Source organism: Hetaerina americana, unplaced genomic scaffold (assembly GCF_022747635.1).
Source record: "Hetaerina americana unplaced genomic scaffold, ioHetAmer1.1.p SCAF_2, whole genome shotgun sequence".
Taxonomy (NCBI): Eukaryota; Metazoa; Arthropoda; class Insecta; order Odonata; family Calopterygidae; genus Hetaerina; species Hetaerina americana.
This window is the reverse complement of record NW_027286763.1, coordinates 82,621,749-82,765,927: the sequence shown is the minus strand read 5'-3', so window position 1 is coordinate 82,765,927 and position 144,179 is coordinate 82,621,749. Positions and strand designations below refer to the sequence as shown.

At 36.4% G+C, this 144,179-nt stretch overlaps 4 protein-coding genes across 9 annotated transcripts in view; 3 read left to right on the top strand and 1 right to left on the bottom strand.

Annotated features, from left to right (window-relative positions):
• Wdr62 (WD repeat domain 62) overlaps positions 1-22,614 on the bottom strand; it is a 446,434-nt gene extending 423,820 nt beyond the window's left edge. For all 6 annotated transcript variants that reach the window (XM_071585661.1, XM_071585668.1, XM_071585662.1 and 3 more), the window contains exon 1: positions 22,380-22,614. The gene's annotated coding sequence lies outside the window, so the exon portion shown is untranslated. The remainder of the gene's footprint in view (positions 1-22,379) is intronic.
• A 195-nt stretch (positions 22,615-22,809) lies between these two features.
• On the top strand, positions 22,810-49,566 carry LOC139688220 (dnaJ homolog subfamily C member 10-like). Its single transcript, XM_071585652.1, has 12 exons — positions 22,810-22,905; positions 23,035-23,200; positions 23,292-23,502; positions 23,650-23,861; positions 29,265-29,486; positions 31,347-31,559; positions 35,969-36,147; positions 36,270-36,739; positions 42,994-43,130; positions 44,022-44,161; positions 45,215-45,416; positions 47,809-49,566. Coding segments are annotated over exons 1-12 (2,421 nt in total). The 5' UTR covers positions 22,810-22,903; the 3' UTR covers positions 48,076-49,566.
• A 3,069-nt stretch (positions 49,567-52,635) lies between these two features.
• On the top strand, positions 52,636-85,507 carry dlt (codanin-1 like protein dlt). Its single transcript, XM_071585651.1, has 14 exons — positions 52,636-52,891; positions 53,199-53,287; positions 53,363-54,248; positions 55,870-56,548; positions 59,378-59,659; positions 62,125-62,282; positions 63,339-63,606; positions 65,347-65,633; positions 67,152-67,382; positions 67,599-67,839; positions 71,981-72,162; positions 77,961-78,129; positions 79,993-80,291; positions 84,673-85,507. The coding sequence occupies exons 1-14, from the start codon at positions 52,808-52,810 to the stop codon at positions 84,826-84,828; spliced, it is 4,011 nt and encodes a 1,336-aa protein (XP_071441752.1). The 5' UTR covers positions 52,636-52,807; the 3' UTR covers positions 84,829-85,507.
• A 1,640-nt stretch (positions 85,508-87,147) lies between these two features.
• Positions 87,148-125,576, top strand: HDAC6 (histone deacetylase 6). Its single transcript, XM_071585649.1, has 21 exons — positions 87,148-87,318; positions 87,716-87,901; positions 88,095-88,225; positions 88,510-88,693; positions 91,610-91,707; positions 92,150-92,329; positions 92,513-92,705; positions 96,422-96,481; positions 99,842-99,931; positions 100,591-100,697; positions 102,669-102,901; positions 105,456-105,537; positions 105,875-105,962; positions 106,642-106,824; positions 110,084-110,241; positions 111,827-112,022; positions 114,447-114,576; positions 115,519-116,021; positions 118,195-118,341; positions 124,236-124,364; positions 124,611-125,576. Exons 1-21 carry the CDS (start codon positions 87,316-87,318, stop codon positions 124,680-124,682), a joined length of 3,153 nt encoding a protein of 1,050 aa, XP_071441750.1. The 5' UTR covers positions 87,148-87,315; the 3' UTR covers positions 124,683-125,576.
• The last annotated feature ends 18,603 nt before the right edge of the window (positions 125,577-144,179 follow it).

Sequence of the window (144,179 nt, the reverse complement as noted above, 5' to 3'; positions counted from 1 at the left end):
GATCCAGCAAGTAACAAAATTTGAGCAAAAATTGTAAAAAAATTTATTGACCAATTCTCACCGAGAATTGTAATATATTTCATTTTACCAACATTTATGACGGTGATGGTAGATATACTACCTTGATCAAAAAGTTCCCGGAATAACCACCGTGTGGCGCTCCCATCGTTCCGATTTGAGTTCTGTTTTTTTTGTTAAATTGGTACATCTGTTGTTGATATTCCCTTTAAATCTTAGTGTCATAACTTGACATTTGCAAAAGTTACGTAGCCAAGAGTACATCTATCTCTGTGTGTGTTGGCGATTTTTTACAATTTCAGAAATGGATTTAAATTTGCAACAACTAACTTGTATTAAATTTTGCGTAAAAACGGATTTAGTGGCGCACGGACGTTGGAAATGTTGGGAAAGTGTTTCGGCAACGATTCTCTAAAAAAAACGGTCGTTTACCAGTGGCACGAGCGGTTCAGAAGTGGTCGTGAGTCAATCGAAGATGATGGACGCAGTGGCAGACCATCGACATCGAAAGTCGGTGAAAAAATTGATAAAGTAAAAGAAATGTTGGTCAATAACCGCAAATTAACCATCAGAGAAATAGCGGAGGACTTGAACATTGCCTATGGATCCGCCCAAGACATTGTGGTTAATGATTTGGGTTTCCGTCGTGTAGCAGCAAAGTTGGTGCCAAAAGACCTCAATTTCATGCAAAAAAGAGACCGTGTTGACGTCGCAAAAGACATGATTTGCGAGGCTGAATCCGATCCCACATTCATCAAAAGGATCATTACTGGAGACGAGACGTGGGTTTATGAGTACGACACGCAATCCAGACATCAGGCAAGTGAATGGCGTTCACCAAATGAGCCGAGACCAAAAAAACCACGTCGTTTTCAGTCAAAAAAGAAGGCAATGCTGACGGTTTTCATGGATTACAACGGTGTAGTGCATCATGAATTTTTGCCAGAAGGCCAGACAGTAAACAAAGAGTATTATTTGGGCGTTATGAGACGTTTGCGTGAAGCAATTCGCCGAAAGAGACCAGAAATGTGGGCAGAAAACTCGTGGATTTTGCACCATGATAACGCACCGTCGCACAGTGCTATCATTATTCGTAATTTTTTGACGAAAAATGCAACAAATACCATCCAACAGCCACCGAATTCACCTGATTTGGCTCCCTGTGACTTCTTTCTGTTCAATCGAGTTAAAAAACCATTACGGGGAACGCGTTTTAGCAGCCGAGAGGAAGTAATGGAAAAATCGCAGGAAGCACTGATGGACATACCGAAAACCGAATATAAAAAATGTTTCGAGGATTGGATCAAGCGCTGGCATAAGTGTGTTGCAGTCGATGGGGATTACTTTGAAGGGGACAATATAGATTTAGATGAATAAACTTGTATTTTTAATTTTCTGAATAAATTCCGGGAAATTTTTGATCAAGGTAGTATATCCACCATCAACATCATGAATAATCTAGTCGTGCAGGTCCCATATGCCTTCACTACTCCAATTCATCCTAATCCTCCGCCATTTTCTTCACCTCTCCCTAATATTAACCATTATTAAACCTATATATGATCTTCACCCTTTTCTTTAACCTTTGCGCCCAGCCTGATAGGTTTCAATCCTTACTAAAATCCCACCACCATCTCAATTTATCATCATTTTCCATTGCTGCCAAAAAAACCCAGCCTTATGACATTAAGCGACGTAAAGGGCAAACGGTTACATGCAGAGCCAAATACTAAGCATGATATAAAATGGATTCGCAAATAAAAACGAGGTAAGAGATGATGCCGCAGATTAATTTGCATACCCAACGAACATTCGCGGGCAAGGCGAGATTTTAAATTTTAAAAGATGTAGAAATATTCTCCATGCAACGGTTTTAAGATCCGAGAGAGTTTATATCGAAGATCGAGGGAGTTCGGGTGGGTGCAATTTTTTTTTCTCTTACTGGAGTACCCACATCACACCCACACTAACTCCGCAGCATAACGGTATGGACAGCTTACCCAACACACCCCAAGAACCGGTATCGCACACGATTTTCCCTTTAACCTTATTCAACACTGATTTCACAACACCTTTTTACACATGCGCCCAGAGGGTGGCGAGCTAAAAAAATTAATTTTGTCTGACTGTTTTCGTATTACATTAGTCATCGGCTATAAAGTCGCCAATGCGCCAGAACTGGGATCAGCACCTCATTAAGGCCGTATCTAATTGAGTGTTCACCTCGACTCGACGATCAATGCACTCTCATCGCGGACAAAGGTTCGCTCCGAATGCCGATTCAATACCTCAAATATAAAGATTTCAGGGTCTATTGGTCGATTGAAAAATAATGGATTTTTCGTAAATATACTGACAATTAAATATTATCAAAATTCTCTAATCGACGAATTATTTCCACCACAGCTATAGGTATATGATGGCAGAAACTCTTGAATCACTGGCCATGAAGAGAGCATAATGGACTTCCAAGACAGCCTCCAACCAACTGATAAGTATTCATTTGAGTACCAACGACGGATGAAGCAATCACAAACCTTTACTTTCGCATGCAACTGGAAATGGAAATCCGAGCCATGAGTTTATATACAATTGACCCACACTATATGAGCGTCAATAAGAATACAACTAGAATGCATTTTACGACGAGGTGACGAACATCCTACTCAAAACATTGTTCAGCCGTCGGTTATCAGACATGTGAGAAGCTGCAAGAGCCACTAACCAAATGAACAGCCTATTTCTACAGTTCTTCCATCATTCACATTGTTGAAAATAAGTCTCACAACAAATACTACTTACATCAAAGGCACTGTATTTCTGATAACGAAATAGAGCAGTTTTAGAGGATGCAAGGAGTTAAGCAAGATTTCAAACTGTGGGTGGAGGAAGAACAGGAGTCCTCCTACAAGTAAGTTACTTTAACAATATGTGCTGCGAAATTAAATGACACATTTTATATTACCTCCATAGTCCACTTATGCATCTCCCTAGTCACATTAAGCACTTCTGAAAGACAAAAAAAGCTAACAATATTTCCTTCTTCATCATTTAATAGTTCCTACTCCAGTTTATTTTGTCCAAAACGACTTTTCAAACCTCTCCTCCCGCTTATAAGTATTATGTCATCTCATCGATCACAGCCTTCAACATCTGGGGGATCGCTTGATATCTCCTCCATTCACTTTTACTGACTTCTTCCAATTTCCCCGACAATTTCCTCTCCTCTTCAATCATATCCAACATAAATTCGCTCGTCTTACTCTTCGTATCTCCCCCTCAATGATGTCCAACACAAATTCGCTTATTTTGCAGCTTATCCTTCATCCTCCCATAATTTTGTCATCATATTTTTTTCATATACCTCCCTACCCATAACCGCATTGCGAAAGTCTCTACCGCAATCTTATTTCCTGAATGAATTAAGCTCCTGAACTGTACGTTAGGGCACTCCATGGTATCTAGAGGTATTTCACTATCCTTCCCAAACGTCTTGAGACAAATAATGCCTATACAAGGCCTATATATATATATATATATATATATATATATATATATATATATATATATATATATATATGGTATTATATAATAAACTTATACAGGGCTATATAAATTATTTTAATTTCCATGCAACAGTAGCGACAGTGGAGGATAGATAGATAGTGGTCTTTATCTGGGCGAAATTGAGACTAAATGGATGAGAGATGGGCGGAAGCAGATCGACTATACCTCCAACTAGGGAATAATATGGTTATATACGGTTTCAGCCATTCGATAACAAGCTAGAAGGGAACAAAAGCTGAACTCGGCAGTTTGAGGATACCGCATTGATGATAAGTTTAGGTATTAGTCCAGAAGCGAAAACTTTATCCGATATTGATTCTTTCACGAGAAAATCTTCTCGCAAATAAACTAATTTTTTTAAATGCTATTCATGTGATATTTCTGCACAAATTTAAAATTTGCACCAGGACTAACAACATAGCTTTTCAACGATATAACTATGTTAAAACTTGAATGAATAAATATATGTATTTTCCATAAAGAGTTGGTGGAAAAGCAGTTTGAGGCGAATAATTGGACACGAACCACAAGGGCAAGACACGGCTGCGCGGAAACACAAGGACCTTTCAAAACGGCTCCTTAAGACGACTAAAACGAAACAAAAAACTAAGTCGATCGCCTCCCGCTTACAAAACTACAGAAAGTAGCTTGAAGGCAAGGCCGAACGCCCAGGTCACTTATTTGACCGGTGGTGCACATCGGCCCGGTTTTACTTTTTCGCCAGGGAGAAATTTTACGGATCAAGTTGCACTCCGAGAAACCGTTAATCACTCTTGCACAATGGTCCTTCTCGGAGGAACAAGGAGGAGGGGGAATTCTGATGATTGAAGGTGTAGGCGGGCAGATAAAACAGAAAATGTAGAAAAAGAATTATATACTAGCATGCAACATAATCTGAATACTTTATATGACTGGTTCATTATTAATATTTAACACTCAATATTTCTAAAACTTGTAACATACTTTTTCATCAAAATAATCCGGGAGTACAAACTGTGACATTTAGGCAGCAAGAATTCACTGGGCAAACCGAATAGGGCAGGGTAAAGGAGCTTCTCCTACACGTATATCTTGATGTGAAAATCTAACATACCTTAGAGTTAAAGACGAGAGTGAGTTATCAACTACCGTCACCATTAAAACTCGGATTGATTACTGCGGTTGCCATGGTGAATACATCAATAGGCAGACTGAAATTAATGTAGTTGTATCTTACATGTGCGAAAAGGTAGAAACAAGACAAGACAAATCATTGGCACTAAGAGAGGAGCTCTGGTTACCAAAATATCAACACAATTCCCTTATGAGCCACATTAGTATGACGCGTAACCTGACGATGTTTTCAGGAGGTCCAATGCCTACAAGTCTAACCTAGTTATCTACGTCACCCAACACGAGCCGCCAGCATGGTGTGCACTAAGGGGAGTCCAAATACTTATTGAGTAATTGATTATTTGATGGATAAATGAATTATACTCTGCGAGGCAACTGATAAAAGGCATGGAAAAATGTATTATTATCTCAAGTATTTGAGCCAACGACGCCTATATGTTACTTAACCTATCCTTGCCGTGGTCACGAAAATTGCACGTGAACACGAAAGTTTATTCTGAAAACTCAGTGATCAATTTTTTCTTAAAGTAATATCAAAAATGTGTCGAGTTTTTTTTCCAAATCTATGTATATATTTATGTAATATTGCTACATATTATTGATTAAACGACTTTCAACCATTCTTATATATCATTTAGAGCTTTCAAGTTAAATACTTATGATAATTATTCATGGGTCCTAAATATCAACAGCGTATTCAGAATGTGGCCTGGCTGATTCTCATTCTTGCTCATTACCCCTAAGATTGGTTTGACCAAGCTTATTTAGGAAAACCTCTAATTGATTTGCTTGTTGTCTTAGACGTCTTTCATTACTTGTTCCATGTATATCTACCGCCGCCTTCTTACGTAGTTGTAGACTTCTTTCACCCTCATCCTACTTAAAACCTCTCCGTTGAGTATCCGATCCTTCCCCTTTGGATCTTAATCTCTTGCGACATCACATTTTCAATTACTTGTATTTTAAACTTCCCTTCAGAGCTACCATTGGGTCCGCCTAGCTAACAATGACAGGCACGCTGCGGATGCATGTGACTTAAAAGCCATTAAATGATAGGTACTGATCCTTTCCTCTTTCGTTATATTTATTCATTTTTCCTGGCACGAGTGGTAAATTAATTGTGTGCAGCACTAACCATCATTCTTAACCGATGGTTCTCATGCTTTTTCGCTCTATTTCTCGCCTTCACCATTCCTCAGAATATCATTCCCATCTCCTAGACTGTGTACACAAACTCTACAGGACATCACACTTTGCTACACAGCGGTTGCTCCAATTCCATACACGAAAACAGGAATGTCCCCCAAGGGTGGGCAGAGCCCCCCCCCCCTGTCGAGAAAATCTTTTCTAAACTAACGTGAATTTCCTTTGAAAGTCCAGGGTGAGAGCAATTTCCACCTAATTTGAGACGTCCTGACAATGAGACCCGTGCCTCGATTCTAGGCAGTCCCAATGCCCATCCTTATCTCAATCACGCGAAACTTGGCTTGAGTTACCTCACGGGGTCACTTCGGCGAAGATATTCGTACCATACCTCAGACGAAAGCGACTCGTCTCGGATGGTTTAATCCCACGATTCTTCGATGCAAAGTCGTGATTTCCTGAGCAGGCAAGATCACCCTCGAGGTAACATTCCGGAATTAATGCACTCGGATCCGCGGCGATGCGTTACGCAATACGGTTAATTACGTAATTCTAAGCGAGAGGCGTCAGCTTCGAACCACTGCCGCGTAGGAAGTAGCTTTCGGCCTCGCATCCCATCGCAGGGACTCTCCAGCAATGACAAATCTTATCCGTGGTGCATTCATTCTCTGATGCAAACTCTCTCGCGTCTTGACAACAGGAGGCAAGTCCTTGAAAGGTGCGGCCTGCTCATCGCCAAGTTCGTTCGAAACGAACGTGGACGAACTCAGAACTGCTCCGAAAGCATCCGCGCAAATGCAAACGAGCACCGAAATTGTGCAGAATGGAGTTGAGTTGGTACGTATGACGCACATAATTATTTGGACTTAAAAAATAAGCTTCCAGCCACAACACAATAAAACTTAACAGAGAAATAGATACAACAGGCAAAATATAGATTTTACATAACTATGACACTCATGAGTGAAAAAACTTTCAACGGAGCCTAAATTATTGTAAAACTTTTTATCGTGCTAAGTTGAAAATTGTAGCGTTTGCGCAAAGTTCACAGGTCCAGACATCTTTTCGAAGTTGATGCCACTTTGATTAACAATTTTCCTGAATGATGAAGATCATCGGTGACCGAAATGCTAGCATCTCTCTACATCCATAAACACCGGTTCAGGATGCTCTTCCATTAAAATCAAGCTACTCAGGCAACCGAAATTATCGATACAATAAGCAGGCGAGATGCTCTGTCGCTGGGCTTTCCAAGTTCACGCCGGAATCAGTGAACCTCAAACGTTAACCTTCTCAGGATGGGAAAACACCTCTAAGCCAACCCACGGGAAACCTTACAAAGGAAATCGGCGGCCTTTGTGACAAGCATAAGAACGCAATCATTAGGCATGACCCTGGGTAGAGGCTACTAAGCTTCCTCTTGTGTCTTTTCTACAAAACCGGGCGCATCAAAGGATTTGAGAGATGCAGAAATGGCCATTTGGCAAAAAATATGCGTTCTATGGGAGAGCTGTCGGGCCTACTAAATATCCAAACACTACTCAGACAAACTATCCCATTCCACATTCCCTTTCACGATAAGCACTAAGAGTATAGGCTGGCCCCATAAATATTTCACGCAAATACAGGTTTATATTAACCCCCTTGATAATTTTTAACATCAGCTCTGAGAAGCCACCGAAATCCACGAGTGGTACTCGGAAGTCGTCACTACCGGATGACGTGAACTACGGTGGGCAAAATGGAGCTTTAAGTGAAACAAATAATTAAAAAGTACCTAATGCATGCCGTTAAAGGGGAGGAATATTAAATTAAACACGAGAAAATGCCTTTATGCCTTTCTTGAGATGGAAACCAAGGAAATTTAAGTTGGAAATTAAAAGCATAAATTAATATCCAATAATCAAAGGATAAGAAAGTCGATTCGAGTATCGAACAGCTCAGCAATTGACCGAAACGAGAATGGCACACATTGGAGAGAGAGGTCAAAAATTATGGAGCCACTTCACGCGAAGGAATTGAAAAACCTCCATGGTTAACGAACTGAGGTCAACATAAAATCAAATATTGTCCGATAATACGAAAAAATAAACAATCTTCCATAATTTTTGGTGATGTGTATCTTAAAAAACTACTCCGAATTCAAGGCTTGACGGAGCTTGATACGTTTTTCAGTGAAATATTACGAGTATGAATGCTAGTAAAATGATTCAAGTGATTCATCAACCACAACTTTACAAGCCATGGAATGTATACGCGCACATAGGCGCACAGGCAACATCAGCACCTGGAATTGTGGGTAAGGGGAGGCAGATGACTCCCCTAAAATGAAATACAGAGGATGTGGAATTGTAACCGATGGTGAATTATTAAACTCTAAGGCTAAAGTATTAACAAAACTAACGGTGGGCGCTCTCTAGAGAATGGCAAAGGTTAATCTGGATGTGCGACGAGATAGAAATTCCAACAACCGCGAGAGAAGCTAAGAAAAATGTTCAATGATTCTCACTTCCTTGCTCCTTCGTCTGATACGAGGCTTACGTTTGAGGTATTCAAATACACCTTCGCCATGGGGTGAAGCAGATCAAATAAATCTTGACAGCATAAAAGTGAACATCTTTTACTGTAGATAGTAACTGAATGGGAGCTATTCCATAAAATAAACTCTCGCAAAAAATGACAATTGATAGAAAGTAAAATACATGAATTTTTGGAGCATGGAAGAATACGCATAAAAGAACAGCGGTTTGAATTTGTACAAAAATTTAGCCGAAATGACATACTCCTCATAACTCACGCTCCAGCCAGTCATATATTCCTTTAAACTACAATTGACAGAAACTATTTTGGAAATATTATCCCACTGGCAGCATTCATAATGGAATAAGGTTATGTGGAAAACGATATCCAAGCATCTATTTTACGCTCTTCCTAGTGAGGTAAGACTTGTGGCCCAAATTAAACTCGTGAATCAATACGAGTGGAAATCTATAGTTCATCGCAGAGAGAACGACTTCCATCCACGTCAAGTGGATGGAAGCAACCAGGAGATAAAACGCGGGAAGATATCTTTACTTGAAGAGGGTGGACAAATATTCAGCCGAGTGAAATTGGTGGGCTAGGCGCCTGACCGATAACCATTCCATAGGTAGCAGGTTTGAGCCTCGTCCTAGTCAAGGCAGTCATAAATATATATATATATATATATATATATATATATATATATATATATATATATATATATATATATATATATATATCGGTCGCGGTAGTCCAGTAGAGCGTTGGACTACTGACCGGAGGGTCCCGGGTTCGATTCCCGGGCATGTCTCTGTGCACCTACAGCTCCACCCAAGCTGTGATTTTTCGGGTACCAGATCTTCCTGGGAAACCATAACCGGCACAGGGAAAGGAACTGCCCCTCTACCCCGATGAGTGAATTCCACAAACTTTCTGTGTTTTCCAATTACGTTTAGGAAGAATGCAATCGTTCTTCACTTGGAAAAAATACCGAGTTAAATAGGAAATTAAATTTTGCCTCCCAAATAGAATGAAATTTGCAACGAGGGAAGTATGTACGCACACACAACGGCAAATATAAGCACACACACTACATACCTTCACCTGTCAAACCATCCATCGGGTTGATATACGCGGTGACAACATTTTAACAGAAATCATTTTCGGCATTAAGAGACAACAAGAATTAAGATTTCGACTGAGACGTGCCACATCTGGTCCATAAGTAGCGAATTACAAATACTCCTTGATCAAAACGTTCCCGGAATAACCACCGTTTGGCGCTCCCATCGTTCCGATTTGAGTTCTGTTTTTTTTGTTAAATTGGTACATCTGTTGTTGATATTCCCTTTAAATCTTAGTGTCATAACTTGACATTTGCAAAAGTTACGTAGCCAAGAGTACATCTATCTCTGTGTGTGTTGGCGATTTTTTACAATTTCAGAAATGGATTTAAATTTGCAACAACTAACTTGTATTAAATTTTGCGTAAAAACGGATTTAGTGGCGCACGGACGTTGGAAATGTTGGGAAAGTGTTTCGGCAACGATTCTCTAAAAAAAACGGTCGTTTACCAGTGGCACGAGCGGTTCAGAAGTGGTCGTGAGTCAATCGAAGATGATGAACGCAGTGGCAGACCATCGACATCGAAAGTCGGTGAAAAAATTGATAAAGTAAAAGAAATGTTGGTCAATAACCGCAAATTAACCATCAGAGAAATAGCGGAGGACTTGAACATTGCCTATGGATCCGCCCAAGACATTGTGGTTAATGATTTGGGTTTCCCTCGTGTAGCAGCAAAGTTGGTGCCAAAAGACCTCAATTTCATGCAAAAAAGAGACCGTGTTGACGTCGCAAAAGACATGATTTGCGAGGCTGAATCCGATCCCACATTCATCAAAAGGATCATTACTGGAGACGAGACGTGGGTTTATGAGTACGACACGCAATCCAGACATCAGGCAAGTGAATGGCGTTCACCAAATGAACCGAGACCAAAAAAACCACGTCGTTTTCAGTCAAAAAAGAAGGCAATGCTGACGGTTTTCATGGATTACAACGGTGTAGTGCATCATGAATTTTTGCCAGAAGGCCAGACAGTAAACAAAGAGTATTATTTGGGCGTTATGAGACGTTTGCGTGAAGCAATTCGCCGAAAGAGACCAGAAATGTGGGCAGAAAACTCGTGGATTTTGCACCATGATAACGCACCGTCGCACAGTGCTATCATTATTCGTAATTTTTTGACGAAAAATGCAACAAATACCATCCAACAGCCACCGAATTCACCTGATTTGGCTCCCTGTGACTTCTTTCTGTTCAATCGAGTTAAAAAACCATTACGGGGAACGCGTTTTAGCAGCCGAGAGGAAGTAATGGAAAAATCGCAGGAAGCACTGATGGACATACCGAAAACCGAATATAAAAAATGTTTCGAGGATTGGATCAAGCGCTGGCATAAGTGTGTTGCAGTCGATGGGGATTACTTTGAAGGGGACAATATAGATTTAGATGAATAAACTTGTATTTTTAATTTTCTGAATAAATTCCGGGAAATTTTTGATCAAGGTAGTATGCATTAGAATCAATTAGTATGCTGAATTTTATTATGATATTCTGGCTATTATTTAGTAATAATTACTTAAAAACATTACATCCATGTACATGAGCATTGACCCAAATACCCAGCTAGGATATTTCACAGAGGGCTTTAAGAACATCAGTGTATGCAGTGAAACCTACCAAATTGCATCATGAATTATCCAGATTAGGTGAAATCCAAATTATCCATCAGTTTTTGACGGGTAACCTCATGGAACATATTGACGATTAGCAACATAGAATGAACCAACCTGGAATGCGAATTCGATTTGTCGAAAACGAAAAATAATTATTCTATAATTGATGATACCTTCCCGATTCTTTTTTCACTAGAAAGCTGTTTTGAGACATTTTTTTTACCAATGCTTCAAAATTTTGTTCCCAAAAAAATACAAAAAAGGACCCATCCAATCACAATTTAAAACCTGTTGCGGCAGGTAACCCTCAAAATATACTAGCTTCTTCAACTCACCAAGGAAGTTCTCTGCTATCTTTGAGTCAGAGCTCACTGCTTAAGCATGCCTCACAATGCTGTGGATACCGGTTCTTCTCTTAAACTTCTACCTACTACTTCCTTAAAATATTTCTTTTTCCGCCATTAATAAACCTGCTATCTTCCAAAAGGTGTCAGAGAAAATCGTTTACACCGTTTTACAAACAAATGATGTTCTTGTAAATAGTGTTGCCTTCAAATTGCCTTCCCTTAGAAATATGAGAAGCAACCTGTCAGCATCATTGAGAATACGCAAATTTTATGTAGATATTCTTGCCACTCCCTTTGAAGTATCTATCACCTTAATCTTATCTTTCCTGAGGTTAGTGCAAATCATTGGTCTACTAATTGTGTATATGTGCTAGATCAGCTCATTTTATTCTTGCTTTTCAATGATTTTTGTTTTAATTTCTATGATTATTTTAATTCTTTTATAGTTGTATTTTTGTGGCTTTGTATTCTGGGACATTTGTGTCTGTGTTATTAAACTTTGCAAAAAAATCACAAATGATATGCTAGAATACAGGATTGGAAAAAATGTGTGATCACTAGGTACACTAAGATGCTAGCAGAACAAGTGCTAAACACTACCTGAATCAGCAGGTGTACAATAATTCTGGGAATCCCCTTCTCTTCACTCACTTGTTATGCAAAAAGTCACTGATTAAGTGAGTCATTTTTGAAAAATATTTTTGTTCATTGTACGAATTACTCACTATGCAAGGTGCTCATTAAGCAAGGATCCAATATATTTAAATAAAATTTAGTGGACATTTTTTTTCCAAAAATAAATTCTAAAGTTGCTTTTCACAACTGCCTTTGAACATAACAAACTTACTCAGTTCTATCATCCCATTCATTTATTATATTTACTATATTAAAAAAGAAAATTGATCAAGTTTTTATTTAGATAAAGCTGAGCTTAACTGCAAAAAAAATGGTACTAGTTTTTTGTTCTAAGTAGTAGTAGTATTTAGGGGAGGCGACCGACAGCTGAGGTCATTTGCACCACAGGGGATGGACAGGAAAGGATTAAGGGTGGAGAGAAACCCGGCGTCGGCATTAGCCTGCTCTTTATGAAAGGCGCCCAGGGGTCCGCAGCTTAACGTCCCATCCGACGGATGGCATACTCACTCAAAGTGCCCTCCGCAAAGCTCCTCAAGTAGGGATCGAGATACCTCTGAAAAATATTCAACACCGCCGGGATTTGAGCCCAGGCCCTCAGGGTGGGAAGCCAGTACGTTAGCCACACGCACCATCTCGATCCCCGTTTTTAGTTCTTTTGTAATTTTTAATTTAAATTGAATCCCATAAGATTTCAGTGAAGCTTCCACGGATGAATACTGTGAACAGAGTTAATCACCTCCAATGAGTATGATCGTGGGAGTGTTTGTCATAATTTTTTTGGTGTATCTTTTGGTGGCAACATTGATTTGGGATTTTTACTCACCACTGGTACCAAAGAAAAGCTCTTTTTTTTCTTTCTTAGGAATCCTCCAAACATAAATGTTATTTTGTAACTTCAGTGTCGGCATGAATATGGAGTGAGCCTGATTTGATAATCCCATTAAACTATGTATTTGCCATATTCCTTTGTGATAGAGAAAAGTCATTTCTTATCCTCGTCTGAGTTTAAGGTTATTGATGTCATTCCATGGTAACACACGTTAACTTGTGTCCATGATCAGTTAATGACCGAATGATCAGATTGTGAGCTAATCATCGAAGGATAGACATCCAATCTTTACAGAATTTTCATTTGGGAGCCTTTGATTCACTTCATAAATCTTGAGTATTTTCTGTCAAAGGCTTTCTAGCATGGATCCATTTAGTTTGGTTTATAGCTCTTGATGTTATTGAAAATCATATTCAATCATCACTGCTTGCGATTGTTCTGTAAGTGGTTCAACAGCATCACTATCAGCCCTTTTGATGCACCTTCATCATAAATATGATGCCTTCTCTTAAATCATAGCCAACCACTACTTGCAATGAAGTTCTCTGCATGCAAGTATTTGGCAAGTTTTTTATGCTGTGCCTTGTACGTTGGTGCCAAGCAATTTTACCCTGCTCAATTTTTTCTGCATGTACCTCTTTTGGATTTCCTATCATCTTTCAATTTTTGGTAGCATAATTTCCCAAACCAACCTTTCTATTTTTTGGAAATATTATTCAAACCTGAAAGCATATAGATTAGGGCCTTTGTCTTCTTTTTCAGATTGGATAGTATGTCAAGTGATCTTAAACTCCCAATGGAGACCTTCACGACCAGTTAATGAAGAAACATCTTTTTTAATGACCATAAGCATAAAAAGCATAATTAATGTTTAATTTTCATCGGACGATAATATTTCAGAATAGACTCAAAACAGAGTACGGGCAGTTCGCTGATGATCCTTGGTTTCATCCATCATTGTGCATTTTGTATACGAATACTTAGTGCATTTTATATCGATGACCTGCACATTTGGGAAGAAAGTGTATCAATTTGGTATTCATCATTAAACTGCTACATACAGATTTCAACTCCACAAATAAAAGATAATTTCAACACGAATAAAATTTTTCCTAGCTTAGTGGCATTTTAAAATAGAGATAATGAAGGCAGCCCCAGTCTATTCAGGCTAATCGATTTCTTCAACATAACAGTTTCAGTGTACAAAGCGAACGGCAACTACGGCCGTATGAATATAATGGGAAGAGTCAACCCCAGCCGTACTCTTATAATTGGGCAAAGGATGGGTGAGGGAAATTAGAGAAGATATAAGCAGTAAATCAATAAAAATTATGCAAATAAATAAATAACTGAAAATAAAACCAATAATAAATATAATAAAAAACTAAAAATAATTGAAATAATTAGATACCGCAAACGGTAAGAACAATGCTGGAAGACTGCAAATAAATCACGTACTATCTAGCTTGGATATACTATACAGCATTGATCCTTGCTCGTCTCAAGCACTCAAACGCACGTAATAAAATAAAAATGAGGATAATAATAAATGAAAATTAATCACGCACTCTCTAGCTTGGATGCACTATGCACCATTCATCTACATCTACATCTACATAATACCCCGCAAGCCGCCGCAAGGGCGTGTGGCGGGGGGTGTTAGGTAACCAACCGTAAAAAAGAAAAATACCACATGCAAAAAAACAAAACGGAAAATTTAGCTCACTCGATAAGTTACGATTTGGAAAGGAATATGAAGCCTAAGCGGAAAAAACGATGCTTAAGTAAGGTCTGATTTTCAGAGGTCAAAAAAAAAAGATAGCAAGAAAAAGGAAAGCACTCACCGATAACCAATCAGAGTCGAAGGACAAAAACCACCACAATCCGCTAAAATAAACTACTACTACCGCACACACCATTGATCCTTGTTAGTCGCATACACTCACATTCAATCAGGGCTTACGAGAGTTTTCCCACTGCGCCAGTGGCCCGTTAGTCACACGTAATATAATAATAAGGCAAATTAATCACACACACTCTAGCTTGGATGTACTATGCAGCATTAATCCTTGCTAATCGCATGCACACACACTCTATCAGGGTTTACGAGAGGTTTCCCTCTACGTCAGGGGCCCACCAATCACACGTAGTGAAATAAAATAAAAAATTATAACAAATGAAAAATAATCACGCACCCTCTAGCTCGGATGTACTATATAGCATTACCCTAATACTTATTTCCTTATTTATTCACACAACACAACAAACTCAAATGAATTAATAATTATTTATATTTAAAAATTTTATTTGCTATGACTTCCAAGCTAACAATGCTAATAATTTACTATTTAAACACCATGTGAGAGCAAAAACAAACGAAGTAAGATAAATAAAATGAACGGAAAGGTAAACAGACGAGGAAGTACTAGAGAGGTTGGGGGAGGATATAGTGCTCTTGGGAAATATCAATGGGGGAAAGAAAGCACAAGCGGGGCATTTTGATTGGCGATGGAATTTGTGAGACCGTGATAGAGGAAAGGAAGTTAGGCAAGCGAGGTTAGCGGAAGAAACGATAGGTATGTCGGACGGAATGAAGGGAGGCAGAATTGAAGGGATTGAAGGAGGCTTTATTGTAGGTGGGGAGTCAGGTTGTCTCTCGTTATTCCAGGTTTAGAAATGTAGCGGTGTTATGTCTATTAGCCCATCCAAAACCTACCTCAACCATTAGAACACCAAAATATTAATAACAGAAACACTCAAACCAAAAGATTATAATGCTACTAAAATTCACACGAACGCAAAAGTGAACCATTTAACGACGAGCACATTAAATTAAAAATTGAATTAAAGTGAAAGAAACTATCCAATCCAGATTTCATGAAAATTCTGGGTTTAATGTAAAATTTTCAACCAGTTGGGCATACTGTTAGCATTTAAACTTTCCAAGAGATGAGGACAAAGTTTCGTCAAATCAGGAAAAAAAAATTATCAGATATAAATACGACATTGTGACGCCTTCGGAGAACCATAAGTAATTCAACGGAAGATTTACAACTGGATGCTGGTAACACGATCCAAGCATCGAGTCACGGAATGTACATTCAAGCCATACCGCTTACGTAAGCAACGTTGGCACCTTCGGTTGGCGGCGGGGGTGTTCCACACACTCTTTCCACGTCTAAACATTTCCCTAATAATCCAAGAAAGAGAACATGGAAGGCTTCATTTGAACACAAATAGAAGTCAGTAGGGTAAGAATGCCGGGCCCTCATCTTCGAGTAGATCAGATGTCATGTTAGCAAAACATAGTATCAATATTAAAAAAATCCCAGGGGAACGGATATAGAACTAAGCAGTAAACCGATGCAGTTATGCTCTTTTATACAGATGTCATATTCATGATTACGTCATTCAACAGAATTCTGGTAATATGTTTAATTGACGGTCATGTTTCTAAATGAATCCACACAAAATCAGTCAGTCAGATGAAGTCATCACAACAAAGCATTCTACCGAAATATGCATCTCATTCATAATTTATGTCCGTAGAGCCATGTCAAATGGAACACATCCGGCTAACACCAAACAAAAATATAAATGATTGAAAATTCCAACTGGTAGACCTACCGGACTTCCACACAGAATGTCTCGAGGCGGGACCCATCAAAAGACTATGTATGACGAACACTTACCCATATATGACGTCGCTTATATCCGTTATTTCGCCACGTCCAAGTCTTTTCATTTAATTATCCAATCTTGACATCTTAATTTGGCCCCATTGATGCGTCAGCAAGTCCCGAACTTAAACTTGATCATCGTGTTCAGAAACGTTGTCCACAGCAAACGAAACGAAAACGCATCAACCCCTCATGTGAGCGTAGGCGTCATATTAAAGGGGCTTGATTTTAATCAACACAAGGAATTCCTTCTAACTAGGAACTGCCTTTTATAATGTCGTCCTGGGAAGTCATTTCACACAAAAAACAGACGCATAAACTACATGTATGCCTAATTTCCCACTTGCGCGCCCCAACAATTAACCAAAAAATCGAATCCACCAATACTATCCGAAAGGTATTCAAGAACAGCCCGACGATGTTTACACTTCACATGACGACAGGCATGTCACTGGTAAGAGATTAACAAAATTCACATCCCTTAGTGCCATGTCGGAAATTGTAAAGCCTTATCAGACATTTATATATTTTTATTATATATATATATATATAATATATATTATTTTATATATTTTATTATATATATGTTTACAATATATATATTATATATATATATATATATATTATTCATTTATTTATTTTGCAGGTTCCCCTCACCTTTCCCCATCCATTTGAAAAACCCTAACCCCCTCATCCCTTACCCTTTCCTCCTAGTGCTGCACCCCTACCACACACCTTTTTGGTGGCTTGCAGGGTATTGATGTAGATGTAGATATGCGTCGAAAATGACGATATGACTCCTATGGCAGTTCAGAAAGCCTCTTCTTGTCTCCAAACCATTTCCTCTCTTACCATTGCAATTGTGAACCTCTAACATCCCCAGAGAAAGTGATTTCATTCTTCCCCGAAACATTAAAACAGCAATCGCCAGTCTGAAAACATGAAATTGAAGACTGGTTTCGCTACTAATCTTAACCTCTTAGGATTTCAATTTTTTTCCTCATAAAGAAACAAGTCTCTTCACCACCAGCTTGACATACGAGGTCGTATTCCATTCATGGTCATTCTCCTAAGTCCTTCTCGTATCCTTAATCCTTGAATTTTGCTTTCCGAATAAAGAGTTTCCGACGATATTAGCCCCCTAAATGACACCTGAAGACTACTTCAGCTGGTGACTGCGGCAAGTTATTGCACACTGCTTCGTCAACGGTTTCAACAATTATTGCATGCCTTTTCTTGCTTCTGATAACTTCGTAAGTTTGCAGCCCTTTTTTCTTCTATTATTATACTTTCGCGTTTCCACTATCAGATACAATATATCATTTGTGATCAGTGCCTCCACTCAATAAGTTTATTTTTCTTACATTCTGCCGCGCGAATTTAAAACATTTCTTCATATTAGTACTGTTCATTTCAGCTCATATGATTCCTTACTATGAGAATCTTCTAGTGTCTAAATTATCATCAATTTTTCCAGCTGCCTGATAGGTTGGCATTCTATCATTACTTTTGTCGATATCCTCAGCGAGTAAACCTAGAGATCTTTGAAATTTTTTCGACACTTTATTAAAAAAAAGTATTTTATAGTATATCTCTATTATTAGATATTTTGTATTCGTATCTACTTAGATGATAGTTTTAAAAACCGTGTTAACCACTTCAAGAGAACATTAGGAAGATAATGCAAGCCCACTCACTGTACTTTCATTTAACCCCTCCGGCCTAATTTAGAAAAGACGGCTGATACATGCGATCCTCAAGAAGTTGGTTTAATTGCCGAATTGGATCGGAAGTAAAGGAGCTAGATTTGTAAAACGTTGCCGATGATGATGATTAATTGAGTAAGCGTATCAAAAATATTAGAGGACCTAGGTAGAGAATAAGTCACGGAGCGAAAGTTGAATTACAGACGAAATCTCTAGCATAAATTGGAAGGATGTCTCTTTAGCAATAATGTTGAAAATGTATCACTAGCCCCAACGTATCTCGGTAGGAGAGAACAAGTGCAGAACAGACATATTTAAGATTCCATTTTTTCCAAGAATGGCAAGGGATGAGAAAAACCTTGTCCGACCGAGGAAGTGAGGAAATGATTTTTGGTAAAAAGCAGTCTGATGTGTAATCAACCCCTGCCATTTATATAGCCCCCCCCCCCCCCCGAAATGTTTTCCTCTCCTATGACGTCCTTTTCACCTGCATCCTCCATAAAATCCCACCTTCTATTTACATCTTACGTAGGCATGTATACCTGTAATAATACTTTCGTCGCACGCCAGAAATCTCTGTTCTTGTTTCGGCACTGCCGAAACGTGATAACATTTCCATTCACTCATTCAGTGAGAATAGCATTCGCACAAAAATCTCCTTCATACTACAATACTACGTACATTTAACCTTAAAAATATGAACGGCCATACTTCGCATTTCCCCTTGCAGACTTGCAATCAGTGCGCTGTTAAGCAAATTTGGCTGAAGTGCCTTTCCCAAGTAGTCGATGTCCCGGGAATTGAATGGGAACCTAGGCTACCTTTAGTGAATACCGGTTACCCTGCCTTGCATTACTTCAACCGGTTCAGGAATATTGACGTTTAATAGGAGTCCTACAGATCGGAATCAATCAAGTCACGGCACATTCATAGGTTTTACTAGTAATAGTAGGGTCATCTTACCCATGGATATATTCTACCATGTCCTCTAATGTCATATGCATGATAGGCACCTCAGTCCTCACATGACCACCACCTAGTGTCTACGCCTTTTAATAGGCCCTTTCACATTATAAACATTTTTGTAGCATCGTACTTCGCGGTCACGTCACGTATCATCCACATGGTTCTCATCTAGCAAGCCTCTAATTTTTTTCTTTGACGCTCTCCTACGTCTTCAGTAAACGACGGAAAGAATTAATATGAGATCTAAAAATTATTACTCTTATCTATGGAATTTCTTACTCGAGACCAGTTGCCCAGAGACGATTCCTATCGCTGTTCCACCAAGTGAAAAGGGTTAAGTGCCGGAGAGGTAGCCAGTAGCGAAAGGATATGTAAAAGGGTACTCTCGCTTATTGTGCAGGCAACCTCGGTAACTTACGTTATTCCTGGCGAACCGGTGTCGCTAGCCTTTATCATGGCCCAGAGGTAATTATAATATTTTAGGAAAGATTGACTAAAAAGATTTAAAGTCATTCTCACTGGCCTAGGGATGTATTTAATCCATAAAAGGCGTGTTCCCATTTGGCACTTTTTTAACCTTGACTCATTTAAACTTTCTTCTATCTGCTTCAAAACGGTTTACTGATTAGTCGATTTCCATTTGATTCTGTGCCTATTATTTTTACGGAAAACACTTCCTTCCGAGAAAAATGTCAACAAATTAACCCTTTTTTATGAAAACCAAGCAGACATTCCCAATTTCGTAAGAGAGCATTTCTCGTCAAATAAAATACACATCTTATTTCTTGAAAGTACTTATTTCGACTCTGCGTAAAACTACAACACATAGTAATTCCTTACACACAATTTTGGGCGGAAACAAATGAACGGGGTTATACATTCAAAGGCAAAATGTTCTGCTCCTTTCTTTAAACGCTTTTACTCCATTAATATGACGACATTAATGATATGATATTTATTATTTTCTTAACTTAACTTTAATTATTTCTTAATACAACGCAAAACAAAATATTAAAATCGGAAATCGACGTGGAATGTAGCAACATAAAACGGCGGATCTTGCGCTGTTTAAAAACTCTCCTCTAGCCTTCAACAAAGCATTACGGTACATCACCTTGGGGGGGGGGGAAGTCTCCAGGCTTTCTCCATTATGCATCATTACATAGCACTCATCATCAACCAATCATCTTTATGTCACATTGCTCATATATATGAAACAATCAAGGCATGGGTCATCAATATTACCCCTCGCATGGATAGTAAATATTTCACGGATTAGTAATAAACATTAGATAAATAATATTTCAAACATCATTTTATTACGAGAATCTTAACCATTGACTGATTAATATCAATACAATTACATTGAAAACGTCTGCAACCATGAATATGGCGGCCAGGCGTAAGGTAACTCACTGAAATTGATTTTTGTGCCAATAGGCGCTTATTTCACAAAACAGATGGTTTAAGGCGTTAAATGAGAGATTGCTACATCCATAATACCTCAGCTACATCGAAAAACTACAAAAATAAAACAAGACAGACAGAACAATAAACCATACCCCCGGCTAAAAGTTGAGCTAATTCCTGCACAAAAATCTGCTTTGATATTATCTTAACTTACAATTACAATATTGGATGATTTGTCAATCCAAAGTGCGCGCAGGTCTGTCAAAACTGTCTTATTCTCACTCTTATTGTGCTCATTACAACTGCAATTCGGACGTTTGTATCGATTAGGGAGAAGAACACGGCGCGGGATAGTTACCGCAGCGAGCTGTTACAACATCGAACGAAAAATTGGGAATGGACCTAAATAAAATGTTGAATTAAAATTATAGGGTACGACTTTTATTTCTCGCTGAAAACTGCGCACAGGAAATAATCCCATCAACACAAATTAAACGTTATTGAAGCAAGAGGAATCTGGAGTTCTCGACTGCCACAATCAAGATACCAATATATCAAGGGTTACAAATTTTCTTCTAACAGGGATATTGTGAAACTATATGATAACAAAGGTGAGTGCACATTTATCTGTTAATGTCACAACAACGAAGAGAAGATATACCATATATTAATGCCGCTGTAGCTTTGAAAATTGGCAAAAGTCAATTGGCCATATTCTCCATGCCGCTACCGCTAATTGAAACAAGGAAAAAACTTATTTGTCAATCTACAACCAGTCGAGAGCACTAACTGCATCGCAGGACCCTCACAAAGAGGATGTTCCCGACTTACACCCCGCAAACCATCACGCGCGGCGGGTTGAGAAACTAAATTCCTAATCTTCCTCTTGTCCCTCTTAAAACCACCACGGAAGAGGCTTTCATCCTTCCGCCGTGGGAACCTTCATCGGGAAGAGCTCAGCCTTCGAACTTCATAATCTTATCTCCTCATGAAGCGTCATTTCCACTGTGTTTGTAAACTTCCTTTGTTTTCGAATTACGTTTAGGAAGAATTCAATCGTTCTTCACTTGGAAATTTTATCGCCGCATCAATGACTAAATGAACCCACCAACACGCTCTATCAGCTGGTGGCTAAACAGTCAATTCTAGCCTTTAAATGCAATGATAAAATAATAAAATTCACTGCCGGAGTTTAGTCACTTTACCACCTTCAGAATAATAATCAAATCTAAAAAGCTTCTTTCATTTCCGGAATTAGAAACGTAAAACACTATACTCTCGCACAGAATAAACATTATAGAGAGCTGCACAAATGAGCATTTTCAAACTATGATCTTAAAATTTCGAACCTCCAATGGTATATTTCAGGCGAAATATAGAAAGCATTGATTCAAAAAACCACCCACAAAACGAGATATTCAATAGCATTCAACATTATAAGTTATAAGGGAAAGACATCAGGAAGGTAACCACAAATCTTCTACTACTGACTGCCTAAAAACAAGAACTTTTCGCCGAAACAAATCACTTGGATTCTAAAAAATGCATTATAAATCTAAGCAAGAAACCAAAATTACCCTTCATTGCAAAATCGCCCATCATTTCAAGACATCACCTCGACATTTTTTCAATCATTAGCGGTTTTACAATAATTGTACAAAATGAATACACACATTAAAACAATTAAGAGAAGCAGTTATAATTACCATTCGTTTGGCAAAGGGTAGAGACAGCAGGTACCCACAAAGGAAGCTTAGAGGGTATCCTTTAATCCTCGTTAGTCCAATTAAACATGCTGAAGGGATGCACAAGAACTACTGGAACCCCAACTTTCGGAACACAGACATGTTTATGAAATGCTGAAGATTCACCGATGTCTACACGAAGTCACTGAGTATTTGCACGTTAAAACGATACGCTTGTTTACTATTGAGCTCCACAGCCACCATCCACACTCGACCACGATATTCAAACAACTATTCGCCAGTTCCTGTTATCCCTTCAAAGCCTACAGAGAGTTGTATTAAATATTATCATTGGCTAAAAGCAGACGAATGGAATAATTAAAAACAAAAACGAAATGAAAGTAAACGTCCCGATGAACCAATCAGAATCTTCCTAGTAAATCAAAAATGGCAGCGTCCATATGATGAAGGTAGTGGGTGTATTAATATGCACTTGAAGGTCGGCACGTAAAAGTATTAAGAGGGGGATATAATCCTCATTGAAAATGTAAGTAACGGGTTACATTTTATTGTAGTAATTGTCTATTTGGTATGGCTTTATTCACAAGTACGAACAATTTGAAAAATCAGCGTTGAAAAAATGGAAGACAATGACTGACTCGGTTTTATATTTCAGGAGTGTGTTGTGGAATATATTCATAATTGTTAGTCTTTTTGCCGTGACACTCACAAGTACAGACGATTACTACGATCTACTCGGAATATCAAAAGATGCAGACAATAGAGAAATACGCAAAGCATTTAAAAAACTTGCTATTACCCTACACCCTGATAAAAACAAAGTAAGTCATGTAGACTTTTTATGTTATTGCTTCTCTATCCGATTCCTATTAAATATTTATTTGTGGACTATACATTACTCATCTAATGTAGGATGATCCTGAGGCGCACGAGAAGTTTGTAAAACTAACAAAGGCCTATGAAGTCCTGAAAGATGAAGATTCCAGAAAGAAGTACGACCTTTACGGTGACGAAGACAGTTCCAAGAAAAAGGGTCATTATCACTCGTGGACGTATTATCATGATCAATTTGGAATTTATGATGATGATCCTGAAATTATAACCCTTAATAAACCCGACTTTGGTAAGACCCGATAAATAATTCGCATGATATTGACTGCCTCATCATTCGAATTGTAAATTTCTTAATGAGAAATCCCACAAGAAAGTGATTTATAATTGTCATGAAGAACTAAACACTTTTTTCAAATAAGTTCTTGTTTCTTTTCAGAACAAAGTGTAATTAATTCGGAGCGTATGTGGTTCATTAACTTCTATTCGCCGATGTGTTCCCACTGTCACGATCTTGCTCCTGCCTGGAGGAGGCTGGCACGCGCACTGGAAGGCGCGCTGAGAATTGGTGCTGTTAATTGTGAGGAAGATTTGATGTTATGCCAACAGGAAGGAGTCCATTCCTATCCTACGCTGATCCTATATCCATCGGTATGTACTACAAGCATGATGAACTGTGAGAATGGCTGCTATTTGAGTAACTTTTGTTACAAAGTGGAATTTTACATATCAATTAGTCTCATCGCAGCAACAATAACTAACCTCACTTATTGTATTTCAATCATAGTATTTGTTTTTCACAGCCTGAATATTCCTGGATTTTGACTGGTAAAATTATTTAGAAAACAAAATTGCGTGTTTTAATTTGAGAGAGCTTGTGAGTCTTGAACAGGTGTCCGTTGGATCACATAATCATCATATCAAAGAATCTTTAGGTCCTAGATGAATTTATTTCAGTGAGTTGTATCAGTTATGTTATAATTCCCAGGAATGAAGAATATGTCAGCCGTTTAATTTTATTTAATTCTTAAAATTCTTGGTAACGTACTGGTTTTTATACTTATGAAATTTTCCCTTTTTGGTTCCCTTAATACGGAATATCTCAACATTACCCCACCCATGAAATAGTTGTGCCTATCCAAACACATATATCCAACATATATTTTCTTCCTCTCTCTAAAAATAATGTGGGGTGCATGAGACTTCATGTCTCCAGAATTGGGTAGACTTTGACATCGCCACAAAAGATGCTTCAGGTAATGGTATTTCAGAAATGGCTTTAGGGTTTACTAAAGGTTCCAAGTTTAGTTTTAAATTAAAAATAATGGCTGCTATGAAAAATTAGGTACATTTATTGAACAATGGCACAGTTGATATAATTCCTGTCGATTTGCATTTTTCGTTTGTTATTTAACCACTTCTTCTGGTACCACAGTAGACTTTAATTGGTCTGCGTTGCTAGAAAACATCTCCTAATCTGTTTTCATGAAATAAGTAGACCAACCTGATAGCTTCCGTACGATGCCTGAGAACCATTTCTCACACTGCACAGGTTGAAATGAATACTCCATCTCCAAGTTTAGAAATCCATGTGTTAAATACAAATGTGTGTATCTTGTTAATATTTGGTGAATAGAAGCAGGAACAGATTGTTTGACCAAGAGTAGTCTCCTACGAAGTTGCCTTCTTAGTATGGTCTCCACTTGACATTTTCCAGTGTGCGGATTGGAAGCATTCTGTATGGAAAAGGCCAATTTGTCAGATGAATTTGTATTAATTGAGTGTCTTTATTAGCATCATTGAGAGCTTAGGACTGGCCATAGAGATTCACCTGCCCATTTGAACTGGCATTAATTACATGGGAGACAATTTGGCGTGATGGATACTGGTTTTCAAGTGAAGTTCATGGTATTCTTTTAAGATAAATGGGGGTCCATTTTCTAAAACTATTGTTGCGGTAGACCAAACTGAGTAAATAGTTGAATAATCTCAGCTTTTGGCCATAGAACCACAGATGAAAAGTTTAATGTCAATTTTGATAACATCTTCCGCCTACTTCTTGTATTTCATGAAGTGAAATATAGTTGTTATTCTGTAGTGGCGCTTTAGAACAGTAGTGCAGTTTGTAGTGGCTACCAGAACAAAAATAAATTAGATAGAACATATTTTATAGTACACTGTATAAAATATATGCTCGCCATTTTTGTTATTTTCTTTTAGAGTAAAATGATTTCCAAATGCAGTCTTTAACCCCAAATTTTTGGCCATTTTTTTCAATTTATGGTCTGGTAATGCTATTTTAAAAGTATTTTCCTTAACTCATAATTTTAATATCTCATTAGGCCCAACAGGGCCCAGTTCTTAAGGAGTTACTGTGACTTATTTTTAATAGCTTTGTTTAGATGTTTGACACTGGGGCACGTATGATGTTCTTGCTTTTCTTTTTGGCAACAAGCACCATTTGAAATAATGCCAACTGCCAAAGTCCTACAAAGACTTGAATTCCGACACTCAGACCAGAGAAAGCATTTTGCATGAACTAACCCCCCCATTTATACTGGGCAGGGGAGGTACCATGCCAAAAACCAATCAGAATCAAGGCAAGGTCCACGATTAAAACAATTTGATATGGCAAAATTTAGGATAATGAATTTCCAAATTTCTTGCTTGAAATTGGGATACTTGCCAGTCAAATCTGGAAGCATACGACTACTGATCTTTGGATTATTATTTCAAGATATGCCTCAGAGAATTTACACACTGAGCATGCTAATGGTTGACTTTGTGTATAAAAGTAAAGAAAATGCTTTGTGGCATTTTGGATGGAATTATGGAAGGAGGAAGTGTGCAAGGCTAAGGAGTGAGTTATTGTAATATGTGGTGTGAAGTATAAGAATATTTTGTGTTTGTTAATTAAGGCTTTAGAGTTCAGTGGTGTGTAATCACCGGCTTCATCTAAACCTACCAAACCTGAGGATACTATCTGAAAAAAAGCAGTTGTAAGATTGTAGAAAGTATAATAAATAATTCAACATCTTCAAAAAAGTATGGAGACAGTTCCTATTCATCTACTTTTAAACTGCTTCCTTTTTCTTTCCCCAATAATGTTTTCCTTAACATAATGCTAAGCCAGGGGCTTGTTTTTAGTCATTTATAGTCAACGGATAAGTATAAATTACAAATAAAAATCTAAATGTCAAGTCTGTAGTTTAAGTGTCCCATGTTGGCTGGTTAAAAAATGTTCCCAAATATATTTTTAGATATTGTCTGATAGAAATTTGATTGACATAGACATCATTTGATTCATGTTAACTCTTCTGCTTAAAATGATAACCCCTCCAATTGACTACCAACTTGATGTGGTGGAAGGGCTTGTGTGTTCCGATGACCGCTAGAGCTGTGCTGGCGGGAGCAATGGTAATTGCTCTTGGTTGGGTCACCCATGCCAGATAAGTTGAAGGTTAGGAGCCAGGCAAAAGGTAGTCCACGTAGCATCTGTTCCTCAGTAAAGCGGCTGCAAAGGCATCTGACCCCAGTGGGGCGGCCATTGAGTGATGGTGTCACCTTAAAAAAACTATTGAGGAAGGCAATAGGAAACCACCTCAATTATTATTCCCAAGATTCTCGTCATGGGCAATATAGAGAAAATCAGTCCTGGCAACTACAGGACTCGACCCAATCAGCCATGTGTCGAGCCCGGCAGCAGGAGAGGCAAGGCTTCCACAGTCGTCATCTCTTGAAATCCTTGCAAAGCAAAACCAACAGCAGCAGGACAGAAGAAGCAGGAAAAGAAGACCGAATTATTTGGAATAGGAACTTGGAATGTTGGGACAATGTTGAGGATAGCAAAATTAGAGAATATAAAGCATGAGATAGAAAGAGGAAACATATATTTTAGGTCTATGGAGGGATAGCGGATATTACTGGAGTGATAGTTATATAGCAGCATACAGCAGAGGGGTGGGAGCCATCAAGGATTTTACCATGATATTGAATAAAATGGTAGGAAGAAGCAGATCACAATCTTGTGGTCATGAGTTGTAATATCAGGTTCAAAAAGATAAGGCATGGGTGGCTGATTAGGAAATGGAATATAGAATTATTAACTGAATTGACAAGGAAGAAGTATCAGCAGACTTTAGAGAAGATTACGACTGAGGGAAAGGAACTGAGTAATAACATGGAAAAATGGAAACATAAAAAAAGGGGATATATTGAAAGCCGCAGAAGAAAATATGGGAACTTTAAATTGTAAAAGGACAAGGAAACCATGAATCACGGATGAGATTATTAGAAAAATAGATAAGTGAAGGAAATAGGAAAATGTGACTACAGAGTTTAGCTGAAGGGAGTACAATGAGTTAAATAATAAATTGGGATGGATAACAAATAGACCAATAGAAGCGTGGTGGAAGATGCGAAGAGTGAAACTGTTGAACTCTACATGAAGGTTAAATCACTATCAGGAAGAAGGGAAGATGTGTTAACAGTTAAAGATAAGTCAGGTGAGATAGTAGTTGGAACATAAAGGTCCAAGGGAGATGGAAGGAATACAAAGAAGGACTGTATGGTAAAGACCCTAAGCCAACAAGCTTAGACAGAAGGTGAATATAACATAGATGAAGATAGCTTAGGTCCAGGCATAATCGACGATGAGATAGAAAGGGCAGTCAGGTAGATGAAATCAAATAAGATCATGGGGGTAGACAATATTCCTGCAGAAGTACTTAAAGGTTTAGAAAAATGTGGGAGGCAGACTCTATATGGACTGATTCATTGCATCTATGAGGAAGGAATCTGGGCAGAAGACTTTGTGTCATCAGTGTTAGTTCCTATTCCAAAAAAGGTAATGGCTGCATCATGTGAGGACTACATAACAATAAGTTTCATTACCCACACAGCTAAAGCGGTTCTCAGTATGATCAATAAAAGAATAAGGAGCCTGGTAAATGATTACTTGGGGGTTGATCAGTTTGGATTTAGGATGGGGAGAGGCAGGAGTGATGCCATTGTAGTGATGAGATCAATAATTGAGAGGAATATAGGGGATATAGAATACAATCAGGAAGAATTTGCCTGGTTCGTATATTTCAGAAAGGCATTGGATACAATGAATTGAGAAAACTAATAAATACAGCAGAAAACAGGAATGGATTGGAAGGATAGGTGGCTAATCCACAATTTGATATAGGAATGGAAGTCGGTGGACAATTCATAAAATTAGTTTAGTTTGCTGATGACCAAGCCTTAGTTGGTCAGTCAGCCAAGGTGTTACAAGCATTGCTGAGTGAATTAGAAATTCAGTGTGAATGAGAATCGATATAAATAAATAAAAAGCTTTAGTGGTTTACCAGTATGAGAAAGGCTAAGTTAAATGTTAAATTAGGAGGGCAAAAACTAGAGAGGTGGAACAATTTACGTATCTTGGAAGTGTTTTGGATCAAAATGGTCAAAGAAGGAGGGACATAAGGAGAAGAAACTATTAGTCAAAGAAGCTTTCATGAGGAGGAAAGAATTGATGACAGGGTCATTGAGTAAGGCTCTTAAGAAAAAGCTCGTTAAAACTTTGGATTCCTGCAATGTACATAGTTATGTGCGGTGCAGGAACATGGTCACTGGAACAGGTTGACAGGTTTTTGAAATGTGAGTGTATAGAAGGTGAAGTGGATGGAAAGGAAAAAACATGAGGAAGTGCTATGTTGGGATTTTTTTGGAAGAAATAATAAGGAGGCAGGAAAAATGGATGAAAAGCATATTGATTGGCAGTGAGAGATGTTGAAGATTGTGATAGAGGGGAGAATGTTAGGCACTGAGAAAAGGGTAGAAATAGGATAGGGATGTTGGACAGGATGAAGGGAGGAAGGAAGTATACGGAGATGAAGAGGGGCTTGTTGTGGAGTAAGATGTTGGGTTGTGTTTTGTTAGTAGAAACAAAATATTCATTGGGTAGTCATATCCCTCCAAAACCTACCTTAACCGGTTGATTATCTAATAATAATAAACAATGATATGATATTGCACCTTCTGATTAATCTTTTAATTTTTGCTCTTCAGCATGAGAGGTATGATGGTGACAGGGAAACAGATGAAATGCTGAAGTATGTCCTCAGGCGTCTTCAAACCCAAGTGGTTGACCTCTGCTCTGACAACTTTGAAGATCTGACCCAAAAAGATGAATCATTAAAGGAATTGCCGTGGCTCATTTTCTTCTCACACAGGAATTCTATTGAATATGGGCATGAGCATGAATCCAGGCAAATAGTAGCAGCTATATTGGTAAGTTTCAAAAATGTATACCCTTGTATTTGAGGTGTGCTTATCCTGAATCTCCCTCATTTTTGTTGATTGACTCTTCAGCGTTTTTTTCTCACTACTTACTTGCATTTGCATACAATGTGTGCGGAGGAATTCACTCCATTCAATCAATACATATGTTTATTGAAATCCATACTAGATAGGATTTTGACATCCATTTGATTGCTTAGTATTCACGCATTAAACCTACCTAGCTTTTTTAATTATTTACTCCTTCTGGTATTGTCCATATTTTGAAATATTTTCTCCATATTGAAGCATAGTTCATTGATTAAAAGTATCGATTATACATATTATTGTAAAATACTTGCACAATGTAAAGTTGAAAACAAATCTAGTGGATATCATGTTGCTAAAAATATTTTATTTTAACCTTTGACTCTTGAAATGTGGTGGCCAGATTGTTTTCTTGCATCTCAGTATGTATGTATGGTAATGGTCCGTGTGCTAATGAAAAGCAGGTAGAGGTCCCTAATAATCCCTTGGGTACATAGTAGTAGTATTAGGGGAGGCAATCGACAGCTTAGGTCAGTTGTGCCATAAAGGATGGATAGGAAGGCTGGATGGAAACCCAGCATCGGCATTTGCCTCCCCTTATTGAAAGGTGCCAAGGGGTCCACAGTTTAACATCCCATCCGATGGATGGCTTACTCACGTGTAAGTGTTCTCCGCAAAGTATCTCAAGTAGGGATCAGGATACTACTGAAAAATAGCTGCCTCCATTGGGATTCGAACCTGGGCCCTTGGCGTGTGAAGCCAGTATGTTACCCACCACACCATCTTGATCTTTTGGGTACAATCTTTGTGGGGATTGGGATGGTGTCCTGCCTAGCATACTGTCTTCCCACACAGAGTGCCCAGGTTCAAATCCTGGTGGCGACAGATATTTTTCTGTGTTATTCCAATGATGCCTGGTTTCTCTCCACCCTTCATCCTTTCCTGTCCATCCCTAATGGCACTAATGACCTCATCTGTCAGTCGCCTCCCCTAAATACTACGACGACATTCTTTGTACTTGCGGTCGAAGGGGTTTACCCCTGTAGAGCTCATTTCGATGACTCAAAAGAGGAGCTATAAATTCCAGAAATAAATTTAACAAATTTTTAACACTCTTGCAAAACACATCAGATGTCTCAAAAGGTGGTCAAACATTCTAGATTGTTTGCTTGTACAAATGTACAAATACGTTTCCCTTAGCATAAGGGTTACTTGCCCTTTGATTGTTGACTGTTGGGGTGGTTGACTCTGAGGTCATGTAATATATGAAATGAGATATCTTAAGAATAGATTCTTGCATTTACTCTTTGGCCTGAATAACTTTCAGTGTTATCCTGAGTCACATTTTTTCAGTCTCTTTTTCCTTCTCAAAAATATTTATTTGTATGTGATTCGGTGGGGAGGATAATTTTTTTCAATCATTAGGTCTTATACTCTCCCTCTTTCTCTTTGCAATAAAATAAAACGTATTATCTTGGAATTTAGAGTTATTGATGTGCTAAATATGTGCGCATGCTAACAAATATAATTTATACAATTAAAAGAGAATTGGTCTCTCGTATGTTTTTTTTATATTACTCAATGCTGTTTAGTAATGTTATTATGTGGCAAGCATGTTCTAAAGCACATAAATTGGAAGATGTTGTGCAACAAACCAAAATTTTTAAACCCAATGGGTGTAATACTAAAACATCTTGCTGATAAATTTGTTTGCTGCTTCCCGAATCACCAGAACGACTTAATTCAAGGAGAGTGATGTACAAGTTTGAACTTAGTAAATAGATGGTCTTTTTTTTATCAAGAATGCATTTTCAATTATTTCAGGATGGTCTTGTCACTGTGGGTCATGTTGACTGTGAAACACAAGCTAAACTCTGTAAACGTTTGGACCCTACTTCGTCTCTTCAATATTATGGTGCTGGTAAAGTGGTTAAGGGAAAATCTCAACAAATATCAAGTGATGATACGAAAGAAATTGCTACAGAAATCCTATCCAAGCTTCCTGAGGCTACAATACTTGACAGAGAAGGTTTTGAGGTACTTTAAAAATACTTTCTGATATATTTGATTAATTGTTAACAAAGATTAATATCAGATTAAAAATATTTATTCCAGGCTGCAAAAGGGTACAAAATGTTATGAATAACAACTTCAGTTGAATTACGTTTTTATGGAACTGTTTATGTGCATGTCTCATTTTAATGTTTCCTTGGGTACATAGTAATGATATATTTATTCTTCTGGAGATTTTCTTGTACCAGACATCATTAATGTCATGATTTTATCGTTCAAAGGACTTGTCAAGGGTACTTACACTACTCTTGGTTATTATCATTATGGAATGCAAAACATAAAATTGGATGCCTTTGTTCCTACTTTGCTAAGGAATATTGACATTTAAAGCATAAGGATTCTTGTGAGAAACAGAATTTGCAGCTAAACATTTCAAAAATTCATGTGATGTGTTTAATTTGACATCGATGCATTGAAATTCATCTGTAAAAACCGTTAGAAAAGAGATCACAAAGTACAGTGATATGGGTACGCTATACAGAAAGATCTATCAGGAAGTAAGAAGAGAAAATCCACGCACACTATAGAGTATATGACAAGGAAGTTATTAATTGAACCAGGAAAAATTTGAGAGAGATGGACTGAATAAATGGAGGATCTACAAGTAAGTGGTAAAGATATTAGGCAAACGAGATTAGACATTAGGTCCAGGCTTACTTGATGGTGGAATAGAAAGGTCGTTGAGGGAATTGAAGTCAAAGAAGGCCGTAGCAATAGATAATGTTCCTGTGGAACTACTTAATAGTTTGGAAAAATTTGGTAGAGAGAATTTCGATGGGCTCGTTTGTAGCATTTGTGAGGGAGGAATTTGGCTGGACGATTTAGTCAACCCAGTGTTAGCATGATAAAAGTGAAAGACAGCCAAATATGAGGACTCAGTAAATTCATTCAATCTGATAAAATTACCAGAGTAGTTGTTTTTCTATTGCATCATTAACATTTTTTTCCAATTGGTAATGTATTTAAGTTGAGCAAATTATTCATCTTTATTCTTATTTGATGCCTGCATACCTGTACATGATTGCAATCCTTGTAACACAATGCAACAATTTCAGTGTGCAAAAATCATTTTACTTGGCCAGGATTCGAACCTGGATCCCTTAAGGTGCGGCCACATGCTTTAGCCAGTTAAGCTACTAAGGCGTCCTCTTACACTCTGAAATTTTGCCTTTAGAGATTTCTCCCGCAGTTTCTTGGAATCTACGACCTTGTATTGCACCAGAGAATGGGAGAGGAATTTTCTCTGGAGGACTCCATCAGTAGTAGTAGTAGTATTTAGGGGAGACGACTGACTGCTGAGGTCATTTGTGCCATAGGGGATGGGCAGTTAAGGATGAAGGGTGGAGAGAAACCCGGCGTCGGTATTAGCCTACTCTTTACAAAAGGCGCCAAGGGGTCCACAGCTTAACGTCCCATCCGACGGATGGCGTACTCACTCAAAGTGCCCTCCACAAAGAACCTCAAGTAGGGATCGAGATACCTCTGAAAAATATTCAACACTGCCAGGATTTGAACCTGGGCGCTCTGGGTGGGAAGCAAGTACGATAGCCCCCACACCAATCCTGATCCCCAGACTTCATCAGATCAGTGGTAGCAGGATAAAAGTGAAAGGCACCATATATGAGGATTAAATTCATTAATTTGATCTGATTGAATTACATTACAAGAGCCTTAATTGTTGGCAAATTGTGGAAAAATTGAACAGCCACAAATAAAATTTTGTAATTGCATTTCTGTTCTCTTGATTGAAAATGAAACTCAGCATGGAGGATATTGGCAAAAATATTTGATTGAAATATGAGGTGAGGTATTTTTTTATTGCTGGAGAGTGTGCATTTTTTCAGTGATAGGAAACATTCTGGCTTTCCTTAGCATCTCATGATGATGATCCCCCACTGATGTCCAAATAGTTTTTTGGTTTCTTTACTGTCATAATGACTTGACTATTATTTTGGTCTATTAGCATTGGCTGCACATTCTGGAATGTATTAATAGTAGTAGAACTATGATTAGGAGTGCATAAACAGTTAATGTCGCATGAATATTCCCTTGTCCCTGTTTTAAACATGAAGTTTTTGAAGAATCTATTTATGTATAATCTTTGTTTGAAATACTACCTTGAACAAAAAGTTCCCGGAATAACCACCGTGTGGCGCTCCCATCGTTCCGATTTGAGTTCTGTTTTTTTTGTTAAATTGGTACATCTGTTGTTGATATTCCCTTTAAATCTTAGTGTCATAACTTGACATTTGCAAAAGTTACGTAGCCAAGAGTACATCTATCTCTGTGTGTGTTGGCGATTTTTTACAATTGCAGAAATGGATTTAAATTTGCAACAACGAACTTGTATTAAATTTTGCGTAAAAAACGGATTTAGTGGCGCACGGACGTTGGAAATGTTGAAAAAGTGTTTCGGCAACGATTCTCTAAAAAAAACGGTCGTTTACCAGTGGCACGAGCGGTTCAGAAGTGGTCGTGAGTCAATCGAAGATGATGAACGCAGTGGCAGACCATCGACATCGAAAGTCGGTGAAAAAATTGATAAAGTAAAAGAAATGTTGGTCAATAACCGCAAATTAACCATCAGAGAAATAGCGGAGGACTTGAACATTGCCTATGGATCCGCCCAAGACATTGTGGTTAATGATTTGGGTTTCCGTCGTGTAGCAGCAAAGTTGGTTCCAAAAGACCTCAATTTCATGCAAAAAAGAGACCGTGTTGACGTCGCAAAAGACATGATTTGCGAGGCTGAATCCGATCCCACATTCATCAAAAGGATCATTACTGGAGACGAGACGTGGGTTTATGAGTACGACACGCAATCCAGACATCAGGCAAGTGAATGGCGTTCACCAAATGAGCCGAGACCAAAAAAACCACGTCGTTTTCAGTCAAAAAAGAAGGCAATGCTGACGGTTTTCATGGATTACAACGGTGTAGTGCATCATGAATTTTTGCCAGAAGGCCAGACAGTAAACAAAGAGTATTATTTGGGCCTTATGAGACGTTTGCGTGAAGCAATTCGCCGAAAGAGACCAGAAATGTGGGCAGAAAACTCGTGGATTTTGCACCAAGATAACGCACCGTCGCACAGTGCTATCATTATTCGTAATTTTTTGACGAAAAATGCAACAAATACCATCCAACAGCCACCGAATTCACCTGATTTGGCTCCCTGTGACTTCTTTCTGTTCAATCGAGTTAAAAAACCATTACGGGGAACGCGTTTTAGCAGCCGAGAGGAAGTAATGGAAAAATCGCAGGAAGCACTGATGGACATACCGAAAACCGACCTTAACTTTTGCAAATGTCAAGTTATGACACTAAGATTTAAAGGGAATATCAACAACAGATGTACCAATTTAACAAAAAAAACAGAACTCAAATCGGAACGATGGGAGCGCCACACGGTGGTTATTCCGGGAACTTTTTGATCAAGGTAGTAGCCTTGAAGTAACAGTTAGGACAAGGGAACATAGACTTTTTTAATGATAATAATCACACATTATTTTTGCTTATCGGTTGTTTGATAATAATTATTTTATTAGTTTTTATATTATTTTAGACATTTATTGAGAAAAGGTTTGGAGGAGCAATTTGAAGTTGCTCATAGGTCAGCTAATGTCATTTTTATAATCCTTCCTTTGACATTTTTTGACCTCTCTCAGGGTAATCTGTAATCCTCCGAGGAACTTTCCCTTCACACTTTTGTAGTTTATTTGCCTCCTCCTCCATTCCCTTCTTTGCCTATTCAAGCATCCATCCATGCATGGTATTTTGTAATCCTTAACCAACCCCTATTATTCCATTCCCAATTTTCCAATCTTCTGGCCCCCACCTGTTTTAGAATAAGCTTTCTCGTCTGTACTGAAATCCTTGATCATGTCACTCTTGTAATTCAATCATGGTCAGTGTAATGAAATAAGTTTAAACTTTAAGTGATTTTAATGTTATCATCATTAATGTTTATAATTTTTATTGTTACAATTACTTGAATAATCATTCAAGTATATGGTCTAAACCTGTTCCATGTCTGCCTCAATCTCTTTGTCATGTATCTCCTGAAGTGCTTGAAATAGGTGATTTTAATTAATGAGTACTGGAACAGTTGTTTGTCGTTTTCCATTAAAATTCCTGATCGATTATAATTCAGTGTGTCCCCTAATTATTGTTTTTTTCAGAATAAAACCTCATTATTTTCTCAAGGGTCTCTGAGAGCTGTTAGTATTTTTAATATATTCATTCATATTAGTATTCCAATGCATAGCGAGATCTCAAATATACACTTTTGAATGGACCAGTGAAAAATTGTTCTTGCAGTATCAACAAAATGTTTTAAGAGTTCCTTATTTTCTGCCATTTGTCCCTGTTAGGATATGAAAATGCAGCTGACGCTAGGTTCAAAATCCAATTGGCTTGTTTATTTCCACCTGGGTGAGATGGAAGGAAGCCTTGAACTGAAGAAACTACCTGCATTACTTACATCATTCCACATTGGAAGAATTAACTGCATAAGGGAAGCAACTCTCTGCCAAGAAATGCACATAAACAGGTCATAATTTTTTATTGTTTTCTTTTTTAGGGATAAGTACATTTTGTAGATTAGTTGAAGTGTAGTTAAATTAGCTCAGCAGCATACCCTGACTACACTTTTCCAATTGCATATGTCCTCAGATATCCAATGATTGCCGTCTTCAAATCTGGTGGTGCAGTTCTGAGGGATGAGCCCCCATACGAATTCCACCATGGCAGACGGGATTCCGCACCTGACCTCGCCGACTTTGCCCGGGAGAGTGCCGAAGCTCCCTACGTCAGGTCCCTGACGCCCTCCGACTTTGTCTGGGGCACCCGTGGGCTGCGGGTGAACAGCCCTGGCTCGTGGGTTGTGGACTTTTTCGCCCCGTGGTGCCCACCGTGCCTTCGATTGATCCCTGAGTTCAGGCGCGCAAGCCGTGCCCTAGGAGGCAATGTCTCACTTGGTATGGTGGACTGTACCACTCACGTGGAGCTTTGTCGGTCCCGAGGAATTCGGTCCTACCCAACATTGATGTTGTTCACCTCCTCCGGGGAGGACCACACGTACCAAGGAGGGCACACGGCCCGTGATTTGGTGGAGTTTGTGAGAGACATGTTGGATCCAATAGGTGGGTGAGGTTATCTGTATATATATGATGTTGTATTATTTTAACATTTCATCGTGCTTTTGAACACTTGAATAATGCACTGGTGACCATGAGCTAACAATGTCAAACATATGAGGATTTATTTTTGTAATGATGGTATTTTATTATTTATTAGAGTTTAGGAAATTATATTTTTTAATTTTTGACATATACTGACTCAGTGTCATAGAAACCATTGTATATAAGGGAGACTAGGTATCAGAGGAGACCTAGAATACATTCTAGGCAAGGATTATTTTATCCAAATCGTGTCATTTTTAAAAGTGGTTGCAATAGTAGTAGTGGATTTAGAGTAGGCAACTGGCAGCTGAGGTTATTTGTGCCATTAGAAATGGATGGGAAAGGAGGAAGGGTGGAGAAAAATGTGGCATTGGCATTAGCTTACTCTTAACAAAAGGTGCCCAAGGGTCTGTAGCTTAACATCCCATCTGACGGACGGCGTACACACTTAAAGTGCTCTCCACAATGCAGCTCAAGGAGGGATCAGGATAACACTGATAAAGATCTGTCACCTCCTGTAGCCGAACCTGGGCTCTGTGGGTGGAAACCAGTACATTAGTGGCTTCACCATCCCGATCTCCTTTTAAAAGTAACCGACCTATATAATTCTTTATCATTGACCCCACTGTGTGTTATTTAAAGATCTAGTCACAGCCTATTATATAAATTCCTTTAAACTTATAAACATTTCAAATCGTTAGTTTGCGTATGGTGCAAAATTACTGCAGTTGTTGAAACGCCCACTAAATGCAAATACCCCTAATCCCATTCAAGAAGTTTGTGTTGCAACTCGAGTAGGAAGAACCAAAAATGATCAATTTTTAATAATTATGATTATTTTATTTCATGGTATTATTTTATGGTAGTATCCTATTGTGTCGGTAATCTGCATTTACTTCATAGTGGTGAGCCACAAGTATTGGTATGCTGGCTATCGGGGCACACCATTCAGAAGGGATGATAACTTGTTTAGAATTGTGATGGCATGAAACGGCGGCTAGCAAGATTTTTCTACTCTGGTTCCACTTGTGGCATGACTGCCAAAACTGATAGGTAGAGTGGCATAATGTTTCAAAGGGAATGCTGCACATACCATGGGTACTTCATAAGCCAATAGCCTCTCATACTCTACCTTTAATTACTAGTAAATATCTATGAAAATCTTTAAATTATTGAAATGATGTTGGGAAACATGAATTGTATAAGATGGGCCAATCAAGAAATGGATATGGCAATACTTGGATTAATGGAACTTGTAATGTGAGTCATCTTCATAAGTATCTACGGTGCACTGTTATTGATTGCTATGGAAATTGTGTATTGTTATGATCAGGGGTTTATGTCATTAAGCATGGAGTTCATGTGGTAGACTTGGTTCTGAAGGAAGTATCTATGGAAATGTGTTACTGTCCCTTAGTCCAGCACTATGGGTGTGTATGAAAGCTGGTTTTCAAGGAGCTGTAGTTGTAGAGAGTTATGTACCAGTATAGGTGAGAGGGAAAGTGTAAAGAATGAGTCCTGGGATTAATCAAGTGAAATCTTTGAATAAGAGTGGCCCTGGTGAAATAATAATAGCCTTAGTGGGCAGGAATATTGGGATGATATTAGAAGATGCTGGTAAAAAAATGATTAGGGTCTCTTGGCAACCCCCAAATGAATGATAATGGTAAAAATCTGTTACATGTGTGCATTTAAAAAGGATTTTTTTATCTTACATAACCAGTTTAAACATAATCATGTGCATTTTTGTTCATATCAAAGCTATGGCTCTAGGAAGATCACTGATTTCATTGTGTGTAATTAGAGCCAAGAGCATTAGTGGCGGACATGTGGATGATGGTAGGTGCTGAATGTGGAACAGACTATTATGTTTTAGTTTGAGAAGCTGAATAATTGGGTTATTCCATTAATTGGATGGCATATCTACGGCCCACTGAATATTACTTCATTGTTTACAGCGATTCCCTGATATTTAATCCCTGGTGCCTGAGCAAAACCCACGCGTGGTAACTAAAAGCACTAGAATGCTCAGAACAGGCCACTAGAAATTCCCTGAGCCAATAAGGAGGAAATATATATGGGACATGATTGGTTGGACAGCTGGCATAATCAAATGAATGAAGAAAGTGTGACATTGATAATACAAATGAATTTGAAAGTATATAACGCTAGGATAATTTTATCTGAGTAGTGAGAGTGACTAGAATGGAGGTTATAACCTACCCCTTGGAGAAACAATTTTGAATGCCTATTATATCTATTGGCTTTTATGATATTTATCAGATGGTGTGAATGTAAACCCATTTGGTCTATGGTAAATCCCTTCACACACAGTCCTAAATTAATATCAACAATAATATTAAGCACCCTGTAAAAAATCTGAACAATTGTTGAATACCAAATAGGAGATAGTTATACCAAGGTACTATACCCTCATTTTTCATCATATTTCTTTTCTTGTAGCTTACTTATATGATTTTTTGTACATCATGAAAAGTTTATCATAATATAAGGTGACGTAGGTATTCACGAAGTGAAGTCCATGAAATATGGGAGAATTAATGGATAAGGAAGGAATAATGTGGTTGACAATTTACGAGGGTCATCCGGAAAGTAGTACCCGTTCGTGCCGCATGAAGTGCTGACGACGCGAGTAGCCGCTGGACGAGGTCAGATAGCTTCAGTGGCTTGTCTGCCTTCTCTGAGCCAAGTTGCGTGACGCTAGCATTGCCTGTGTTGTTTCTGTGATTGTTTACAATGTTTAAAAAAATTGAGAACGCCGCCAGTTGTGAAGTGAGGGCAGTGATTAAATTCCTCAATGCAAGAAACGTTCGCCCATGTGATATTCATCGCCAATTAAAGGAGGTGTATGGAGACAATGTAATGGACGAGTCGTCTGTTCGGCGGTGGTGTCGCAACTTCAACATGGGGAGGGGGAACACACACGACGATGAGCGTTCGGGGAGACCGTCTGTCATTACAGACCAACTGGTGAGCTCAGTTGACGAATTCGTGAGGAACGATCGGCGCGTCACAATTGATGACATCTGTGAGCATTTTCCCAATGTTTCTCGAACAATTGTTCATGAAATTGTTAAACACCATCTGCATTATGCAAAAATTTGTGCAAGATGGGTCCCTCGCGTATCTCAATGAGCTGGCGGCGAAGGACTATGCAGCAGGAATACAGAAACTTGTCACACGTTATGACAAATGCCTTAATTTGCTTGGAGATTATGTTGAGAAGTAGTTTAAAGTATCCTCTTTCAAATAAAATTTTTTATGTTTGTTAATATTTACTTTTGTGTCTTTATTTCACGAACGGGTCTACTTTCCGGATGACCCTCGTAGTTTCTTGGCAGAATGAAGGTTGATAGTTAGTTAGTTAATGAAGAAATCAAGATTAAAAATATAGGGCAAACTACAGTTTATGGTGGAAGAAGTCCTGGACATATCTATCTCTTGGTATCACCGTGATGCCTGGAACATTTTTATTGAATGAAAGAATTTTTGCCGACAGAAACATCTGTTGTTATAATTTTAGAAAATTGATTCCATATATTCTGTAGCAAATTGTAATGTCATGTTATGCGTTTTTGTGAAAAAGTTTCCAGTACTGTATGAAATTCTGGTGATAATGGCGTTAAATTTGCCAATGTTCCATCCCATATCAAAAGCCATGCTGGATGCATGAATACAAGGAGGCACTGCTTGGTGCCTATATCTTAGGATAGCATAAAAAGACTGTTGAAGACCATTATCCCATTAGACTGCAATTTACACATTTGAAGGAGGTAGTATTTTTAAAAGTTTACAGTACAGCACTAATTAATTGTTGGTCCAGTTTCTCCTGAGCAATGTTTGACTGAGGGTGAATTCAGTAGTATTTTTCAGTGAATCATGAGTTGAATGCACTATGAATTGATGTATAATTCCTCCAAAATACATTTCCCACTTTTTTCGTAGACTAAGTTTTAATTTATTTGTATTTTACATGTTTGAAATGTTTCCTGAAATTGAGAGTTGTAAATTTCATTTGTCTCTCATCATAGGATTGCATAAAACATTTTTCTGCAGAAAAAACAAAGTTTATGCCATTAATGGTGCTGTGAGTGACTTTATTACTGTCTTTCATGTAAAATAAATAATGGGTACTAGCCAGACTTTATAAAACCTAAGATCACAACAGGGGATTCCTCAACGTGGGTCACTGATTACCTTCCTATTTCCTGGTCTGGTGGTCTTAAGAGTATGAATAGAAATCTTGATATAACAACTGTCTACAACAGCTAAAACTCACTTAGTGTATGAGGCACTTGTTATTAATAATGTCAATAATATATTATTCACTATTTTCTATGACTTCATTGACAGCATTGATATTGAATTTCGTGATACTATTAATGATATCAAGAAACTACCAGTTTTGATTTGAATTGATTTAATGGCATGATTGTTACAGTGTATATTGTGATACCATACTACATAATGATAATAAATATCGGCTATCATTATCAGTGATTGTACTTGTTTGACATAAAAAACATGGCATGTTCTCGACTGGGCATTATAAATCACATTGTAGAATTGGTTGGGACTTTAATTTATTAACTCTCTCTATTAATGTTGTCATAATTTTCTTGATAAAAACAAGTCAAAAAAGCCTTATGTCATACTGCATGTTTTTCATGTTGTCTTTGTGAACTTTTTTAAATGGATGGCTATGGTATTTTCTGGGTGAGTTTTTTTGCTGTGAAGTGAACAGTTCTGAAGATAGTATCTCCAAATATGTATGGTAGCAATGAAGGAATGGCAGAGTTTCAATAGTTATAGATAAATTTCATAAACAGTCAGACTGGCAATTATAGTTGTTGCACAAATTTCCCTAGGATCTAAATTTTCTAACATGACAAAAATAACAGCATTGCTAAACATATGCATTTCCAGAAAATATATGATAATATCATAAAAATATAATATATTTTTATATTTAATTTTCGGCTATATATACAAATGTATATACATCTGAAAAACTGTTGCAATGCAAACAAACTCAATGGCAATTAAACTTAAGTCCAGCTAAGTAGATATCAATATCCAAATATAACATTAAGTTCATCTTTTTGACTTTCTTTGTCATGAAAGGAATTTTTTCCTGATGGTCTTAAGACAAAAATGTTTTCCTGAATTAATCATAATACTCAGTTACTACCTTTTGGGGCCCATTTATGTAGCAGGTGTTTTATCTTGAAGGAGGCTGTAGAATAGTTTCGTCTATTCTCCTTTATATAATTGACACAGATTTTATTTCTTGAATTATCTTTAAATTAGGGTTGTGATGTTGACAGAAGTTCAATTTTTATGTTTGATCCAAGTTATTCTGACTTCATTAAGTCTCTCAGCAAAATACTAAGCATTCAACTTGATTGAGGTTCCATAGAGGCTCTTCCTGTTAGCAATAAGCAGGATAATAGATAAATAATCAGGCTACTTTTCATCCTACTGTTTCTGCAGACATGGTTACTCAAAAAGCCCAAATTCTCTGATTGTTCTTAAGTATTATCCAGCCATGGCTGTGTCATATTCTGTTTTAAATTATTAAATACCAATTTTCAAAATGCATGCCTATCTGAGAATTAAAAATAAGCAAGCTTAAGTCGGAAGATATGATGCCCTGTCAATTAAGTATGGGTGCAATGGTATGATTACATTTTGATGCAGCTGTTGATGCAACATCAATCTTAATGACAAGAGAACACTGTAAGTGCTAGCTCTCACTATAATGTATAATTATTGTTATATAATATAGTGGAACCATCATTTTTAATGAATTATGAAAATCAAAAATGTATGATCGCTCTTTATTGAATATCCATCATTATATTAGGTTTTAGGGTGTATAGAAGTTGGGTACAAACCTTGAACTTATGTGAGATCTTTGGATATTCTATGGCATGACATGGTTTCAATGCCCATGTATGGTGTGTTCCAGCAATTAGCCAATGTCATTTATTTTAATCCAATCCAAATCCTGCTCAGAGATAATTATTTGAACATTTTGGCTGCATTTTCATTGTATTGCCTCGGTTCATCTGCATTTGTAACTATGTACAGAACAATGCCAATTTCCAATTCATATTGCTTTTCATAAAAATTAAGTTAATATGCCGGTGTGTGTAATCTTTATGAGTAATTGTTTCTAATTTTTCTTCCAGTTTTGAAGCTGACTGAGGATAATTTTTATACAAATGTAGGCAAGAAGTTAGCTAGTGAGATGTGGATTGTAGACTTCTTTGCCCCATGGTGTGGACCCTGTCAGCAGTTGGCACCACAGTGGCGTAAGCTAGCTAAGGTTGTAATAAAATTAAATATCAAGTACTATCCCTGAAAATATTCTCGTGTTCTTGAAAGGTTTTCTTAAGTTAAGGTTGAAAAAATGTTTGATTCACTCTAAGATATGCTATATATACATAAATGTTGGTGGAACTTGCTTCAATTATCCTTGTTAGAAAAATGGTAGGCAATTGGAATTGCATGTATTTTGCTTCCTAATTAATTTACAGATCTCCTTGAAATATTTTGAATTTTGGAGAAAATGATTTTCTAAATGATTGTAGTATTTACTTATGTGTTTGCATTAATTTTCATTGTTTTTAAGAGAGAAAAGCAAATCACTCGTATCTCACAGCATCTGTCCCATTTCTTGAATCATGACAGCCATTGACTTAGATTGAAATTACTTGAGCTATGACCTCCAAGGCACTAGTTTTCAGGGAACTATGAGTTTTTATAATTTTTAAATGGTGATGTTTAAGCCTACAATTTTTCAGTGAAAAAAAATATTTTTCAAAGAATTGCAGTGCATTTTCAGCAAAATACTTGTTGCTCAACTCATTCTTCTTTATCATTCTAATCATGGTTATGTGTAGGCTGGAAGTTTTGGGGAAATAAGTACCATATTGTAAGAAAAATCAGGAAAAAGTTGGTTAGTGGATCCTAGAAAATAAGTCGCCACCTTATTACCATTTAAATTGCATGGTTTAACATTAATTTTGACGAATAAATAAAACTCTTTTAAAGTAACCCAAATTGCCATTATTTGTCACACACATCTGGTATATTTATGTTCGAGGAGAGGTTCATCAAAGTTACAAAGTTGGGAATAAAGTAATTGTTTTGGCCATTGGATCATGGCTTTACTTTTTGCTGAAATGAATTACTCTCTTCTTTTAATAAAATGCAGATGGTGTCTGACATGGAAAATGTTCACATTGGGGAAGTCAACTGTGAGATGGAGGCTGGCCTCTGTGGTCAGCAAGGTATTCGCTCCTATCCCACCATAAGGCTCTATCCAATGGGGTCCAAAGGCTTATCTCAGACAGCGTAAGTAAGCAGAGGTGTAGCTCCAGTTATTAGATCAATTTCACAGTTTATTTAAAGATAGCTTGTCTTCAAAGGAAAATTTTCAGTTAGAATTGTTCAATTCATCTATTTTTTTAGTATTGTGTGCATACTGGGTTGTTAGAAAAAGATTTCCTTTCTTTTTTCTCATTTTCCATTTTGTTGGTAAAATGGTGGAGTTGTATTCCTTAAGGTCATAGATGTAATTTATGTTGTGCCAGAGTATGTTTGAACTAGTAATGTTACATTAGAGTAACCAGTGGCCATAAAATAGACAAGAAATAATCAGGTCTCAGAGAATTTTGCTGAGGATTAATCAGTGCCATTTCGTGTATTGCAATCATTACAATTATCATGTATACAGGTAATTAATCTTTCTTAGACTGAACATTTAACTTTCATTGTCCCTGGTCCTGAAATTTGTTAATTTTTTGTGATGTTACAAAGCAAAAAATTGGAAGTTGTATTTTTTTAAACATTATTAGTTATCATTTTAACTTTCAGAAGTACACATGTGAAAAAAAGTGGGCACATTGTTTTGTACAAATGGTCTTCCGTTAACATTTTGATATTATTTTTGATTATCTGTAGTGTATCGATATTTTTATTCAAGTTTAACAACTTAGTTAATATAAATTGTATTTGGAAGTTCCTGGCTTAAATATTCTCAGGACTGTATGCTTTTGCAATGCCACAATTTCAGAGTGAAAAAGTCATTTGCCTTGACGGGGATCCCGGTAATTGTTGCATTGTAATGCATATTAGCAGATGAGATGAGTTAAAAGTTACTGTCACAACATCTCCCTCAGTTTCTTGGAATTTGTATGCTTTTGGTTTTGTTATTATCCAGTCATGTATTTATGTGGGGGGAAAATATATATTAATAAATCTTAATCTCAGTTTACATAAACATTGATTTAACACATAGTTTACTGATTTCTTGTGTAATGTGTTCTGTTGAATGATTATTCTGCTTAGGATAAACTTTGATTTAATTGTTTTTTAAGATGGTTTCTTCTTTCAAATAATATACAGGATATACAGTGGCTTCCACCGGGATGCTGACTCACTGCGTCAGTGGCTTTTTAACTTTGTGCCTTCAGTTGTTCAGCATTTACCTCCTGAATACTTCGAAGAGCGTGTCCTGCAGAGCTCCGACCCATGGTTGGTTGATTTCTATGCCCCTTGGTGCGGGCATTGCCATCGATTTGCTCCAGAATTTGAAGTGGTCGCTCAGGTAAAATATTTTAACTGTTATGTCATCTTAAATCATAGTAATTAATTTGTTTCTTGAATGCAGTGCACACCATAACCATTTTTATTGTTATCCAAATTAATGCATAATATAAAATTTGGAGCTAAAAGCTTTCTGCCTCCAAACTCACAAGACTTTCCATAATTTTTAGTAGAGTAAAATGTTAATCAATCATCTAATTGTACATTGAAATTTGAAGCTGTGATCTAAAATAATGGCTTAGATACTTTTTGTTGCTAAGTTTGTTCCGAAACATTTAGCATCATCAAGCATTGACGACTTGCAAAATGATGTATATGTATACCCAATATAAGTATAGTACATCTGTTCTTCATTCAATGCTATAACTCTCAATTCTCTATAAAATATAAAACTTCTAATTGCTTAGTCTGTAAGCTTACTTGAAATTATATTGAATATTGTACCGGTGAGAAAATATCTCAACTTTGAATTTGTACTTTCTTTAAACTAAATGTAAACTCTCTGGAATGACAGACTTGCATCTGATATGTCATGCCATCATCTTCATATGTCAATGACTGTCAACAGGGTTCAACCCTTAGTTTCTTGAAAAATTAACATCTTGTGAGTGGAGTTCCTATACTGCGCATGTTGAATTTGGATGTGTCACATTCACAACATTGTTGCTTTCTGGAATCACCCCACCTACTGTGGACCACTGTAGAAAACTTTGAGTATCACTGCCACAGGCCAACAGAATGGTGATGTTACATTTGAAATTGTTATCACATCATTTTGGTCTATGTTTGACTTGTCCTTGTATGTATCTTAATTTGTTTCGATCAAAAGATAAACAAGGCTGAAGTCAAAAATGTACTTAAAGTCTGCATCCCCTTCTTGTACTTGCAATATTTGCGCTTCCCCTCAATTAATTCCTCAGGGGGGAAGGATGAGGAAGGGAGACAATATGACCTTTTCACATAAGAGTGTAAATTAGTAATATTTACATGGCTGTGGAATGGATGTATCAGGTGTCTTATCACCTCTGAGACAAATGTCTTTTTGATGAATTTTGATCATATTTACCACAGTAAATAGGATTTTTCTTAGAGTATGATATTGATTCTCAATTTAAAGAGCTGACCATTAAAGTAACCATAAATTTGTTTTTATTGTTAATTTATGCATAACTTCTTAGTATTTTTTTTAATGAAACGGAATTTATAATGTATTGCGGTGTTATCCTCTGGTGTATATGTTTGTCAAATGACCAAATGCTAATAACCAAACCTATCTTAGGCACTCATATAGTGAAATAAATTATAAATGCATAGCTATGTGCCAGGAAATGAAAAATTGTGCCCACATCAACCAGGTAATCATTTTAATTACTGTATTTCCTTGCCCATAAGGCATAGTCTGATTTTTCAGGTTAGAATATATGGAAAATACTTGGATCAGACAAAAAAGATGAAAGTATTTTGATGTTAACCTTAATACAAAGAAAATTGAATTGTTACATTAAAAATTAGTGGCTACACATACATCAACATTTATTCATTGTAGAATCGTGGAAATTGGTCATCACTGGGCCAAAATGCCTTTCAGCTGCCTTTTTTCAATGTTCTAAAGTGCAGTTCATGAATTCAAGTTTAAATGAATTACTTTAACACAATCTCTCTTTAAGATCCCATGAGGTACTTGTCATTTTAACATTTTATGTGACCCGATATGAATTGCTTCCACAAAGTGATGCCTCAAAACATTCAATTTTTATGTGACTTTTTTATATTATTGAAATTTGTATCAAGAGCAACCATTTTCTATGCTTTACAACACTCTCATTCTACTTAAGGTTGAACGCCTGTAGACTTCAAGTATATCAGGAGTGCTATAATGTACGTTTGTAATGTATATAGAAAAAATATTGAGGGATGACATCCCCATCAGCCCAATGTGGATCAAGTTTTGCGGCAGTATCAAATGGAAGATGAAACTAAACACGCTACATCACATATTTTAATGATTTATTTGGGAATATTTTGAGGAAATATTTTCAAATAAATATTAAAACCTCTGTTGCTTACTGCGGACGCAAAACAGTGATATAATCAAAATTTGTAATAATGGCAATCATTTTCTATGTATGATGGGGAAAAAACTCAATAATAAGTATTTTTCCGGCAGATCAGCTTGTGCTTATGGGTCAAAGTTATACCCGTCTACCCACAGGAGGCCCATAATATGCAGGCTGAATATAGAGTACATTTTGGAGCAAAAATAGGCATCTATTGAACTGGCAAATACAGTAAATGGTGTTAGGTTAGAACTTGCATAATCTACTTGTTGCTGGAGGACATTTATCTGTTATTGCATTGCTATTCTCATGGTTTGTGTTGTAAATTTTTTACAGAAACTGGCCGGACGCGTTAAAGCTGGTAAAGTGGACTGTGAGGCTTATCGTCAGTTGTGCCAGCGAGTCGGAATTCGGGGTTACCCCACACTCAGACTTTACAGAGGATCTCTGGGCCACGAGGGTGCTCACAAAGGCTCATATTATGGGGAGGACGTAGGCAGCCAATCCAGCTCGCAAATACTGTCTCATGTGGAAAGAGTGTTGTGGGGAACAAGCGGTCAAGATTCATATCACCAACACAATTATCTCCATGATGAGTTTTGACCGCAGTCGATGAAGTAACTCAAATCAATCTTATTCGAATAGCCTTTAAGTAATATTCATTTTTTTAAGACAATTTGAGTGAATATTTTTAAAATGATTCCTAATTGCCGTATGCGCACATTCTCAGGCTGAATTTGTTTTATACCGCAAGAAGAAAAGAAAACATTCTTTTGTTGTATCCAAATACTGAAATGTTGGAAAAAGTTTTTAGGTAACTTGTTTTAGCATGAGTTCAAGGTACAGGGCTGTGACTCATTTTGGAAGGCTATCTAGTTGCGCCCTCCTCCTCTTGCCCTTCCAAGAAACTGGGAGGAGTGAACGCTAAGCAGTGCATCCAAATGGTTTACTAAATGAGGCTGGATTCCTCAAGTGTTGCGTTCCCTTTCTCCGTTTCTTCATATCCAAATAGAACTCTTTAGAATCTGCAATTTTTATTTAGGTGTTCTGCTCTACGAGTTTTTAATGCTGGAATCGTACATTAAAATCGATGAAATAGGTGCACCTACATAAATTTTTTTAAAAATTTTTTACGTTAATTATCTTTGTGAATTTACGCATAAAAATAATCCCTTAAACTATTAACCCAGCATTACCTAGCTACTGTCTGTATCACAAAGTTCTTAATTTGAATAAGTCTTTCATTACTCCCAAGTCCTCATGACTCTTCATATACTCGTCTTGGTGGATTCTAATTTTTATTCCCACATGAGGTGGTTTTCTATTTATTATAACAATTTATAAACATACATTTTGCCCATTGCCAAATTTGATGTGGGCTAGTGATGGTATGCTCTTTCCTTTTTTATGAATTCCTAATGAACCAAAGGTTAATGAATAAATGGTGCTGTGACTTAATAATAATAATTTTGACCCGCTGTATTACATGATATTAATATTTTGGTTAATAATTTATTTTGCATTCAAATATTTTTGCCTAATCATGTTGGCTTGCGAAACCTGCAGTGCATAAAAATCTTAGGTGCATCGGTGAGTTAATGCTATAGCCTGAAAGTCTTCTCCAAGTGATGAATTTCTTATAATGCATAAAAATTCTATTGTAAATTATGTGTATCTTTGGTTTTTATTTATTTTCAATGTATTATGTTTCTTTGCTTGCATCAACTTAAATCAAGAATTCATTTGCATTAATTATGTTAATTCATTAATGTTATGGCAAGATAATTTTTCAAAGCCTAACCAAAATCATGCTCACTTGAGTTTTCATTACTTCATAACAAACCGCTGAGAGTTCATTTATGTAACTACATTTTAATTCCAATGTTAAATGTCAGGTTTTTTTATACTGATGAATGTTTATTAAAATAGTGAAATTACAGATATGACAGAATAAAGTGCTTTTGCAGATATATATTTCATATATGTTTTGAATTGTTTGCCAAGAAGCTGATAGGGTATAAGTTGGATAGTTTATTGAAGTAAGCTGTCCATGACATATTAACTCTGTCTCTCGACTCTTACCATTGAGTGTTATTTCCTAATGACTATCCATTTCTTTAACAAAATTTCTTCAAGTTGAATGAAAAGTGTATTCAAATGCCATTTTTGCCTACTTTAGTATGAGGACATTCTTATATACAAAGATGGGGCAGTTGAATTTTTATTTGGATATTATTAAAAGGGGGGCCTGGTAGCCCGCTGGGAAGAGCTTTGGAACACTGATTCAGGGGGGTCCGGGTTTTCCTGGCACATATCTGGGCACCCTCTATTTAATCCAAGTTGTGTGATTTTTCGGATACCAGAAGTTCCTAGGAAACCATAGGCAGGAGAGAAGGAACTAGCTGTCGTACCCTAAAGTGTGGATTTTGCACGTCATTGGGCTTAGTAATGGGTGAGCTCTACTCTCACCAGTCAAACCGATGATAGCTGTGTTTATGGTTTTGTTATTGAAAGCCAGTGTAAGAAGTTTGACCTCTGGAAATGATTTCGATTGGCTCCAAAAAATAGGTTGATTTTTTTGAGCCATTTGTGATTTTTTATTGTCTTACAATTTAAAAAAAAAAGATGTAACTTTAAAATGTTGTCATAAAGTGTAAATATAATAGTGGGGTAAGCTATTGGGGCCTAAATGCCAACATATGTTTTGTTCCCAAATGAATTTATCCTTAACACTACTTTTTGGCTCTTCGTATTAAAATTGTGGTCAATTTGATTAATATATAATTTCATTAAATACTTCTTTATTGTGAAGAATCTATGGGCTATGTACAGGAGCTGCTACTTGGTCCATAAGTAAGATCGTATCCTAAAAAGAGTATAATTTTAGGAAAATTATCCCTATAATGTCATTTTCATGAACCTGGAGAGAATATTATCTCCAACAGTAACTTGCCTTCTCAACTCTCTTTCTCTGTATCCTCTCCACTTAACTCAGTGCTGGTCATGATTTAGTCTACTATGAATGCATATATATTGCATTGTGGTGATGGCAGGAGAAGTAATTGACTCTGCGGACATCTGTCACTGATGTGCCTTATCAGCATTGTGACTTCACGCAGATTAATGTGAACCTGTATATCAGCCTGTCCACCCTAGCTGCCAGGGTCTATTCCCATCCTCTCCTACTCTGACTGTATAAAATTGAAAAATGTAAGGTCTTTAGAAAAATTGCTCACTATTTGTTGTACCCTTGTGTTTTACTGTCACTGAAACTCCATTGCTAATTTACCTTTCTTTGTGGCACCTTGATATCAAGAGTTATGGTCCATCAATTAATCATTATTGTTCACTTTAAATGGGAAACAAGTTAAACTATTGGTTAAAATGCCATTGGGCTATATTTTTCAAAAATTGTATGATTATATAATCCTTAAACTTTTTTTAAAAGGCCCTTAACTGGTCTGAAAACATAAAACTACTCCTACAGTGAGTGGTAGCCATGACTACATACAATTTTGACATAAATTTGCTTGGATATTCTAGTAACCCGTGCAGTTGAACTGTCATGGGCAAAGATAATTGCTCATAAAGCCTTGTGTCATTTCATCCCTCTTTTTGTTCTTTAATCTACAATTTTGTATTTTTGCTGTAGAAATCAGTAGTATAGGATTCGCAATTGAAGTAATCCTTCAGGAACACCAGATGCTATTACGAAACCTACTTGAAGAAGAAGTATCGGAGTTATTGATTTGTATCATATACTATCTTTCTTAAAAGGATAACTTCTTACCAGTATAAAAGAGATACAGTTGGCTATTAACTTATGCTGTAATAGGGAATGCCTCATCCTATCAAAGTCCTTGGTAAAGTCACAATGCATTGTATTGGCCTGAAACGTAATATTGTTAATGTTTGTAATGTAATGAGGCATATTATTGTTAGCAATGTAACATCATGCTGAAATTGAGCCATGTTAGTAATAGTTGGCTTGCCTTTCCTGAAGCCATGTTGTTCAGTGGCTGAGACATTATCAATTAAGAGGATTTGGTTTGCCAGTGACTTAACTCTCACATATTTTGACAATGGCAGATTGAATAGTGATAGTTTATTACATCATGTCTACCCCATTGCTATGTATAGGGGGCACAAACGAAGCCTTAAAATACTGGGAAGATACCATTACACGAAGGCATTTTAAATGATATATTTCATGGGTACACTAATTAATTGCCACAAATTCATACAAGTAGTGGCAGAACATTATCAAGACCCATATATTTACGTGCCTGTGTTGTAATTTGACCAAAATGTCATTGGTGAAGAGAAAGTATGATACACCAATAATATTTTTGAATTGAAAATTCGGTCAAGTTATGGAGGAATCTTGATTTTACACCTTAGAGAAATTATTGCCAACATATTACGTATGTCAGGAGGATTTTCTGAACAGGCAGTTTCAAGAAACATTAATTTTGGTAATACATTTGATTTTCATTTGTTAGTGCTGTTGTCTCAAAAGAGCTTGGCATTATCGGATATGCTTCTTTGAATATTATAATTGCAATTAGAGGAGGACATATTCATTATTTTTTTACATTCATTACAAAGTAAGACAAGGCCTTCATGCCACCAGTGATTTTATGGAGAATTCTTTTTTAATGAAGTGTTTTTGTGGAGTGAAAAATAGCATTCAACAGCATTATTACAGTCACTTTCAGTCAATAACTGAATATGTTATCATGAACTTTATGTTTATCAGGTTTTCATGATTTTAAGCCAATTTATTTACTGTTATGATGGAGCTACTTCCAATTTGTACTGATTAAATTATGCAGTTTGATATGCAATCGCCAAGAAAAAAGAATTCCTCGATCATCCTGATATCCGATATATTCGGAAAATAATGAAAAGAGAGTTCACATGGCCAACACAAATAATTTTTCAAGCCCTTTTCTTCATTATGGCCGTATGATCTCGAGGATGTTATTTTCGCAGGAGAAAACGAGGTACACATGAAGTAGAATCAACAAGTTAAAATTTCCCGCATTGAAGAACATGCTCACGTCATCTATTGAGCTTCCCGGCAATGGTGACAGTTGAAAAAAACGAAGTCTAAAGTCGTTGTTCATTTGTCAATTGTCTGTTTGTGATAAACCCGGGAATTCGGTTAAATTTATCTTTCGGAATGGAACAACCTGTGTTAGTAAAAGAGGTAGTTTTCTATTCAAGATGTCGAAAGCGCATGTGAGAAACGCCAGTAGTTTTTATAATATGTTGTTGCTGCGCCCGCTAAAATTCCAATTGGGTGAATTTTTGAGGTCACAGGTGGGAAAACATGGCGTCATATGTGGAAAAAATCCTTAACGAAGAAGTTCTCCTAGACGATTGCTTGCGATGGATTTCAGGTCATTATGTTCCGGTAAGACCATTTATAATTAAATTATAATGCCGAATTCTAACTTGAATGATTCCTAGGACATATGACGAAGAGCCGGTATATTGTGATGTGCCATTATTAACCTATTCCTTCAAGTTTCTAAACGTCGAATGTTGTGATTTCTGTAGATTTAATTAGAATCTGAGTCATTTGAGACTGGTTACTCTGAGATAATGAAATGCCTGAATGGTGAACATATTATTGGATTGCTGTAATCATTTCACTGGAATAACTTGGAGCATTTTCATAAGGCTACCTTTCCCTTGTTATTTTCTTGCATGTATTGAAGGAAAGTGGATCATCGCAATGGAAGCTGCAGTGCTCGCGCTGTGAATTTGCTCTCTGCTTTTTAAACTATTTGAGAGACCAAACATCGAGGTAAATCTTTCTTCAACTTAAGAATCTTTATTACTTTTGAAGTGGTGATAATAGCTTGTCTCCTTTATGTTTCAGAATTCTGTCTAATGATGGTAAAAGATCCTTGAAAACATGCCTGCTATCTACAGACAAAAGTGCTCCTCAGGAAGAGAGAAAATATGAGGAATCAAAGAAAACATTTCTGACTGCGGACAAGGTACAGAGAGAGTCAATTTGTTCGCTAGATAAAACGGGTGATTCAGCATCAGATGAGCGCTCACCTAGTCATTTAAAAAACAAAGTTCACAATGGCGTTAGGAATTCCCGCGAAGGTACCCTGCTTGCCAACAATTCTTCTATCGAAAGTCCTGTTCTCTCATATTCCCAGCATTTTAATTCGAGGAAAAGTTGTCCCAAGCAACCACAGTACTTTGAAAGTTCGCCGCTGCGTGACTATAAATCACACTTTGATTCAAATCCCGAAAGAAATCATAATAAAAGCCCCCGTGAAACATGGAACAGTAAAAACACCCAAAGCACGACATTGTGGGATTATGTTTCGAAGGATAACTCCTTGGGAGCGAGGAAGAAAAACGTTACGGAAAATGGGGGTAAAGACGAAAGAAGTCAAGATAAAAAGTGCGGTCCCAAGGTGAACACGAGGCAAAAGAGACAGAGACGTATTAATCCCACCCGGGTCACCAGGAATGTGGAGGGCAGTGAAAGTGAGGGTCTGATGGCTTCACAAATGGAGCGACAACCTTTTGGATTGCCACAAGACGTGCCCCCACCAGCTGCTGTCTTCTCCTTGGGAGCAAAGGAAACCAGTGAGACCAATTCGTCCAGTTTTGCCCAGGAAAGGGCCCTTATGAGAGAAGAACGAATGAAAATGCAGTCATCGGACCATGACTCGGCAACATCATCCCCACCAAAGCCTTCTTATGTTGCCCAGAATCAAAGCTTAGAGCCTGAGCCAAGCCTTGTGAGTATTAAACGAGGAGTTGTGTGAGTTAAGAGTTATTTTGTTTTTGTATAGTTTTGATCTACTTGATTATAAATACATTATGAATGGTATGCTAAAATCTGAATCCATGCTTGTAAAAACTACCATATCAATCCAAAGGTTGGTTTAATGGTTTAGGGCAGAGATCAACAGATACTATTTCCTAGTGCATGTAAAGATAGCATGTTTGGTTTGGGGGATAAATACCTCCTTCACCCATGGTTTTTCAGGGAAGTTCTGGGACCCAGTAAATCACACAGCATGGCTCAAGCAGAGAGTTTCGAGATCCATCACTTTAGCGGAAGGACTGACCCTCTATGAGCAGCCTAATGTTCCATCAGATCCCCATGCTTCCCCACTTCTGTTATCAATATTTTTGACACCAAATACAGCGAAATCATTGAGATTTATTGTGACTTTGTAATAATCTATCCAAAACTAATAGCAAAGCATTCATTATAAACAGAGATGAAAAGTCACTTAATGCTGAAAGACTTAGCTCAGCCTAAAACATTGCAAAATTCCACATAAGAAAGGGTGAATTTCAAAATGTATTCCACTCCATTAATATACAAGATTGTATAATCTATGTATGGTAAAAACTTGAGACTGTACAAGCCAAGAGTTAAAATGAGTTGACATCCAGTCATGCAGTTAAGGCCCTTACCTTAAGGCTGCCTTGAGTCACCCCTCTATAAACATTACCGTTGCCAGAATATACACGTTAAGGCAATAGGAAGGGGTAAGCTAGTGCTGCAGATTTGAGATACCCTGAGAGCTATGTTATTATGACCTGGTGTTTTTAGGCGAATTGTACTCCCTTGCTTCCATTACTTGTGTTGATTATCCCAAACTCCACTCAAATGCCAAACAGCACAATTACAGGGTTGTTGCTTACCACAAGGCATTAAATGCTGATTTGAAAATATTCCAGAGAATTGCCATTCAATTCCAGAGGACAATAGGTATTGAAATTCTTGGGGTGGCAAAATGCATGGGACTCATTTCGAAGGAACCAAACCCTTACCACATCACTTTGCCTTTCCCCCACCCCTCCCTCCCGAACGGCTACCAAGGACGTTGGTATAACCCTCCCTTAACCCTCAACTCACTCTTCTCCCAATACTGATCCACCCCTACTGCCAATAACATGTATATATTCACCTGAATGGATATAATGTCATTGCCTGATGATGCTGCATCACAGTGAAACCTAGGTTGCCTTAGAGTTTATCTTACATGTTGAATTAAAAAAGTTCATTTCAAAATTATTAATTTCTGATATCCATGATAATTGAACAAATAACTTTTTAAATTTAGCAGTGAATTTTCAACTTTGCTGGCATTGGTATTGATAACTTTTGTCACCATCAAGGTAAAGGCTCAGGTTGTTGATATTATTTTGGTAAGGTTTTTTTTATTGTGTTGAGAGTACTTAAAGTGAGTAAGCGGAGATGTTGGAAAAATATGTGATTAACAGTTTCTCTCTGAATGATGTTTGTTTAGTTTGTAAACATCTGGCAATATTTATCTAGTTGAAAATTTGTTATGCATTTTTAGTGCTGTTTTTCATCTCTTTTCTTTGATCTTTTTTTATCAGGTTACAAACAAGAAAGAGTTGGACATCTTGGCAGGCATCTTTGCTATTCTCATTAATAAAAACTTAGTACCAAATATATTATCGGAAGTGTGCTTCCTGTGCAACCTTTTGACGGTTCAAACTTACGAAAGTCAGTCAGGGGGAAAATCAAATGACAAAACTGAAATCATAACCCTGGAGTATTTCAGCACTGTGCATAATTGTGCCTATTTTGCTGTTTCTGTCCTGTCAAAGCTGAAGACTCTCCTCCAATTGCTGGACAGAAACACTCGACGAATGCTTTCAGAAAACAACCGATTGGCAAGATTTTCTCCTTCCTTAGCGGCTCAACTTCCCGTGGATGATGGGGCACCAAGGAAGAGTATTGTTTTTCCCCAGAACTCGTCCATTTCATCGACTCTCACTTCGTTCCAAACGGATGTTGATAACAGGAAAAATTTCCCAAGTGACCGCACTTTCCGAATGTTCTGCAGGCAGCGTGATGAATTTTGTGAGGCACTCAGGACATGGGAAAGTGGCCGGTCTATGCCCGGTTGGTCCTTTAGTGTTGTTCTTGCACCCCGGATAAGGTCCATTCTTGTTCCGACGCATTCAGCACCCGAGCCAACGAACTTCATTCACCTTGCGCGATTTTTCCGTGCCCAACTGCTGGCAAATTGTGGTAACAGCAGTTCAACAGGTAGGTTGGACCACTAACCTTTGGGATTATATACTTAATGATGCATGATATATGATGAAATGTTTTTGAAGAGAGAATTCAACGGGCTGATGAATCACAGTACCAAGTATGCTTAAAATGAAATCTACAGTCTAGGACCTTACGGTGAGACTTGTGGATGGTTAGGTGGTTTAGAGGGCTTTAACCCATGCAATGGATCTTCCCTAACCCACATGCAAAATGTAATGGTCTACTGGAGGATAAACTGCTTGTCAGGGACAATTGCAGGTCCTCAGACACTCACGGAATTACTTCCTACATTGGGTCTGAAGGGCCTCTGTTGCTGAAGGAAATAGGATGTTTTAAATTTTATTTATGCCTTTGGAGTTACGTTTTATTTTTTATTTTGGCCGTATAGCTTCCATTTCTTGATTTGTAAATATAGTTGAGTTAATATACAAGGTCTGTTTAAAAAAAGATGAGACTGTTTGACAAATACTTGGTTTTATTAGTTACCTGTTAATCATGCTTATGGCCTTAAAAATAGACCCCTTGGCTGCCAATACAATGCTCCCAATGGTTTTTCCAGCTTTTAAATGCTGCCTGGAATGCTTCTTTTGAGTTAGCCTTTAAGTCTGAGGTGCAATTTTTTTGTATGTCTTCAGTAGTTTCAAATCTGCATCCTTCAAGGTGGATTTCGACTTATGGAATAGGAAAATGTCTGCTGGAGCAAGATCTGAAGGGTTGGGTGGCTGGGGGATTACTGTTGCGCTCTGTTTGGCCAAAAACTCTGTGACAATCAATTATGTGTGTGCCAGTGCATTGTCATGATGAAAGCACCAAGACTTGTTATTCTACATTTGTGGTCTCTTCCTCGACAAAGCATGTCTTAACCTTCTCTAAACCTCTTTATACTGCTGCTCATTCATTGTTTGTCCTCAGGGAACATATTCATTATAAATAATCTCTTACCAATCAAAGAAAACAGTCACATCACCTTCACATTCATTTGCAACATCCAAGCTTTTTTGGGTCGTGGGGAAGATGGCTCCTTCCATTCCCACCAATTTCCTTCAATACTGTTACCTACAACACAAATCCCTCTTCAATCATCGCTTAAGTTTCAGTTGCGCTTTTCCTGAGGTTAAAAACAAAATTCAATGCACAGACACAACATCTTCATATTCATGGCACAAGAATTTCAGCTCAAGCTCAGACAAGAATCACTGTTGTACATAGACCATAGTACATAGATTACATAGTACATAGTTGTACATAGATTGTCAAGTTGAGATAGGGCCACAAAAAAGGCGGTGATTTACTAAAATATAAACTTTTCCTAATGCATATCCTAGTAGTTTTAATTCCATTATAAAATCTATTTTATAGATTTAGTTATTAGAATTATAAAAATATTTTCCATTGAACAAACTTGTGTTATATATACTGTCAACATACAGATGAAAACACTAAAACAAGATAATATGCGATCATCGCAGGTCGGCTGCCTCTTAACGAGGTTCAGTGACCATTTTCCGATTTCTTCTGTTCTGCTGCTTTTCCCCTCAAATACTTATAATTTCACACACAGTGTATTCTCCTTTCCAGATCATCCAGCGTCTTGATTCCTCCTTTCTCCTTTAACCATGCTCACAGTAGCATTCTTTAGCGAATTGTCTCCTCCTATCCAGTTGGTGTTTCTCTTTGTTGTCTCTATAATAATTCTGTTTTCCTTTGATCTTTTCCAAAAACTTCAACATTTCTCATCATATCTTTCCAACAGACCTTCAACATCCACTTTGACCACATCTCAAAAGCTTAAATTATTTTTTCCTTATGTATCCTTGATGTCTACGTCTATGCGCTGCCCAGAAATCAACTCCACACAAAGCATTTCTGTGTTCTCTTCCTTAAACCCAAGTCCATTTGCCCCCATGGTATGTTATTCTTTTTAAAAAAGATCTGTTTCACTATACTTATTCTGATCCCAATGTCTTTCTCAACTTTTAAATCTTATGTTAAATGTCCAAGGTACTGAAAGCTTTGCTACGTGTTCACCTTCTGTATTCTCTTCATTTAATTTCATTTAGTCATAGTTATTGACACAAATTACTTTGGTTTTTGTAGTATTCACTTTCTATCAAAACATATGAAAATTTTCTTCCAGTTCATTAGCTGCTCTACTAAGTTCTCCTGGCTTTCAGCAAGTATTGCCACATCATGTGTAAATCTGACGCTACCCTAATACCTCCTATCTCAATGCACCAATTGAGCTTATAGTTCCACTCTGCAATACTCTTTGTTCCTTCCATTCTACTCAATAGACGATCAGGATATCCATGAATTTGGTCGAATCCACCTAATCAAAGACTTTCTCCATATCTTCTTTGCAATCTCTTGTCTATTACTCTCAGAAGTACTTTGGCTGCAGGAAAGATCAAGTTTATTTTTTTAAAGTCACCACTTTTACTGGAATTATAATTCTTGTTCAATTCATGTTACATGTGTTTACAGATTTCAGTAATTATGTACAATAAAAATGATTAAAAACACACAGCTCAGAAAAACTTGAGGGGATGAAGTTGATTGTTTTCCATGCCATTTCTCTCTAGTAGTTTGAGTAATCTGATTAAAAAAATATTGCAATTATCATTTGAAATTGTAAAAGTATGTGTATATGTTTTCTCTCCTTGAAACTGATAATCTGATGAAGCTTTCATTGCTGAAACTCTCTGGGCAGTTCTGTGCTTATTTTATTTCAAACACCCAGTTGCAGTTTGTAAATATATAGTCAGAGAGTCAATTCATCAAATACCATGTTTTCACATGCTTAACTCTCTATCTTTCTAGGGTTGGAGGAATCTTCTAATGCTGCAGAAGTTGTTCCAATAGCTCTGAGAGATGCTGACCCGAGTAAGTTGCAAAGATTGCAAAGAAGACTAATATGGCCCTCCAGGTCAAGAGGAGGATGCTGTCCAATACCTACATTCCCTGGTGCCCAGGAATTTTTCCGTGACTTCATTGTCTATGGGGCAAACCACATGTTCAATGAGCATCTTAAAGATGGTTTCGTTTCAGATATTTTAAATTTAAATGACTCCCAGTTCATCGCTTCAGAACTGGAGGACCAAGGTAGGTAAATAATTAACCTCTTCCTTTCCACTCTAAAAATTAAGAGTATTATATATATTTATTAATGACAAATCATCAACTAGAATAAACAAGTAATAGAAAATGTTATTGTGAGGATTGAAGTGCAATTTTATGATGAGGGACTCTCTGCTCTGTGAGAAAATTAAATTTTCTGGATAATATTGCGCGAAGAAAAAAATTAACCGGTGCATGTCAGAATTTCTATTAAAGCTTGTTAAAGAACCGGAAGATAAACACAATATTTACACATCTGGACTACAATTCAAACTTGATTGTCAATCGACCATGAAGAGTCAAAGTTATAAAAGTTAGAGATCATCTAGGACTATATGATTGACCCACTGTGAAACTCATTGTAACAATTTAAGACTGTCTTCATGTATACTCTTCCTGTCTTAATGTATTTAAGAAAACCTGGAAGCAAAATTTCCTTTTAAAATTGAAATCATTGATGACCTTGAAAATTTATGTGACGATGTAAATTTGCTTTGGAAGAAAATTAAACCACTATTAATAGATTCCAAATTTGATTTGTATCGAAGTCAAAAACAAAATAAAGACAAGAATGAGATAGGTTTTGAAATATAAATTAAAAGCAATATGGATTGAGGACTTGAGATTAAATAAAAAAGTTTGAGGTACAGTCATTTTGGATATTGCCCTACCTTAATTTTACTTGGGCTCTTATAAGTATATTTTTGCTATGAATCCTCCACAATAGGTGGTTGATTGTTAAGAGAAAAATACAATTTGGTTTGATGATGTTTGGGAAATATGATTAATATTTGGGACAAGTCTAGAAAATTGAAAATTTAATGTCCTGTATCAACCCTCTCTATGCGTGAAGAATTCTGCATGTCCGGGTTTTCACCGCGTTGTTGTTTGAAGCCGACAACAGTTTCGCCGAAGTTTCATCCGGCGTCTTCAGGTCGAAGATGAGGGACTCAGATTTTGGCCGTCCTTATATAGGTGGTCCCGTCCAAGTGCTGCTCTCTGATTGGTCCTTTTTCGGAGGACTCTCTTCCACGCGTTGTGGAGATGGTAGCCTTCATCTCTATTGAAATTCGCCGGGTTAATTTCAATAGAGATGAAGGCTACCATCTCCACAACGCGTGGAAGAGAGTCCTCCGAAAAAGGACCAATCAGAGAGCAGCACTTGGACGGGACCACCTATATAAGGACGGCCAAAATCTGAGTCCCTCATCTTCGACCTGAAGACGCCGGATGAAACTTCGGCGAAACTGTTGTCGGCTTCAAACAACAACGCGGTGAAAACCCGGACATGCAGAATTCTTCAAGCCACCGCCGCGAAAATCTACGCAGCCATATACCTCTCTATGCGTGTTTAATCAAGAGCTGTCTTGTTAAGACACTTAACACAGCCTTAAGCTTAAAGTTAGGGGTTTAATGTAATAATGGTTGGTAATCTAATTCATTTTATGCTATGATGACTAGGAATCCATATTAAGTCAGTGTAAACATCGCTGAGTACATTATTTTGCTGGCAGATATTAATGGCCAAAAAACTTGAAAACTGCATGAGAGCTTTTGAGACTGTTAACACTATTGACAGAATTTGTAACATAATACCAAAACCACTTACAGGAGAGTAATTAAATTCAATCCTTATATGAAAAGCATCATGTTTTAGGATAGCAAATTACTTAAGATGAAGTCCATATAAAGTGGCTGAAAAAATTGTAAAAATGGCCTGAATGGCCCAGCAACCATTCTGTTTAGTTATTGGTATAGTATTTCAGGGCACTATAGAACACCTCAAAGCCAAGGCTCATTGTGCTATAAAGAAAGCATGTGACTTCTATTGTGAAAATGTCTTTCTGCGTAAATGAATAGCAATTGTAGAAAAAACTGAAGAACAGTTTTCAGAGGTGAAATAAATTTAAGTTGGTTGCCGACATGTCTCATTGAAACTGTGTCAAGGATTATTTGTAAACACAAATATATGTTCTGAAAGTGAATCTGGTTTTATTATCAGGAAAAAATTACCATCTGCCATGTTTAAAATAAATTTATCAAGAGTTGCAATTGCAGTTAAATATTGTGATATAAGTACTGAGTTATTCACTGCATGATTGTGATTGTCAGTAATCGATACAATTCCTTATGAAGGCTTCCGCGGTGTGCAGATATTGAAGGCTCAGGTCTTCTGGGATTAACTCCGCATTTGTCCATATTTCTGGGACAACATTTTTGCCGCTGTTGAAGTTATCATCTGTGTCAGCATCACTCCTGACCAGAAGACGCCAACTGCAATGCCGGCGTAACTGTTGTCTCTGGAATATGGACCAACATACTTCATTTGACATAATTATTATTTCTCTATTATTTCAGAACAAAAGGAAATTATCTCGCATCTGATCTCATAACTGATTTAATTTTTACATTGTATTATTAATTATACATTTTTATTTTCAAAATTTCAGATAAAGTTGATGATGACACAAGATGTGAATATATTAAATGTGTTCTCAACATGCAATTACTTGCAAAGTTCCTGGGTTTTCTGGTGTTCTTACCCTATCAATGTGAAAATAGACTTCCTGATAACATCATGCTCTCTTACTCCACTTTGAGAAATAAGGTATGTTAAAGATATTTTAAAATTCTAATGGGCAACAACTTATGGCTTATATTTTAAGTTGAACCTTTAGTGTCTCATCAGTTTAAAAATAATATTCCTGTGAATGGCTTAAGTCTCATAATCTGTCATTACATTTTTTTTACGATTATTGTGCTCCAGTTCTAATATTATTAGCATCTATATTTTCTTAGGAAAGTTTGTCAAACTTGAGCAATTTTTAAACATTTCTGTACTTATGGGACTTGAAGTGCATGGTTTGTAAGAAGCTATGCCATCAATTAAGGATATGTTTTGTGGGAATGGCTATTTTATTATTTTAAGGGGAATGTAGTTGAAATGAATCTTAAAACAAGACAATTAGAAGTCTAAAAGAGATATCTTCTAGTCTAATAAGAAATATCTTCATATGTGAAGAAATTTGTCCACTTTCAGAAATGAAAGATTGAGGAAACATCTTCATAGTTAGGAGAAAAAAATTAAACATAGTTAGCTTCCTGTGGCTTGAATTAAAATTAGACTCATTGACTGTTCTTAATCCAAATAGGAGTGATACAAAGGGTGTGGTGTATGTATGGATAATTAACTGGGTATACATGGAAATGTATAAAAGTTCAATTAAGTGGTAGAGATGTGAGAGTATTCATGAAAGGAGGAAATTCATGCCGAATATATTTCAATACAGACAATACATTAATATAGTATTTGCGTTATATACATTCTACATATTTCTGTTCATTGATCAAGTGATATATTCCCTTATTTAATTTCCCTGTATATAGCCTTTGATAATTACAAGTTACTACTGCTTCCTATATGCAAACACATGCACTATTAGTGTGGTACAAACAAAATGCATTTTTCACCTGGTAATAATGAAACACAAGAAAATCTGATTGTGTACATATTTAAAATAAATTGCAAATATAGTAATTGCAGTGATTATTTTTGTATAACTTTCTGGTAGAAATTTTTCCACATAGTGAAACTTTGAGATAAATTATTTTTTGCGTTGCGGTTCCAATAAGTGTGCATGTGTGTGTTTTTCCTGCATTGCAGGTAATGCCAGTAATGGATCTGACTGGACTGCTATGGACAGCCAAGCAGCGGAAGCACCTGTCAATCACTATACCGTGGGTGGTGGTATTTCTGTCCATGGTTGACCGTGTGTCTGCCAGCATTGATTATTACAAGGAGAAGCTCTTCCCCCTTCTCGTAGCAGTGTACAGAGATGTAGAAGTAGGAAAGGAGCAGCCTCCATTGACACATGCCATGTTCCTTGTCAGGGTGTGCCTGGGCTGGCTCTTTGAGCAGCCAAACTTTCCACGTAAGGTTAATCTTTGTGTGTAGGATGTGGTTTCTGGCTTGATGTGGGAGAATTGTTTATATTTATCCTTGTATCATTGTGCACCACCTTTTCATTTTGCAGTAATGGAGACCCCCTCCCCCTTGGTCATAGAAAAGCATTATTCTTATGTATTGAGTCGTTGTCCTCGAGTGTGGAAATGCACACAAATATGTAGATGCTGTAGCTTGGCTATTTGTGCAAAACTTTACCTGCTTTAAACAGGATGTCCCGTATTTTAAGTGAGAAAATTGGTTGAATTTAACTGTTGTCCACGATAAATCCTGAAATTCTTATTATTTAAAATGTCAGATTTTAATCTTGATTAATTGTGATGAGCCTATATGAATAGAATAATTCTTGTGCTAATACATAAATCCATAAACTGGTCAATGTAATACAAATCAAATTTAAATTTAGGAAATGGTTTATTTGTAAATAGATTTCACTCCTAGGGTTTAGACAACCGTTTATGAATATGGAAGTGAGCTACTCTGCTGACGTAATATGTGTGATTTGTGCTTAATACTTTCCCTGTTACAGACTGGATATGGAAACACTGAACAATCAGGAAAATTCTAATCCTTTGTTTTGCATTGCGGAACTATTTTCAATATTTGAAATCTCACAGTACACATTTAAATTCAGATAGAGAGAGTTACAGTATGGCTCATGGAAGGGTAATCTGAAATGTTCAGCCTGAATGCAGAAAAAGATAATATATTTTCCAAATATAAATTCCCTCAAAACCAAATATTGCTTAGAGGTATCAGTATTAGCTGTAACATTAGTGTAATTTTCTATGCATAAAACATTTTTTCCCCCAAAGGGTCTTCAAATTTTCAGTGAGGATGCATATTATACATGCAGCAAATCTGCTGTGTTTTGTGGGCTAAACATGGCTTTATTAATGCATTTTCAATCAGTGGCAGCATTACATTTTGATGCATTTGCTTAATAAATATTTATGAAAAGTAAAAATATTAATTAATTAGAGTATAATGATGTCTCAGTATTTCAATCCTGCTTAGTTAAAAATAATGCTTGTTACATCCTATGAAATGTCAATTACTTGAAACTGGCTAATGCCTACTTTTTGATAGTTTGCTTGAATTATTTCTACAAAGACATTCTAATCTAGGATATGGTCAGAAGATCCACTGACATATAGTTTGCATAAAAGTCATTTAAGTTATTGGAAATTTTCTGCAGACTTAGTGTTGGAAATCAATTTCACTATTTGGTTTGTCATGCCTTCTATAAATTATTTTAAGTCAACTCGAAAATGAGACTGGCATTTCATGAAAGATGATAGGATACTTCCATTTTGAGCTCCTGCTACCAACTACTGTAAAAATCAAGTATCTGCATTTGTTGTGGTAGTTTCTAATTTAAAAATTCATCATAGAATAAAAATTATAGCTTGCCTTCTGGATAAACTATTAATGTAATTTTGTGAAAAGTAACTTCTGAGAAATATGTAATACCTTGTGTAATCGTCATACCTGATGAGTTTTCAAGTAATATGTAATATACTTGTGGACTTGGTTTATCTTAAGATTTTCTCAATGTGGAAATGGCTCTGAATTTCAGGCCAGAAATAATATTTTGTGTTGGACTGCATGAGGTATTATTTTTTTCCTGTGAATGTAGAGTGGGCTTAGAAAAAAATCTGGGCATATTTTTCCACACTCAACAGCAAGCTTTTATTTTGTTCTTTAGAGGAAGCTGTATTCACAGACAAAGCTGTGTCAACAACAAATGAAAATGTTATTGTCAATGGCACTGCTAGCAGTGTGACCTCATTGAAGGTAAAAGGACCAGATGACCTGGACTTGATCGATGAATCTGCTGTCTATGCCATTTGCCCCTTTCTGAGTGAAATACGAATGATGATGACAGACTCCACCTGTGGTCGTTCAGGATCGGGAACTAATATTGTGCGGCACATAACACCAGTCTCGGCATCAGATCGGTTGCCTGCAGTATCTTCAACAAGACTTCTTGAAGTTAGTATCTTGATTTGGCCTGGTAACTCCTTATCTATTCCCATAGTTTTGTTTCCAAGTGTTTCTATGTGCAGAGACTCCAGAATAAGGTAGATTGGAAAGAGATGTGAACATGGTCTTTGGTGATGTAATGGTATAGTTATTGTTTTTAAACTACACAGTCATTAGATGGTAGTGAATCAAATGATTGAATGCTTAAGCCACTTAAGCTATCGAGGCGTCCTCTTAAACTCTGGAATTTTGGGGCTTTTAAAGGAACTAGATGTTGTGACGAAATGCCGTACATACAATGTCACAGGCATTCGTATTCTTGCGCGACGCTCCACAGTCCACGAGGTTAAAGCCAACTTTTAAACACATATGGTGTTTATACTTTGACAAATTCCAAAGAAAATGCGGGAGATGCCGCAACAGTAACTTTTAACGGAGTCATCTGCTAATGTGCATTTCAATGCAACAATTTCAGAGTGTAAAAATCATTCGCCTTGACTGGGATTCGAACCCAAATCCCTCAATATCCGGTCGAGTGCTTTAGCCACTTAAGCTATCGAGGCATCCTCTTAAACTCTGAAATTTTGGGGCTTTTAAAGGAACTAGAAGTTGTGACGAAATGCCGTACATACAATGTCACAGGCATTCGTATTCGTGCGCGACACGCCACAGTCCACGAGGTTAAAGCCAACTTTTAAACACATAAGGTGTTTATACTTTGACAAATTCCAAAGAAACTGCGGGAGATGCCGCAACAGTAACTTTTAACGGAGTCATCCGCTAATGTGCATTTCAATGCAACAATTTTTGAGTGAAAAAATCATTCGCCTTGACTGGGATTTGTCAAAGTATAAACACCATATGTGTTTAAAAGTTGGCTTTAACCTTGTGGACTGTGGCGCGTCGCGCACGAACACAAATGCGTGTGACATTGTATGTACGGCATTTCGTCACAACATCTAGTTCCTTTAAAAGCCCCAAAATTTCAAATACTTGAGTCTTTAATATAGTGAAATAAATTATACTTTTTTGACGTATTGCCATGAAAGACAAGGATTTGGGACCACCTTACTCCTTTCTATGTTTAGTGTTTATTGATTCATTTAATTCATACTTTTATTCATCATTTCTTGGGTTATATTTATGTATATATTTATTAGGACTGCTAGCCTAATTAAAGCAACTATCATTTGTTGAAATTTTTGTGTTGAGATGAATAATGAAATTTATAATTCTGGACCAGTCGTTTTTCCGTGACCTTGAAACTGTTCATTCGTTTCTGTACAAAGTTGACTGTAGAAACCTTGATTTTGTGAAATGTGTGTGCATTTTGGAAGATAAAACTAATGAGTAAAATCTTACTATTTATTTATGAGCTCTGAAAGTGTTTAAAAGTTGAAACATGTGATGTGCTTGTTAATAAATTGTGATATTTTACTTCTTTTTGTCTTTCCACATTTTTTGTGTACATCATGATTCTTTTATTATGAATTTGCTCTGATGCTTTACTTCTTTTTCTTACTTCAGTTGAAACTTGAGGAGAACTTTTTCTCCAACCAGCCGGCCTCAGTACGTCGCACTGTGGATTTTGTATCGGAGAGGGTAGCATCAACGTGTGTCAGACACATATGCAGCCAGCTTTTACCGAAAGCACTGAAAAGGGGTCTGGCTAGAGTTCATAATTCTGCACTATCAAAATTCAAGGAAAGCTCTTCTGATAGCTCAACTTTAGAGGGACAGACTGTGGAAAAGTTTGAGGTGAGTGCATATGCATTTTCATTATGGCTATTGTTTCATGAAAATAATAGCTCCAAATTTTACATTTATGGATAATTTAGTAATGCTGATCCAGTCTGGTGAGTGATGTGTTTCCAGGCTGATTTTTAAACTTGCACATCTTCTATCCTGATCATTGTTGTGGACAAATGGTTTGGATGAGTTCTTTTAGTAATGCTGTGACCTCCGTCTCCTCAGTTTACAATGGCACGTGAAATCCACGAAGTGTCATCGGAAGAGTGGTTGAGCTTAAAAAAAGAATGTCTCGAGTATTCGGACTGTGAGTGCGAGCGCCGTGCATGGGATGCCATCCCGCCCCTCCTGCCTCAGTCGGGAGATGAAGCAGTCTCTCAAGCGGTGTGTCAAATGTGCGTGCAAGTCACCATTCGTGCAGCCAGGCAGAAGGTGCGACGGTGGATCACATCCCATACATCTGCGGGTACGTTTCTTAGTGCCTTCCAGTGTCACTTTAGGATTCAATATCCACTATATAAAAGGGGGTTTCTTATACTTTTAATTATTAATAAAAATCAATCAAGATAGGAACTTAATTTTTATTTATCATTCCTAAGACCTCTCTACATAGTTACCATTCAGAGTTAAACATTTCCACCAGTATTTTTTGACCTCTTGACGACTGTCATTGTAGAGGACTGTAGAACTCAGCAGATTGCATCAAAAACAATGTTCCACCTCTTGAATTGCATCATTTTACTGTCAAATCTCTGACCCCTGCAATGGTTTTTGAGTTCTCAGAATAAGAAAAAAGATACTTGGGGTGAGATTGGGAAAATAGGGCAGATTTGAGATAGGTGAAATTTCAAAGCCTCTGTTGCTTCTGAAAAGAAGTCAGTAGTCATGGAACCCAGCAAGCTGACACCTCTGACATGTGCATTTCTTTGTGAGTAATTTTCCTCACTGCTATGGCTAATATCAGTCTCATTTGTGATTGTTAGGATGGTTGCACTTTGGTCTAATAGGATGAAGTCCTCTATTTTCTTCACTGTCACAGTATCGTCTGTGAGTGATGGTCTTCCACTTCTTGGATCATTTTTGAGGGACATGTAGCCATTTTGCAAATTCCTTTTCCACCTTACATCTGCGTCATATGATGGGATATCATTTCCATAAACAGCCATCATTTCATCGTGGATTGCCGGGCATGTAACCCTTAAAAATAAGGAACTTAATCTCACTGCCAGCCTCAATCTTTTCCACTGTGAGTTACTTCACTATCTACAGCTTCCTGAAACAAAACAAATCAGCATTAATAACTGTATTTTACAACATTATATGCATTAGAATCAATTAATATGCTGAATTTTATTATGATATTCTGGCTATTATTTAGTAATAATTACTTAAAAACATTACATCCATGTACATGAGCATTGACCCAAATACCCAGCTAGGATATTTCACAGAGGGCTTTAAGAACATCAGTGTATGCAGTGAAACCTACCAAATTGCATCATGAATTATCCAGATTAGGTGAAATCCAAATTATCCATCAGTTTTTGACGGGTAACCTCATGGAACATATTGACGATTAGCAACATAGAATGAACCAACCTGGAATGCGAATTCGATTTGTCGAAAACGAAAAATAATTATTCTATAATTGATGATACCTTCCCAATTCTTTTTTCACTAGAAAGCTGTTTTGAGACATTTTTTTTACCAATGCTTCAAAATTTTGTTCCCAAAAAAATACAAAAAAGGACCCATCCAATCACAATTTAAAACCTGTTGCGGCAGGTAACCCTCAAAATATACTAGCTTCTTCAACTCACCAAGGAAGTTCTCTGCTATCTTTGAGTCAGAGCTCACTGCTTAAGCATGCCTCACAATGCTGTGGATACCGGTTCTTCTCTTAAACTTCTACCTACTACTTCCTTAAAATATTTCTTTTTCCGCCATTAATAAACCTGCTATCTTCCAAAAGGTGTCAGAGAAAATCGTTTACACCGTTTTACAAACAAATGATGTTCTTGTAAATAGTGTTGCCTTCAAATTGCCTTCCCTTAGAAATATGAGAAGCAACCTGTCAGCATCATTGAGAATACGCAAATTTTATGTAGATATTCTTGCCACTCCCTTTGAAGTATCTATCACCTTAATCTTATCTTTCCTGAGGTTAGTGCAAATCATTGGTCTACTAATTGTGTATATGTGCTAGATCAGCTCATTTTATTCTTGCTTTTCAATGATTTTTGTTTTAATTTCTATGATTATTTTAATTCTTTTATAGTTGTATTTTTGTGGCTTTGTATTCTGGGACATTTGTGTCTGTGTTATTAAACTTTGCAAAAAAATCACAAATGATATGCTAGAATACAGGATTGGAAAAAATGTGTGATCACTAGGTACACTAAGATGCTAGCAGAACAAGTGCTAAACACTACCTGAATCAGCAGGTGTACAATAATTCTGGGAATCCCCTTCTCTTCACTCACTTGTTATGCAAAAAGTCACTGATTAAGTGAGTCATTTTTGAAAAATATTTTTGTTCATTGTACGAATTACTCACTATGCAAGGTGCTCATTAAGCAAGGATCCAATATATTTAAATAAAATTTAGTGGACATTTTTTTTCCAAAAATAAATTCTAAAGTTGCTTTTCACAACTGCCTTTGAACATAACAAACTTACTCAGTTCTATCATCCCATTCATTTATTATATTTACTATATTAAAAAAGAAAATTGATCAAGTTTTTATTTAGATAAAGCTGAGCTTAACTGCAAAAAAATGGTACTAGTTTTTTGTTCTAAGTAGTAGTAGTATTTAGGGGAGGCGACCGACAGCTGAGGTCATTTGCACCACAGGGGATGGACAGGAAAGGATTAAGGGTGGAGAGAAACCCGGCGTCGGCATTAGCCTGCTCTTTATGAAAGGCGCCCAGGGGTCCGCAGCTTAACGTCCCATCCGACGGATGGCATACTCACTCAAAGTGCCCTCCGCAAAGCTCCTCAAGTAGGGATCGAGATACCTCTGAAAAATATTCAACACCGCCGGGATTTGAGCCCAGGCCCTCAGGGTGGGAAGCCAGTACGTTAGCCACACGCACCATCTCGATCCCCGTTTTTAGTTCTTTTGTAATTTTTAATTTAAATTGAATCTTATAAGATTTCAGTGAAGCTTCCACGGATGAATACTGTGAACAGAGTTAATCACCTCCAATGAGTATGATCGTGGGAGTGTTTGTCATAATTTTTTTGGTGTATCTTTTGGTGGCAACATTGATTTGGGATTTTTACTCACCACTGGTACCAAAGAAAAGCTCTTTTATTTCTTTCTTAGGAATCCTCCAAACATAAATGTTATTTTGTAACTTCAGTGTCGGCATGAATATGGAGTGAGCCTGATTTGATAATCCCATTAAACTATGTATTTGCCATATTCCTTTGTGATAGAGAAAAGTCATTTCTTATCCTCGTCTGAGTTTAAGGTTATTGATGTCATTCCATGGTAACACACGTTAACTTGTGTCCATGATCAGTTAATGACCGAATGATCAGATTGTGAGCTAATCATCGAAGGATAGACATCCAATCTTTACAGAATTTTCATTTGGGAGCCTTTGATTCACTTCATAAATCTTGAGTATTTTCTGTCAAAGGCTTTCTAGCATGGATCCATTTAGTTTGGTTTATAGCTCTTGATGTTATTGAAAATCATATTCAATCATCACTGCTTGCGATTGTTCTGTAAGTGGTTCAACAGCATCACTATCAGCCCTTTTGATGCACCTTCATCATAAATATGATGCCTTCTCTTAAATCATAGCCAACCACTACTTGCAATGAAGTTCTCTGCATGCAAGTATTTGGCAAGTTTTTTATGCTGTGCCTTGTACGTTGGTGCCAAGCAATTTTACCCTGCTCAATTTTTTCTGCATGTACCTCTTTTGGATTTCCTATCATCTTTCAATTTTTGGTAGCATAATTTCCCAAACCAACCTTTCTATTTTTTGGAAATATTATTCAAACCTGAAAGCATATAGATTAGGGCCTTTGTCTTCTTTTTCAGATTGGATAGTATGTCAAGTGATATTAAACTCCCAATGGAGACCTTCACGACCAGTTAATGAAGAAACTACATCTTTTTTAATGACCAAAGTTATTTTTTATTTAACTGCCACCGTACTTTGGTGCTGATGTCAAAGGTTACTTAGATTTTCTGCTAGATGATCTCACAATCAATAAGTATCTTGGTATGTTGAATGTCACAGAATCGATTGGAAAGAATTAAGTCATCTTTTTCAAATATGTTTTTCATCTGCAAAATGTGCAGCATTTGATGAATGTTCCATTTAATTGTAGTTTAGTCATATTTTCAAATGTGCAGCTGGAATATTGATTGAAATATAATTATTTTCAACCATATTCAAAGTAACCTGTGGGCTGAGTGAATTTTTCATACAGTACAGTAGTGGCCCATTAATAAGCCACCCACAGTTCATGGCCAGGCTGTCTGGATTAACCAGGTCCACATTAGCAAGGATTTACTGTAGTACCACCTGATCAGGTACAGTTTATCATAAATAAAACAAAAATTCATTTTATTCCTTTTTTAAAGCTCTCTTTGCCAAGGAGTATGAAGCTGAGGTTGGCAAATTGGTTGCTTCAGCCCAGAAGCCAAGTGATATTAAGATGAAGCCAATGGAAGAATCTGATGATGCCTTAGCTGCAAAAGCAGCAGTTTCTGAGGAAGAAGGCAGTAATTGCCTCTCTGCTGCTCAAATTATCAACCAACTCAGGGTAAATAGCTTAGTTCATATATTCTATTCTCATATATCTGGTGTCATGAATTCAAGCATGAAAGCATATCTTATAGCGATACGTGTGGTATTAATATATAGTATTTTGTTCATGAGAAAACTTTTAAAATGTGCAGTGTTAGCTCATATTCATAAACCAGAAATTATATGTATCAAGGGACACTGGCTAATACCTAAAGAAAGAATTTTCAATAAGTATGTTACTACCAATGCCTAGAGTACAGGTACCTGTATATCTGAATTTGAAAATGATGGTGCTTTCATTCCAGAATCTGAATGTGTGTGTTTTAATTTGAGTAATCTTAGTACTCAATTTCTCAATGGGAATAAATTCTTCACGTCATATATTACTAAGACTTGTTTACCTAATAATTAAGCTGTTATTGGGTCTCTATACCATCTGCCATTTAGTGATTTTTAGTATCTTCTTTGTGACATTAACAAGGCTTCATATTTTGTATAAGTCTGTGAAAAATTGTAATTGTTAATGACAACTTTAATTGTAACCTATTAGGCAATGCAAATTCAAAAAATAAATTTTATGGATCTCTTATTTTCATGTATTTTCATGTAGTACACACAATGAATGAAACAACCAGATTCCCCCTCACTATTAAGGGCTTTCTGTTCACAATCAATAGTATTATTACTAATATCAATTTGAGTTATGTAAAAATCACTGTAGTTCACTTACATAATATCAGATCTTTTCCCTCTGTTATCCTCAGTTGCTGTGAATCCTCAACGACTGTGTAAAATGCATTAAAAACAAATTTTAATTGTGAGAGCATTTGCTTATTTGCTCCAAAGTGAAAACTGGGAATTCATTTTGAATCTACCAGTATAAATGAAAGCCTTCATCACTTTTACTGTATGTTTATGCACATGTTGATCTCAGAGTTTTCTACTGCAATAACTAATGCATCATTACACAAGAGCAACCCATGGATTACTGAGGATATTTGCTCTTTCTCTACTTATCCAAAAGATGTCTCTGTAGTAAGGCAAAACTGTGCTGAAAATGACCTAGAGAAACTATACAAAAAGGCTAAAAAGTATGATAACAATATTTCTTTAAGCATAACAGTTTCAGGTGTAACTTTGTGGAATTCCTTCATGATGAAGCTAAAAATAGAAATTTTGCACTTCCTCATAAAGATTTAATATTTCACGACCATGGTTTCAGTGCCTTTTGTTTCTGATCATCATCAGGTATGATGATGATGATGATGCGCAGAATTGAAATCATGTTCGTGAAATATTAAATCTTTATGTGGAAGTGAAAAATTTCTCTTTTAAGCCTCAATATTTCTTTGTTTCAGAGAAAATGTAATTATTATTAAATACTTAGAGCAAATAATGAAACAAGGATGCATGAGAAATAGGGAAATAATAGTGCCAAAGGCTGCATTGCTTTCTCTGTCCTTCCTAAAGGACTCATGGTCAACATTTCTCTTACCAATCATTTTAACAAATACTTCATATTCAAACGTAGAGCTTCTTCTTTAAATTCTGATTTAATATCTGAATACTTTCACATCATTTTTAGCAAACTCCTTCTTGAAATTAGAATTAAAAATCATAATTTCCATAATCATAAAGCAAGTGAAATTTCAGGAAAAGTTATTTTTAATAGTAATGGTAGCATAAAATAACTAATTTCATATCTAATAAATGAATCATTAAATCTTCTATTCCTAATGGCTCCTGACAATATTTCCTGAAAAAAGCAAGCATATACACTAACAGGCATATGATGGTACATCATGGAACTCTGGTTTGTCACCTCCTCACTGATAATTATTTAAATTATTTTTTCTCATTCAAAATGGTATGAAAAATCTACATGAAAGCTAAGGGAAACCTGAGGTTAACAATCAATTTATACCACATTCTTGGAAAATCATTGGCATAATATTAGATTGTCTATACTTCAAGTCTTGTAGGGACCAAATTATTTTAGATGTGTAAAGTGCCACTTAATTCATTTTTTGTGCCAAGAAAAAACTAACCTCCTCTGTGCTAGATATTTTTGAAAGTCTTCTCAGATAATTAAATTAGCTTTCTTTTTGTCTAGAAGTTATCATACACAATGTTGTCTTTCCTATCTATTACCCATGCGCACCTTCCCATTTTATTTCACGACAGACCCATTTTACAAAATGGCTGACCATTTTAATTAGTGTACGGTTGGTTGGTATCTACTGTACTACTTGCACCAAAACCAGAATCAACATGATAGACATTGATTCCATAACCCGCGTTTACAGTAAGGTTTGTTTTTGATATGTGGTCCTCAATTGCCCATGATTATTCAGAATCTATTACACCAAGTTTTGTTAAATATTTTGGCGAGGAATATTAAAAGTACTCCTGATTATGTTGTACTGGTATTAGCAACTTCTTATGATCTAAAGAAGCACTATACTACCTTGATCAAAAAGTTCCCGGAATAACCACCGTGTGGCGCTCCCATTGTTCCGATTTGAGTTCTGTTTTTTTTGTTAAATTGGTACATCTGTTGTTGATATTCCCTTTAAATCTTAGTGTCATAACTTGACATTTGCAAAAGTTACGTTGCCAAGAGTACATCTATCTCTGTGTGTGTTGGCGATTTTTTACAATTGCAGAAATGGATTTAAATTTGCAACAACGAACTTGTATTAAATTTTGCGTAAAAAACGGATTTAGTGGCGCATGGACGTTGGAAATGTTGGAAAAGTGTTTCGGCAACGATTCTCTAAAAAAACGGTCGTTTACCAGTGGCACGAGCGGTTCAGAAGTGGTCGTGAGTCAATCGAAGATGATGAACGCAGTGGCAGACCATCGACATCGAAAGTCGGTGAAAAAATTGATAAAGTAAAAGAAATGTTGGTCAATAACCGCAAATTAACCATCAGAGAAATAGCGGAGGACTTGAACATTGCCTATGGATCCGCCCAAGACAGTGTGGTTAATGATTTGGGTTTCCGTCGTGTAGCAGCAAAGTTGGTTCCAAAAGACCTCAATTTCATGCAAAAAAGAGACCGTGTTGACGTCGCAAAAGACATGATTTGCGAGGCTGAATCCGATCCCACATTCATCAAAAGGATCATTACTGGAGACGATACGTGGGTTTATGAGTACGACACGCAATCCAGACATCAGGCAAGGGAATGGCGTTCACCAAATGAGCCGAGACCAAAAAAACCACGTCGTTTTCAGTCAAAAAAGAAGGCAATGCTGACGGTTTTCATGGATTACAACGGTGTAGTGCATCATGAATTTTTGCCAGAAGGCCAGACAGTAAACAAAGAGTATTATTTGGGCGTTATGAGACGTTTGCGTGAAGCAATTCGCCGAAAGAGACCAGAAATGTGGGCAGAAAACTCGTGGATTTTGCACCATGATAACGCACCGTCGCACAGTGCTATCATTATTCGTAATTTTTTGACGAAAAATGCAACAAATACCATCCAACAGCCACCGAATTCACCTGATTTGGCTCCCTGTGACTTCTTTCTGTTCAATCGAGTTAAAAAACCATTACGGGGAACGCGTTTTAGCAGCCGAGAGGAAGTAATGGAAAAATCGCAGGAAGCACTGATGGACATACCGAAAACCGAATATAAAAAATGTTTCAAGGATTGGATCAAGCGCTGGCATAAGTGTGTTGCAGTCGATGGGGATTACTTTGAAGGGGACAATATAGATTTAGATGAATAAACTTGTATTTTTAATTTTCTGAATAAATTCCGGGAAATTTTTGATCAAGGTAGTATGAAGGCCAAAATGTGTGTTCTAATAGATGAAGGCTGTACATGCAAAAGTATACGTATGTCTGTAACTTTCGTGATATCTCTGTAAATTTGTTGTCATCCACATTCTGTTAATCATATAAGTTTATCGAATCAGGAAAATAACAAAGTTTTCCCTCCCTAGAATGTTTTTGCTCACATAATTTCTTGAAACAATTTATTACGAGGGTCTGTTCGAAAGGGTCCCAACTTTTTGAATAGCAAACCTCCACTTGGTTATTCTTTAATCCGCTTGAAGGCATGTCTACGGAAACATCCTGAATGACCGACTTCAACCTCTTTGTTGTAATCTTGTTTTGTTGATTAATTACTACCGTTTATGTGAAGGGTTATTCATAGAGTGTGGGGAAAAATCAGATCTGTGGAAATGAACTCTTTGAAAGAGTAGCATTTTTCTGTAAAATTCTGCATGAAACTGCCAATCCGTCACAGATACTTTTGAGTTGATTACCAAGGCTAATGGTGAGGATATTATGAATCGTACTGTATGTTATGAGCGGTTTACCCAGTTGAAAAAGTGCCAGCAATTAGTGGAAGATGACGAGCATCGACCGTCAACGTCGGCTGATGACCCCCACATCGAGAAAGTGAACGATCTCATTCGTGCAAATCCACGTTAAACATTCAGAGAACTTGGTGAAGAGTGTTGCATCTTGATTGGTGCATGCTGTGACATCCTTACTGCAAAGTTAGGATTCAAGTCTCCACCAAATTCTTGCCTTACCTGATGGAAGCAGACAGAAAAATCATTGAGTGCAAATCTGTCTGGAACTGTTTGATAGAGCTGAGGAGGATGAAATTTTCTTGTCCAGAATCATAACAGGTGATGAGTGTTGGGTTTATAGATATGGCATCGAAACAAAAGTGCAATATTCACAATGGGTTGGTAAAACATTGCCCTGCCCCAAAAAAGCTCAATAAGCTCGCTTGAATGTTAAGGTGATGCTGACTGTTTTTTTTACAATGCAAAGGGGATTTGTATCTCAAATACCTACCTAAAGGCTAGACAGTCAACACAGTGTACTACCTGGGGTTATTAAAGGCATAAGAGAGAGCATTGGAGGAGTGGTATTTTCACCAAGAAAACGTGCTGACTCATTTGTTTGTCAGAGCTTGTAAGTTTTTAGCCAAAAACAAAAGTGGTGTGCTTTCCCACCCACAATATTTTCCAGATATGGCCCCATGTGACTCTTTCCTGTTCCCATACCTGAAAACCAAAAGGAAATTGAAAGGAAAAAGATTTGCTACTATTCCAGAGATAGAGTTAAATTTGACCGAGGAGCTTATGAGCATTCTGGAAGAAGCATTCCAGGACTGTTTCAAAAATTGGAAACATGGTTGGGATAAATTTATACATTGGGGAGTAGATTACTTTGAAGGGGACCCTGACCAATAATTTGTTAGTGAAGTATTTTTTTAATGATAAATAAGTTCGGGAACTTTTTGAACAGAACTCGTATGCATTTAAAAAAATACTGCATCCTACTTTTCATCAGTTTGCATTTGAATAGCAACAGTGGTATTAAAGTGAAACAAACTAACAGTTATGCAAGCAAACATAATAAAAGACATAATGAATCATTTATTGTGAAGTACATGTGTATATGTATTTTTGTAATAATCTTTTAGTTTTGAAACTGAAAAAAATGATTCCATGCAACACTCTATCGTAGTAAAATAAAGGTTGTGATAGTATTTAAAACTTCTTGTAAAACATAAGTATAACTTCTGATAAGATGAGAATGTCTTTGAAGGTGATCAACGTATATAATGCGAGTATTGATAGCTCGATGTCCATTCACTGCAAATATTGAAACCATAATCAAGAACCAAAGCTAACAAAACTGGCATTGGTTCTTATCTGTCAATTGTCGGAATATATTTTCTCACTAGCAAAACCCAGCTTTTCTGTGATATTAACTGATAAAGAAAAGATTTTTTTCATGACTGATGCTGAACACAAACTGTTGATTTGTTTTAGGAGAATATACTGGACATCATCAATGCAGAACAGAGCATGCTAGTTGATCTGAAAGTGATCCAGGAAATACTTGAGGTGATCACTTTTTCCATTAATAATGGAACCAACTTAACTCCTCCATCTTTGAAAACAATTTTCTCTCTAACTTTGGATTTAGCAATTTTTTTGGGTAAGTATAGTTTCTCAATTAGAATTTTATTGCTTTTTCCTTATATCTCCTGTGATTTAAAATATGCAGTAGTTTGTTGTGTATTAGTGATTTATTTTTTGTTAGTTGAATCAGTGTAGACAATCGGCAATTTGTCCTCAGAGGTCCTACACCTCTACTTGCCCCATGCCTTGAATTCATCATATGCATATTGTTGCTGGGAAAATGGCTGAGCTTTTGGCCAGTAAGTTTTTTGATGGAAAATCTGAAACTGAACTTGTGGTTTTTGGAAGACAGCTCGTATACAAGTATTTCTTTTAATGTTGCATCAATTGATGAGAGGAGAAAGTGTGGAAAGTCCATTTTATATCTTGGAAACTTTGGGGAGACTCCTATCAAAATACATGCCTTAATTGAATGTTAAAATTCTGTGGTACTCGGTGGCCAAGTCGCCACAATCTAGCTTTCTATCTCACTTTTGTACCTTTCCTGTTGTTTCTTGTGAACACACTCTTGAGAAATTTCCCTTGCCCATTACTGAGTCAAACAATGAAGTTTGTGTTTTTTTAGTGCATATGCATATCCTTTATGAATTTCTCATCAATATTTAAGCTCTCTTGTCATGTGGTGGTGGTTTTGTGCCCTGAAATAGATATATATTTATGAATTAGTATTATTAGAAATTTTGGTAACAAATTGAAGGTATCTGAGCCCTAGGGTCCCAAACTCGGAGAAATAATCCTGCTCACTATTTTATAGATGTATAGCTATGGTAACCTTCTGATTACCTTTGTGAGTATTTTCTGATTATTCATGTTTGATTTTTGTTTGTATTTATTACTTTTTTTTAGCATTTACTGTTCCCTTACTCATTTTTTAATGCAAGCTGTTGTTCGATTATATATTTACTTGCAATTTATATTATATATAAAAGCAATATTTTCTCAGCCAGGGAAAAACATATGGTTTACTGATGGATGGGTAAGATGTGACAGATCAATTGAAAACACGTGTGATTTTAAATTGTAATTGACCTTCAAAATTGATCGTAAGAGGAGGAAGATTGGAAGTGTTGGTTGGGTAAGAATTGATGTGATTTTGCAATTTAAATGATGATTATTATGTCTCTCGTGTTTGAACTAAATGAAGTAGTAGCATTGATTTTTGTTACAGAAACATGCTTCAGTTAAGTATTTCTCTTGTGTGAGTTGAGTTCACATTATAAGGTTTCCTAATTTTTTCTAATTACTTACATGAGAAAGTTCATTTTTTCTTCTCAAGTGTGTTGTCCAATAATGTTCAATTTTCTTTGAACTGTCATTCTCATGGGCACACATTGTTCACATCCATAACACCAAAACTGCATGCCTTACTCGACTGATGATGAATTGTGATGAGTGTTAAACCTCGCAAGAGGAGAAATGTATTACTACATGTATAATAAATATGTAATTTTAATTATTGCAAACCTTCATCACTTAAGTGGCAGCTACACAAACCCATTGCACTGTCAAGTGAAGACAGCTATGTATTGCTTTCATAAAGAGTTCTTACATATTTTAATCTCAACCACACTTTTACTACTTCCTAGCCCTGAGGAAAATTTAGGTGAATATAGAGCTTGAACACACCTTGTGCTTACAATATTTTGATTCTAATGTTTAAAATGCTATAAACATTATACTTTTTTACCTTTAATGATATAAAAAAATCATACTGGCATAAATAAGTTTTTTTCGACCATTCTACTTTTTAACATCTTTTGAATTACCTGGGCGTGGTAAACCACATTTTGATGAAAATACATCCTATGGGTTTGTGCTGCATGAGAGTCCACTGTATGCAAAATACTATTGTTCTAAAACATATAATTTATCATTTCAGTTGCACATGGTGTTAAAACAGTTGGGAAGACTTCATCCACAAGCCTGAATTGGGATATGTTCATTCCTCTCTGGACAAATCTAGCGTCCTCCACAGAAGATGCTTTCTCACGAATCCTTAGTCCACGAAACCTCTATCTGCTTTCTTTAGCTGAAGAGAGAAGCCAGAATACAGGTAGAAAATCCTCATGGGCTACAAGGCTATCTAGTCTCCTCTCAGCACTGCTCTCTTCAAAGTTACTGAATCCGAAGCAGTTAGAAGAGCAGTCTCTTGTTGTTCTACATACGGAATGGCCACAGGTGAAATTCTCATTGTTTACTTGATGCTAAAATATTTTATTGATTTACAGTAACCTCTCCATTATCCATGCTGATAGATGTGTGATGAAGCAGGGCTAATCAAAAAACATGGATAACTGAAATATGAGGAAAATATGTTGTGTTATAAACAGATATGTACAGAGACTCTCCTCTTACAATCTTTGTAATTAATTTGCATTTTTTTTTTCAATTTAATTTTTATTATTTTTAAATTAATTATCAGGAAAATTACAATTTTTTCCATTTCTCAGCAACTTTATTAGGAAGGAATTCTAGTTTTACAAGAACCCAGAACTATCATAGAGTGAATAGCAGAACATATTTTCCTACGCTTTTGAAAAGCTAAACCAATTATGTAACCAGGAAAAAACAAATGACTGGTGAAGGATGAATATTGAGAAAGGATCTCTGATACAGAGTCATATTCATCATTTCATACCAATTAAAATAATGGTGAAAAAGTGTAGATACTTAATGAATTATTTGTATCAAAGTAAAACTATGTATTTGCTTCCATTAATGGAGAGTATGGAATTCTCAGGGCTAATGAATACAAGTGGAATGATAATGGGACAGATAATGGGATAGTACAGATCGTACAAAAATGTTTAAATTGATATATTAAATGCTATTGATGACTTTTTGTATGGTGAATTAAAAACTTTTAAGAAAGTCCAGGTATTTCAAACTTTTTTTTAAGGTTTTTTGAAGTTTCAAAGCATGTGATTATCCTTGTGATTGTAATTTTATTAAAATTTTGAGGCCTGGGAAGAGAATAGATGGATAATCCAAAAAAACAGATAATCCGCACTTGAATAATCAAAAGTTTACTGTTTAAGGGAGAACAGTATTCAACGATAATTCAATTAATGGAAATGGAAAATGGCTGTTGTACAAAATAAAGTACAAAATAGCCCTGACATTTGGGCTGTTAGCTGAATCTATGAATATCTATAGCTGAATTTGATGTAACAAAATAGGGAAAATCAAATTTTTTTTCCTAGCAACATAGTTGGTATCTGAAGAACAATTAATTTCCTTTGCTTGCTGTTCATAAAATTCTCAAGATGTAAATCCCGCAAAAATCATCCGACTTACATTGGTCGAATATTAAATTCCTGATATGGTGGTTCTTGGCACATTTTACGGTAGTAATTAAAACATCTATTTTTTTAAATTTCATAATATTTGTGTCATTATTTTATAATATTTCAATTGGTTTCATTTTTATTGCATTGTGTCTTTTTACAGAAAATCTTATATTTCACATAGGACTTTTACTGTCCCAACCGCAGTTGTAATCTCTTGACACCACTTTAAGAGAAAAATACCAATGTAGCATACTATACAATTGCTTTTTTTATTCATATTGGATGTTTGTACTGAGTAATTCTTAATGAATACAATTATGAAATAGTTTTTAGCTCTATTTTTCATAATGGTAAGAAGTCAGTAGTCCTCTTTGTTTACCTAACTTTTCAACTCTCTCCTTGTTTTCTATCCCATTTGTAATCTGTCATAATGTACATAATAAATGAATTTGTAATCTTTACGTCAATTTGCCAGGTTGCCAATTATAGAAAGTTTCATAAATATTTATTTCTTGTTGCATCTAGATATCTAGCATGTTATATAAACTATTAGGTGATATGAGATGGTTGAATGTTGCTATGGCCATGAATCAAAGATTGGTATTAATGGCTACGGCGATAGTCTTTGGTCAAAGATTATGATTTAGGTCAATTATACCAATTATTGGGTAGCAATGATTCTGTTCATGTTAATTGGTGTTTTCCTTGGGAGATTTCTCGGAATGCATGTAAGGTACCTGTATTAGTAGGTAGAATTATTTACAATTCATGTTGTTTATTTAAGAATTGTTGTGCATCATGTCCTTCCAGATCTCTCTGGAATAGGTCCCCATTTCTTCAAATTCCTGGGTTTGTTATCAGATAGTCACTAATGACATCCATTTTATTTAATATCCAGTTTTCTGTGGAATGACAAAAACGAAAATAATTTGTGCCATAATTGCTAAGTCTGTTGAAGTGACTTTCATCTATCATATCAACTCATCTAATTACTATTACATGGGTTATAACTTAGGCTTGTGCTTATTCCCTGTCCTTTAGTTGATATTGATTAAAAAATTGACTAAAGTTAGAAACACAAAGAAAGGACACTCAAAAACATGGTTGATTTCATTTCAACAGTCAAACCATCATCTTCAAAATGCCTTCCTCAGGGAAAGAATGGTGAGAATATGTGGTGGGAACAAGATAAGGTGGTGGGTGAAGGCATAAGGAGATGAGTGGATACTGGATGGATTTCATTGGCAATATTAAGGCCCGGAGGTTTGAAAGCTTGAAGCACCCATATGGGAGCTGTATTGAATGTTCTCACTTCTATGCCACTTTCAGATTAGGGGAGGGTTTGAATCAACGAATAGAGAAACTGTTGTCAAATGATTGGCAATGGGAAGTTTTTATGAGTAGGTATGGGATAATTAAGGAAGGCAGGAGATTCAGTTAATTTGTAGTGGTTTTTTTATACAGAGGGAAGGGTGCATTCTCCCATGTAGAAGGCAGTTACAGGAGAGGTGGTAAATAATGTTTACTGATGTGCAGGTGGCAAATGAATTATATTAGGGTTGAGATTTTGGAGTTGAGGAGATGGTAGGTTGGAAAAAATATTGCAGCCTTTACAGTATGGTGAGGAAAGGGGTGGAGAAGAGAAAGGGTGGTGCACTAGTGGGCCTCATGGATTTGGAAATGTTGCACAACCTAGAGGGGTATTTAAATGAGACAGAAGGAAAATGTAAGAATAGCAGTAATGTGGACTCATTGTTTTTGTATAATAGGGTGGAGTTTATGCAGTATATGCCTGATTTTGTTTGGGTTCCAGGAAAGACTATGGCAATGAGATTAAGGTATTCTGGGTTATTTGTTTTGGGATGAGGAGCATATTGGGTAGAAGGTTGGAGGATTTTGTTTTTCAGTAAAACATTTTCTGAGTGCCCTCATTTTTCGTGTGAAAGTGACCCTGTTGGTAGTCCATGTATTTATGTTGTGAGGGGTATAATTGCAGAGATTAGGGCCACAGGCTGATAATGAATAAGGGGTGGAAGCTTTTTGTGTATAATGGGTGGCAACTGTTAAAATGAAGGTATTATTGGCGATTGCTCGATTTAATGTGGACTGAGGTGTTGAATTTATTGTTATGGAAGTCAACGGCAAGAAAAATAATGGTTGGGTCAGATATAGAAGAAGTAAAAGATATAAAGGAGGAGGAGGTGAGAGAAAAAATGAATGAGTCTGGTTTCACGCCTGTAGAGCCAAAAGAGGAAGATGTCAATTTAGTGAGCCCCGAAGAGTGGTTCCCCATGGACTACAAATTTGATGTGGTGGAAGGACTTGTGCATTCTGATGACCCCTAAAGCTGTAGTGGGAGTAATAATGTTCACTCTTGGTAGGGTCACCGATGCCAGATAGGTCTAAGGATAGGATCCAGATGAAAGGTAGTCAGCACAACGTCTATTCCTCAGCGAGGCGGCTGCAAAGGGCTCTGAACCCAGTGGGGAGCTTTTTGAGTGATGTTGTCACGTGATGAATACTTCAGGAATTAAAACACTTAAGGAATTCAACAGGAAACTACCCAAATTATTTATCCTAAGGCTGTTAGGATAGATACTGGAATGACAATGAGTCCTGGCAACTACAGGACTTAGCCCAATCAGCCATGTGGCATGTCTGACAGTGGGAGAGGCAAGGCTTCTGTGGTTATCATATCATGAAATCCTTGCAAAACAACAGCAGCACAGGAAGCAAAAGAGGACTTAACTGGTTAAAATAGAGACTTAGAATGTTTGGATAATGTTGAGGACAAGAATATTACAAAATAGAAAGCCAGAGGAAATGCAGATATTTTAGGGCTGCGTGAGGTGAGATGGAAAGTTAGCAGTGATTACTTGAGTGATAGTTACAGAGTGATATTCAGCAGCTGGGAAGAGAGCCAGCAAGGGGTGGCAATAGTATTGAACACAAAGCTAGAAAGAAAAATAGTTAACAGAACAAATGAATAGTAGCCTATTATTAGTAGAAGTAGAAGCTAATCCAAAGAACTTGACTGGAGGACATAATTGTGGATGTTCTTGGAAGGAAATATGTTATATGGAGTTCAGTGTGGAATTTGTTTTTGAGGAGGAAGATGTCGACATTTAGAAAGGTAATTTGAGTGGAGGAAATGTGATCCCATGAGATGTTAGTCATCAACCATAAATTTAATAATTTATAGAGCTATAAATAACTGCTCACACATGGTTTTATTTATACATAGATTATGTCCTTTTTCTCATTCATAGGAGTTTCTTGCACCGTACTCCAAATGCATCCAAGGGGTTCTTGACCATCCAGAAGTTAAGATTTGTCCTCAGTCAGACGATGATGATAAAAACACTTCTGCTTTGTTGTTGGAATGGCTGGCTGAGTCATGTGCCACAATGGACATACTTGAATGAAATGTTTTAACGAAGAGTTCAACAATCCATACATTTCTGTAATGAATACACTGCATGCAATTATGTTTTTAATCAAGTACTTAGGATATTGTTTTTCCTAAAGAAATTACCTCAAATTGTTTTTAAAGCATTTTATTGATGAGACTTTTTGACTCTGGAATTTTTATTTTGATTATTTCATATTTTCAGTAAGTATATTTAATTTTTTTATTGTAATGGCCTCATGTGTGTCCATATTTTTTAATCATCAAAATTATATTCTTCATTAATTTCTCACCATTAAACTTAAGTGATCATTCACTACATATTATTCATTAAATAAATTAACAGGCGTATTCATAGTGTCTTACAAAATCAGAAGTCTTCAGTGGTATTGATTACTTATAGAGGATGTGATAAGGCTATAAATGAGATGGAAGTATTGTTGTTTATGTGAGATTGCAGAAAGGATGTGAGCACTTGGTCAATTTCATTGAAAGTGTAATTGTTACTGTACATTTGTTTTTGTTTGAATGTACCTTATATTTCTCAGCTATGCATGGTATTGATGCTAACATTGTACCACTTAATATGCATTGTCATGTGATATTGTGACCAATTTGTCATTTTTGCATTGTAGATCTGGCTGCTCCTCAGTTGTTAATTATACTCTGTAAATTTTGTTAAAATTTTATTTTAACTAACCATGTACTAATTAAAAGCAATGAAAACTAATGAGAATAATTTATTTGCAATAACCTTGATTAACTTGTATTCAACTGCTGGTTGTTGAATGGGCAGAATGAGGTCACAGTTCATTTAGTATCGATGTTAAAATTAGTATAAATGTTACAGACACTTCAGCAGATCTAGGATGGCATCTATTGAAAAGTATTAACTTCAAAAGAGCAATGGCTATTTTTCGTCAATTAATATTAATTTCAGAGAAAAGCAAAGAAAATTTTTTGATTGAAACATCATTTGGATAGTTTCAGTTTTGCGTGCAATTGGTTTTAATTAAGGTACTATTAAATGAAATCAATTGATAATTGTGGTCATAATGGGTTCCAAAGTTAACCTCGTAATAAGCCAAATGATGTTATGCATTTAGGGAAGACGTAAGGGGTTGAGGTAAATCTTTTCTATATACCTCTGGTGATTTAAAATAACAAGTACCTAGATAACTACAAGGGACTAAATTGTTAATCTGGCTACTTCCGGAGGTTGATGAGATTTCCTTCGGCAGTCAAATACTCCAACCACAGGGATGCTGGGCATGCTATCTCCTGGTGCATATTGAGATTTTGGTAAAGCTCAGTATTTTTTAATTTGTGTACTGAAATGAATATCAATGAAAGGGGAACACCTATTAATATTTTTGGGTCATAATTTATCAATAATTTCATAATGAGAACTGCCTTAAGAGTTTTATCATTTTTGTTCTATAGATATTAAAGTAAGCTTGAATTCTATTCTTTTTGATGGGGAAGTAAATACATTTTGGGAGTCATTTCACTCGTTACATGGGGATATAATATTCTTTGCAGTGTATTTTTCTTTATTGGAAGTTTTTCATTTTAATACCCTCTTTACTTCTTTGCTTAATTCTGCACGATGTAGTGTTTAAAGTATTATCAAAGCATCACTCATTGAGATTGGACCATTTTATTTGTTGAACTTTAAGTTGTTTTAGTTCATACTAGAGCATTACAATTGTTAGTTTTAATATGATGAAAATGTTTCATTTTAAACCAATGTTCTACATTATGTGGACCGGACGCCTTGTCGGCAAGTTAGCGTTCAGTGACCAATCTTATCTTAAGGCATCATGATCGTAGTGCGGTGCTGTTATTAGTTCACAGACTTTTGGGAAATCTAACCATTTGGGTCAACCCTGAAATTAATTTGCTTTGGATTATTACCCTGAATATTTTTTATAATAAAGTAGCGATTACATACCAAAATGGTAACCAAACACGATGAATAAGAGGAGAGCAATCACCACACCTATTCGAATTAGCGCTCGTGATCCGATTTTGGACTCGTCAGATTCGATGTGTCCTTGGAGAATGACTTTATGCAAAGGGAAGAAATATTCGGAAAGTAACTAGATTAAATATGAATGCGTCTTATTTTTCATTGCGTAATAACCATTTAATCTGTATAATTGATTGAATGTTCACCTAAATATTTTGAGTAATTGAAGTAGATGGGAAACTCGCTTACTCCTTAGCTTTGGCGATAGTAATGCCATCTATGAATTCATGACTGGCCGCTTGCTTTCTGTATTAAGTTTCAGGTACTCATTAGATGTTCCATGATAAAGTTTAATATGGAAACAAGGTGAGATGTTGGAATGGGATGTTATTGCGAGGGCGGTGAGGTTTTCCTTTCCATCCACTGAATCCGGCATGCTGCAAAATTATTTCTGTTGTGTTAATTGACCAATAAATTTGAGCCAGCGAAATCGCTCACCTCTTTCTTGTGACAAAAACAATTAACCAAGCGATGGTAATTATAAAATGATCACTTTAATGTTTACATTTACGTTTATCGACACTGATGTTCACCTTCTCGGGTTTATTATAACTGCTGGTGGTATAGATCGTTGTGTTTATTGTCACCTCGATATTTTTGTTATTGGAAAGCGATTTCTTTTTTAATTGATGTTTAAAAATAGTTGTACAGTTACAGTTTTCAGAAAAAATGTCGAGAGATGAATTATGAGTTAGTCGTATTACGCGATTATAGCCAGAACAGTGAATTGTTGTATTTCAGTATATGAGTGTTTGAAGTATTCACCCAATGAAGTGCAATAGTGAAACCCGTTGCAATGATATGCTCTTTGTTTGGAGCCTGCCTTGTTTTGTTATATTAATTCATTATATTCTGACAATGTTCTTCTAAGTCGAGTTCTTCAAAAGGAAATTCAAAGAACAGGAGAAGTAGAGGAAATGTGGAGGGAGAAAATAATTCTCAGGGCTCCTGCCGTAGTGGTCCTTCAGCAGCCTTACTGGAAGCCAAACGTAAAGCAATGAAGAAAGGAAGGACTCAAAACCAAAGGACTGACGTCGTGAAAGATGTTTATGCAGCAGTAAGTAAACCATTCCAGTTTTCGTATGTTAACATTATTTCATGTTATAATTCTCATTGTATAACTGGATAAACTTAGTATTGCAGCTGGTAACTCAAGTTGACCATATATTTAGGAAATTCAGTTAAAATATATGGAATACTGATTTGAATTCCCCAAAAATGTTGTTTGACTAATAATTCCTATTGTGTAGATGCATGAATGGAGAGAATTGACTCGAAAAGCCACAGCTGTTGTATGGGATGAAAGAATGTTGAAACACAAAGCACTGTGGGATGAAAGTTACCCAGAATGTCCTGAGAGATTATCTTGCATAATTGAAAGGTATGTACTTCATTGTGATTATGGCAGCACACATCACTGTTTCCACTTAATCCACACTGTAGCGCTTTAATATTAGTGCTCACCCCAGTTTATATCTTTTATTTCTGAGAAAGAACTCGTAGCCTTATGGGGGAAGTGCACTGCCTCAATGAGGGGAAAGAAATTTGCAACTGCAAATCAATTTAGTGGGTAAATTTGGAGAATTTTAAGGCTTAAATCCAACAGAATTCACATGACATTCATTTTATGCTGATTGATAATTATTCTTTCGTATATTTTTGTAGGTGCACATCACTGGGTCTAATTAATCGGTGCATGATGCTCAAACCACGAATTGCCACCAAAGAAGAGATATTTGCTCTGCATTCTAAGTCTCACCTGGAAACGATAGCATCAACTGCTGGGTGTCAGGATGCTGCACATCTCGAGAAACTGTCATCTCGCTATGATTCAGTGTATTTTCATCCAGTAAGTAGAAGTGAATCTGTCCCAGGAAATGTCCCATATTAATTTATCTTGTCATATGATTGGAAATAGGTAATCCATATATTACATATTTTATACCACATGGAACATTCCCTTTATTTTATGGGGTTTCATGGAAGTTTCCCTTTATAGTTTTATAAAATTGAGCTTTAATTAAATCCTGTTGTCTCTTGTGTACTCAAAGGTCACCAAGATCTCTTTAGTAATAATAAAATATATTTATTCAGTATTTAATGGTATATCAGTAGTAGATTTTAAGGGAGGCGACCAACAGCCAAGGTCATTTGCGAAATGTTATCAGCAACATATGTTTTCAGAAATGCAATTGTCACAAACAGTGGTACATTTAAATGAAATGAGACAAGTTCAACAATTTATAAGTCAAAATATTATTTCATTTGTGGAAAATACTTTTCAATAGAATGTAATATACTGTAGACACCAGTAAAAATAAATTAGTTTTTGATTTTTTTGATTTTACTGTTGTGGAATTTTCTAGAAGTCGATTAGAAAGTCTCATGCTTCAATTGCTGAGTTGATTTTTGACCTTTTCAGACTTCATAGAGGTAAATTTAATTCATTATTGAGCCTAATGTGTCATGAATTGTTTGTAGATTTAGAGAGGGTATCCAATGGCCATTCAATTGTTCCTGGATGTATATTAAATGGATAAAAAATATGATTGATTTGCTATTAAGAATTTTTAATTTCATGAGTGCTTTAGAATTCTGTGTCGGTAAAGAATCAGTCATATATCTTGAGAGCTTTTTTCTGAAATTTTAAATTTTGGTTAACTTGCGGTGTCTTCTGGCAGCCCCACACCTTAAACACTTACTAAACAACTGTACACCACTACCAACTTCTGATAAGTTTACTGATACACAATTAGTATTTCATAATTAGCAAGATTTAATATTTTGATTATTTTTGCTTATCATGATTTATCAACTTTTTAGTACTCTTCTATAAACTTCACAAAAACATTTTTTTTGCTTTGTTTTTTTTCATTTTTGTTGACTTGCATGATATATGATATTTAATATTTGTGGTAAGTCAAGAGTTAATCCTTTAGCAGCATGAATTATTTTTCTTAAAAAAATATGGACCTTAAAGGCATTATTAACTAGATTGACATGGAAGGGTATCAGTAGGCTGTAGAGAAAATCATAAGTGAGGAAAGGGTGCTGGGTACTTAAAAGGAAAAATGGGAATATAACAAAAAAAGGATATAGAAAGCCGCAAATAGAACTGTTGGAAAAGGACAAGAAAAACATGGATTACAAATGAGATAATTAAAAAAAATGAGAGAAGGAAATGGAAGAATATAAATGTAGAGTTAGGTAGGGGGAAGTGTAAAGAGTTGAATAATAAACTGAGGCGAGTGATATAAAGCAAAAGAAGTGTGGTGGGAAACACAGTGCGAGGATATGGAAAGTCTACTGAGAAAGGGTAAAATTGGTGCCCTATTTTGGAATATTAAAATATTGTAAGGAAGTAAGAAGGAAAAATCATTGCAAACAATCAAAGATGAGTAAAGGAAAAATATTTTTTGAGCCGGAGAAGATTCAAAGTGTAGTCAAAGGATAATATAGAGGAACTGTATGGTAAATAAATTAGGCCAGTGAGATTATACATAGAGAATATGACACAGATGAGGATAGCTTAGGTCCAGGTTCTCTCGATGGCGAGATAGAAAAGGTGTTGAGGGAATTGAAATAAAGTAAGGCTGTGGGGATAAGACATAGGAGACCGATCCACCAATGGACCCCACCCAACACCACAGGACACTGCCACCACTCCTTCCCTGCACACCGTGAGGAGTTGCAGACCGTGGGGTCTTTTCTTCTTATTCCTTGTGGCGATGGATGCCATAAGGAATGCAGATAAGAAGAAAAGGCCATCTTATTGAAACCAACTAGAGTCTTCATATTCCTTTGTCTTTCCCTCTTCCTCTACAAAGCCTCAACCTCCACCCCCACTTTTACTCACTTTTTTCTCCTATCCTCAGAGCCTCCGTTTTTCCCACTCACTTAACCTCTCCCAGCACGTGGAGACACCCTGGTTTCCCCACCTCCTATTCTTAAAATGTATATGTTGGACCTGTACAGTGAGAGCTTCCCTTGAAAATGTTGTAGTGCATCGAAACTGGTCTTAAATAGGTTTTTATTTAGCGGAAAATTGTGGTAGTCTTCACCTCAGTTATTATGGAACAGTTCCACCACATCACACCTGCATCTGTAATTTATGGTAGAGAGAAACCTGGCATCAGCATTAGCCTACTCAAAAGTGCCAAGGGGTCTACAGCTTATCGTAGTATCTGACAGACAGCCTAACTGTGTGGACTACTGCTAATAATAATAGCAATTATAAAAACCTGCTGAATTTCATCAGAGATATTAGGTTATGCCTACTTAGTGAATTGAAAGAGTTCCCTGAAAATTGGCCTAAAGGAATATAGCAAGTGGACTGGCCTTCTGCATTCAGGTTTTAATGGGAACAGAGTAGGCTTGTTGTCATATTAGGCTATTTATTCAATGAGAACCTGAAGAAATCTGGATGAAATCAATTCCCCATGAACTCCATTCCTCAAGCTGACAATTAGGGATCCATACTAGATGCAATGCAGAATATTAGGATGGCCATTTGTAAATTGGTGCTGTGATTTTGGAAATGTCCCTAGGCCTATGTATTTTACTAATAAACATGCATGCTGTTTTACTGTTTGTGACTCTTCAAGTTTTTTTCCATTGCAGGAATCAGAAGATATTATGTCAGTATGCATGTTTAAATTTATTAGTATCTTATTCCATCATAATGGTGATTACTGTACTTTTTTGTGAACGAAATTTTTGACTTTCGTTGGCTTCCAATATTTTATAGCATCTAATTTTTTTTTAGGAAACCTATGAAGCAGCCCTGCTAGCAGCTGGAAGTGCAATTGAACTAGTCGAGTCAATACTTGATGGAAAAGCTCAAAATGGAATGGCAATCATTAGGTATGAGTATTCTGTCTATTGATCATTTAATCGATCCTATTAATGGGACTTCTCTCACTATTTTTTCATAGCGTTGAGCAGTTATTTTGTAATGCCAGCAACGGTAATGAAAATTATTATTGTTTTCCAGTGCTGCGGAAGTTATTGTCTTTATTAATTATTTGAATGAAAAAATTGTACTTGAGATTTTGTCGCATTAGCAGTGGTAGAAAATTATTACAGAGCTATCTAAGCATTGCTCTACCATTGAGTCTAATGATAATGCTGCAAGTTCCAAGAAACTTGATTAATTTATGTTTCATTCAAAAATATCGAGTATTAATTATATTTATCTATTTATATATTTCAGTAGTAGTCATACAAAGGTTTTTTGAGAGAAAAAGTTAATATTTGTCGCCCATATTTTTAAAAAGACCTCTTCATTTTGATATTCTTTTGATAGGCCTCCCGGTCATCATGCCATGAATAGCAGCTACTGTGGCTACTGTTTCTTCAACAATGTTGCAATGGGAGCTTTGCATGCATTAAACCATCCAGCTAAGTCAGTATCTCGTATTCTTGTGGTGGACTGGGATGTACATCATGGGCAGGCAACTCAACAGATGTTTTATGAGGATCCTCGGTAAGAGAACTGTCATTATTTAATTTCCTTAATAGCAATTTGTAAAAAGTTAACTTTGGTATAAATCAATTATACCTTCCTTTACTAAATTATAAAACAATGCAAATAATTGAATAAAAACATTGATCAGTTGAGTTTAGGAATATTGGTTATTATAAAACATTTTAATCCACCTCTTTCCAGGGTATTATACTTTTCTATTCATCGATATGAATATGGACAGTTTTGGCCGAATTTGGCTGAGTCTGATTTTGACCATGTTGGAAAGGGCAGTGGAAGAGGATTCAACATAAATGTGCCTCTAAATCAAACTGGCATGGGTAACAAGGATTATAATGCCATTTTTCGACAACTCCTCATGCCTGTTGCTTACGAGGTTAGAACATTTGGTGTTAATTTAATTTTTTCATTTCATACCTAGTATTTAATTACACCTAGAAGTCTTTAGGTTCCCATGTTCATGATGATATTTTGGGTGTATATCATCACTACATAATTGCAGTTAGGAAGTATTCTTCAAAAATCTTCCACTTATATAACTGTCTCTAATTTTATTGGTAGCTTATAATGGCAAGTTTGTGTTGTTTTTGCTTGTATATACTGCATATGTACGTACAGAATTGTGCTGATTATTCACAGTAATTGAGGGTAAGGCATGGAATTTTTTCTGATGCTAACAAATGGTGCAGTGACAATTTCCTTACCTCTCCCAACAAAATAGAGCCCAACACCATACTGTATAATAAGTATGTAGACGATGTCTTTTGTGTGTGGAAGGGTTCAAAAAGGCAACTTGAAAATTTCTTAGCTCATTTAAACTCTCTAAATAAGAACCTTAAATTCACCTGTGAGTTAGAAGAAAACAATTCACTCAATTTTCTTGACTTAAATATTTCAAAAGTTAAAAATCACTTGGAATTCTCCATTTTCCGGAAAACTTCATACACAGACCAAGTTATTCATTGTAACTCAAGGCACTGTTTTTCCCAGAAACTGTCCGCCTTCCATTCTATGATCCACCGACTGACAAGCATTCCTTTGTCTCTATGCAATTTCAAGAAAGAACTGTCAACAATTAAATTAATAGCACGTAATAATGGCTACGATGATAAATTAATTGATAAACTATATTTAGATAAAATAAAAAAACAGGCAATTGACAGAATTTATAAATCCCAACCACTACAAGATTCCTCTGCCAAATGGCGGAGAATCCTGTATCTGGGTGAAACCTGGAAAAAAATTTACAAATTGCTACCAAAAGATAAGTTAAAAATCGCTTATTATAATAAATCAAGCCTTAAAAACCTGCTCTCACACACAAAGGACAAAATTTTAGAAGGAGAAAAGAGCGGTGTGTATATGTTACGTTGTGAGTGTGATGCAGTGTACGTGGGTCAAACAGGAAGGAAATTCTGTACGCGAGTGAAGGAACACCAGGCCTGTGTGCGGAACCAAAAGCCATCTTCGCATTTTGCTAAACATTTGCTGGACAACCACCACCAGAGTGCCTTTCAGCTAGAAATATTACATGCTGAGAAGAAAGGGTATAGACTTGATGCTTTAGAGCAACTGGAGATTTTAAAATATGTTCGCTCCAAGGAAAAAATTATTGTTAATGACCTATTGTACACCTCCCATTCCCCTCTCCTTAACCTTTCCCTCCGAGATATCCATAGTGAACCTAAAAATTCCACAACCTCCCCCCCCGCTGGGGACTCCCAGTAAAGGGATAATCCGGTAGGGACTCCTTCCCCCCCCCCCCCTCTCCCACGGCCCTCCATTACCCACTCATTCTATTCCGCCTGGCTCTCCACCCACAAGCGCGCCTTGCCCAACCCCCTCCCCCACCATCCTCCTCCCCAGCCCCCCCCCCCCCTTTTTTATCTTTCCTTCCCCCCAATTTCCCCCCTCCCTCCCCCCGGTCTAAGGGTATATATATGTTGGTCGCCTGTATGTCTGCACCTGAAGATGACGTTGTACGTCGAAACCCGGGTCGTGTGTTTGTGAAATAAATCTGTGGAATTACAAAGTATTATTTTATCCGCTTAATTGTGCTTTAAGATAATACATGCGGCATGCATATAATCTTCAATTGAATAATACATTTTCTGCCACAGAAATTCTTTTAGTTTTACCTGATATTGAACCAAACTTTTTTATATGTTTTAAATGTGTTTGCGAGCTATTATATAATTTTATCTTTTGTCCCCGGAGTTAGGGCTTTGGTTTTAATAATTTGGTTCTAATTGGGCTTTGGTCTCGGTGGTTAGGTGGTAGAAGAGACTCCATAGTCTCAATTTCACCCTAAAATAAAGACGGCCGTTTATTTTTCTAATACAGTTGCAGAGAATGTCGGTGGCATTCCTTGTGAGGTGCTTACAATAATCACTCTTTACATGTGTGTATGTGTCATGCAAATATCCTCTAGCAAAGATATGTATTTATTTTTTTCTTCATCATTTAGTTCCATTTACTAATCCCAAATGTTTAAGATTAGTAAAATATTGGTATAATTGATATGTATTGGTGTGTGCAAAAATCAGTGTCTGGATGGATCTCCTCATAAAGACACTAAAGAGGAAGAAAATAGAGGGGTTTAGTGGTACAATGTTCAATGTATAAGCTTAAGTGTGAGGGGAGTGAATAATTGTTAATTTATGGTTACATTCAATGATTTTCATTCAGCCCCAAGTAAATAATTTACCAAAAGAGTTATGCTAATTATTCTTAATTATTCTTATGTTCTATTTTATATTTATTTGAATTAATATTGCTTTAACAAATTCCTTCTACTTATTATGTATTAACTGATTTGTGAAGAGCTTCTTCAGCCTATGTGGAATTGAATTATATCATGGTATCTGGGTATGATACCACAGGCTCATGTCCTTCTTCAGTTAACACATACTAAATGTATACTTCTGGAAACTTATCTTTCCTTGTTGTGTATGATTGCAATCTTTACTGTTAATTTTGTTATTGATATTATTAAAGACATTTATTCTTAAGAAGTAAGTTTAGTAATGCATAGTAGGCTGTAATCCCTTAATTCATTCTTTACAGTAAACATGCTTCCCATAGCTGTGGTTGTTCCCTTGTACATCTTCCTATCTCATCATTGCAGTTATTCTTGATCTGGGTAACCACTGGACCAGAAAACCATGCATTTTTATCACTGTACAGTAGACATGAATTTTGGTGTCATCGCTCAAATTTGACTGTACCATCATCTGTCCTTGATCTTTTGTTCATATTTAGAGGTGTCCCAAAATTTGTTTTTGCAATAACTTCATGGAGTTAAAGATAATGTGAATAAGTAGGGTATTTGGTGACTCTGCATTTCTCTCTCACTGCATTGGGCATCTTGAAGAGTGATTGAATGCCAACTGCAACACTGGTGCATGTCAAAATTTCAGGAACCTTATCAGCAAACATACTCTTCACCAGAGAAATTCCTTAATTCAGTCTCAAGATAGGCTTTTGTTCTCCAATCCAGAAACTTTCTTTCATCAATTGCCTTTGACTCAGGCTTTCACCTCTCCAAGCGTCTGATTTTATTTTTTTCACCTGAGCCATGGAAGATCTGGTTCCCTAAGTCTGCATTGGTAAATGATGCGCAGGCATAACCTCTGCATTGTTTCACAAATTTTAATCTCCAGAAAAACATGAATTATGTTCACATCATTTTCCTTATTTTTCCTTCACACTGATATACCTCATTCCTGCTTATCGCCTTACTTCTGACCATTAGAGTAAAGAAAAAATATTGGACATAAACTATTTCCCTGCTGATTATCACCATTAGGTGACAAATCATCACGCTAAACAAGAAAAATATGTTTTTAACTTGGCACATAGCTCCAAAAAAATTCTGATAACTGAAATTTTAAGTCAACTTAAAAAACAGTCAGTTTAAAACCACTGAGCAATTGGCTGCCCTCCTGTTGATTGTTAGAATTAGTGGCATTTTTCTTTTAACTAAAATATGTATCTCTCCCTCTTATGGTGCATGAAGTGAAGTATGTAGAGACACATTTGTTGTGTATAGATGTTTGTTTAACCTTGTTCATTTCATTTTATTTCATGTAGTTTCAACCAGATCTCATCTTGGTATCTGCTGGCTATGACGCTGCCGTCGGGTGTCCTGAGGTTGGAGTTTGGTTTTGTATACCTTAAGCATTTTAGGCTTTTCAAATTTTTTGTTGCTAGGTTCCATGTGTGCACGGTACTTCTCTATTCAACACCTCTTACACATTTTTAAATATCCCATGACGTAGCATGTATTTGTGAGGGTAGAGGTATTGGAATGAACAGTTTTCTATAGTTTTATGAACATATACCCATCACATCTCGAGGAAGATATTTTTTACAACAAAGTCACTCATAATACCACTTGTTTAGTCGTATATATAATGTATTATTTTTCACTTCCATAGGATCCACAGAGGGCACTTTTGGAGATATGGTTTTTTTTCAGTCATCCAGCATGTATTTATATGTTTCATTGATTATTTGTCCCACCATTTCTGTTTAAAGGAGTTGGATACATTTAAATTTTACCAAGAAGGGAATAAATAGATTAAATGATATCACTAGAAAATGGTTTTAATGCCCTAGGAATGGGTGGTAGATGAGCCAAAATTCTGGTTAAAGGAAGTGGATATGCAGAACATATCACTAAGCATAATTTTATTGGGAAAAAAATCAGGTCTTTCTATCCAAATTCCAAAGAAACTGCAGGAGATGCCGCAACAGTAACTTTTCACGGAGTCATCCGCTAATGTGCATTTCAATGCAATATTTTCAGAGTGTAAAAATCATTCGCCGGTTTTTGTTAAAAATATGTTGCAGTCTTTTAGTGTAGTGGAACTGTAAAATATCAAATACTGATAAAACAGCTAATGATCAAATAGAAAGGAGAACTTTGAAGAATTTTATGCTTTTTAGGTATACCAACATAGCTTGGGTGTTACAGGAATGATGTAGTTATTTTTTTCCATTTCAGTATTTGGAACTGAATCTGTTTTACTTCTTAACATTCCACACTATTTTATAGATTTTATCTTCCGTTTAGCCTAAAACATGTTGGCTTGAATCAATTGTAACTATGCTGATATTTTACTCATGGCAGATTTCACTTCTGAGTAAGTCACGACACAGCAATTTCTTCAGTTTACGCTTAATGCGCTTTGGAAAATATATTAAATTTGAAACTAAATTTGACTCACATGATACCCTCTGTCCTAGTAAATAAATTCAAACACCCCTACTCTAAAGAAATGCATTTTATCGGTGTGGATTTTAATACAAGAGAATCACAATAGTTAACCCTATGGTTGGTTTGATAGGTGATGGTAGAGCTCACCATATCCCTACAGCATATGAAATTCGCAGATCAGAGTAAGGGTGCCAATACCTTTCTATATGTCACATGTTTTTCACAAAAAGATCTACTACTGTATCTGATAGACTACGATACCACTTCCTGCAATTTTCCCAGTTTTATTAATTTCTTGAAGAACACGTTTCCGATATTGAAAAAATAAATCTTGTGATTCTTTATGTAGTAGAGGAAATGGAAAGACATAACCCCATCTGCAGTTATTATATACAAATTATAATTGGATTTTACTTTTCAAAATACTTTTGCTTTTCTTCTTGTGTGAGCTGCATCAGTATTTTATAATGTTGAGGAAAAAAAGAAGGGCCTACGCTAGAGTAAAAGCATATTTTTAACATTAGCTCCAGTTAACTGACAATTGTGAAATACAGCCTTGTTTTTAATGATAAGTTCTCTTATTTTTTGCTCAAAATCAGTCAAAATAGGTAACTATTAACGTGATTTTTAAGGATTGAATTTCAACATCTAGATGAAACACAAATCTGATGAAATTGCTGTGTGCATGAAAATGAGTCGTGGCCAAAAATGTTTAGTATAGTTCCTAACTTCTCATATAATTTAATAAGTTGGCTATGTGTGATTGGCATTGTCATAAAAGCACATGTATGTGTTGTACTATGAATTACCTTAAAAGTTAAATCTGGTTAAATCTGTGCTTCTTCATTGCATTAAGAAAGGCTAGTAGGATATTTAGATGCAAAGGTTTTCCAAATCCCTAGTTTTTATCACCCTGTTAAAAAATATCAAAACAGCAAAAAATAAAAATAAAACAATGGACATTGCCAAAGAAATGCGAGTATTCTCCTATTTCTTTGGTATTATACTCATAGTAGTATATTCATATTATAGTAGTAGTCTCCAACACCCTGTAGCATTTAATTTTCAACATAATTTCTAGTTTTTATTGTAGTAGTTCCAGTTCTTCAACATTTTCTTCTTTTCGACTAGACTAATTTCCTACCTTAGTTGTTAACATTTTTTTATTTTTATTTACAACATACTATCATCATCGATTTGAACTTAATTTAAAGGGCTTTTGAGAATTTTGGGTTCCACTTGGATGCAGCTGAAATTGCCCGAAAGTGAGAATGATGCCTAGCTTGAGGAGAGGCTATTGGGTTCATTACACAGTCTTGCAATTAAAACTTTGACCAAATATCTAAACGTGCCATTTCCTCTCCCATTCTGCCTCCAGTTTCGACCTGAGCTAGTGCTTGTGTCAGCTGGGTATGATTCTGCCATTGGGGATGAAAAGGTACATTATGCGTTGCATGCACAGATTTTGCTCACTTCAGTTATAATCAAATGGGAAAAAAATATTACTGACATAATAAATATCATTTAACATTTTCATGTTGGTTTTATGTCCCCCGAGTTAATTCACGTAAATTAATGCATACATACAATAAAACATACCTTGAAATGAGAAAACAAACATAACATGCAAGTTATTATTATCTAACTAAGGTTCATTCCAAATGCTTGTAATGTAGATATCCATAGGTGAACTTCATAAAATAGTTTAATCATAAACATAGCTGAGTGCATTTTTATTTTCTCTCTTGATTCCTGCACACAGGGAACTGAAAATATGCCTAATTTTGTAACTTTTGTAGGTTGTATTTGTGCACATTCTATGGATTTTGTTTTTAAATTCTCATTCATGTTCACTAATGTTATCTAGGTTTGTTATTTTATTTTTATAAAGTCATATACCATAGCACTTTGACTTTTAATGAGTATAAATGCACCCTTGTTGTCTAAACTACGTTTAAATTTGTTTATATTACATGATGAGCAAAGAAGTTTTAAAGCTTGAGATTTCTCAGTATTTATCTTTTCGAAAATCATCAAAATAATCCACTTTTGCATGTAATAAAAAATCTTAGATTTCATGAATGCATTGATACCTCAATTGTTTAATTTATACCTTGGTTGATGAATACGTCGATATCGATTATTTTGCGTTGCTAAAAATTCATGCCTTCATTTCTTAGCCACCGTTTCCATTCCTAGTCTACAATTTCACCCATGAAGTCTGTGTCATATTACTTTGTATTTAAATGCTTGAAATTATATGGATTTCTATGGTTTCTTACTCTTCTTAGGGGGAGATGGAGGTGACTCCGGCTTTTTATGCTCATCTTATTTCGTCATTAGCCTGCCTGGCTGGAGGAAAGATAGGTGTTATTCTTGAGGTGAGTTCATTAGTTGTCCAGCCTTCATGTTAGTCCCAGTTATGTGCACACATACTAGTTTTATATTACGATTCATCCTGGGGAGGAAACATTTATGTAAATTATGTGTAGCTTTATGTATGAGTAGCAACATAAACAAAGTGTTCAATAAAAATTTTTCTTACCTTGTTTATGGAATTCCTTAGAAATCATTTGATCTTGTTGAAATTAATTGAACTTTTCAAGATTGTAATCCTTCAAAGGTTATACAGTTTTTAATTTCAAAATATCAATTATTATCAAAACATATCACACTAAGTAAAAATCATTACCTCATGAAAATATGGTGTTTTAAAATATAATTTAACAGTAAAATATATCATCTGTTGCCCATTTAAGTCCCCACCTAACTTGAGATCCGAACAGTTTTTCAATTAATTTTATATCAGTGCCAATTTTCATTGTTCCTGTGATGCCAATGTTTATGTTCACATGCCTAACCAAATAGGAGCACAGAAAATTTGTAAATCAGTTTATTAATGAGTAAATCATTTTATATTGAATTATATGCACTTGAATGACTATCATATGTTGCATATGTTATGTCACCCTATTGCCTCCAACTGTTTTTTTCTGTTATGATAATTCATAATGGGTTATTATTTTTTATATTTTTTTAGGGAGGTTATTATTTAAAGTCATTGGCTGAAGGTGCTTCTCTAACCTTACGTGCACTACTGGGAGATCCGTGTCCCCTGATCGAATCTCTTGGAGAACCATCTCAAAGGTAAAGGGAGTGAAATAAAAGTTCATTATAGCCTTTTTCATTACAGTATTAGTTTGAATGTTAGTAACTATTACATATTTGGTGAAACTTGTTATTTCTCTCTGAACTCGGAGGTTCTATCTGGAGAGAGGAATCTTAATTTGCAAAATAGAGCTCAAGAAAATGTGGTTTTACACTGTCATGTTTTTATATTTAATTTCACAATGATGTTTCGTCAGTTTGCGTGCATGTGGTGCAAAAAATGTCGAATCCACAAGAAGTTCATGTCATCTGATGGTCTCCTAAATTGTTTTTACCTTCTCATTTGAAAAAATTACCTTTCGGGTGAAAATTAAAGATGCTTTGCCAGCAGGTGATGTCCTGTGCAATAGACTATTAATATTATAGTAGTAGTATTTAGGGGAGATGACCGAAAGCTGAGGTAATTTGCGCCATTCGGGATGGACAGGAAAGGATGAAGGGTGGAGAGAAATTGGGCATCAGCATTAGCCTACTCTTAACAAAAGGCGCCAAGGGGTCGGCAGCTTAATGTCCCATCTTACGGATGGCTTACTCACTCAAAGTGCCCACCACAAAGCACCTCAAGTAGGGATCGAGACCATTATTTATCTAATAGCCATCATGCAGATGTGTGGTAGTAACCAATTGCTCAGTTTCATATCAACTCTTTTTCTAACAAAAAACATGAAAATGGAGGGTAATGTTTGACTATAATCTTAAAAGAATAAATGAAAATACTTGTGCTCAATTGATTAATAAACATTTGTTGTGACTTGAAGTTTGGGTAGACTGACCTAATGGGACAGTCACCAATTAATTTGTCAACCAGCTCCACTCTACGTATATTTGATTAAAATTTGTCCCACTCATTTCTGGTGAATCGCTAACTCATAACATCCTCTTAACTAGTTATTGTGGGACTGGAAATGAGCAGCCCCATGTGCACATGCACTTGGTCATGGTTATATTATGTTAGGGTTATATGCCCGTCTTTATTCAATTTCATGTATATTAATATCCCTCCCATGGACTGCAACTTTGACGTGGTGGATGGGCTGGTGCACTTTGCTTTATAATGACCCCTATAGCTGTGCTGTCTGTAGCAATGATGATTGCTCCTTGTAGGGTCATCCATGCCAGATAGGTCAAAGGTTAGGAGCCAGATGAAAGGTAGTCCATGCAGCATCAGTTCCTCAGTGGGTGGCTGCAAAGGCATCTGACCCCAGTGAGGTGGCCATTTAGTGATGGTGTCACATTTAAAACACTGAGGAAGGCACATGAAATGGATGAAGGGCCTATTGATCTGCAGTGGGATGTTGGAGACTGTAATAGAGGGGAGAATGTTGGGCAAACAAGGAAAGGGCAGGAATGGGATAGGGATGTCGGACGGGGTGAAGAGAGAAAGGAAGTACACAGAGATGAAGAGGGACTTGATGTAGAGTAGGTTGTTGGATTGTGTTTTGTTAGAATCATAAAATATTTATTCGGTAGTTGTGTCCATCCAAAACCTACCTTAACCAGTAGATTACTTAATGATAAGAATATATTATTATTGAATTTATGGCAGTCTTTGTAAAATGTATGAGGGAAGGAGAATGAATAATGCACTTAATTCTAGCGGATAAGCACACGTCTGGTAGACCGTAGCTAGAAGCATTACCCTGCACCTACCAACTTAAGTAACACTTAACCCGATTTAAAAATATTTTCAAAGTATTTCTGCATTTTTCCTAATCCACTTTATACAAACACCGAAAATGCTTGATTCACTTCCCAGATCTTGCTAGTTCACTACAAACCAGACTTAAAATATGTGCTGTTAAAACAGAAAAAATATGTCAATCAATTAGTTTGAAAGGGAGAAAAAGGTAGGTATTATCTTATTTTCATTGCCAAGTAACATTGATTTGCACCCAAAGTAATGTTAATTAGGTTGAGCAAATATTGAGGAGATGCTCTCTTTTCTTTCAGTATTCTGGAAACCATATGTCATGTTAAAGAAGCCCATGCACCATTCTGGACTTCACTTTCACAGACGAGATGCAAGTTAATGGAGAATGTGGAAAAACCCCCGAAGAAAATCCCTCTTGACTTGCCTGGCTCCGGAGAAGGTCAACCTGTGTTTGAAACTCGAAATTGCTATCCAGTGCAATCAGAAGAACTGCTTAAGGAATTGAATGCTAAAATGGATACACTAATTACTGGTAAAAATATAGCTATATCATTGATTCTCCGATGGCCTGCAGACTTATTTGCCTCCCAAAAATGCTCTCTCCTCCCCTACCATTTATAGTGCCTCTTCATTTGTTTCCCTTTATATCCAATTTACTTTTTCCATGCCTTTTCACACCCAAATCTCAAAGTCTCCAATCTACACCTATCATCTTGTTTCAGTGACCAAGTTTCTGTGTTGCACAAAGCCATGCTCCATATAATAGTTTTTGTGTGTGGGAACATCATTTTACCCATTACTTTCTAGTATCCTCCGGTGTGTCCTCCCTTGATTATAATCGATAATCAGCGCTATTTCATGAAATACAAGGTCTGTTCAAAAAAAGATGAGACTGTTTGAATAAATACTTGATTTTATTTGTTACCCTTTAGTTGTGGTTATTGCCTTCAAAATACATCCCTTGGCTGCCAATACATTGCTCCAAAAGTTTTTTCCTACTTTCGAATGCCGTATGGAATGGTTCTTTTGGGAAACCCTTTTAGTCTGCTGTACAATTTTGTTGGATGTCTTCAGTTGTTTTAAATCCTCATTCTTTCAACGTGGATTTCAACTTAGGAAAGAGGAAAAAGTCCATTGCAGCAAGAACTGTGGAGTAGGGTGGCTGGGGGATCACGGGAGTGCTATTTTTGGCCCAAAAATCTGTAAAAAATCAATGATGCACTGTCATGATGAAAGCACCAAGACTTATTATTCTACATTTGTGGTCTCTTCCATAACATGGCATGTGTTAACCTTTTCATAACCTCAATTAGGTGCTGCTCATTCACTGTTTTTTGTCCTTTGGAGACACATTCATGCTGAATAATGGCTTTCCAATCGAAGAAAATTATCACATTACCTTCATGCTCGTTCGCTGCATCCCAGCTTTTTTGGGTTGTGGGGAAAATGGCTCCTTTCACCTTCCCTACCTCCAACACTGTGCCCGACTGAAAGATTCATTGCCAAATTCCCCTTGAATCATTGCTTATGTTTCAGTTGCACTTTTCCTGAGGTTAAAATAAAATTCAATGCACATATGCAAGACCTTTATTCTCATGACACTAGAATTTGTACAGCTAGTGTGTATAAGCTCAGACAAGAATTCCTGTTTTGTAGAGACAAGTCAAGATAGAGCCACAGGCAAGGTGGCGTTTTACTTTTCACAGATGCCACTACAAGGAATTGATTGTGATCCGTCGAACAGTTCACACATAAAAAGACCAGTCTAATCTTTTTTTGAACAGGCCTTGTGATATCCTGAGAATGAACCTATGACTGTAAAGGCCATATGTATTTTAATTTATCCTAGTAATAGCCCTACTCACACGTTTCCTTCTTCATTGTTTTTCTACGATGTTTGATGAAATTATTTAATGAATTTTCATTTAGCCAAATTTCATACAAATAACACATTATATTATATGTATGTATATTATATTGTATGTTTTGTATTATATGCTTGTGTTTCCCAAAAAAAGATCCTGTATTTGATTAGGTAAATAATTAGGAATTCTGATGGTGAATACTAAGGGGCAACTAAGCACAAGCCAACATTATCAAGCTTGATTGCATCATGGATCCCTTTAGTTTTATCTTAAACCATGCAGACAAAGTAGGACGCTGCATCGAATGTTTCATTTACCTTAAGTTGAATTATATATCGTGTAACTTAAATACTCATTTGTCTGGTATTTAAAGTATGCAATAAATTCATAGTATATTGGATGTCAAAGTTAAAATTAAAAAAACAGCAATAAACAGGCTAACATAATAACAACACCAAACTTTGGTGCAAAAATTAGAAATTATCACTCTCCAGAAACTCCTGGTTCAAATGGAAAAGTAAGGCTGGTACAAATGTCCTAAGTTTGCTTTTGAAAAGCAGCTTCTTATGAGTTCCTTTGGGTTCTTTGCTCAATTTATTAAAGAACTCTAATCCCATAGGATTTGGCCCTATTTCTCAAGCACACATACATATGCTCTGTGATAATCATGCTGGGATGTAATCTTATATGATTGCATTTTTTGTAACTTGAAGTAAAAATGCAATGGCACAGGTAGCATTTTATTTTTTTAAACAAAAGATGACAATGTGCGCCTATGAGCTCATTGACTATTCGTTGTATTACCCCTTTTTAGAATTTTAAACATATTTTCATGATCAGTAGATGTACTGAAGAAAAGAATGCATAATATATAATTTTAGAGATAAATTCTCCATAGTAAAGTGAAAGCGACAGACCCATCGATACTGTAATTATAATAATTCTTCAGACTAATCAAGTTGAGTTGAAGAACCAATCCAAAACCATGGTTCTTTGTTAAAATCACAGATAAATTGATTATCTACTGTAATACCTATATGCCATTGTTTGTGTTTCATTTGTAAATGCTTCTCACAAACGACACAAATAAGTATGAAATGGGTGCAGCACTATGTGATTAATGATGCAATTGAGTAAATGATATTATTTGTAAAATAAATCTCTTTTGTTTCACATTTATTTGGAGATTTCTAGTCATCTTTCTTTTCTTATTTTTTGTAGTAACAAAACTGACTTTTCCTGAGAAGAGAGTTTGTTTGGTGTCTGATGAAAGAATGTTGAAACACAAGAATTTAAGAGACCCGTAAGTATTGATTGCATTAAGTAGAAATTTATTTGGATCGAAGCTTACATTATCACGAAATTTGGAGTATATCTCCATTAGTGCATGATCTGCTTGCTAATGAAGGGAAACGTTTCATCCAAAGCAATGTTTTCAACCAATATGATGTTCCATGAGAAATATTACCAATTATTAAAATTTTCATTGGAATCTCTGCTTTTAATTTTTTGCATCATAATTGCATTTTATTTTGTAAATAACATTGCAATATGTATTCAAAACTTGGGAAAAACTCCAAAATGTGGAGGATAATTCTTTCAACTTTGATGACAATCCAAAAAAAATATTTCCTCGACAGATGTCACCCTGAGAGGCCAGATCGTCTTTCAGCATGTCTGAATCGCTTTCGAGAGTATGGAGTCAGTGATAGATGTTTTCAGTTGCAGGTGTGTATTCGCTGTGATGATAGTTAGTAGTAGTATTATCCATAATTGGTCCCATCATCATTTTATCCAACCATGAATGTCAAACTGAAAACTCATCTGATTGAAATTCAGTTTGGGTAGAAAAAAAATATGAGACATGACTTCATTTATATTTTCATGGATATGGATAATCATCTAATTAGTAATCATCTTTTTATAACAACATATCAAATTTAAATATAATGCGGGAATTGGATTGAGAAATATAAGCAATAGCCATGTAAAAAATTAAAATGTAGAGGAACTTTAAAAAATATATTGTGAATGATAATGAAAAATTCTGTGCTTTATGATTCATTGCATAGCCTTGGGAAATAATTTTTTTTTTTAAATTTAGGCTAATAGGTGAGTTTGTATTACAAATCGCAATAAGAAATATTTTGGCAAATACTGCAGCATATCAATGTTTCTATTATACCTAACCAGCAAGGACCATCATGAACCGGAACTAATTTTGATTGAATGATTTTGGAGAGTCTCATATGAAACAGTTTGGTATCAGTGAAAACTTTTAAATATCATGGTCAATTTTTGTCTTTATTTCGCTCCAGAAAATTTTATACCATTAAAAATCGGCATTGTATGTGAAAAAGACATCACATCCTTCATTAGCCAAAGTAAATAAATTATGAAACTACAGGGGCGCCCAGCAACTGATGAGGAGCTGCTGCTTTGTCAGCAAGAGTCCTACATTGAATGGGTCAAGAGGTCTTCTGTGATGGAGCGTAAAGAAATGATTAGGCAAGAAGAGGACTTGCAATCAATATACCTTCATCCTGACAGCTTTGAGTCTGCCTCTGTTGCTGCTGGATCTGTGTTAGAGGTGAGTTATTACAGCAGTTTTTGTTGATAGAAACCATCTATTTTATGGAAAATGCAATGGAGCCTGTGTAATACTGTATACTATAGCTCAAGAATAGTAAAATGATGACCTCTCTTGGGGTTAGTGTATTTCAGGTATGCACAGTTAAACGGTTAAAGTTTTAGGCTTACAAACTTTACATTTTTTCTTTAAAAAACTTTTATATTTATAAAAACAGCTAAGTTTTATGTTGTTATAAAATGATAAGTTGTTTCTTAAAGAGTTGTACACATTTTAGATGAGTTCTGGATGGGACTAGGTGAGTATTAGATTACTGTCTGCAATCACAGAGGCAATTTTTATTTAACCTCTTAAGATATTCATTTTAGAAAAGAAAGGTAAATTCAATCTTCCTTGGGTAGTCACTGTCTCCTTCCTCCCTGCTTTCCTTTTATAGGTAGGATAGAGGAGCATACCATTGTATGTTCACTTAATCTGGGGAGTTATTTTTTAATGAAAAACCAACCAGTACTTGCATCAGCCAAGCAATTGAAGTTCATGGTTGTTCTTGAATCAAATGAAGTAAATTATAACTATTATATTTAAGAATCATAACTATTTATGTCTTCACATGCGCATACCTGTATACAGGCATCTGTATATCTGTAAGTCATAACAAGAGTATGTGGCCAGAGGAACATAATGAATGAAAACATGTAATTGTTTAATCTATTTAGCTGGCTATCAGTGTTTATTGAATGAAAAAAAATTATTCAAGAAGTATATAGTAAAGAGAACTAGATATTATAATTACTTATAACCCAGGCATTATGTAGCTGATCAATTATTGTTCACAAATAAATGTTTAAATATCATAAAATTAACAGAGAAACATACTGAGCAAAGTTGATTTCTGTCACATTTTCACTGGTTTGCTACAACATGTCAAATATCTTCTGTAACTCTTATTAGTTTTCATATGTGTTTATAATTATTATTATTATTATTTGGCAGTCTACCATTTACAGTAAGTTTTGGATGGATACGGACTGAACAAGCCTACATTCCTCAGCTGATCTAACAAGATACAACCTGGCACCCCACTATACAACTAAATCATCTTTAATTCCCCTTACATTCTACCTCTCTTTATTCCATCCGACTGTGGTAATATTGTCTTTCAGACTGCTGGACATGGCACTTGGGTCAGTGGGCTGAATCCCATACCTTGCCAGGACTCATTTTTATCATTGTGTTCCTGATAAGAGTCTTGGGATTAAATAATTGTGATTTCCCAATGTCTTTTTCAATAGTATTTTTAACATGGCACCATAACTGAAATGGCCATCCCACTGAGGTCAGATGCCTTTTGCAACTGCCTTATTGTGGAATAGCCTCTGAGAGGACTAAATTTCTTCTGATTCCCTGCCCTTTGACCTGTCTGGCACTGGTGACCCTACCAAGAGTAATTACAGGGTTCGTCCGGAAAATAAGTGTACTGATTTTTTCCCGCCGCTCCAGGCGCGCCCAGCACCGCTCTGACGGGCTGCGATTAGAGGGGGGTATGTTGGCAAGCGACGCTGAAAAAGGCAGTTGGCTCTGAGCTGTGGTGTAGTGAGGAGCTCTGTTAACGCGAAACTCCACGCTCGACCCACGTCACGGAACGCGATGCCGAAGTTTTTGGAGCAGCGTTATTCCATCAAATTTGCGGTAAAGCTTGGGAAATCGTCTACCGAAACTGTCGGTATGATTAACCAGGCTTACGGGGAGTCAGCCATGTCCAGAAACATGATCTTTCGGTGGCACAAGATGTTCGTGGAGGGCAGAGAAGAGGTCGACGACGAACCACGGCCTGGACGCCCATCAACGACACTCACCGACGAAAATGTGCGAAAAGTTCGCGATGTACTGAACTCTGATCGTCGTCTTAGTGTTCGGATGATAGCAGAGCAGTGTAATGTGCCAAAAACAATAGTGCACGAGATTATTAGGGAGCAATTACAGATGCGAAAAATTTGTGCAAAGTTGGTGCCGAAAGTGCTCAGTGATGATCAAAGACTCAATCGTTTGGAAATCGCGACACAACTTGCGGATCACTGCAAAAATGATCCACATTTTTTAGAGAACGTTGTTTCGGGTGACGAGACGTGGATATTTGAGTACGACCCGGAGTCGAAGAGACAAAGTGCGGAGTGGCACACCCCATCAAAAGAAAGCTCGCATGAGCAAATCTCGGATCAAGGCGATGCTCATTGTCTTTTTTGACAAAAGGGGAGTCGTCCACTACGAATTTGTACCTGAACGACAAACTGTAAATGCTGCATTTTACGTCCAAGTGCTCGACAGGCTTCGAAAACGAGTCGCCCGCGTCCGGCCAGCGATCAAAAACATCTGGCGGCTGCATCACGACAATGCGCCGTCTCACACCGCGCTTGTCGTGTCGGACTTCTTGGCCAAGCACGGCGTGGCAACGCTGCCGCACCCGCCCTACAGCCCGGACTTGGCACCACCGGACTTCTTTCTGTTCCCGAAGATAAAGAGGAGTTTGAAAGGAACGCGATACGGGACTTTGGACGCCGTCAAAGAGGCCGTGACGACGTGTCTTCGAGAGGTTCCCGATGATGCCTTCGCGGGAGCGTTCCAGGAATGGGAACGCCGCTGGAACAAGTGTATCGACTCACAAGGGTCCTATTTTGAGGAATATTAGCTTAAGATATGTAAAAGTGTAATAAATTTTTTTTCCTGAGCTCAGTACACTTATTTTCCTGTATCAATTATTTCACTAGCACACCTCTGGTGGTCATCAGAATGCACTTACACTTCCACCACATCAAGGTTGTAGCCCATGAGTAGGGTTACACGTACACCATTTTTATGTGTGCCACAGCAAATAAGCTTGAAGGATATCCTTTTTGTGAAATTCATTTTTTAATTAGTTCTGCAATGAAAGCTTTCTGCAAATGACCTCCGTTGCGGAGGTGCCTGATGATTAAAATTCTTAAAAAATTGAAAACTTTCAACTCAAACTATAGTTTGTAATGGAATGATAGCCACTGAGTTTTGAGCTGCTGATGGCAAAGATTCTTTCACATCATAGAGTGTGATGGGAAGCCATTACAATCTTACAACACATCATCTATTCCTGATGTGGACTTCAAACCCATAACTTTGTAATAGCTGACGAATACACGTTCTTTGGACTCACCAAATGTGCATTACACTTTTTTCAAGTTCCCAGGAGCAGAATTTTTGTTGACTTTATCCATTTTATATTTTAAAGGTAGTTGATGCAGTTCTGAATGAAATCACTCTATGTGGGATATGTGCTGTCAGACCCCCAGGTCACCATGCAGAAAGTGATGAGGCATGCGGCTTCTGCTTTTTCAACAATGCAGCACTTGCTGCGATGTACGCAGTGAAAGTCCATGGCCTTAAAAGGTGAATATGTTGAATATGTGATGTTTTTGAATGAAGTGGTGTATTCTTGACGTCTGACTTTTTTCTGAAGTTTTCTGACTCTGCCTTTATTTATGTGCCACCAAAATTCCTATCCTATATTCTTTTATGAATGCTTGCATTAAATTAATTATTCTCCACCTTAATTGTAAAATAAATGGTATGTGTAGTTACTCTATAAGTGCAGTGTGTTTAGTTTTAGACCCATAGCATGCCTTTTAAATGTCATCTTCGGTTATATGCTTCATAAGCATATTCAGCTGCCATGCACCAATTTCTCCTCTACTGCTGCCGTTTTTATCTCATCTTCTTCATTTCGCCGTTGTGCTTTCTCCTTCCCAGGTCATCCATCATCCTGATTCTTCTTCTCTCCTTTAACCATGCTTGCAATAACATTCTTTAGCATACTGTCTCCTCATATCCAGATTGTTTTTCTGTTTAATATCATCTTTCGGAGATTTCTCTTTTTCTTGATCTTTTTCAAAACTTCACATTTCTTGTCTTATCCTCTCAATCAGCACCAATTTCCACATCGCCACATCCAAAAAAGCTGCAATTCTCTTTTCGTCTGTTTTCATTAATGTAACTTTACATAACAAATTAAAGAAGTACACTCCACACAAGGGGTTTCCCTATTCTCTTCCTTATATGTTAGTGTAATTGCTCATGCGGTATCTTGATCGCTTCCAGCAAGGTCTGTTTTGCCATCCTTATTCTGAACTTATTTCTCAACTTTAGAATATTGTGTTAGTTTACTTTTTAATTACTAAGGCACTTAAACTTTTACATCTGCTCAAATTTTACATTCCATTTATTAAATCAACTTCTTCATCGCTATAATCATTTTTGTAGTGTTTATTTGCTATCCAAATATTAATGAATAGGAGAAATTGAGTGTTTTACCTCCAGTCTTTTTAGACTGGCTATATTAAATTATATTTCCTTAAGCCACAAAGGGTTTTTTACACCACTGTAAAATTTAAAAAAGAGGGGAAAATTGAGATTGGTGTGGTTATTTACAGGGAAGTTAATCCCTCAACAGCGTTCAGACACATTCAAAATAGTGCTATAGTCAGCCCCACTGGCTTTAAAATGTAAGACTATATATATTGCATGGTAAATGATGTGTTATCAATTATAATTTATGGATTACAATGCATGTTAGCAGATGACTCAGTTAAAGTTAACTGTCACGGCATCTCCGGCAGTTCTTTGAATTTGTATAATAATGGAGTTCATAACTTATAAATGGATTATTAAATTACTGGAGCCTGGATTGGAGTAAAAAAAATCTTTGCCATTCCAAAATGACAACTGAAGTGACCTATGTGACCTATGAGTGATAAGGAGAGACATCACTCTCTGAAAACTCCTTAAAATAAAATCCTTTATGGGGGTATTTTGAATGTTCTTAGTAATCCTGCTCATTTCCAAATGGTCGTAGTTGCAATCTGAAAGAAAAGTTATAGCTTTTACAATGAGACTATACAGATTTTAGACATCTCATTTAGTTAAAGCATAGTGTTTTTTCATCCAGATCTCCTTTTGTGTATGCTTTCTTTCTCAGGATATTACTGGTGGACTGGGATGTGCATCATGGAAATGGGACCCAACACATATTTGAATCTGATCCAAAGGTTCTCTATGTATCCCTTCATCGGTATGATAATGGCAGCTTTTTCCCTGGGTCAAAGGATGCGAATTATTCAGTTGTGGGAGAAGGTCTTGGAAGAGGCTACAATGTCAACATTCCATGGAATAAGGTACCCTTTCTCTCTTTTAACCTCTTGGCATAACCTTGTTTTTACCTTCTCCAAGATTACCATATATTTACATGAACCTTATCTGTAGGAAAATATGTTATAGCTTGAAAGCATATCATTGTGGGAATTTGCCTAGGCTTTGATTATTATATTTCCGTTTTTATAGTTGATTAGCCAGATTGTTAGATTTTTAAGAGCATTTATAGCAACATACAAGGCCTGTTCAAAAAGGGTCCTGAAATTTTTGTACAGCGCACCTCCAGTTGGTTATTTTTTAATCTACTTGGTCTACTACAATGAGGCATTGTGTCAGTGGAAACTTCCCAAATAACGGACTTGAACCACTTTGTTGATATCTTGTTCTTTTGTTGATTAGTTACTAGCATTTATGTGAATGGATATTCATGGAGTGCAGTAAAAAATCAGATCTGTGGAAACGAGCTCTATAAAGGAGCAGTGTTCTTCTGTGTATTTCTGAGGGAAACTGTGTAAATCCTTCAAGGAAACTTTGAAGTAAATTACCAAGGTTAATGGTGAGGATGTTATGAAATGTACTGCATGTTATGAGTGGTTTATCCGGTTCAAAAAGGGGCAGCAATCAGTGGAAGAGGAGGAGTGTTCCGGAAGACCATCATCATCATCGACTGATGACCCCCACATTGAGAAAATGAACAATCTTGTTCGTGCAAATCCACGTTTGACTGTCAGGAAACTTAAAGAAGAGTGTGGCAGCTCGATTGGCTCATGCTATGAAATCCTACTGAAAAATTGAGGATTCATCGAGTCGCCACCAAATTTGTTCCTTGCCTGTTAGCAGCAGACCAGAAACAACATCGAGTTCAAGTCTGTCAGGAACTGTTTAATGAAGCTGAAGAAGATAAAACCTTGTCCAGGATCATGACAGGTGACGAGTTTTGGGTTTATGGATATGGTATTGAAACAAATGTACTATCTTCTCAATGGATTGGTGAAACATTGCCTTGCCCCAAAAAAGCTTTACAAGTTTGCTCGAATGTCAAGGTGATGGTGACTGTTTTTTTTTCAATGCAAAGGGGATTTGCATCACAAATACTTACCTAAAGACCAGAGAGTCAACCGTAGTACTACCTGGGGGTTATTAAAGGAATAAGAGAGAGCATCAGGCAAAAACAGTCTGAACTTTGGAGGATTAGTGAGTGGTATTTTCACCAAGACAATATGCTGGCTCATTTGTCTGTCAGAACTCGTGAGTTTTTAGCCAAAAACAAGACTGGTGTGCTTCCCCACTTAACACTACTCTCCAGACCTGGCCCCATGTGACTCTTTCATGTTCCCACAACTGAAAACCCTGCTCAAAGGGAAAAGATTTGCCACCATTCTAGAGATAGAGAAAAATTTGATGGCAGAGCTAATGAGCATTCTGGAAGAAGCATTCCAGAACTGTTTCAAAAAGTGGAAACACTGTTGGGATAAGTGTATACATTGGGGAGGAGACTGGGGGACTGCTTTGAAGGGGACCCTGACCAATAATTTGTCAGTGAAGTATTTTTTGTATTAAATAATGTTTGGGAACTTTTTGAGCAGTCCTCATAATTGGAAGCCTAAATTTCTTGAAACATTAATTTCCGTTGACTGATTTATTTTATGGTATTATTGTTTACATTTATACTAATCTATTGTACGAGCTTATTTGTTGAAATTGCCAATATGATTCATGAAGTAGTTGCTGGAACACTCGGCTGTGTTTTTGTTTTCAAGCTGAAAGAAAGGTTACTCTTAGCTATGAATTAATATTTTAGCTCGAAATAAAAAATATTCTTTTTTAATTTTTTTATTGCTTTTTTGTATTATGACCACTCATTTTAGAAAATTATTCATAACTGTAATATAATAGCCATTTATGTGAAAAATGTAAACCATTTTCATGTTATAGAGTATTAATAAATTTGGTAATGAAAGGTTGACATGACACTCTTTACCCTCCTGACCCTTTACCCTCTTTCCCTGCATTTTCCCTCACATTTATGAGATGGGTTTGTCTTTGCTCATTTGGTGTAAATACAAATTGAGAAGTGTGCCATGCTTGCTGCTTGGAATCGCATGGGTGATGTGCTGGATGCTGGACATCATCATCTTTTGTGATCTGGCATATTCATATCCTTGTCCCTGTCTTTGTATGTAATGGGATTATTTGAGTGGCCAGCGATTCACTGCCTTTATAAGCTATTGGGTTAAGTCTGGCCTTCACAAATTGATATTCATATGTCACTGGGAATGAACTATCCAAGTCTCACAACTTCATCACTCCTTTTTTCGACCCATTTCATTTGACACCCTAGATTGTCTAATCTGAAGATGTTGTAGGTAAAAATTGACCGCTAATGCATTCTTCTTTGGACATTTATGAAATAAGGATTTAATCAAGTTTGCCTGATTTTCTTACAGCGGGGTGTTGGAGACAGCGAGTATCTCTCTGCATTTCAGCATGTCATTCTTCCCATTGCATATCAGTATGCTCCTGAGTTAGTCATTATCTCAGCTGGCTTTGATGCTGCAGATGGGGATCCACTTGGAGGTACACAAGGAGAATTAGACTTTTTCTTATTTCCATGTAGTGCATGTGAAACGGTTGTTAGTGAGATTAGTTAAGAAACCATTTAATAAAAAAACCAAAAGCTTCATTTAGAAATTTCATGAAAATATTGTATAATATATCTCTCATGAATGTCTCTACACTTTATTTCGATCACTAAACTAGGTTTCCGAACTCTAAAAAACATTTGTACAAGCTTGCGTGCGTTTTAATTTATACTTTTAGAAAAATTTTCTCATTCTGATCTCAATTATATTTTCTTGTTGGTGTTTCCATATTGTAAATTGATATTTTATTCACAGAACATTTCTAGAGTCAAAAATTTCAATTTAATTTTGATTCTGTAACCTAATACTTTCGGAGAAAATATTTTTTCTCAATATTTATTTATTAATATTTTTTCCATGTCATTCAAGTCCACATGGATAATTTTTAGGAACTGATATATCATGAGGCAAAATTATGGTAAAAAACGTAATGTGAATGAAATTGTCATTTTGACATATTGACAGTTTATATGGATTGTATGGATTTTTAATATTGCTCGTTTGCCCAGTTATGTCTCCACTTTGATGTATATTACCCATCCGCATCCCAGTGTTCTCTTCTCTACTGCATCCTGACCTTGTTTTACTCCTTGGCCACGCAATTGCCTTCCCTGGACCTCTTTCATCACTTGATGTCCTCAGCTCCTTTCTTAAGCACCATTCAGGCAACTAAGCCACTGTTAAGTAGTCTCTTAATTTTCATGGACGATCTTTAATTTGTATTTACATTATTTTAATTTTTTATTAATGCTGCATTAATTATTTTTATTTACCTGTTACTGTGTCTGGATGTTGAACAGCCCTCACATCATAAGTTCATATCTCCATTCAAAGGTCAATGAACTCTTTACTTATTGACTAAGGTTATTTTTTCCAGGTTGCAAAGTGACCCCGGAGGCATATGCCCACATGACCAACTGGCTGTCCTCTTTAGCCAATGGGAAAGTCATCGTCATACTGGAAGGTGGCTACAACATCACATCCACGTCGCTATCGCTCGTTGCCTGCGCCAAGGCCCTCCTAGGGGATCCACTTCCACTCCTAGGCGTTTCGAGTCCATGCCAGTCGCATGCTTATCAGAGCATACAGAATGTTATCAGAGCCCAAAGGCCATATTGGTCATGTCTGCAGGAGTTCAAGGTTGAAGATAGAGCCTCCTTGAATCCTTCAGGTCCTGCAAAGGAAGTGAACTACAGTCCAGCTTCATTACAGGAGAATGAGCAGGCGCCAGTTGTGGAACTGGAACTTGGTGTCGTGAAAGAAGAGAAGGCTGATGGTGTTACCACCCCTGGGGATGAGGCATCTGGGGTTGCGGATTTGGACGAAGCATGCGGCTATACTGCCAGCAGCATTACTTCTTTTCTACAGATGGAGGGATTGGTAAGAAATGCTAGATTTCTGTCATTTCCCCTTCAATTGTTTATATCCAGAGAGGATGTACAATTGACATTCAGAAGAGGGACAGGTGTTTTCGAGAAATGATTACTTCGTGGGTCCATTCTGGTGCAAAATCCTCTAATGAGTATTGTGTTGGCCTGAATTTAGGATGACACAACATATAAGATGGTTTTAGTTTTTGAGTTGTCATTTAAGGGAGAAAAATTGATTCATGGTTAGGGAATTAAGTAGAATTCATGATATTTTTTCAGATTTTATATGAATATGACTACATTTAATGAGATGCTATGCTCCTTTGCAAAATCAACACATTTATTACATAGGCTCTTTTCATGGCTTGATGGTAAAGTAATCAATGTACAAATCATTATCCAGTGAGAAGTTAAAATAGTATAGAGAGATTCATCAAAACTCAAAATAAGTGTTAATTTAAATTCCATGTTAATTCCCCCATTAAGAGGCAGATTTTTCATTAGAATCTTCCCCAGCCTTCCATTTCTCATTCTTCAATTCATACCCTGCATAGAATAGAGTTTATTGGGAATTTGGGAAGAAAGCTAAATTGAAGTCCTATGTCATCATCATGACCCCTATATCAAGTAAAGTTTAAAATTTGTTCACATGTGAATATGTAGCCATGTCATTAATCCCTTTATTGTGGATACGTAGCAAAAGCTTTGAATTTACTTATGATTATTTGATCTATTAAGTACAAATAAATACATAAATTTGTATGGAGAATTTCATTCTTAACAAAAGAGTTCATGGTGGTATGTATCCATAAGTTACACTTGCAGGGTTCAAAATTCTGAACTTTTCTTGCTTAAAGTTTACTGGGTTTAAAGTACTATTTATGAGTAAAATCTTCAATTTTACTTAAATCTAGCTCCTAACATACCTTACAACAGCAATTTATAATGACAATAAAGGTACCTTGTGTAAATATGTAGGATGAGAGTACATAAATATGCATCAAGTAATTTCTTTTTGGAATAATTGGTATGGCAAAGAAGAAGAAAGAATTTCATGAAACTCATGAATGTTTCTATGCCTGGTACACTGTGTGACAAATGAGCCACCTTCCATTAAACTATCGTGAAAAGGAATGACTTTTAGTGGCCTAATTGGTGAAGTACTTCTTATTTGTGTTGGCTATGTTTTATTTAAATTATAGCTGAGAAGCCGAGGATATAGCTTGCTGTTTCAAGGGGGAAAACTTCATTATCAAGGCCCATCCTCACCAAGAACCCTTGTAATGTATGGGCAAATATTGCTTGCAAAGCTAGGTGAATCACGACCTAGTCCCTCTTCTGCCAACTGAATGTCAATCCAAGAACTCACTACAAATTATCCAAATCTGTTGTCTTAGAAAATCAGGCCCTGTTGCAGTGATTCCATGACTTCCTGAAGTGTATTTTGAAGAAGTAATATTGAAGAATATCACTTCTTCAACACACAGAATTGGTAGAATGGTGATATGTGAAAATGAATCATTGTTGGTTAAAGTAGTTACAGTCTATGACTTAGGTGTCATGCTACCTCTGCCTCTCACACAAGGAATGTATTTTTGCGTTATCATGAAGAGGTTGAGTTAAAATGAAAGCTTGCTTAGAATAAGTAAGTAGTTGTACATCGCACTGATGCTGTAGGCAGCATTTTGGAATTGATTTCCTAAGAGCTCGAGACTAAAAATAAGTCCGGTTGCAATTTTAGATCCCTTTCAAGAGGAAAAAAGACATCTTTTTTATTCAGGCCATTATGGTACTTACTCAAAGTTCAGGAAAACGTTTTCCTATTTGAGCAGTGCTAAACTGATGACCATTGAGAAAATTTGTAAGCAAAAATACTGAAAAGTTCTTGTGAGCTAAGTTGCTATTAATCATGATTCAAAGGTGTGAGCTTTGATTATATCTGTTTGTAAATTGGGATATTGTTGAACTTCCTAATTATTAGTTATGGGAATTATCTCTAGGTGTGATCTTCAGACCCTCGTAATTGAAACGCAGTAAACCTAATAACAAGGTATTTCTATATGAAGGACAAGAAACATTGGTGCTTGCGAATGGGAAAACTCCGTTCATGACTTCAATTACAAATGGAATGTTGAGAATGGTAACATGTATAACCTTCTCATTATTTGTTTTCCTTTTTACAGACTGAGGCATATGCAGTTGTTCCACTGACTGACTGCCCACACCTTAGTGAAGTGATGGACTTGCCAAAAGGTGGTATAGACTTCAGAGCACCGTGCGAGCAGTGCAGCTCACATGAAGAAAACTGGGTGTGCTTAACCTGCTATGCAGTGAGTTCTAATTTTATCCTCAAAATTGGTCACATAAAGGTGTTACCATCTTTTTTGTTTTCATATCAATATCAATTGAGGTGATCCAGGTCGGGAGGAATATTTAGAGCACAGGTGGTACAGTTCACATATTTGGGTAGTATTTTAGAGGAACTGAGGCACTTTGAGAATAACAATAATGTTTATTGATTCCTAAAAGATATGTTTGGGATATGTGTGAAAAACATCACATTGACCTTAAATATTCATTGCAGATATCACAGAGTTGATAATACAGAGTCAGCATCAAGTATTACTATAGGTAATCTATTGTTTAAGGTAGGTTTTGGATTGACACAACTGCCATATAAACATTTTGTTTCTCCTGACAAAACACAAGCCAATATCCTACTCTACAACAAGCCCTTCTTCATCTCTCTGTATTTCCTTCCTACCTTCATCTCATCCTAGGGTTATGGGTCAAATGAAAGAAGGGACCATTTGGTCTCAATTTCACCCGAATAAAGACTATCTAACTATCCAACATCCATATCTTATTCCTGCCATTTCCTTGTTTGCCTAACATTCTCCCCCCAATCACACTCTTCAACATCCCACTGCCATTCAATATGCTATGCATCCATTTTTTCTGTTTCTTTATAATACCTCCCAGCAATCCGCTCTTCTCGCCCACCATACCTAGCACTTCCTCAATATTTTCCTTTTGGTCCATTTTACCTTCTCCTCCCTTCTCCACACCCACATATAAAAGCCTCCAATCTATGCCAACCTCCTTCCAGTGATTGCGAGACTTTTTCATATAATTTTCCGTCAGTGTGTAGCTTTATTACTTAAAGGTTGAGGAAAATGTGGGAAGAAGAATCTATATGAGCTAATTAGTATTAGCCTACTCTTAACAAAAGGCACCAAAGGGTCTGCAGCTTAACATCCCATTCGACGGATGGCGTACTCACTCAAAGTGCCCTCCACAAAGCACCTCAAGTAGAGATCGAGATACCACTGAAAAATATTCAATGATGTCGGGATTCGAACCCGGACCCTCTGGGTCGGAATCCCGTACATTAGTCAGAGTTAGTTCCTATTCCAAAAAAAAAAGGTATAGGCTACATCATGTGATGACTACAGGACAATAACTTCGATATCATGTGCAGCATAAGTGGTTCTTAGGGGCATCAACAAAAGGATAAAGAGCAGGGCAAATGATTATTTAGGGGATGATCAGTTTGAGTTTAGGAAGGGGAGAGGCACACGTGATGCTATTGAAGTGATGAGATCAATAATTGAGAGGAAAATAGAATAGTATCAGGACGTATTTGCCTGTTCTGTATATTTCGAAAAGGCATTTGATAGAGTGAATTGAGAAAACTAATTTATATATTGCATTGCAAATAATATAATGTTAGGAAAAGGTGTAAGGCAGGGTTGCCCATTATCCCCTGTTCTGTTCAATGTACATGTGAAGGTATGTCCGTGATTAAAGAGGCATGGGAAGAACTAGAAAAAGGAATGGAAGTTGGCAGGGAATTCATAAAATCAGTTAGGTTTGCTGATGCCAAACTCTAGTTTTTCAGTCAGCCAAAGGATTGCAAGCATTGCTGGATAACTTAGAAATTCAGTGTGATTGATGTGGAATAAGAATCAATACAAATAAAACAAAGTTATGCGGTTTTACAGAAAGAGAAAGGCTGAGTTAAACGTTAACATAAGAGGGCAAAAACTAAAGTCAAAGGAGTAAGGACATATGGTGAATAATTGTATTAGGCATAGAAGCTTTCACAAGGAGGGGGGACTTGATGGCAGGGATTTTGGACAGGATGTAAAAAAAATACTTGTTAAAACTTTGATATGGAGCACAGTTAAGCACGGTATGAAAATGTTGTTGAAGCAGGACTTCTTCCTGAACAATGAAAAATTTTGTCAGTTCTCCTTTTACCTTAACCAGTATATTCTGGCAGTTGCTTGCTCTATGGTGGCTACGCTTCTTCCTACCTTTTTATGCAGTATTATGCTAACCCCCTGCTGTCTCTCATCCCCATCGCTGTATATTACTCTATAACTTTCACTCCAGTAATACCCTGCTATCCTTCCATCTCACCTCGCATAGCCCTAAAATATATATATTTCCTCTTTCCATCTCTCGCATTCCATTCTCTAATTTTCCTGTCCTCAATGTTGTCCTAACATCAAATTCCTATTTTAACTAATTTGGTCTCCTGCGCTGCTGCTGTCGGTTTTACTTTGCTAGGGTTTCATGAGATGATGACTGCAGAATCTTTGCGTCTACTGCTGCCGGGAACGACACACGGCTGATTTGGCCAAGTCCTGTAGTTGCCTGGACTCATTTTCTCTAAGCTCTCCATCTTATAAATCTTGGGGATAATAATTGAGTTGGTTTCCTGTTGCCTTTGTCAATAGTGTTGTTAACGTAACACCATCAGTCAATGGCTGCCCCACTGGGGTCAGATGCCTTTGCAGCCACCTCTCTGAGGGACAGATGCTAGAGAGACTACTATAAATCTGGCTCCTAACCTTTGACCTATCTGGCATGGGTGACTCTACCAGGAGCAATTATCATTGCTCTAGCCAGCACAGCTCTAGGGGTCATCAGAATGCACAAGCCCTTCCACCACGTCAGGGTTTTAGTCCATGGGAGGGACAGCATCAGTTATTAGAATTGAAATAGAAGTGTACGGAGTCATAAATAGAAAACAGTTAACTGGAGGAATAACAGTATATAAGAAGGAAACCATTTACTTATAGAAAGAAACATGACTTTATCAACTGTGTAGTATTGATTGGGGGTTTTGAATCTAAAAGAAGTTTAAAAGAGGAGGCAATTGATGAGTGGTATGCTAAGTTAAAATTTAAAAGGTTATCGAAATGGGAAAGGATTAGAATAAACAAAATTAAATGTATCACCGTGTAATGGTCAGAAAATATGGTCTTTGGAGCATAAGGATGAGTGTAGATCAGATGGTTTTGAGATGCAGAAGTAGATGGAGGTGGAGAGGAACAGCAGTTTTAAATATGGAGGTAGTGAGGAAGATATGGGGTGAAATTTTAACACATCTGAGTGGATGGGTATAGAAAAGATACTGAGAGATAGAGTGGGATTCTAAGGCTTTGGTAGAATGGAATCTGTTGGATATGCAGGGTAGAGGAAAGTAGAGATTAGAAATTTTAGACTGTATAAGCACTGTAATGAAGTACTCCAGAAGAATATTAGTATTGTTAATAAATGAAAAAGAAACACTTTGTTCCAATCCACCACTTTATTACAGGTACGACTAGTTTCGACGCTACGGCGTCATCCTCAGGTACAAAGTTTAAAGTCACAATCATTGTATATATACCCTCTTCTGGAAAGGGTGGGGGAGTTGTGGGAAGAGGGGGCGGGGAGGGGAGTACGGGGGTTGGTACGAAAGAATGTGGGAGAGGGTAGGAAACACCAGGAAAAGCGTTAGTGAGTGGGGGGGATTGGAAGGTGGGTTAAGAAAGGGGAAAATTTCATTGGTCGGTATAATTTGAGTCAATGGCTAATGGGGATAAAGGTACGGGTTAGGAGTCAATGGGAGTTAGGGGGAAGGGGTTAGAGGTTCTGTTTTTCTGTTATTGCTAGGGAGGCTTCCAGGAGAGGTGATACGTTTTCAAACAGAATGTCATTGAGTAAAGGATGTTTCTTCATTGTTCTCCGGATCTCCAACTCTTCCTTCTTGTCCATCCTCCTCCCTTTTTCTTCACGATGTAGAATTTTGGGGATGAAATCACTGGTGTGATTTTCCTCCCACAGGTGTTTGGCAAAGTGGGATTGGACTAGGTTACACTTCTTGTAGCACCTCTGGTGTTCCTCCGCTCTTGTCCGCACCGCTCGACCACTCTGTCCGATGTACCTCGCACTGCAATCCCCGCAAACCAATTCATATATCCCACTATTTTCCAGTGGCTCAACTTTATCTTTAGTTTTATTTATGAACATTTTTAGATTTTGTTTGTTATAGAAAGCAAATCTGAATTTGTCTTTCGGGAACAATTTGCTAATTTTTTTGGACGGGACACCATAATAGGGCAATTTTACCCACTTAAGTTTTCCCTTAATAGTTATCCCTGAATTGTAAAGTAGCCGTTGGGCTCTTATGGAGCGTTTCTTGCCGAGCATTTTGTCCACCATTTTTTCACTGTAGCCATTTGTAGTTGCTATAGATTTGATTGTCACCAAACCAAAGATAAAGTTGAGCCACTGGAAAATAGTGGGATATATGAATTGGTTTGCAGAAGAGGGTATATATACAATGATTGTGACTTTAAACTTTGTACCTGAGGATGACGCCGTAGCGTCGAAACTAGTCGTACCTGTAATAAAGTGGTGGATTGGAACAAAGTGTTTCTTTTTCATTTATTAAAATGAACTTGCACAAAGTTGAGGCTGAAACTATTGAACTAATTAGTATTGTTAATAATTGTGTACTGGACAAGGAAGGTTTTTGATAGAGCCAAGGACGAAACAATTCTCTGCTCTACCTAAAATGATACACCTTTTTTGTTTTGGTCAGTGAAATAAAGTAGAACCATAAAATATTCAAATGTGGACTGAAATTATGAAAATAATTGAAAGTAAACATTAAAGTATGCATTTTTGATAACTTACATAGAATTTTCTAAGAAACTTAAAACGCATATTAACAGCATAATATTATCTAAAATAACAGTTGAGTAGTGGCAAATCAATGTCAATGCTTTCTAATTAGAAATTACCCTTAGGTAAAAGAATTTTTATGTCTTGTAGAAAATATGATTTTGATGCATTAGCGTCTATGAAGAAGACATTTTTTCTGACCTTTATCTTGGTCACTCATTTGATCTCTTTCTCTGTTGGAAATGTCTATTACCTCTGGAGGGGCAGAGATATAGAAGGACGAGGGGGAATGGTTGTTTTTATCCTATTTTTTACTTTTGGAACCCATAAATTTTGAAGTCCAGTTTGTTTTCTTTGAATTACCCTTGAATTTTGAATGAATGGAGTTGTACTGTATCTGGAAGAATGGAGTCTTACTGTATCTCATTGGAATAATCTGAGAAGTGTGAATGTTTCAGTTCTCTGAGAGCTACCCTTTTTTACTTCCTCAGTCATTATTGGTACCTCTAATGGAAGTGTAGCTGAAAGGAAAGGGAGTAATGCTTAAATGTTTACGTATGAGGATTGTCGGGGATCGGGATTGGTGCGGTGGCTATTGTACTGGCTTCCCACCCAGAGGGCTTGGGTTCAAATCCCAGCAGTGTTGAATGTTTTTCATAGATTTCCAGATCCCTACTTGAGGTGCTTCGTGGAGGGCACTTTGAGTGGGTATGCCATCCGTTGGATGGGACGTTAAGCTGCCGACCCTTTGGCACCTTTCGTTAAGAGTAGGCTATTGCCGACGTCGGGTTTCTCTCCACCCTTCATCCTTTCCTGTCCATCCCCAATGGCGCAAATGACCTCAGCAGTCGGTCGCCTCCCCTAAATACTACCACCACTACATGAGGAATGTATATGAGATTTGTTAGAGGCTGAAGTGTAGAAAAGGCATCGAAACTCTCATTTACAAATTTCATAATGGATGTAAAAAATATTTAATAATTCACTGGTGAATGGTTACTTTGAGTTAGTAGATTCATTAGAACATTAGTGAATATTTCAGTGAAATAAACTGAAATTTATTGAATAATGAAGCTTAGTAATTGGTTAGCTGAGTGAAGTAGCTTAATGGAAGACATGGTTTTGTGGATATGACCTCATTATTAATATGATGTTACCATATGAACATTGCATGTGAAAATAATCAAACTAAGATGGGCAAAGGGTTTTATGGAAAGTGAAAAATAGCCATTACAGTCTTTTTGATTGAATTTCAATTCAGGTTCTTTGTGGACGTTACATCAAGGAGCATATGATGTATCATGGACTGGAAACAAGTCATCCTTTGACTCTAGGAATATCAGATCTCTCGGTTTGGTGCTATGGCTGTGAGGCATATATTGACAACCCCGTGAGTACAAATTAAAATGTCTTCATGTAGAATTGAAATATGTTTTTTAAAAAAGTCTAATACAAATATCAAGACTGCCCGCCATGAAATTTTGTATCAAAGATTGGCATTAATATTTATCTAAGTCAGTTTTATATTAAATGTATTTGCCACATGAAACTATTTCATTGGGGCAATTCATTTCTTGGAAATATATATTCAATGGTCCACTTATACATGTCCAAATAATACAAATTTCATCCCCAGGTGCTGTATGATGCAAAAAATTCCATTCACCGGAGTAAGTTTGGGTATAATATGCCACAAAACCATGATTAGGTGTTAAAATAATTGTTTCCAGCATTGTAAAATTCCTGTAAAATTTACCTCTGGGCATTGCCAAAAAGTCCTGCTTCTAAAGATAATAGTGAAGAAGTGATTTATACTGTGAAAATGACAACATCAATTCTCTTAATTGATGTATTTTGGTAATAATTGTGAAAGTCTATTTATTAATCAGATAAAATATTATTGGAAAAAAGGGGGATATCTTTGTATTGTTATTTGCAATTATGTTGACTGCACATGTTGTGCCTAAATACCTTGGTTGGCTGTGGCCAAAACTTTAAAACGGAAAAAGTTATGTCTCACCTTTGAAAAAGCTTTCCTTCTCTTTGCCCCAAAGGAAATGCGCTTTATGCTAAGTCAATCATTACCAAAAGATTGCACAATATCATAATATGTATGTATGTGTGCATATTCCAGGGTGAATGTTGCAAGGCATGCTTTCTGCTGCTGTTATTTCTCAATTAAGAAAAGTTTAAGTTTATGTTGTATAGTGTGTACTTCTTCTCTTACTTGACTTGGTTTCATGAAACTTTTGTTAATATTTAATGACATTTATGATATATTTTTTATATATTTAACCAAAAATTTTGCATACATTTTAAATATATAAATGTATATACACACATTAATGCAAACACGAAAACCTACCATATGGCAAACAAATATTCATTCACATGGTAATAGATTTAAGGAAAAGGGATAGGAACACATATAAAGGACAAACACAGGAGAGGTGGGGAAGGCGGAATCGAGCAGATCACAAGTGTAAAAATATTTCCATGACCGGGACTTGAACACCAAATCTTTTGTCTTTTATATGTGTTCCTATCCCTTTTCCTTGCATTTATTTCCATGTGACTGAATATATATATATATGTGTGTGTGTGTGTGTATATATATATACATACATATATATATATATATATATATATATATATATATATATATATATATATATATATATATATATATATATATATATATATATATATATATATATATATATATATATATATATATATATATATATATAAACAAAAACACAGAAAAAAGAGCACTTATTCTGAACTTCTATCCCTTGAGAAAGGTGGAAAATTCAGAATGTTTCTAATATGTACATGTCTGTGTGTTGTTTTTTTTGGCCTGTGCTATCATGGTATACGTTATTATTCACCCCCGAGAGACATATATACATATATGTGTGTGTGTGTATGTATATATTTATATATATAAACAATATATATATATATATATATATATATATATATATATATATATATATATATATATATATATATATATATATATATATAAACAAAAACACAGAAAAAAGAGCACTTATTCTGAACTTCTATCCCTTGAGAAAGGTGGAAAATTCAGAATGTTTCTAATATGTACATGTCTGTGTGTTGTTTTTTTTGGCCTGTGCTATCATGGTATACGTTATTATTCACCCCCGAGAGACATATATACATATATGTGTGTGTGTGTGTATGTATATATTTATATATATAAACAAATATATATATATATATGTATATATATATATATATATATATATGTATATGTGTGTATATATAAAAATATGTATATATATGTGTGTGTATATATATATATATATATATATATATACATACACATTACAATCACTTACATTAAAACCTCATCATTTCCAATGCAAAGTGGTATTAATTTAAAGTCATTGCATTCTTTGGCTAAATTCTAAACATTTATTTGTCCCTTTTAGTGTATTTTTTTAGGATTTCAATGGATTTTTAATATATTAAATGTGGAATTACTTTTTGGTCGGGATACATGGTCTCAAAGTCATATTTTTGCACTTAAGCTTCAAAAAAGTGATGTTTTACTGAACTCGTTATAGTATTTTGGGACATATATTTGTTTTTGCACATAAATTTCCCATTTAATATGAAATATTTTTAAGCATTATATTCTTGACCATGAAATAATGGTATATTTGTTACCATATTTATTATGCACAAGAAATGCATATGGGCATTTATATTTTTCTGTAATCTTATATTAATAATTTATAACTGCATGAATGATAATTTTATGTCGGATTCAAATCCTTGAATAAAGTACTTAACATGAGTGCTCTTTATTTATTTGAAGAAGATTATGAGAGACAAAGACTTGAGAAGGTGCTCTTTTGTCATTGAAATTTGCTCCCTTGTTGGGAAATCAATCGTTCATAGGTTAACAGTTACAAAATATCCTCTATAAATCAGCCAAATTTCTAATATTATGAATGATATTATGGGAATACATAGAGCAGCTTGAAGACAATTTCAATTGGGTAGTATCAAGTTTTTCTTGCCCTAATTAATGATAGAAAATTTTTCTAATCATTTCTATGGGCATCCTTTTTCTTACTTTTTTTTATTAAAATGCAAAGAAATCTGTTGAAACACCTTCATCAAGGTTGCGACTAACATTCCACCCAAAGGGAAACCATTGAATCAAGTGAAATTTAATTGGATCCAAAATGCTGTAAATGGGAATCTGTCAAATTCCGATTGGTATATGTATTAAATGCAAAGGGTTGTCAATTGAAGTTTCAGGCTTAACTTCGTGGAATTCCTTCATAATGAGGGTAGAGAAAGAAACTTTGCACTTCCACATAAGGATTTATTATTTCACATGTTTGCTTTATCAAAGGACACCATAATACATTTTGGCGGTAGTATTATATCTGACACAATCCTAAATCCCTCCTAAATTTCGTAAAAGACTCCCAAAATCTTTCCCCACCAACCCGACCCACACTAAGGCAGTGATGACCATTGACCGTCCCTTAATGAGGGTCAAACCATTATGGACAAACACCCTTCCCTCCCCTAATCCACTAGTAGGTTGCTGTACCAGTACTTAAATTGCCCCCTCTCCCTTACTCTCTTCTACCTCTCTTGGAGCCAGGCTTTATAAGTTGAAAAATTTCTCAATAATGTCACTGGATGATGATGCGCAGCTTCGAAACCATGGCCGTTTTAAGTAATGAATCTCTATTTGGAATTGCAAAGTTTCTTTCTATACCCTCTAAGATTGTCCTCATGCATGTTGTGCAAAATTGATCACTTATAAAATCCTTACCAGATTTTGAGGGAATACAATGTGGAAATTTTGCAAATTAATGTTTTAACCTTTATCTGCTTGATTTAAATCCGTATATTGGATCCTGCGGTCCTGCATAATTTAATTACCTAATTTAAAAGCTTGGAGTATGCTTAAAAATCATTCAATCTCATGAAACAAGAGGTACATATGCATAAAATGAAAAATGAATGTTGCAAAACAATGCCAAGCAAATACTCTAATCTTCAATGCAACAGTTCTAGAGTGTAAAAATCATTCGCCTTGACTAGGATTCGAACTTGGATCCCTCAATGTCCAGTGGAGTGCTTTAGCCAGTTAAGCTATCGAGGTGTCCTCTTAAACACCTCTCGCTTTAACTGGCTAAAGCACTCCACCAGACATTGAGGGATCCAGGTTCGAGTCCCGGTCAAGGTGAATGATTTTTACACTCGGAAATTGTTGCATTGAAATGCATATTAGCGGATGACTCCATTTAAAGTTACTGTTGTGGCATCTCCCGCAGTTACTCTAATTTTTCTAAGAATCCAAAATATGCCAAATAATGACTACATCTTCTGTCAAGAAAAAAATTTAATACCGTATTTTCCCATCGAAAACGCGCACCCAGAACTTTGTAGTTATCATGAATTTGTATGGATACCGTGCGCCCAGGGATTCATAGGTATCTTGAACGTGTATAAATGCCATGCATCTGTATGTACATATGTATATGCACGTAAAAATTATATATAGTGTGTGTAAAAATACATCTATATTGGATGTATGTGTAAAAATACGTTTATGTTTTTCAATTTTCATTGCATAACATGCATCATAATTTTTTTCTATCAACTGAACATTTTTGTATAGATAACGTGCATGTTATCGATGGGAAAATACGGTAATAATGATGCATTTTTTTCAGTTGAGTATCTACTCATGTTATCCAATAGCATTGTCATGTCTTTATTTTGTCCTGGTGTGATAGGCCTCATAATATAAAACAACATGAGTTCCATGTCACATTTACCATACATGTGATGAAGTGAGCATGTCCTTTCACAAGTTTGCCGACCCCAGTGGTGGCGGGGTAACGTCCTCGTCTGCCATTCCAAGGGTCGCGGGTTCGATTCCCGCCTGGGTGAGTTTCCCTCCATCTAGGGCTTGGGTGTTTGTAAATGTGTCCATTGTTATCGTTGTTAATAGTTCGATGTAAAGGCCAAAATGTGCTGTTTTCGGACTTATACTGAATAAATAAATAAATAAATAAAGTCTGTGTGTGTTGATATTCACTCTTGAGTGAATTAGATTTTTCTCATTACTGTTTGGTTGTCCTCGCATGGTTGTACAACTTGGAAGAGCCAATGAACGATGTGTCATAAGGTTTCTTATGAGAGCTAGCCTGACTTGATGAGGAAAATTAGCACCACAATTCAATTAAAGTATTCAAAATTATTTATGATGGTATAGTTAACTTTTTGTCCTAGTATGTGTGTCACCATTTCCCATGTGTTTTATGGTTAAAAGATCTTGACATTCCAAAGCAATCATTTAAATTAATTTGAGTAATTTTCATTTGTTTACATGTAATCTGTGTATGTCTGAAAATAGCACAATCAGTTTGGGTGTAATTTTATTTTGCAGTTTTTACAGTAACACGAAAAGTACATAAATGATTACTTAAAAATTAATAACATCCTGAATTTTGATTTCATTACTATCTCCTAGTTAACTTATGTGATACCTGTATGTAATGGCATCTATGTCAGTAGAATTAACTATAGAGCCCTGAAAACTATTTATTTTGGGTCTTTGTTATTTTTAGTTGTACAAATTCATTTATTATCTTGCATTAATCTCCTTTGATGTACCAATGAAGCAAAACTAGTGAATACACCCAGGAGTTGACCCACATGTAAGTCCACCTGAATGACTGACCTCTGTGTAACAAACCCACTCCTGCACTAATTCATTATCAATTTGGTCTGAGCTCAATACTTGGATGGAGTAGTAATCACCCTCATATCCAAACATCCAAGTTAGCCCTATTATTTCATCCAAATTGTTTGGATTTATCATGAAACCCACTTGGATTTGTGTTAAGATTCCATTAGATGCATCACCATAAATGATGGTGATACATCAGGATCAAATTCAATGCACGTTTAAGCCCAACCTTAAAATTTCTCCCCCTCTGATACATGCAAATGTAAATTTTCAGTCTATAACCTCTACCTTTCTTTTTATCATCAAATTTGTCTTTTGTACTGCATAACAATTTTTGGAAATTTTGGTTAGGCTATTGAAGTTTTGCATTCAATTTTCCGTAGGAAAAAAGTGGGTTGAGCTGCTAAGGAGAACTTTTTTCCTTGTAATAGAGGAAACCATATTGTGTATGTTGGCTGTAATAGAAGGAGATGGAAAGGTGAAAATATTAGTGGAAGACACGGAAGATCTAGCATTTTCACTCTTTGCCACCCTTCCATAAAACCCAGTTGACAACATTTTAATGCATAAAAATAAGGTATATACAATTTAAATGGGAAAATTGTGTCACCCTTGTTCTTCTCAGTGCCTCTCTCCTCTGCAGTGACATAGCTGCTGCTGAGAGTATGCATTGTGTAAGTTTGGTAGATTATAGTTTCTGTTTGGATAGAGCTTGTTCATTTAGTGTTGAGCAAGAAATAAGGTGGTTATTTTATATGTATTTGAGTAGTTTCAAAGCAAATTAAGAGTAATAGAAATTGGTTCATGTTGGTGTTATTGTTCCCTTTTTTATATATTAATATGTACATTTTGATTTACCAGTAATTGTTCTCTTTAAACGTGTAAAATTTTGGATGGAAGACAATTGATCTCCTTTTCTAGGACTACTTGTGGAGAGTTATAGGAGGAAACATCTACCATGATCATAGAGCAGTAAATTTATTTATGAAGACTTAATGCTTCTTTTCTGGCATGAAATATACCTTTTTTTATTCATTTTGTGACATAATTTATCTGAACATGTCAGTATACTAACTGTAGTCATGGTAAAAAATGTTGGTGGACTAATGATGTGTTAATTTATATTCCCTATAGTTATAGCAATTGATAAATATAATTGCCTGAATTTATATGTGTACCATGAATCTTCTTTAATAGGTGCCAAAGGTGCTTAGACTGGATGAAAATCTTTGAATATTTTTGTTTATTCTCTGATGCATATAATAAATACCTGCAAAATTCATTGAGTACATACCAGTAAGCTTGTCAGCTAGTGATAAATCCATTTTAATGGCAAAAATCTGTTGAAATCATGGGACACTTTTAATGTTTTTGAACCTAACATCATGCTTTATTGAAAATATTAAGATTTCTTCTTAAAGTATTTCATAAGTGTTATTTATATTGGTATATTTATTTGGTAAAATATATGAAAGTATCTGATTACCTGTTGTGAAATGAAACCTGGTGTTAAACATTCATACATTATTATTTGTGCCAAGTGATGTTTTTAGTTCTTTTTTAGTTAAGTCAATTTACAAAGCATTTTCAATATATTTTTCATAGCTCCTCTTAATAATTTATTTATTCAATTTATATTACCTACTATCATAAAAGCTATTTTTTTCATAAGGATCTCTGTTGTGAAAAGTGTTGATACATCTTATCAATACTGTCATAAATATTAATTTTCCAGGTATCTCTTCACTCCTGTGGTAACATGCCCGCATGTAAACATTTTAGAGACTTAATTTTGTTGTCCTTAAATGGCAACATCCTGTTTATCACATTAAAGTTTAATGCCTTCATTTCATACTCATACACATCCTTTTGGCTGTTCATTGAATTTCCTTGGTTTTGTTTGTATATTTTCATATACCTTTGTCATTCGTCGTGATTGGTCTAATATGTCTCTTAAATTTTGTCCAAGGTCTAGTTTTCTCTTTTTTGTTGCTTCCCGATAGAACCAAGGCTTAGTGCAGATTCTTGTTTGAACCTTGATCCTTCTTTTTCTAATAGTCTTCATCAGTATCCTGTAGACAGTTATTTTTTTCCAGATGTTCTCAACATTGTCATCTATACTATACATACTGAGAACGAGGTGTTGGAATTTATGGGGAATTTATCAGAGCATAAGGTTAAATCCACATAAATTTGGTCATGGGATCCATCTAATTTACTTGTCAAGTTAACAAAATGTACATACCTACTGGATACATAACCACTCTCTTGCAATTATTAAATAAATTATGGTTTTTCATAGGTAAATCATGAATAAACTAGCCACCTCTATTGCAAGAGAAAATTTTTTGGACTGCAATTAACAATTTCAAATGTGGACATACTTCTAGATATATATTGTAAAATAAATTGTGGTTTAAATAATTCCATTTGCAGGGCTGTAAGACTAAATCGTAAAACCATTAGCATTTTTTATTATAAGTTTCAATCTTTGGATACAAAGGTTACATATTATAAATGAAGACGAACTCAAGAAAATGATTGGTCAATATATGTAGGTATGTGTATATATATGTCTATATATGTATATACACACACATACGAGGTCTGTGGGGATCGAGATGGTGCGGCGGCTAACGTACTGGCTTCCCACCCTGAGGGCGCGGGTTCAAATCCCGGCGGTGTTGAATATTTTCAGAGGTATCTCGATCCCTACTTGAGGTGCTTTGTGGAGGGCACTTTGAGTGAGTACGCCGTCCGTCGGATGGGACGTTAACCTGCGGACCCCTTGGCGCCTTTTGTAAAGTGTAGGCTAATACCGACGCCGGGTTTCTCTCCACCCTTCATCCTTTCCTGTCCATCCCCTATGGCGCAAATGACCTTAGCTGTCGGTCGCCTCTCCCAAAAACTACTACTACGAGGTCTGTTCAAAAAGTATCGCGAATTTTGAATTTTTGCGGGCTACGTGTATTTGATTTTCGATTTTTTTTCGTGGCGTTATGCTGGTACTAATGTCTCTAACTTATGCCGAAACGTTCGGCCATTTAGAGTGTTCAATTAATTGTTGACGGCTGTTTTGCTTGGGCGTGTTGTGGCTAGTTTTCGATTTTTGCCTGTTCCAAATATGGATCAAAGAATCGCTATAAAATGTTGTGTGAAAAACGAAATTAAGTGCGCGGACGCATTCTGAATGTTGACTATGGCATATGGAGAAGCTACCTTGGACCGAAGCGACGTTTATCGGTGTAACAAAATGTTCTCAGGGGGCCGAGAAGATGTGAACGACGAAGAGAGTACAGAGCAACAACAGACGAAAACATTGATAAAGTGAAGAAAACAGTATTGGCCAATCGTCGAATCACCGATAGAGAAGTTGCTGAGGACCTGAAAATATCGATTGGCTCGTGCCCCTCGATTTTTACCAATGATTTGGGCATGACACGGTTGGCCACGCGCGAAATTTGTACCAAAATTGCTCAATCTCGACCAAAAACAGCAACACATTAACATTGCTAATGAGGTGTGACGACCAAAAATTGCTCCATTACTGGTTACGAATTATGGGTTTATGGTTATGACGTGGAAGCTAAAGCTCAATCATTCCAATGGAAGCTGCAGCACGAGCCAAGACCGAAAAAAGCGCGCCAAGTTCGGTCGGATGTGAAAGTTTTGCTTACAGTTTTTGTTTAAATTGCTGGGGCGAGGTGCATCATGAGTTCTTACCACAGGGTAGAACGGTAAACAAGGAATATACCTGCAAGTTATGTGCAATTTACGCGAAGCAATCCGCCGCAAACGCCCTTTTTGTGGAAGAACAAAAATTGGCTTCTGCACCATGACAACGCCCCTGCTCACGCATCGTTACTTGTGCGCGAATTTTTTTACCAAAAACAACACTCTAATGGTGCCGCAGCCACCATATTCCCCAGATCTGGCCCCCAGTGACTTTTTATTGTTCCAAAACTGAAGAGGCCCATGAAAGGACGACGCTACGCTACGATTGACGAGATAAAGACTGCATCGAAGGAGGAGCTGGACTAGATCACAAAAAATGATTTTTTGAAGTGCTTCGAGGATTGGAAAAAAACGTTGGCACAAGTGTATAATATCTGATGGGTATTACTTTGTAGGGTACAAAATAGATATTAATGAATAAATCAATAATTTTTGAAAAAAAAACACAAAGGTCGCGATACTTTTTGAACAGATCTCGTGTGTGTGTAACCATAAACACAGTAATCAACCCGAAGGTCGGTTTAGTAGGTGATGGTAGAGATCATCCAGTACTAAGCCCTATACGGCATGTGAAAATTCACACATCAGGGTAGGGGGGCCAGTTCCTTTCCCTGTGCCACTTATGGTTTCCCAGGGAGACCTGGTACCTGAGTAATCACAAAGCTTGGGTGGAGCTGCAGGTGCCCAGAGTGCCTTGCCTGGGAATCAAACCCGGGACCCTCCGGTCAGCAGTTCAACGCTCTACCCACTGGACTACCGCGACCCATATATATATAAAAATAATATTATATAATTCTTTGAGTTTTTTTAATACATTTGTATTGAATGATGTAGACATTGTTGTTAATGCTTTTTTGTACATAATGTATGATGATCAAGGGATTTAGCCATGTAAATAAACTATTAGTGTTCCATGAATGATTTGCATGGATTCATTAACTTTTGCATACCAGATCATTTTCTTTGAGTTATTTTGCTAATCTGCTCTTATGTGCTTTCTGATGACAGTTTTTCCTGATTGGTCATTCTCCATGTATATATGAAATTTTTAGAGAATATTCGATTGTTAACTTAAGAGAGGATGAGAATGTGGACTTTTCCTTTATGTGTCGAAGTTAGAGATTCAAGACCAACTAGTTCTACTGGCATTCTGTTAGTTGTGGTAAAATAGATATTTTCTGAAATTCTCAGAAACTGTAGGGAAGACTGCAACGGTAATTTTTATTGAAGTCATCCACTAATGCACCTTACATTGCAAAAATTTTCAAAGTATAAAAATCATTCACCTTGACTGGAACTCAAACCCAGAATCTTGGTCAAGGTGAATGACTACATTTGGAAAATTGTTGGGATATTTTCTTATTAATATTAATCCTTGTAATATTAATCCTTAGTTCATTCCTGGTAAAAAAAAAGTCAACCAATCAGCCACTATTATGATTGATAATAGTCTCATCAAACTGCATGTATGGTTGATATCACATTATTACTTACCTATATAAACATTAAGGCCTACAAATATTGTAATTTTGTTGGTTATTTTTTTTCATGATCTCTTGAAGTTCATGAAAAAAATTCTCAGGTTCTTTAGTCGATAATGTCTGGAGTAATTGTGTGTATAAAATGCTGAGTGATAACGTATGAGGGAAAATTTCAGAATTCTATCATTCACATATTTGATGTCATCAATACTGTGTGTGTATGTAGGTATATTTCTTTAAGTAAGACAAATCTTGAGTCCACTCTTTCATGCATCATCTTCCTGTTATAGACTAAGCACATTCTTAACTTTATGTGTTCTTTGTCTTCTCTTTTTTGCTTCTGATCTCTGGCATACATACATGTTTTATGTCTTTTAATTTCAATCATAATTTCAAGATCCATTTTATTTACATGATTTAATGTTCCATCATGCTGGTCTTGTTTAAATTGCATGCATTTGTATTTCCAGTATAATTTTAGCTGTTTAAAGTGTGGGGTTGTCTTCTTAAGGGCCCAACCAGTTATGAGTCTACATCTTGTATTTGAATGGTATTATTAATTGGAAAGTGTTAAAATTTGATGTTTTCTATGACAGAAGGTAAGCATCCCTCTTATCACTGTATTTATATGATCACGAATTTAAAATCTGGATATGTTCAGCGAGTTGTCTAGTCTGGGACTTATAATGTAACACCGCATCTGGAAACCCAGTAGACATTATCCCGTGATAAAACAGTATTTCCTAATTGGGGGTACTTATTAGACAAGGATTACACCATAAGGTAGGTACCGTACAGTTTGCCAGGTATTGAATTAAAATTTTCAAATTTACCATGTCTAAATCTAAGAATAATTTAGTCATAGAAGTTTTATATTGGAAAGTGAGAAATGCTACGATATGTGATGTATGATTGGGCCAAGAATATGCCATTTACATGTAATATTTTATATTAACATTTCTCTGCACCTAATCTCTGTAGAATTTTATTCTCATTTACTTCTCCCATTCTCATGGTATCTATAACTTTTTTGTAATACAACATTTTCATTGTCTCTTAACTGAAATATAAATCCAACCTTGCATGGCTAATTCATTTTAAAGAACCAATATGTTGTGATATGAAAAAGTAGCAACTCATTCTTTTAGGGTGCATCGCTATTTACAGATGTCCAGGGTAAGTTAGTATCATTCACAGTGTGTGCTGAATTCCCTTGAAAAAGTCCATGACTTTCTATATTGATGTTTCTATCTTTTCATTCAAAGTATTGAGGAAAAGATATACGTAAGGTTCTTGGGATGTGGGTATTGAAAAATTAGCATACTAGGCCCAATGCCAATGTGAATGATAAAGTTTTGGGAAGAACTCAATCAGGTGAGCCGGAAATAGATAAAAATAACCTAAATAGGTATCTGTGAGTAATAATTTTGTGACTGTATATAGCAATATAGCATTTTCATACTAAAATGTTGTAAGCAATCTGTAATTGAGTTATGTGAAATCCTGAAAACCCTTATCATGTTACGTTTCTGAGTAAGCTATTGTCATGCTGGCTAGTTTCTTAGACTCTGCTACTGGCAAGCCATTATATGCTTCTAATTTCTATCAATTCATGATAACTCCATATTTTCTGATCAAAATTGGGACCAGATTTCTTTGCCGAAGTAATTGAACTAATATGTGGTAGTTGTTGGGGGAGGCAACAGACAATGTTTGCACCAATGAGGGTAGATGAGTAATTTGATCGAAGTAGGATATTCAGGAAATGGGGAAGGGTTGAGAGATATCTGACATCAGCATTAGGTTAATCTCAACGAAAAGCATGAAGGAGTGCACAAATCAAGTCATATTATTTTGTCCCATCTGACAGAGGGCATAATCCGCTTGAAGTGCTCTCCACCTAGCAACCCAAGTAGTTATGATATTAATTGATTTTACATATCAACTACATTCCATTTTTTATTCTTTTGTAAAAATTTAAAACCATCAGCTCACTCCAAAGATATCCAAGTCTTGTGGGGTAACCATACGCATGCATATTAGCGCTCATTACATCAATGTACTTCAGTCAATACTGCTGTTGCAACTGTGGGGTTACGGTGGTATATTAGTTCTGTACCTATTTTTTGCAATAGGGAAGCTCGCTTATAAATTACACATCGTATAATTATTTCCACGTAAAATATGGGTCAGGATACCATTGGAGAAGACTCCTTCGCTGCTGAGATTCAAAACTGTGCCCTCATGGTGGGAAACCACTAAATCAACCCAATCTACAAGATATGTCAGAACCTACTAGATTCTAATGGGTTTACTAATTGTCCATGCATCATTGTGTGTGATTATTTTATGTCACTCTGAGAGTTTGAAGTTGCCATTGAGTGATAGAATGTCAATGGACGAAATGATGGTACATCTACAAAATATGTAATCCTGTTCCTTTGTTATTGCTACAATTGCTTTGTTAAGGTACAACTGTTGGTGTGGAAATAAGTTTTTTTAAATATTAAGATTCCTACTCTCATGATTTATTAACAATGCTTAAAAACTAACTTTCTAGGCAAATTACTATTTGCATGGTAAAAAGAAACAAATTTTTGCTCCGAGTTCAGTTTCCCCGGGATCCTCTGGCATTCAGGTCTGATCTTTGTATGCTCAAATTCATTCTTTGAAAAAAGTATTGAGCTTACATAATATTTGTACTCTTCTGTTGGAAGAACTCATAATTTTTTTTTTCGTTTTTACCTAGTCTTCCTGAAGCTAAATATCTGAGATTGTATAGAAAGCAATGCTACTTACAAAATGTCAGTGGGGTTAGGCCTGATATGAATCATTTATTTTCCCAGCAATTTGTTAATACATACAAATATAGGGGTATGTCTAGAAAAAAAATATATAATATATATAAGAAATATTTTCTACTCTGCTGATGAATTCTTACAACAATGATTGCTTATGCATTGATATTTATATACATATATATATATATATGTATATATATGTATGTATATATATGTATGTATATATATATATGTATATATATGTATGTGTATATATATATATATGTATGTATATATATGTATGTATATATATATATGTATATATATGTATGTGTATATATATATATATATATATATCAATGCATAAGCAATCATTGTTGTACGAATTCATCACCAGAGTAGAAAATATTTCTTATCTAAATTTAATTGAGTTGATATTAAAATGTAGACATTGATTTATTTTTTTTATTTTGCTAGTTAGTCTGTTGTAGATTATCAGGCCCATGTTTTTAGGTCTAAGTGTAGTATTCCGGGTCCAGGTGCTGGTTTTCAGCATTCTTAGTAATGTAACAATGATAGCTGTCATTATGGCAGCAAAGATTGAGCAGCTACCCATCAGATTTGCCAACCTAAACATAAATGGAATACCGTACTCCAGTAACCTTAAACAGAATGGGGTAGAATGGACTCCCTGATTTGATGGGTGAATTGTAAAAAGATGAACCAAGATTTTTAAAAAAGGTTTTTATTTCTGTAGTAATACTGCAATGCAGTCTTGCAATCTCAACTCATTTTTTCCCTTTCAATGGAAGTAGTACTAGTTTTTAGGGGAGGCGACCAACAGCTAAGGTCATTTGTGCCATAGGGGATGGACAGGAAAGGATGAAGGGTGGAGAGAAACACGGCGTCGGTATTAGCCTACACTTTACAAAAGGTGCCAAGGGGTCTGCAGTTTAACGTCCCATCCGACGGACGGCGTACTTACTCATAGTGCCCTTCACGAAGCACCTCAAGTAGGGATCAAGATACCTCTGAAAAATATTCAACACCGCCGGGATTTGAACCCGTGCCCTCAGGGTGGGAAGCCAGTACGTTAGCCCCCGCACCATCTCGATCCCCCCTTTCAATGGAAGAAAGCCCGAATGGCCTATTACCAAAGTACCTCATCTTGAAGTGGGAATAGACCAATGCTTAATGCTATTTCAGAAGGGATGGGAAATCTCATTGTATTGAATTTGACGGAATGCAGAGGAAGGAATCACAACCATCAAAACTTCAATCCACATCACAGCATGGAAGCAGCCCTCGAAAAAAATAATGATAAGCATTATGTTGAAGGGAGGAAACAAAAAGTTAACAGTTCTGTTTGTGTTTTATTTTTAAAAAGCTTTTAGTACGTGAGTCCACTCAATTCTACTTATGAATCTCAAATAGTTGAATTTTTGAGCAAGATATTTAAATTATTTCCTCTGGCCATCAGCAGACTGTGAAAAGATGGGGAAAGTTTAATACCTGCTTTGAAAACAATCCCCATTCAATTATCAGGGTTCAATGCCTCTCATTCTTGTGTCCCTTTTTCTAATAGAATTACTGAATAATTTTGAACACTGTAACCACACCAGGGGAAGCTCGCTATTATTTCAGCCTATTTGATTCAAAAGATGACATCCTTAATTGAAGCTAATATCATTGGGACGATCAAAACCATAGTGTGCTGTGTGGTTTTTTTCAGGGATGCTTAAAAAAATACATGCATGGAAGAGTGTGATGCCTAAGAGATCGACATAAATATACCCAGATCCACCAAAAAGATGTGAAGTTGGGGGTGCAAGTACCAGGTTGGAAGGTGAGTGATAAAGAAGGGTATGGGAGAGAGGGGGAAAAATTTTAGTTAAAAAACTATCAAATATTGGGTCTGGAGGATGACCCAATTCAAAACAAGGGTTAATTTACCCTATAAATTAGTTATTTGTTATGTGAAAAAAGGGAATAAAAATGAACCAAAACCATTAATATGACAGGCTTCCACTAAGACAGGTCCTACAAAACTGGAAAGTAATGGGAAACTCCACCAATACATTGACATGAAACTCTTGGTCTCCACCCCCAAGGAAACGGGTAGGGAATATGACAAACCCCTGGAGGCAGCAGAGGCATCCTCCCCGCAGAGAGAGAGAGAGACATGGGGTGGAAGGAGAAGCTTGAAAACAGCAAAGCAGGACAAGCAATACTGTAATGAGCACGACATTTATTTAATGGCAGTCCCATGCAGGAAAGGATTTAACAACAAACCACACGAGATTAGTGAAAGTGTGTTTGTGTGAAAGTAGTTATTCCCCAGGCACTGTGGGTGATAAGTGGGATTTTTTCTATCTACAGCCCTGCAGTTACTGTACTGCAGTTACTGTATACTATCTTGTATTGTCTAGGGGTAGAGTGTTGGACTACTCATTGGAGGGCCTGGGTTCAATTCCCAGGCAAGCCTCTCTGGGCACCAACTGCTCCACCCAAGCTATGTGATTTTTTGGGTATCAGATCTTCCTGGGAAACCATAACCGGCACAGGGAAAGGAACTGGCCCCCCTACCCTGATGTGTGAAAATCTTACGCAGTCGGGCTTAGTAGTGGGTGAACTCTACCAAACGGACCTTCGGATTGATTACTGCGTTTATAGTTATTTTTATTGTGGAGACAAATGATGAGAATGGCTCCTGGAATTGTTTATTTTTGCTGTGAAAGTCCCTCTGTGGGTCCAAGGACTTTTGAAAGGACCAAATCCATTAGATATTTGCTGTAGCCAGTGGAAGAAAGGCCTTGATGCACTGTAATTCTTCTGGGATGGATGATGGTGGCTGTTGCCGTTTAGATATAGGTCAGTATGAATAGGTTTCCTCAGCACTTTTTATTCTTCTTTTGGTGAGATAAAATATCAAGGAATAGCAGTTGTCCATTGTTTTCCTTCTCCGTCATGAATCAGATATGTACTCGGTATTTGCATGTTGTTCATTCACGTGTTGAAGAAATCCATTGAGAGCATCCCATCCATATTACCATACATGAAGGTGTTGTCTAATTATTTATAGAAATGCCTTTGCTATAACCGAGCAGATCTAAGTGCTTGTTCATTGAATCCTTCCTTTTGACAACTTGGATTCCTGGGGATGATGGGTGGGTTGCACGTCAGAACGTCTGAGGAGGAAGTGAAGACTGACCAGGTTGGAAACCTGAGAGATGACTTCTGCATCAGATCTTTAAATCAAAAGAAGAGATTAAAAATAATTTTATGATAAACTAGAGCGAGTAACTGGTTGCATTAATGAAAGATGGTATGAAAAAATTAATTTGAATAATTAAGCAGCTTTTGAAAATTTACAGTTAATTTCCACAAATGCTTTCATTTTAAATGATATGATGGCTAAAAGTGGCCCATATATAAAACAGGGAACCTAGTGAAAGATAAGCCCCTATGGTCTACATCTCAGCCATTTGGTATAATTTTATATGTATATACATAGGTAGTTAATTTTCAATTCACAACAAATTAAATTTTAGCCAGATAAGTGTAGCTTGAAGATTTGGCATTAACATTTTAAAAAAGGCAATTCTGCTGTTACTAATTATGTTTTCTTTTCTCTACACACACCCAGCTGTTTTGTCTGACTCCAAGCCACTGCAATTTTCTGTAAAAGTAAGTTCTTCATATAAACCAGTATTTTAGAATTGAAGACAGTAAAATAATAAATTCTTCTATCATCAAGAATTTGTTTGATAAACAGCCCAACAAATCATGGTTGTGGTGTAGGCAACAGGAGTTTGCTACCCCCATAGTCTAACCCCATGTGTCACTAAGAACAACCGATTTTCAGCATTAAATTTGCGAGAAGGGAGTGAATGTTAGCCTGGGATATCCAGATTGTCAAATATGAATACAACATCTCTCTAATTTCACTATTATATGTTGAACATGAAGGCTTTAGTAAAAAAATTTAGGAAGCAGATGCAATGACAATGATATTTTCTATCCAACTGGCATTGAAGACTTCCTCTCCACTTTTACTCTTCCCTGGTCCCTTCAGTAATCCTTTCCACAACCTCTCCCATTCATCCTCACCTTCACTTGATCCTCTCTTCCTTCTCAGCACGGTGACCATGCCATCACTCTCCAAAATGTTATAGCAACAATCTCTACTCATTCAGTAGTGATTACTATGTATGCAAAAGATATACTAATAGGTATAATATTTTATGCGAAAGGAAATAACAACTTTCATGATGGGCCAGTGCCTTTGCTCAGGGGTTTGTTGTGGAACCTGTACATTAACCAAAACAAATAGGTAGTGTATTTCCTGCCCTTAATAATTTAATGTTATTTGTTAGTATAATTTTCCTTTTAGAAATTCTAAATTCAGTCCAACGGTCTCATAAGCATGTTTTTGTATGTATCCTTTAGCTGTTCGGGGAGAAATGTGAATCGCCATTCAATAATGTGGAAGAATTGTTATCAATTTATGTTTTTTACTTCAATGGTATTTTATCACTATTCTATCATAATCAAATAAGGTATAATTAACTCCTGCAGAACAATGGGTTTAGGAAAATGCCAAAGAGCTGATTTTGTTGGCTAATTCATAGCTTTTATAAGGGAGGAATTGGGGCAAAAGATTTCATTTGGTCATACTTGCTCAATCCCAAAAAAGGGAAAGGCAACATATATGAGGACTATAGAACAATGAATTTCACTTCAACAGCGGAAAAAGTGGTACTTAGGATCATCAACAAAAAGATGAAGAGTAGGGCTAGTGACTACTGAGCAGAGGATCAGTATGGGTTCAGGGAGGGGAGAGGTACACATTATACTGTAGCAGTAATGAAGTCACTGAAAGAGAATACTCTAATACAATCAGCATGTATTTGTTTGTTTCTTAGATTAGAAAAAAGTGTTTGCTAGAGTAAAATGATAGAATTAATGGCTATATTACAGAATATGGGAGTGCGTGGGATAGATAGGGGATTTATATGTAACCTATTTATATGTGGGCGCCAAACTGCTCAGGTGTGCATGGCAAATGGAGAGTTGGGATGGGTAGGGGTATGAAAAGAAGGGTGTCCATTGCCACCCATTATTTTCAATTTATATTCAGAGGAAATGGTAAAAATGGCATCCGACAGATTGGTTATAGGAATGAAAATCTTTGGAGATTTCATAAAATCAGTTAGGTTAGATGATCAAGCTTTAGTAAGCCAGTCAGCCAAGGGGTACAGTCATTGTTGAGTGCATAATGAAATCAGTGTAATACGTATGGGAATCAATGTAAGTCAAACAAAGTTTATGAATTTTTCAAGAAAGAGGAAGGCAAAGTTAAAGGTATAAATATGGCGGCAAAAACTAGAGCAGGTGGAGCAGGAATGTACCATAGCCCAAGATGGTCACATTTAAAGGAAATTAAGATGAAAAAGATTTACATTAGGCAAAAAAGCTTTCATAAGGAAGAGGAATTTGAAGATGGGGATATTCAGTTGGGAGTTTGAAACAACTAGCAAAAACTTTCTCATGGAGTGTGCTTTTGTTTGGCTTGGGAACTTGGTTGTTGAAGAAAGGTGATAGGAGTGTATTGGAGGCTTTTGAGATTTTATATAGAAGGATGGTGAAGTGGACAGAAAGAAAAGTGTGTTCTACGCATAGAGTGGGTGGAGAGAGTGTTGTTGGGAGAAATCCAAAGATGGCAGAAAATGCTGACACAGGGCATTTTGATTGGTAATTAACTGTTGAAGACTGATGGGGGAGGAGAGCATTAGTCAGGGAGGAAAAGGATTGATATATTGGACAGAATTAATGGAGGTAGAAATTATGGGGAATTGAAGAACAGTTTCGTGTAGTTTGAAGTTGTTGAATGAGGCACAGATAGGTACCAATGATCAGTCTGGGTCTGTCCAAAACCTACCTAAATGGTTGGCAACTAAATAATGTTTACTATTATGCATACCTACCTATTTATTTCATCACAGGTGGTAATTCTGGTATATTATTGTTTAGTGAGCACAAATATACAAGCCAAATTTTGGCCTTAGACGGTGGATAATTTTCATAAAATAATGACAATTTCAAGCAACCAAACCGCTGGGTGAGGAAAACCTAACCAGGACCTATGGATTTGCTAAAATAAACAATACGCAAACTGCAGTGGGTTGGGGAAATGATTAACCAATTTTTGAAACAAATTTCCATTATACTGCGGCTACTCCATAAATAGCTCTTATCAGCCAATGAATGACGCTAAGGTTTCTGTCTGTAACTTTAATTTTTAACAAATTGGCTATTGTTTAGCAAATTTTTTTAACGGGATACTTGTTTTTCATGAGTCCCGTAAAATATGTTAGCAATCTAAACCATTACTCTGGCGCCGTATCTGATACACAAAACCCAATTACTTCGATTCCTTCACAGTTGGT

What these genes read in the sequence shown, in the direction of transcription:
- LOC139688220 (XM_071585652.1), top strand. An exon ending in CCTTAATAAACCCGACTTTG is followed by an intron (nt 23,503 to 23,649) that starts GTAAGACCCGAT and finishes GTTTCTTTTCAG; the next exon opens with AACAAAGTGTAATTAATTCG. An exon ending in AAATAGTAGCAGCTATATTG is followed by an intron (nt 29,487 to 31,346) that starts GTAAGTTTCAAA and finishes CAATTATTTCAG; the next exon opens with GATGGTCTTGTCACTGTGGG.
- dlt (XM_071585651.1), top strand. Translation starts at nt 52,808, where the DNA reads ATGGCGTCATATGTGGAAAAAATCCTTAACGAAGAAGTTCTCCTAGAC. An exon ending in TTTCAGGTCATTATGTTCCG is followed by an intron (nt 52,892 to 53,198) that starts GTAAGACCATTT and finishes CATGTATTGAAG; the next exon opens with GAAAGTGGATCATCGCAATG. An exon ending in ACTCCACTTTGAGAAATAAG is followed by an intron (nt 62,283 to 63,338) that starts GTATGTTAAAGA and finishes CCTGCATTGCAG; the next exon opens with GTAATGCCAGTAATGGATCT.
- HDAC6 (XM_071585649.1), top strand. An exon ending in CTGCTGGATCTGTGTTAGAG is followed by an intron (nt 106,825 to 110,083) that starts GTGAGTTATTAC and finishes TATATTTTAAAG; the next exon opens with GTAGTTGATGCAGTTCTGAA. An exon ending in TTCTACAGATGGAGGGATTG is followed by an intron (nt 116,022 to 118,194) that starts GTAAGAAATGCT and finishes TCCTTTTTACAG; the next exon opens with ACTGAGGCATATGCAGTTGT.